General features: G+C 42.8%; 1 protein-coding gene across 6 annotated transcripts; it reads left to right on the top strand.

Annotated features, from left to right (window-relative positions):
* The first annotated feature begins 63,905 nt into the window (after positions 1-63,905).
* On the top strand, positions 63,906-111,962 carry macroh2a1 (macroH2A.1 histone). 6 transcript variants are annotated; one of them, XR_010965655.1, is made up of 9 exons: positions 63,906-63,975; positions 74,211-74,397; positions 78,517-78,623; positions 79,111-79,311; positions 82,272-82,382; positions 90,346-90,432; positions 99,394-99,483; positions 102,493-102,667; positions 111,303-111,482. XR_010965655.1 is itself a non-coding variant. In XM_067996218.1 (9 exons), exons 2-9 carry the CDS (start codon positions 74,226-74,228, stop codon positions 111,466-111,468), a joined length of 1,113 nt encoding a protein of 370 aa, XP_067852319.1. In that variant the 5' UTR covers positions 63,906-63,975; positions 74,211-74,225; the 3' UTR covers positions 111,469-111,962. The 6 variants fall into 6 exon arrangements, 2 of the variants coding, with proteins under 2 accessions (XP_067852319.1, XP_067852318.1); XM_067996218.1 differs by having other exon boundaries at positions 90,346-90,436; positions 111,303-111,962; XM_067996217.1 differs by lacking the exon at positions 90,346-90,432 and adding an exon at positions 89,214-89,313 and having other exon boundaries at positions 111,303-111,962.
* The last annotated feature ends 32,217 nt before the right edge of the window (positions 111,963-144,179 follow it).

Here is a 144,179-nt window from a genome sequence, read left to right as displayed (position 1 = left end):
TCCCCTAAATCACCCCAAAATGAGTAGTAGCTCAGAGGAAATTTCCCCTCTAATTGCTTTGGGTAGAGTGCACAACACAACAGATTGTTCATGGTTTGTGGAAGAAATAGGCTTGATGAGTCAAGTAGACTTTTCTTATGACATGTTTATTTATTCTCTTATATATATATACAACAAAAGTCCAACCATAATCTGGGACTGCTGCTAATATCAGAATGTTTTACAATTAAATGATAATATATGAGGATGTTGGATGCACTGTTGGTCTTACTATGCCAGTGATTGTTTTGATAGGAGATTCTGAGCACGGAGAACAACATTGGCAAAGTAAAATTCATACTACATGTCCTTCAAGTACATTATTACCATTAGAGATCTTTTCTTTTAAACTGTTGTCATAATAATTAATGTATCAAAATAATGGATCACAGGGATCCATAATAAATCTGTCATAAGAATCTGCACAAAACAGGACAATTTTTCCTGTTATTGCACTTGGAGGTATTGGATCGCCTGGCACAGAGTAACAAGGAAGGTCAGGCAGGGAGAATCGTATGTCGGTGGCAGAGCATTACTGGTGTATGATCATCCCTGCATTATTTTCCTCTATGTGCTGCACCCATTCAATCCAACATACCCAAGCACAATAATAGGACCATTTGCCCCAATGTTTCCACAGAAGCACAATGAAAGTACAATTAAACAATTGAAGTGCAATAACTTATGTAACTTTTGTGCTTTAAAAATTGAAATGGTGTTTCAATATTAAAATGCTGGGGTAGGGATTTGGGTTTCTTAATTTGAAGTCAGTTAGGCACCCTCTATGTCAAATTTAGCTAGCCTGTCAATAACATTTGCCTTTCACAACATCAGCCATGGCTCAGAGGTAGCACTCTCACTTGAGTCAGAAGGTTGCGGCTTCAAGTCCCATTCCAGAGACTTGAGCACAAAATCCAGGCTGACACTCCAGTGCAGTACTGAGGGAGTGCTGCACTGTCGGAGGTGCCATCTTTCGGACAAGACGTTAAACCGAGGCCCCATCTGCTCTCTCAGGTGGCCGTAAAAGATCCCATGGCACTATTTCGAAGAAGAGCAAGGGCGTTCTCCCCGATGTCCAGGCCAATATTTATCCCTCAAACAACACCACTAAAACATATTATCTGGCCATTATCACATTGCTATTTGTGGGTCCTTGCTGTGTGCTAATTGGCTGCCAGGTTTCCTACATTACAACAGTGACTACACTTCAAAAGTAATTACTTAGTTGTAAAATGCTTTGGGACATCCTGAGGTCGTGAAAGGCAGTATATGAATCAAATTCTTTCTTTCTTTCTTACTTGAGTCGCATGATGATCGACCAAATTGCATTCTTCTGTTTGCTTGCCATAGCTATTGAATATCTTAAGCCAGTGGCAAACTCTACACAGTAAAAATAGGACAGATTCAGCACCATGTTACCAGGTAAAGAACCAAGCAAACATACAGCATCACATTGCTTCACCATGTCATAAAATCAAATAGCCAATCAAGGCTCCAGCAATTTTAATTTAACAGCCCAATTTATATTTTAGTAGTCTGAAGCTGCTAGACTACTCTGAATTTAAACCTTTATCAGAGAATTCATAAGCAACATAGATTTTGATATTTTACCAGGTTGAATTAGGGTCTGTGCAGACAAGAAAGAAAGGGTCCTGTTGATTTAAATGTTATTGATTGTACAAAGCAGTATGAGCTAATGCTGTGTAACTGGTGTCATATTGAGGAGGGTGTAGTCAAACATTTTCAAAGAGTTGTCAAAGCAATTGAAATCTGAATTGACACCAGTGGAAACTGTAGTATTATTAAGTAAATATATTCATCCAGAAAACATTGATGCCCAAACAGACAAATGTCTGCAAACCTTTAAATTGCACAAGGACGTAAGCCCAGCATCTTGCATAAATTAGGCCCATGTTCTCTTGCACTGATGGTATTTTCACTTATCTGGGTAGAACAGACCCCAGAATTAATTGACACTCCTTCAGTACAGCCACTTCCTTGTGATTATTCATGAACAGACATTGGGTGATAAATTGACCTTCCCCTGGTGTGGAGTGATCAATCACCTGTGACACCCCCAAAAAAAGTCAAATAATAGATCTGCCAGTCTAAAGTATCGTACCTGATGAATAAATGGAGAAATGATTAACAAACCTGCCAAGGCCCAGGCAGTAGAAAATAATGCTCAAGTTACATGATAATGCAGAGTATCTAAGCGAGGCCTGTTCTGTCGTGCGTGAATGACTAACAAATTGATGTGGTGACATTAGCAGCTGCCTTGCTCCCTATACCCAGCCTTGCATATAGTATTACCACCATCAAGCTGGAATGCCTCTGTTATGCACTATCCTTCCAATAAAGATATTCAGTATTTAACTTGGCAGCCAGTGTCCTTCTATGTTATCTTCGGCAGACTGTTGAGGAAATCAGATTGCAGCTTTCACAAAGAGTATATTTTAATTTAAAGTTAATTTGCACTTGATAGTATGTTCTTTTCCATTTTCTTTTATTAGTAAGATACTCATTTCTCATTAAAGGGGAAGTGTATTCTATAAAACCAATTCATAATCCTAAGTGTCATATGGAAAGGTATCTGTTCGCTGTCCAATATCTCTTAGTTTCCCCTTGTTACCATGTTTTGTACTTTAGAACTGCTGATTACAAGCAGCTTGGGAGCAAGCCTTTTATATAAAACCCCTCCCCATCTGACATCATGAGGTTCCTTTATCTCTAATGAGGAGTGGTGGCCACAACCAACTGTTTCATTCATGATGTCACTGGAGTACAACTTCATGATGTCATAGGATGGACCTTGATAGCCCCATATGATTAGTCAATTACTGTCACCGTGGAGACCCTCAAGTCACCTCTCCCTCTCTGCTAGATTACTGTGGTTGAAGTTAAATACAGCCAGTGTCATCACATGTCCCAAAGTGGCTCCATTGCAAACAGTGGGGAGTGCAACTTGAAACTTAGAGCTGCTTTGAAATCGCCCATTTCCTGGAAACCACACTATTGGCTTGGGTGCTTATTGCACAGCCTGTGGAATGATTTCATGCATTGGAGCAGATCCTAGCTGATTTCAAGTCACAGTTCATGCAGTTTACAATTAAATTGCTCTTCCCATAAAAGTTACTGGAGCAGCCTAGCAGGGACGCAGAAACCTCTGGAAGTGATAACATTGATGTTTTTACAGAAAAGTTTATTATTTTCTTGTATAAACAGGAGGAGAACTTCCCTTGACTATTGGACTTACTTAAATAAATCAATTTAAATAGAGTGAATCTGAGCCCTTCAATTATTTTCTTGGAATCACTCTCCCTGGTATTATTCTGTCAGCTGACCTCATTATACTTCTAGAGATTTAATGTCCTTTGGTAACCGACCAGTTAACGTGTTCACGTAAAACTCTTTTCTTTACAATGAACAGGTTAATGACTGTGGTAAAACAGAACAAAAAGTTGTTTTACACAAATGCATTAGCCAGTGCAATACCAAAGTAATTGCAGGGTAATGCAGCAGATGTAATATATTTGGATTTTCAAAAGGCCTTCAATAAGGTACTGCATTGTAGACTCATGGCTAAGGTCAGAGCATGTGGAGTCAGGGGACAGGTAGCAGAATGGATAGCAAGTTGGCTACAAAACAGAAAACAGGGAGTAGGGATTAAGGGTAGACTGGCAAAAGGTGGGAAGTGATGTTCCACAGGGATTGGTGCTGGGACCATTGTTGTTCACAATTTACATTAACGATTTGGATTCAGGAATCGGAAGAGCAATTTCAAAATTTGCGGACAACACCAAATTGGGGGGTTTGTTAATACAGATGAAGAAATCAAAGTGCAAGAGGACATTAATAAAGTTGCAAAGGATCTTACTTGGCAAATGAATTTCAATATAGACAAGTGTGAGGTGGTGCGTTTTGGTAGGAAAAATAAGGAGGCCACATACTGCTAGGATAATAAGAGTCTAAACATAGCAGAGGAGCAAATGAATCTAGGGGTACAGATACACAAATCACTAAAAGTAGAGAAGCAGGTTAATAAGGCCATAAAAAAGGGAAATCAAGCACCAGGGTTCATTTCTAGAGGGATGGAATTGAAAAACAAAGAAATTATGTTAAACTTGTATTGAATTGTATTAGACTACACTTGGAATATTGTGCACAGTTCTGGACTCCATATTATAGAAAGGATATAGAGGCTTTGGAGAGGGTGCAAAAAAGATTCACAAGAACTGAGAGGGCATCCTTATCAGAAAAGGCTGAACAGGCTGAGGCTCTTTTCTCTAGAAAAGAGAAGGCTGAAGGATGACCTGATAGAAGTCTTTATAAGGTTTGATAGGGTAGACGTAGAAAAAATGTTTTCACTTGTGGCATAGTCCAAAACTAGAGATCATAAATATAAAATAGTCGCTAATAAATCCAATGGAGAATTCAGGAGAAACTACTTTACCCAAAGAGTGGTAAGAATGTGCAATGCGCAACCACAAGGAGTAGTTGAGGCAAATAGCATAGATGCATTTAAGGGGAAGTCAGATAAGCAGAGGAGGGAGAAAAGAATCGAAGGGTGTCCTGATAGAGTTCAATGAGGTAGGGAGGGAGGATGCTCGTGTGGAGCATAAATGCCGGCATGGACTAGATGTGCCGAATGGCCTCTTTCTGTGCTGTAGTTTCGATGTAACTCGCTGTAAATCCTCTGGTGTCACTTTTATGCTGTACTGTACCCTCATCTTCCTGTCACCTGACTCAGAGCCTCAGTTTTAAAAAATCTGTGGGAATAAATGATGAAAACAAAAGCTCTAAACCCTGATAGTGAAATTCAGTGGGAAAACTGAATAGAAAAATAATATGAAATTGTATATTATTAAAGAATAGTTATACTTGAATGTTCATTCAAAGCTGCCATGTGCTCTTTGTTTCAGCTGATGTATATACCCAAACTATATCTTGCTCTTCCATTTCATGATGTCATCCGAACCTTTTGAGCATGTTACTACCTTGCACAGCATGTCTCAACTATTGTTAATTCTCTATGTAATGCTGCAGTATAAGATGATGCCACATACCTTCAGCTCAAACATTATGATCTGCTATATTACCTGATCACTTATATATTAATGCTTCCACCACACAACTGTGTTTAGCACACCTGTCATGTAACAGTAAAAGTTGAAATTATACAATATATATCACAAGGATAAATTACTCAAGTGTTACTTTCACAGATTTTATAATATTATCAAAACAGCTTGGGAGTGAAATTTCTCCTGTCAATAATTTTAGCAAAAATGTTACTGTGAGTACAAAATCCTAGACTTTTTTTGCTAAAATTATTGACAGGAGAATTTCACTCTCAAGGTGTTCTGATAATATTACAAAAGCTATGAGGATTTGGAAAACTGTTTTCTTTTCATGAAGACCTTGTCCTTTAACGCTGGTTAATTTGCTTTCAGCCATTCCATTCCGACACTTCGCCATTTATTTATTTTTAATGCATTTTTAACCTTGCTGGTCCAGCTGATAGAAAACATAACAGATGGGTATATAACCATTTATCAACCGTAAGATCCTTTGCAGACCCAAACTTTAAACGTCAGCTTTGGTTATTTATAAAAAGAATGAAATTATTTATAACACTTTGGGAAGTCACATTCACAAGCTTCAGAAACAATACACAGCTTCAAAGCTTTGGAACATTTCATTCAATTACTACCCAGCTTCTGCTCATTAGAGCAACAGTCCACAAATCTTAAAGATCTGCTGATATTATACTAAAGAGATCAGTAACTTCTTATGTCATCAACTCACAGTGTAACTTGCATAACACAAAATTATTCCACTTCATCCACTAAGGGATTTTAAAAAATTTAAATCTAAGACTCTATACCATTGTATTGCTTGGAAATTAATCTTTATGCTGCTGACTAAGGCTGCAACAGACAGACAGGTGTGGCAGCTCTGGTCAATTGTTGAACCCTCTGTTAGTTACACTAATGAAAACTGAAGTCATATATTTTGTTGTGTGTACATAAAACACAGTGAGTGTTCTCTGTGCGCCCTCAGTCATGACACACCAGATTATTCCGCCTCAAATTATCCATCTGTCAGTAAATTTCTAACTTTTTTTTCTTCCTTGTGACTCCAATCACTGTGTAAAAGTAGCAGGGGGGCCCTTATTAAAGGAGACCTCAGCAGCAGCCTTACAGCTAAACTGCTCTTGTATTACTTTTTGATGAGATTTCAATTTAGGCCTTCAGACGGGGAGAAGGCGACTGAAAAACTGCAACAGATGGGGTCGATTGTGCTCTCTAGGCAAATTGAAGTAGACATCTGTAGCTGCAAAATACTGCTGGTCTAAAGCAATTAAGGACTGGTGAAAAGAAGCCTCACCAATCATCCAATAGAATCAGAAGTGCTCACATTACAATGGCTTCAGCCACAATTGAGTGGAAAAGATTAGTATGAGGAGAAACAGCAAAGCAGAGTCGGTAGGCCAGCCAGGCTGACTTGTATTTCTATCTGAACTTTGAACGATTTAAAGTGACGCTGTCTGCATAGAAAATTATGCAAAAATTTAAATCAACAATAATTCTCTTTGATCCTGATTTTGCTCCTTTTTTCTCTCGAAGGCAGTGATTGACACTGGGGTACAGTTCCACAGGTACCCACAGTCCTCCAACACATCACCAAGGTTGCCTTTTCTCATGTGTGAGCCTAGATAGCAAGAATCAGCAGGATGTTTAACCACAAGGGGGCATCAAAGCCAAGCTCAATTCTGTTCTCGCCCAATGTCATTTTCCAGCAAGGAAAGCGATCATAGCAGGAACAATGACTGTTCTTTCTCTTCCTATTCCAGGGGATTTTGAAGCCAATTATAATAGTTGCCCCCACAACCCACCTGAAACTAGCTAACTCAGCTTAGAATTCTGACTGAATTTTGAGGTCTTCTTGGTCTGGATGGCTCAGTAGCTACACCTTCGGAACAAGCAGGGAAATGAGCAAAGCAATTTGATAATTTTTTTGGGGAGGTAGAAGGGCATAAAGAACTGCAAGTATGATATCATGTGCAAAGAATATAATGATGCTATTCAACTCAATTTATATCATCATTTTATGTTATTCAGCAAACAAATGATGCTTTTTCATTGAAGTCAATGCCCCTTTAAAATGTGCTGGGCCGGGGCGGGGGGGAGGGGGGTGTGGAGGGGAGGGGGGTTGTGGTTTGTGCGACAAACATACAAGGATTTTAAAAATTTTTTATTTAATACCTGATATTATCGTTAAAGACCTATAATCTGCAAATTGTATGAGGAACTCGTTTGCCTGACAGCGAATTGTTCTAAAATAATGACTGAAGAAGCTGCAGCGCCTGTGGTCAAAATGATCGCAAAAGAAAAAGAAGGAAAAAAAGAGAACGCTCTGTTATCTGATAACAGCCTCACTGAGAGTGATAATTATAAATGATTGTTATGAGGCTGGAGTGTAGCCTTTCAATAAAAAATGGAACACCAACTGAGCTAATCCTGCGGCGTGCTCTTGTAATTCCATTCCCCTACTTTGTGAGGAAGCTAAGGTGGAACCTCAGAGGATTTTGTCAGTGTTAATGAGAGCTGCAAGCTCTGTTATTCATGCATATTTATGATCAGCACATCTTGACTGAGGAAAACAATAATGAAAGCAGCTGATGAGGGGTCATGCCACCTTTAAATTATACCTCGTTCTTTTGTTAGGCTGAGCATTAAGACCATTGCATAGAAGAATGGTTTTTTGTGTCAGTGTACATCAAAATTCTATCACAGATTTAGTTTATATATATATATAAAAAACTTTTCAAACCCACAAAAACTTGATCCATTTTACATTTGGTTAGAAAGCTGAAATCTAATGCAGCACAACAGTTCTGTTTTCAGGACTTCCAGATAATACAGGGATTTCTGGGTGCAGAGGAAAGCCCCTACTTAAAATTTACTGACCCCTCCCTCCCTGGACTGGTCAGTCAGTCCTCTGTCTGGATGCAAACACTCCAACACAGGAGCAATGTGCTGCATATGATCCAAGAGAGTATTGATTTCAATGAGTCATAACTAGTTATGAAACAGCCAGTATTTATTTATCATATAGCAGAAGAGCAGCACAATTTCATTTTTTAGATTGTGTTTTGGTTTTTGACAGAACACAGGAAAAGTACACAGCAAGACAATTTAAAACAACACAGTACCATTTGGTAAAAGACTGATCAGGAGCTGGGTGCCCTGTCTTTATAAAGCTCCTCTTATATTGTGTAGCAGCAATACCAAAGAAAACGTGTCAGATTTGCTAGGGCTAGTGGTTGGGAAGATCTAGTTAAAAACCATTGTCTGGAATTTCCATGAGGTTTCTCTAGTGGGAGATCAGCAGAACCTCCAGAGAAACGGCATAGAAGTCTAAAAATGGCTGTTCTCTGGGGCTTCCGCTGTTTCTTCATTGAAGATACAACAGGAGAACAGAATTTCAGGGCCAATATCTTCCCAACTGTTGGCCTTAGTTAATCTGGCAAGCTCATCTTTAGTGTTGCCATCAGCTACGTGAGAGCTGTATGTCAGGATCCAGCAGCATTGGCATAATATAAAAGCAGTTTAAATAAGTGGGCTCTTTCAGCGGTATTGGCCAATGCCCCATTAAGGGGAATAGCAAGGGAAATAGACAGACAATTTGAAAATAGGCCAATATGTTAAAAATAAAGGAAAAATGAAATCACGGCAGAAGTTACATAAAGTATGGCACAGTGCCCACTGTTTTCCACGTTTAAAATATTCTGGCGCATTTCAGTTACATGCTCTGGACTTCTATATTTTGAAGAAGGAATACTTTTCTTAGACTATGAGCAAAATATTTTTAAACCAGATCTGTTACGTTGCATCATTTTGTTTTACTGATTTTTATTGGTGTCTACGGTCATGATTTTAACTCGGAAAAACAGGTGGGTTGGGGGCGAGGGGGCAGTAAAAATTTAAAAAATTTAAAACCCGCCCATTTCCAGTTTTAACAGAGGCGGGACGAGGGGTGGGCGACTAACCCGCTCTTAGGAGGCGGGTCGGTCACTGAAAGCTTTCAAGGAGCTGCGGCCTTCCATTTTAACAGATTTTTTGTTTTATACCCCTGGGGGCCAGGATTCCCGGGTCTTCTACTTCATGCCATGTGAGAGGAGGCGAGAAGGCCCGAAACAGCAGTTAAGTGCCTTTATAGCACAGCTTGTGGGCCCGGAGGAGCAGGAGTGCTTCCCCCAAGCCCAACAAGCCTACCTGCAGCGACCCCCCACTCCCCCACGATCTACGACCCAGCCCCCCATGATCTACGACCCCCCCACGATCTCCAACCCCCCACACGATCTATGACCTGCCCCACGATCTATGACCCCCTCATGATCTCTGATCCCCCACGATCACTCCCGACCCCGACCCCACCGATGACTAACCCCCCTGATGACTGAGCTCCCCGATGACTCCCATTGACCCCCGATGACTGAGCCCCCCAATGACCCCCGACCCCCCCCCCCCCCCGCCATCTAAGACTTAGCTGCTCACATCCTCTTCCTTCCTCTTCTCCCGTCCAATTGAGGCCAGCCTGTCAATCTGGCTAGCCTGTCGGGCAGGAAACTATCATAAAAAAAATAAAAGACATCCTTACGCCAAAACCGTAAGGACGTCCGGGAAACCCGTTTTTCCTGTCAGGACTTCCACCCCCCCGCTCCCTTCCTGGCTCCCCGATCATACCCAACAAGCCTGTTTCTTTTGTACTCAAATGATAATTCTGTGCTTTGGAACCAAAATCTGTCCAAAATTCATTTCCCACATTGCAGTTCCCCCTCAGATCTGTTTCTGAGCTGCCCAAGACTGGAATGAATGACATCAGTGTTGATTTCTGTACAGTTTGATCCAATCACAGGTTGTCTTGAACTTCATAACCAGGGAAGAACAGTAATAATTGTTCTATGTATTTCTCTAGGTTTGTGATCTGCCTTAATTTAATGCTCATAAATTCTCATCACAATAATAAAAGAGTTCACAATTATCAAAGCTTCTGCTCTATGCTATGGAATAGAGTTAAAAAGAAAACTAGAAGATCATAACTTTTTTTAATCTTGTCTCTCCTACTGCATGCTATGCTCCATATGTACAGTACATTAAATGAGAGTTTTCTTCCTGAAAAAATGTTGAGAAAATCTTTTCCATTTACAAATGTGCTGGTGTTAATTGCGTTAAAATACATAATTGTGTCACTTTTGTGTAACGTTAATGTAATGAAATTGACACATCGCTCTTCTCCCTCCTCAAACAAAATAAAAGCTATATCAAACACTTTTTCAGAAAAATGGTGCCCCTTTAAGAATTAAAGGGGGATCTCTGTTGTTGAACGATAATTGTGATTGGCCTGAAACTGCACCATGAGGTATTGTCATATAAATGCTTAATTCAGTTGAAGTTCCTCTCTCCACTATTTCAATGGAGAGGTTAACCCAAATCTGATGCTAAAATAGCAGAGAGACGAATTTCACACAAATATATTAAGTGGTCAAACACCAGTATTTTTTTAAATATTCCGGATATGGACATCACTGGAAAAGGCTGCATTTATTGCCCATCCCCAGTTGCCCTTGAGAAGATGATGGTGGGGCTTCTTCTTGAACCGCTGCAGTCCCTGTGGTGAAGGTACTCCCACATAGTGTAATTTCTTGGCCATAGCTTCCAACTGATTTTATCAATGCATGATGATGCCATCTCCATTGCAAAGACATGATAGAACATAGCACAATGAAACAAAAACATGAAACATCATCGTGTCACTAAGGCTTAGTGTTATCATGACAAAAATTGAGCTGAACTCTTCACTTTTTCCTCCCCTAAATGGCAAGTTTCTGCTTTTAAACTTATCTTTGTGCAATCAGTGTTCAAAGTGCTCTTTCCAAACCAGTGTTTTGTTTTCATTTTACTTATAAAATCATTTTAAAGCTGAATTTTTCACCTTTTCATCTTTTACAAAACCCAATCCTCACAACCAGAGTCTGCAACAATAAGTTCCACGTAAAGCTTCTGTTTTTAATACATCTAATTTGGCCTACAAAGGAATTCTTTTGACTCTATTCCTCTTAAAATTTTTGATCACACTGTTTCCAAAAATTTATTCAAAGTTTTTCTTGCTAAAATTACTAAAATCTACTGTTTTTGCCCATCACCCACACAGAGATGTGGCGCCACCCCCTGGCAATTTATGTAATCACATATCCTTAAAGATACAGATTAAGTAGCCTGGAAATTTCTGTTGGTATTACATGGAATGCCTGCGCTTATCATGTGTTAGAAAGCAGTGATAGCAGATGTGTTAATAGTGTGCAGTGAACACATAGACTCTGGAATTCCTGCAGCACATTGATGACATCTTTTGAGTGGGGATCCAGGAATTTGAGGCAGGACCAGGATATGCTGGGTTTCCGTTCCGTGTAAACTGTATCCCAAATTGCCCCAGATGTGAGGGTGAGAGGAAGACACACCCACCCAATAAAAAAGTACAAGTGTGTAAATTATGTATTTATGGCGGGATGACGCCACTCATCCTGAATTACATCATTTTGGCCCTGAATTCCACACTTCTAGGAAGCACATGTAAAATGCAGGTGTACTTGCTAGAATAAGGTGATAGAGGAGTTACTGAATTCGTAAAGGGATGCTGTAGCAGCTTTTGTGGTAGAAAAGAGATTTGCTTTACCCACATCTTTCTGGAAGATTCTTACTGCCCTTTTCGTCTGATGTCTTCAGCTTCTTCCTGGAGAGGATTGTTGGTCAGCAAAATTTGGCATATTAACAAGAAATTCTGCTCTTCCACCTGTTTTGCCACATCCATCCTAACCCCCACTTATTTTACTGGCCTGGGGCTCTTTGTACATTCATAGTGGCCTTTGGTGGGGGTCCCACTGCAGCATAAGAAGAAACGGTGAGGGACCTTAAAGGGCAGAAGCACCCCACCGATCAGGGCAAAGGCTCCCATTGATGCTGCTCTGGATAGTATGGAGACCAATGGCTATTGCTTTCTCCATACTGTCTCCCAAAGTCTGAGGGCCAGCAGCCAATGCTTCCACTTGTGGTACTTTGACTGATCTGGAAGCTTCATTGTTGAGGGATTAATGCAGATGTTCCTGGAGATGCCATTCGCTCCAGAAAGCTTTGTGTGGAAGAAAATCCCTTTCAGATTGTGCGGCAGACAATGTCAATAGACTCTTCAGCCATGGCATGCACCTGCCTCACATCAGCTGAGAGGCTGCACAGTGCCTCGATGTGTATGATGCTCTGTGAACATCCTCTGTTTCATGACAAGACCTAGGAGATCATTGCCTTCTCACTCTGCAGGTAGCGAATGACATTTCTGAAGCCTCTGCTGAGCAATATCATCTCCACTTCCACATATTCATCCTCTGGCCTCCCGATGCGCTGTGACTCACCCAGTGACAGTTCCTCATTTACACATTGCCAATAACTCCATCTTGGCTGGCGAGTGCAAATCAGAGTAAAAGTGACATGGTGGACGAGTTTCTGAAACTGGTGGCAGATGTAGACGAGCCTGGTATCTCATCTTTGCTGCTTCTTGTGCTAGAGAGGCAGAGTGGTTTAGGGAGAGAAATCCAGAGCTTAGGGCCTAGGCAGTTGAAGGCATGGCCGCCAATGGTGGAGCGATTAAAATCGGGGATGCACAAGAAACAAGAATAGGAGAAGCGTAGAGATCTTGGATGGTTGTAGAGCTGGATGAGGCTACAGAGTTGGGGAGGGGCGAGGCCATGGAGGAATTTGAAAACATGAGTGAGAATTTTAAAATCGAGGCGTTCCCGGACTGGGAGACAATGTGGGTCAGCGAGCACAGGGGTGATGCGTGAACGTGACTTGATGCAAGTTAGTTCAGTGCTCCACTAACACTGCAATTGGCTGAGAAGGGCCAACAAGAACAGGAAAAGGCTGCCTTTGATGTCAAGTGTCATACAAAATGTAATGTCAGCTCCTGTTGATGTGGAACTGATTGGGTCTGTAGTTCCAGGCACAGCTATCTGGGAAATAATGAGAAGCACTACATTTGGAGACTGATACTAAGCAGTAGGATGCAATTGGGCTCTGCCATCTTCTTAAATGAAGACCTCCAGCCACGATAAAGAATATGTACGGCACTAAGAGTCTCTGTCAAAGACATCTCAGCTTTGATCTGTATGTGTCAGAGTCTTTCCAAGTTAGTACTGATGAAATCTGCAGCGTTATCCAGTTTGTTGTCCACAGATGCATCAAGGAGCTAACACGTACATCATTTAGTCGGGCCAACAATTTCATCACTTTTGCCTCAGATCGGCAACACAGGACAACCCAAGTCTACAGGTCTTTTGGCTTCTCAAGAGATTGGGGGGTTATCACTGATTGCCCCCATGTTACCATTGAGGCCATGTGCAAAGTGTTGTGTCCTATACGAACCAAAAGGGATTTATTGTATTAGTGTCCAGCTGGTATGCTACCACCAGCACAGAATTACATCTGTGTCCCATGTTGCATTTATTTTAAGACAATCACCAGTGCCTCACTTATCTGAAGGGATGATGTGGAGATGCCGGTGATGGACTGGGGTTGACAATTGTAAACAATTTTACAACACCAAGTTATAGTCCAGCAATTTTATTTTAAATTCACAAGCTTTCGGAGATTTTCTCCTTCCTCAGGCAAATGTTTCAAGATCTTGAAACATTTGCCTGAGGAAGGAGAAAATCTCCGAAAGCTTGTGAATTTAAAATAAAATTGCTGGACTATAACTTGGTGTTGTAAAATTGTTTACAATTATCTGAAGGGAGAGAAGGGTGTCTTGGAAGCTTCTGTTGCCATAAGCAAAATACTGCAGATGCTGGAAATCTAAAATAAAAACACAAAATGCTGTAAATATTTGGTAAGTGAGGCAGCGTCTGTAGAGAAGGAAACGTTAACTCTGTTTCTTTCTCCACAGATGCTGCCTGACTTGCTGAGTATTTCCAGCATTTTCTGTTTTTATCTCTGTAGCCAGTTCATGCCACCCTTGTACCAACTGCAGACAGAAGCAGCATGAAGGTACAGTGAGGCTCACACTACAACAGAATAGTTGTCAAACATACGAGTGAGATCTTGAAGCAGGACTTCAGATGTTGCAACCAATCAGGAACACCTTGCAGTACAGCTCTCTCAGAGTTTCACAAATAATTGTCATCTACTGCATGCTCCATAATTTCCCTCTGCAAAGAGGCCTCGCCATAGAGGTCGAAGAACTAGATACTGAAGCCATGGCAGAGCACGAAGGCAAAAGTGACAGGGAATTAGTTCCAAGTGTAGCAGGACAGTTGGTGCACCAGACACTAATTCAATATGTCTTCCAATGAGTACCAGAGCTGCCCAAACAGCCAACTCATACACTTGTCTGTGTAGTCTTTCATATACCATAAATTCTCATCTTTTCCTGTACTCCTGTTTTATTCAACTGATGATACATAAATACTCAGCACAATGTTGAAAGCAAGTGAAAGTATTTGTTCAATTCATTCTGTGGGGTGTGAAAATTGTTAGTGGGTTTTGCTTCCGCTTTGTATTTGTGGATTGTGTGTGATGTGTAACACTAATTGAGTACTTCTCGTATGTGATTACCTTTTGGAACAAGTAAGTGTGCTGACTGGCTGACTGCTGGGTTTCTTTGACAGCTTGCTGGGATTCTAGTAGCCCTAGTGATTTGCATTGTGATAGCTTTGAGGCTGAGTCAGACATGAGTGTCTGGCTTTGTCATACCTCAATCCTCTCTCACCTAATTATGTCTAGCAATTTTATTTTAAATTCACAAGCTTTCGGAGGCTTCCTCCTTCGTCAGGACATCGTTCACCTGACGAAGGAGGAAGCCTCCGAAAGCTTGTGAATTTAAAATAAAATTGCTGGACTATAACTTGGTGTTGTAAAATTGTTTACAATTGTCAACCCCAGTCCATCACCGGCATCTCCACATCATAATTATGTCTAGGATAGCCTCCTACAATGAGGTCAAAGGCTGGTTCTTTCTGCTTTTTGACACCTCTATTGCCATTTATCAATCATAATATCACAAAATTTTACAGCAGAGAAGGAAGCCTGTGTCCATCTGCCACAAGGCCCTCAATCTCACCCCCTTAAACACTTGCTTTTACATTCCCATGTACCTGCTCAGACACTTTCATTCGAAGGGAATTAGAAGTGTTAGTGAGGACGTGGCACAAGATGATTCACAGATTATGAGGCAGCCAGAGAAGTGGAGAGTGGGTGGAGATATACCATCTTCCCAATGGAGGCAGAGGAGAAGAAAGCTTTAGAATTGTGAAACCCAGAACTCATGGGTACTCTCCTGAAAAGGATGTTCGAGGAATGTTAAACCTACATGCAGGCTTCAAGGATGTGAAACAACTGACAGCAGGATCAGCGTTTGCCTTGCCTACCTGTGTAAAGGTTTGGTTTGGGGCACCTACATTTTATTAGACAATGATACTAAAAACTACTGACTTGCTCTGGTGTCAAATCTGCAGGCATACGATCATGAAAAGGCATGTTTGTAATAGGTAATATAAAAATAGTTGATAAAATCAGCTGAAAGGACATTGCATTGATGTCCTTTCAGTGGATCCGCTCAGGTCCCGTGCAATTGCATGAGTTTCACGTTCTTAACAACACTCCTGACTGACAGGTGTGACTCTCAAGTCCTCATTTGGGGCAACATCAAGGAATCTTTTTCTTCGTTGCAGGCATGAATGGAGCATGTGGCAGCTTCATTGGAATCTGCAGCAACCCCCATCTCAGAAGTGGCCTGGGACCAGATGGTGCCTCCTCCTTCACAGAAGCATAAGCTGCAGCTCTGGTGGCAGCAGGCGAGAGATTAGATTGCACCATGCACACTGGCTTCCAGACCCTGGGGCCAGGATACAAGCTTCTGTCTCTCAGAGCTTTTAGGATCTGATAGCTGCCATTAGGCCAGCCAGCCAGCCCACTGCTCACAAGGGATTCACAGTGGATTGGCAATGATTGGAATAGACCAGCCTGAAGCTGCTGTTTCTCAGGACTGCAGCATTACCAGGCCTCCTGCCCTCCCCCTCAGAGGACCAAACCACTGTAGGGTTGCCAACCCTCCCAGATTGCCCGGGAGTCTCCCAGAATGCTGCTGGCTATGCAGGGCAAAATTACTTCCACATTCCGGTTTGCATCGGGAAAGAGCAAAAATCGGTGTTTCAGGTTCTGAAGAGTGTTCCCAGTGTTTTTCTATTTGTGTTTCGTCAGTTTCAATGCCTAAAAATCATGCAGCCCTGTCACATATAGCCAGAACAGTAGGGCACGACTCTGCAAAAGGTTCTTTTCTTCCATAAGAACATGAATGAAAACGGGAAAGGTGCATATGAAGTCTCAACAAACCATTAATCACCCATAAGGTAATCCAACAAAACTCAGAGCATTTACCGAGATATATGTTTATGCAGACTCACATTTGCAGAACTGCGGTGAATGTCATGTGACTGAATCCTCAGGATTAGGTCATGTCGGAGGTGACACCAAGCTGCCCGGGCACAAGTTCCTCCCTTTAACATTTCAGGTGCTTTTTCTAGCTTGTTATGAATTGTTATAACTATATGTTTACCATGAACTATGTGAACTAGAGTTTAAATTAAAGTATCTATGAAGGTTCGGGTTTTATTTCATAGACGTTATGACAGTAAACGTCACAGAATTGACAGAGGGTTTGCTAGGGGTGGTTCTTAAAACTGAGAATAGTATGATATCACTGGAAGGATATAGCAATATCAGGACTGTGTCCAACCATTTGGGAAGCCTGGGGCTAAGTGATATGAATACAGAGTTATAACTTCCTCAATTACCTAGCAGTAATCACATTTGCCCAGTAATAAATCACACTATTATAGCAGCTCAGACCCTATTAAAGTGCAGAGATCACGTGCAACCAAGCTATGAATCACCCAAAACAGTCACTCCATGTGCATGTCATCCTATTTCAAGAGAAAGTGGCTAATTTTTCAAACTATGACACTTTGCAGTGAGTTCTTCATTTCCTTTTCTCCCCTTACCCATCTTTTGCTGGACACAGAATTTTTTGCTTCTGTGCTCACCAGCCTGCAATCTGTCATTTTAATAGATAGAAAATCATGGGTTGGTGAATGCAGAAACAGGAAGCCCTGGTTAGTAACTCAAGTTGGGCATGGTGCCACAGACACTGGCTTTCTTATCTGTCCTTCATGTATAAGTGTGGACAATGAGAGCTGATAGGGTATTCAACCATGAGAGCATCACAGCAGAATTTGATGCTGTCATTAACTGATATCCACACACATACATTTACCAGCAGGAAGAATCATGACCAATTTTCCCCTCCCTAGCCTGAAAGTATTGATGGTAATGGTGTCCGATTGCAGCCCTGACTGAGATGAGCCAGCTCAGCACAAACCCTTGATCAAATTTCAGAACTTCCTCATCTATCAGGGCAATTTTAACTCTCCCCGATTGGTGGAAAAGATGAGGGGGATCAATTAGAATGGAGCAGCTCCATTTCTGCTGATCTCCAATTTTAACACTGCTGGTGAGGAGCCTCATTAACAAATGCAAATCAGGATCCAATGACGTACAAGGGTCCCTGATGGTATTTTAACACTCCCCCAGACTTAATTTGTCGCTGGCAGCCTTCGAAGCCTCCGAGCCGTCCAATTTTTGTCCCCGCCCCCTGGCTTTCCGTTGGAAACGGTCAAACAGCTGACCATCGGCGTTCAAATGAGGCCCATTATTTAAATTGCGCCTGCTCCCGCCAGGGTTAAAGTTAGCACTTATATGTCTGACTGCACAGCAGACCATCAGAAATTCCACAATCAATCCATCTACTAAAATTTGTCGCCAACCACAGAAAACTCTTTTGATGGCACAAAAGAAATTGACAGAAGATCAACCTGACATTAACAGGGAAGATCATTGACTTTATATATTGATCAAATAAATCCATCCCAGTTTGCAAAGAAACTGACTACATTAACTAGGTTGGATCAATATGGCAATACAAACAGTGCCATCTGCTGGTGATTGATGGACATGACAGCCTTTTTAATTGCCATCCACTAAGACCCAGTGGTTATTTTCAATATGTATTTTATTATTGTGCTCCTACTTGGACCATATCCGCATATAATCTGTATTTTGAGAGTAATTACATGCTATTATTTTTTCCCTTTACTATTTACCGTAGCAAAAACCATGAAAAAACTGGCAGCTTGGCTTAGCAGGTAGCATTCACCTCTGGTCAGAAGATTATGGGTTCAAGCCCTACTTCCAGGCTTGAGCACTTAATCTCAGCTGACACTTCAGTGCTATAGTATAGGTGCGCTGCATTGTCCGGGGTGATACCTTTTGGATGAGACGTTAAATTACATGCCTGTTTATGTGGATGTAAAAGATCCTATTGAAGAAGAGCAGGGAATTCTCCTAGTGTAAAAGCAGAAAATGCTGGAAACGTTCAGCAAGTCAGGCAGCATCTGTGTTCTGGCCAACATTCTTCCCTCATCAGCATCACCAAACAAAAAACAGATTAATTGGCCATTCATTTCATTTACTATTTGTGGGACCTCACTGTATGCAAATTGGTTGCCATGTTTGCCTGTCTAACAACAGTGACTGCACTTCAAAAGTAATTAGTTAGTTCTGAACCACTTTAGGATGTTCTGAGGACCTAAAAGAGTACTATAAAGGGAAATGTTCTGACTTTGCACGGCCAGTGGGGAGCCTCACCCACCAGCAGCACTTATAAACAATTCGGACGTGCTCTGTATGATTTTTCAACCACTTAAATTAATAGAGTCATAGAGTCATAGAGTTATACAGCACGGATAGAGGCCCTTCGGCCCATCGTGTCCGCGCCGGCCATCAAGCCCTGTCTACTCTAATCCCATATTCCAGCATTTGGTCCGTAGCCTTGTATGCTATGGCATTTCAAGTGCTCATCCAAATGCTTCTTGAATGTTGTGAGGGTTCCTGCCTCCACAACCCTTTCAGGCAGTGAGTTCCAGACTCCAACCACCCTCTGGGTGAAAAAGTTCTTTCTCAAATCCCCTCTAAACCTCCCGCCTTTTACCTTGAATCTATGTCCCCTTGTTATAGAACCCTCAACTAAGGGAAAAAGCTCCTTAGTATCTATCCTATCTGTGCCCCTCATAATTTTGTACACCTCAGTCATGTCCCCCCTCAGCCTCCTCTGCTCCAAGGAAAACAAACCCAATCTTCCCAGTCTCTCTTCATAGCTGAAGCGCTCCAGCCCTGGTAACATCCTGGTGAATCTCCTCTGCACCCTCTCCAAAGCGATCACATCCTTCCTGTAGTGTGGCGACCAGAACTGCACACAGTACTCCAGCTGTGGCCTAACCAGTGTTTTATACAGCTCCATCATAACCTCCTTGCCCTTATATTCTATGCCTCGGCTAATAAAGGCAAGTATCCCATATGCCTTCTTTACCACCTTATCTACCTGTTCCGCCGCCTTCAGGGATCTGTGAACTTGCACACCAAGATCCCTCTGACCCTCTGTCTTGCCTAGGGTCCTCCCATTCATTGTGTATTCCCTTACCTTGTTAGTCCCTCCAAAGTGCATCACCTCGCACTTTTCCGGGTTAAATTCCATTTGCCACTGTTCCGCCCATCTGACCAACCCATCTATATCGTCCTGCAGACTGAGGCTATCCTCCTCGCTATTTACCACCCTACCAATTTTTGTATCATCAGCGAACTTACTGATCATACCTTTTACATTCATATCCAAGTCATTAATGTAGACCACAAACAGCAAGGGACTCAGCACCGATCCCTGTGGTACCCCACTGGCCACAGGCTTCCAGTCACAAAAACAACCTTCGACCATCACCCTCTGCCTTCTGCCACTAAGCCAAGGCACCCTGGATTCCATGGGCTCGTACCTTCTTGACCAGTCTCCTGTGGGGGACTTTATCGAAGGCCTTACTGAAATCCATGTATACCACATCCACTGCGTTACCCTCATCCACACGCCTAGTCACCCCCTCAAAAAATTCAATCAAATTAGTCAGACATGATCTTCCCTTGACAAAGCCATGTTGACATTACGCTGTATGTGCCCAACATGTAATATGCACTACTGGTTGGGCAAGGGTCCCCACTGCCAGTGCAAAGTCAGAAGATTACTTCTTATATAAGTGGCTGCTTCTTTCTTACTATTAGTGATAATAACTTTTGAACTTTATTGCAAGATTCCTGATGCATGGTAATAAAATTATTGTAAAAAATAGAAAACACACTTTTTTTGATAAACTAAAACATATGTGTTTAAAACATTCTCTGTAATAAATGTTAGTTTAGTAAAGATTAAAAATAAATATTTGAGACAGCTCTATTCACCCTGTTTAATGATACTCTTCCTGTGCAACCTTCTCCTCAGAATAATCTGGCTCTCAACAAACATAATAACATAAACATTGCAACAGGATTCCTACTTTGCCTGTAGGGTCTCTGATAAAATGATATGTGTTCAAAGTTGTGTTTTGGGGACACAAGAAAAGCATTTATTGAAATAGTTTTTTGTACTAGGGGATACATTTCAGGTTCCTTTAGGAAATGTGAAAACTAGATTATGCGTTCTTTATCCTTATTCCACCATCTAAAGGATGGTGTAAAGAGCCGAGTGTCCATGATGGAGAAAATAAAATTCTAATGAAGAAAGGCAACAGTACACATTTTTATTTTAAAACTATTCAGATATGTTGTGGGTGCTGTGCACAATACCATCCTTCTTAGTCACATGCACCCAGGTGTCAATCACCTAGCTTAATAAGTCCAACACAAAACAAAGAGTTAATCTCTCACAAAACATGGAATGGATATAAATAATAAACACTAATTAGTGGGCAGGTTGAGTGCAAAGGGATTGTGTTATCTTGCAGAAACATTTGTGAAATAGCTTGATAAAAATGAGGCATATCACACAAGTTGGCTAGTTAGCTTTCAAGATAACTTTCAAATATTCAAGATAGTCATTACTGTTTAAATAAAGTGCTAATCAACAAAAGTAGCTTGAAAGCTTGATACTGAGCCAAGGTTGTTGCTTTCAGCAATCTATGGTGTACTTTTCTACTATTTACCAGCTTCCTCTATGCAGCTCAGAGGTCACCAGTCCAACTTACCTTGAATCCTCCAGTCTGATGCAACCTTGAAAACAAAACTTGGCTGATGTGTGTTCCTCTCATAACTGACTCCATGGAAGTCCTTGTACTGACAAATCCTCCTAAAGTCAATTTTTGATAATTATATAGCTTTTCTAGAAATATAAACAGTACTACCATTTGTACAGAGAAGCCGAGCAGCCAGAAGAGCCTGCCGCCTTGGCAGCAGAAAAGGAAGAAGAAAAGAAAGAGGAGAAAGGAGAATTGGCTGAGGCAGACTGATGCTTCAAGAAGTTTTCAACAGGGTTTTCAGTTAAAAGCAGCCCTTAAGCCCCTACATGAACAGTCCTAAGGTCGTCTCTGTATTACACTTCTGTCTTCACTACTATCCCTACATGATTGCCCCCTCACCATCATTCCTACATATCTTCTGGTCAATAAATCAAAACCATTCCAAAGAAGGCTCAATTCATTTATTTGCCTTTTTGCTTCCCTGATGGTTGCACTTAGCGACAGTGTGTGTTGTCTACTTTGTAATCTCATGTTCCTTTTTAGTACCACCTCTCTTGAATGAGCAAGTGTAGTGAGCTGCTGCTGCTCGTCATGATTCACCTGTAGTGAATGTCTTGTTCCTGTTGGATCATCCAATGGCCCTGCCACTACTGTAGTACCTTGGCATCTGCACTGGATAGTGGTTCCTGCGTGTTACCTGCCTCTTCTGCAGTCCTCTGAGGGGAACAGATGTGGAGGCAGATGAGTGTTCAACCTGAGGCCAAGTCCTCATCCATCTCTCCTCCTGTTATGCCCCAGCTACTGGCTGTCCCTTGTGGCTGACCAAAGGCCTGTGTGGGAAACGGCCAATTGATGCCAGTAAAAAGTATGAGACTTCCATCAAGGTGCTGTCAAACCGATCCCCTAGACTCTATGGACCAGAAGTGAGAGCTTCCTGTAAGTTAGGGTCCAAGATCTTTATAGCAGAAAAGACAATTGTGGAGATCAAAAGTGCATCAGTGTTGGGGCCCTCTGTCCTCAAGACTCGTTGCAGGGAACGCTGGAACATAGGAACATCGCAACAGGAGTAGGCCATTTAGTCCCTTGAGCCTGTTCCGCCATTCAATGAGATCATGCCTGATCTGTGACCTAAATCCATATACCCGCCTTAGCCCCTTAATACCTTTGGTTAACAAAAATCTATCAATCTCAGATTTAAAATTAACAAATGGGCTACCATTAACTGCCGTTTGCGGAAGAGAGTTCCAAACTTCTACCACCCTTTGCGTGTAGAAGTGTTTCCTAACTTCACTCCTGATTCTAATTTTTAAGCTATGTCCCCTAGTCCTAGACTCCCCAATCAGCGGAAATAGTTTCTCTCTATCTACCCTATCAGTTTCCCTTAATATCTTGAAAACTTTGATCAAATCACCCCTTAATCTTCTAAATTCCAGGGAGTGCGACCCTAGTTTGTGTAATCTCGCCTCGTAATTTAACCCTTGGATTCCAGGAATCATTCTAGTAAATCTACACTGCACTCCCTCCAAGGCCGATATATCTTTCCTAAGGAGTGGTGCCCAGAACTGAACACAGTACTCCAGGTGTGGTCTAACCAGGGTTTTGTAAAGTTGTAGCATAACTTCTACCTCCTTATATTCTAGTCCTCTAGATATAAAGGCTAGCATTCCATTAGCCTTTTTGATTATTTTCTGTACCTGTCCATGGCATTTTAATGATCTACGTATGTGGACTCCTAAGTCTCTTTGGACCTCCACTGTTTTGAGCTTTTCACCATTTAGAAAGTACCCTGTTCTATCCTTTTTCAGTCCAAAGTGGATGACCTCACACTTGCCTTCGTTGAAATCCATTTGCCACAGTTTTGCCCATTCACTTAATCTATTAATATCTCTGTAATTTTATGCTTCTACCTACACTGCTTACAATGCCGCCCATCTTTGTGTCATCGGCAAACTTGGATATGTGGCTCTCTATCCCATCATCTAAGTCGTTAATAAATACAGTGAATAGTTGAGGCCCCAACACAGATCCCTGTGGGACACCACTAGTTGCATCCTGCCAATTTGAGTACCTGCCCATTATCCCTACCCTCTGTCTCCTGCTGCTCAGCCAATTTCCTAACCAGGTCAATAATTTGCCCTCAGTTCCATGAGCTTCAACTTTAGCTAACAGTCTCTTATGAAGGACTTTATTAAATGCCTTCTGGAAGTCCATATAAACAAAATCCATAGACATTCCCCTGTCCACTACTTGGAGTTGCCACTTAATCTATTGTGATCTACAGGTTCCCATGACTCCCTTGCATGCCTATACAGATGATAGAGCAGCACTGCTGCAAGTACCCTGTCATTCTATGCAAGGAGCATGAAGGTGCACCGGACTGATTCCAGGGATGGCGGGATTGTCGTATGAGGAGAGATTGATTAGGCTAGGCCTGTATTCTCCCTAGAGTTTAGAAGAATGAGAGGTGATCTCATTGAAACATACAAAATTCTTACAGGGCTCGACAGGGTAGATGCAGGGAGGATGTTTGCCGTGGCTGGGGAGTCTAGAACCGGGAGTCACAGTCTCAGAATAAGAGGTAGGCCATTTAGGACTGAGATGAGGAGAAATTTCTTCACTCAGAGGGTGGCGAATCTTTGGAATTCTCTACCCCAGAGGGCTGTGGAGGCTCAGTCATTGAGTACATTCAAAACAGAGATTGATAGATTTCTAGATATTAAAGACATCAAGAGATATGGGGATAGTGCAGGAAAATGGCGTTGAGGTAGAAGATCAGCCATGATCTTGTTGAATGGCGGAGCAGGCTCGAGGGGTCGGATGGCCTACTCCTGCTCCTATTTCTTATGTTCTTATGTTCAAAGGACTGCATGCTGATTAATCAGTGCAGCTTGGTATGTAGCCCATGTAAGGTAGGAATTCTTAAGTCCCAAAGCAGCTGTCCCTCTGACCCTAATCCTCCTTGCATCTGCTCAATGATGTTCAGTGCTTCACCTGGTGCTCTCTCCTATCTGTATCGATCAGATTCCCCCGAAGCAAGCGTATCTGTTGCTCATCCTTGCAGGTTCTGGAGTACTTGATGGTTGCTCATGTGATGGGGCTGCTTAATAACCCTCCCTGGTGTCAACATCTTGGCAGACTGTGACACAAAAATAATGGGAACATGTGTTAGTATAGGGCATGCTGTGTTAGCCAAAGGCTATGCACACAGTAGCAAGTCATAAAGTTAATGCTTTATGGTAGACCGCCATGCCGTATTATTTACTGATAACTAGAAAGTAAAAATTTGGATCCTGGGAAATCGGGGGAGATGTAAACTGGGCTGTCAATTCACATCACCCTTTTTACATTAGCACACAAAGTCAAAATTTACCCCAGGGAGTCAACACCAAGTACTGTATTCAGGTGAAACTGAATCAGAGGGTGAGAGATAATAGAACACGGGCACACAGACATAATTCGGCTCTTGTTTTGAAGTCATACACATTCTGCCCTTACTATTATATAACACTTTGATTTTATATTATTTATAGTTAAATAGCAAAACTGAAAGCAAATTGGGAAGCAGAGAAGTAAAATTGGTTGCAGTACAAGCTAAGGAGCTGGGAGATGCGTAATTGAGATGCTACAGTGCCACCACTGACAGGATGCGTAATTACAGCATGACAAGTTTGCATAGACAATTTCCATAATAAATATAGAGATAGGAATGTATAATGGGAGAAGTTGACAAAAAAAGTATGAGAAAGTCATGACAATAGAAAGTTACGTTTTGTAGACAGAAAGTACGTGCAGATCTAAGGTTTTTAATATAGTAAAGATTATTTCATCAGTCCAGGTCTTGTTCATAACCAGAAGAAGCAAGAGATCGACATTATCTTCTTTAGATTAGAGAAACTTTGAATTAACAGTGCTGACTGGAGTTGACTGATTAACATGTAACTGACTTAACTTGCCATTTTCTCTGTTGCACAAAATTCTCAATCACTCACGCTCAAGGATCAACTCCTCATGTAGGGGTTCTTGTTTGTGACTAACAAAAATTCACTGTAAAAGCGTTCCCTAGTTTTCAATTAATATCCTTTTAAAGTAGGAAACACATCTGAATTACCCCAAATACAGTTCCTACTTTTTTTTATTCATTCATGGGATGTGGGCGTTGCTGGCCAGGCCAGCATTTATTGCCCATCCCTAATTGCCCTTGAGAAGGTGGTGGTGAGCCGCCTTCTTGAACCACTGCAGTCCGTGTGGTGAAGTTTCTCCCACAGTGCTGTTAGGTAGGGAGTTCCAGGATTTTGAACTAGCGATGATAAAGAAAACAGCGATATATTTCCAAGTCAGGATGGTGTGTGACTTGAAGGGGACCATGCAGATGGTGGTGTTCCCATGCGCCTGCTGCCCTTGTCCTTCTAGGTAGAGGTCACGGGTTTGGGAGGTGCTGTCGAAGAAGCCTTGGGCAAGTTGCTGCGGTGCATCTTGTAGATGGTACACACTGCAGTCACGGTGCGCCAGTGGTGGAGGGAGTAAATGTTTAGGGTGGTGGATGAGGTGCCATTCAAGTGGGCTGCTTTGTCCTGGATGGTGTCAAGCTTCTTGAGTGTTGTTGGAGCTGCACTCATCCAGACAAGTGGAGAGTATGCCATCACACTCCTAATTGTGCCTTGTAGATGGTGGAAAGGCCTTGAGGAGACAGGAGATGAGTCACTTGCCACAGAATACCCAGCCTCTGACCTGCTCTTGGAGCCACAGTATTTATGTGGCTGGACCAGTTAAGTTTCTGGTCAATAGTGACCCCCAGGATGTTGATGGTAGGGGATTCGGTGATGGTAATGCCGTTGAATGTCAAGGGGAAGTGGTAAGACTCTCTCTTGTTGGAGATGGTCATTGCCTGGAACTTGTGTGGCACGAATGTTACTTGCCACTTATCAGCCTAAGCCTGAATGTTGTCCAGAATTTGCTGCTATCTTCCACCATATATAGCAAGATTGTGTTTGATCCTATTTCTGGGAAAATGGGATGGGGAAATAAGATAGAAAAAAATGCGCAGCCATTGGTGTTATCAGGGGGAATAGCCCCCCCTTTTTTTTTTAAGAATGTGTCAAATTCAGACTGGAGTGCGGGATCAGCAATAAAAGGAGGAGAGAGAGAGCGCGGAGCGTGGGATCAGCGATAAAAGGACGAGAGAGGAGAGCGGATTGTGAGATCAGTGATAAAAGGAGGAGAGAGAAAGGAGAGAGAGAGAGCGGAATGCGGGATCAGCGATAATAGGAGGAGAGAGAGAGCGCGGAGCGTGGGATCAGCGATAAAAGGACGAGAGAGGAGAGCGAATTGTGGGATCAGTGATAAAAGGAGGAGAGAGAAAGGAGAGAGAGAGCGGAATGCGGGATCAGCGATAAAAGGAGGAGTGAGAGAGGAGAGAGCAGAGCGCGGGATCAGCGATAAAAGGAGAGAGGAGAGAGAGCGCAGCACGGGATCAGCGATAAAAGGAGGAGCAAGAGAGGAGAGAGAGAGCGGAGTGCGGGATCAGCGATGAGGAGTGAGAGAGGAGCGAGAGAGCGGAGCGGGGGATCAGCGATAAACAGAGGAGCAAGAGGAGAGAGAGCGGAGAGTGGGATCAGTAGTAAAAGGAGGAGCATGAGAGGAGAGAGAGCGGAGCACAGGATCAACGATAAAAGGAGGAGCAAGAGAGGACAGAGACCGGAGCACGGGATCAATGATAAAAGGAGGAGCAAGAGAGGAGAGAGACCGGAGCACGGGATCAGCAATAAAAGGAGGAGTGAGAGAGGAAAGCGGAGCGCGGGAGCAGCGATAAAAGGAGTGAGAGAGGAGAGTGGAGCGCGGGAGCAGCGATAAAAGGAGGAGTGAGAGAGGAGAGCGGAGCAGCGATAAGAGGAGGAGCAAGAGAGGACAGAGACCGGAACACGGGATCAGCGATAAAAGGAGGAGCGAGAGAGGAGAGCGGAGCGCGGGAGCAGCGATAAAAGGAGGAGCGAGAGAGGAGAGCAGAGCGCGGGATCAGCGATAAAAGGAGGAGCGAGAGAGGAGAGTGGAGCGCGGGAGCAGCGATAAAAGGAGGAGTGAGAGAGGAGAGCGGAGCCCGGGATCAGCGATAAAAGGAGGAGCGAGAGAGGAGAGCGGAGCGCGGGATCAGCGATAAAAGGAGGAGCGAGAGAGGAGAGTGGAGCGCGGGATCAGCGATAAAAGGAGGAGCGAGAGAGGAGAGCGGAGCGCGGGAGCAGCGATAAAAGGAGGAGCGAGAGAGGAGAGTGGAGCGCGGGAGCAGCGATAAAAGGAGGAGTGAGAGAGGAGAGCGGAGCGCGGGAGCAGCGATAAGAGGAGGAGCGAGAGAGGAGAGCGGAGCGCGGGAGCAGCGATAAGAGGAGGAGTGAGAGAGGAGAGTGGAGCGCGGGAGCAGCGATAAGAGGAGGAGTGAGAGAGGAGAGTGGAGCAGCGATAAGAGGAGGAGTGAGAGAGGAGAGTGGAGCGCGGGAGCAGCAATAAAAGGAGTGAGAGAGGAGAGTGGAGCGCGGGAGCAGCAATAAAAGGAGTGAGAGAGGAGAGTGGAGCGCGGGAGCAGCGATAAGAGGAGGAGTGAGAGAGGAGAGTGGAGCGCGGGAGCAGCAATAAAAGGAGTGAGAGAGGAGAGTGGAGCGCGGGAGCAGCGATAAGAGGAGGAGTGAGAGAGGAGAGCGGAGCGCGGGAGCAGCGATAAGAGGAGGAGTGAGAGAGGAGAGTGGAGCGCGGGAGCAGCAATAAAAGGAGTGAGAGAGGAGAGTGGAGCGCGGGAGCAGCGATAAGAGGAGGAGTGAGAGAGGAGAGCGGAGCGCGGGAGCAGCGATAAGAGGAGGAGTGAGAGAGGAGAGTGGAGCGCGGGAGCAGCAATAAAAGGAGTGAGAGAGGAGAGTGGAGCGCGGGAGCAGCGATAAGAGGAGGAGAGAGAGAGGAGAGCGGAGCAGCGATAAGAGGAGGAGTGAGAGAGGAGAGTGGAGCGCGGGAGCAGCAATAAAAGGAGTGAGAGAGGAGAGTGGAGCGCGGGAGCAGCGATAAAAGGAGTGAGAGAGGAGAGTGGAGCGCGGGAGCAGCGATAAAAGGAGTGAGAGAGGAGAGCGGAGCGCGGGAGCAGCGATAAAAGGAGGAGCGAGAGAGGAGAGCGGAGCAGCAATAAAAGGAGGAGCGAGAGAGGAGAGCGGAGCGCGGGAGCAGCGATAAAAGGAGTGAGAGAGGAGAGTGGAGCGCGGGAGCAGCGATAACAGGAGGAGCGAGAGAGGAGAGCGGAGCAGCAATAAAAGGAGGAGCGAGAGAGGAGAGCGGAGCGCGGGAGCAGCGATAAAAGGAGTGAGAGAGGAGAGTGGAGCGCGGGAGCAGCGATAACAGGAGGAGTGAGAGAGGAGAGCGAAGTGAGAGAGGAGAGCGAAGTGAGAGAGGAGAGCGGAGCGCGAGTGGGGAGAGAGGTGAAAAAACATCTAAAGTGACGTCAGCACAAGGGAAGGAGCTGATTGGTGAGTGGCTGGTGAGTGTTTTCTTTTCTGGTGAGTTTTTTTTTAAGTCTTGAAGTTTATTTTTGCTAAGTTTAGTTAGTAATCTAATAAATCAAGGCATGGCAGGACACCTCAGTCCCGTCGAACGCACATCTTGTGCCATGTGGGAACTTCAGGACGCTTCCCATGTCCTGGACAAGCACAGGTGCAGGAAGTGTCGTCAGTTGGAGGAAGTCGAGCTCCGGGTTTCAGAGCTTGAGCAGCAGCTGGCGTCACTGCAGTGCATCCACGACGCTGAGAGTTCCGTGAATAGCACGTTTCAGGAGGTGGTCACCCTGCAGCTTAAGAGAGTGCAGCCAGAGAGGGACTAGGTGACCGCCAGACAGACAAGAAGGACCAGGAAGATAGTGCCGGAGTCCCCTGAGGGCATCTCACTCTCTAACCAGTATTAGGTTCTGAATACTGGTCGGAGAGAGGGTTCCGCTGGAGAGTGCAGCCAAAGCCAAGTCCACAGCACCATGGGTGGCTCAGCTGTACGGGGTAGGGGGGGGAGGAGAAAGGTCAGGAGAGCAATAGTGATAGGGGAATCTATAGTTAGGGGAACAGATAGACGTTTCTGCGGCCACAGACGAAATTCCAGGATGGTATGTTGCCTCCTTGCTGCCAGGATCAAGGATGTCACCGAGCGGCTGCAGAACATTCTAGAGGGGGAGGATGAACAGGCAGAGGTTGTGGTCCATTTCGGTACCAACGACATAGGTAAAAAGAGGGATGAGGTCCTGCAGGCAGATTTTAAGGAGTTAGGAAAGAGATTAATAAGCAGGACCTCAAAGGTAGTAATCTCCAGATTACTCCCAGTGCCATGCGCTAGTGAGTATAAAAATAGAAGGATAAAGCAGATGAATGCGTGGCTGGAGAGATGGTGCAGGAGGGAGGGCTTTAGATTCCTGGGGCATTGGGACCAGTTCCGGGGGAGGTGGGACCTGTACAAGCCAGACGGGTTGCAACTCAACAGGGCCGGGACCAATGTCCTCGCGGGGAGATTTGCTAGTGCTGTGGGGGAGGGTTTAATCTAGCTTGGCAGGGGGATGGGAACCTGAGTGTAGATTCAGAAGGGAGAGAAACAGAGCTAGAAAAGGGAGGCAGAAAATTAGTAAGTGAGCTTGGAAGGCAGAGGAAACAAAGGTTAGAAACTAGACAACAAAGGAGCTGGCAGTGCTTAATGGTATATAACTCAATGCAAGGAGTATAGTGAATAAGGCAGATGAGCTAATTTAGTTTCCAGTATCCTGCCCCACCCTGACCTTCTGTGGATCGAGAGGCTGCTGACGATCTCTTTGCGGATGATAGTGGCTGCTCTCTCTCTTAGTCAGCAAGAGAAACACTCGACATGTGGAAGTACGATATCTTAGCTATTACAGAGACATGGCTTAAACAGGGGCAGGAATGGCAGCTCAACATACCTTGTTACTGGGTTTTCAGACGAGATAGAGAGGAGGATAAAAAAGCGGGTGGCAATATTGGTTAAAGAAACAATTATGGCTGTGAAGAGGGATGATATGTTAGAAGGATCATCAAAGAAGGCCATTTGGGATGAGCTAAAGAACAAAAAAGGGGTAGTCACGCTGCTGGAGTGGACGACAGACCCCCAAACAGTCAGAGGGAGATAGAAGAGCAAATATGTAGGCACCTTTCTGAGAAGTGCAAAAACAATAGGGTAGCAATAGTAGGAGATTTCAACTACGCTAATATTAACTGGGATACAATCAGTGCAAAAGGTATAGAGGGCGCAGAATTCTTAAATTACAATCAGGAGAACTTTTTCAGCCAGTACGTTGCAAGCCCAACAAGAGAGAGGGCAGTCCTGGGTTTCGTTTTCAGGAATGAAGCTGGGTAGGTGGAAGGAGTATTAGCGGGAGAGCATTTTGCTGATAGCAATCATAATTCAGTTACATTTAGCATAGTTATGGAAAAGGACAAAGATAGAATAGGAGTAAAAGTTCTAAATTGGGGAAAGGCCAATTTTACTAAGCTGAGAAGTGATTTAGCAAAAGAGGACTGGAAACAGCTACTTGAAGGTAAATCAGTGTCAGAGCAGTGGATGGTACACACTGCAGCCACTGTGCGCCGGTGGTGAAGGGAGTAAATGTTTAGGGTATTGGATGGGGTGCCAATCAAGTGGGCTGCTTTGTCCTGGATGGTGTTGAGCTTCTTGAGTGTTGTTGGAGCTGCACTCATCCAGGCAAGTGGAGAGTATTCCACTACACTCCTGATTTGTGCCTTGTAGATGGTGGAAAGGCTTTGGGGAGTCAGGAGGTGAGTCACTCGCTGCAGAATACCCAGCCTCTGACCTGCTCTTGTGGCCACAGTATTTATATGGCTGGTCCAGTTAAGTTTCTGGTGAATGGTGACCCCCAGAATGTTGATGGTGGGGGATTCGGCGATGGTAATGCCGTTGAATGTGAAGGGGAGGTGGTTAGACTCTCTCTTGTTGGAGATGGTCATTGCCTGGCACTTGTCTGGCACGAAAGTTAATTGCCACTTATCAGCCCAAGCCTGGATGTTGTCCAGGTCTTGCTGCATGCAGGCATGGACTGCTTCATTATTTGAGGGGTTGCGAATGGAACTGAACACTGTGCAATCATCAGCAAACATCCCCATTTCTGACCTTATGATGGAGGGAAGGTCATTGATGAAGCAGCTGAAGATGGTTGGGCTTAGGACACTGCCCTGAGGAACTCCTGCATCAATGCCCTGGGGCTGTGATTATTGGCCTCTAACAACCACTACCATCTTCCTTTGTGCTAGGTATGACTCCAACCACTGGAGAGTTTTCCCCCTGATTCCCATTGACTTCAATTTTACTAGGGCTCCTTGGTGCCACACTCAGTCAAATGCTGCCTTGACGTCAAGGGCAGTCACTCTCACCTCACCTCTGGAATTCAGCTCTTTGTTCATGTTTGGACCAAGGCTGTAATGAGGTCTGGAGCTGAGTGGTCCTGGCGGAACCCAAACTGAGCATTGGTGAGCAGGTTATTGGTGAGTAAGTGCCGCTTGATAGCACTGTCGACGACACCTTCCATCACTTTGCTGATGATTGAGAGTAGACTGATGGGGCAGTAATTGGCTGGATTGGATTTGTCCTGCTTTTTGTGGACAGGACATACCTGGGCAATTTTCCACATTGTCGGGTAGATGCCAGTGTTGTAGCTGTATTAGAACAGCTTGGCTAGAGGCGCAGCTAGTTCTGGAGCACAAGTTTTCAGCACTACAGCTGGGAGCAGGAAACTACAGGCAAGTTAGCTTAATATCTGTCATAGGGAAAATGCTAGAATCTATTATTAAGGAGGTTATAGCAGGGCACTTGGAAAATTTCCATGCAATCAGGCAGAGTCAACACGGCTTTGTGAAAGAGAAATCGTGTTTAACTAATTTATTAGAGTTCTTTGAGGAAATAACAAGCAACGTGGATAAAGGGGATCCTGTGGATGTGGTGTACTTGGATTTCCAGAAGGCTTTTGACAAGGTGCCACATCAAAGGCTACTACAAAAAATAAGAGCTCATGGTGCAGGGGGTAATGTATTAGCATGGATAAAGGATTGGTTAGCTAACAGGAAACACAGAGTAGGCATAAATGGGTCATTTTCAGGTTGGCAAGATGTAACGAGTAAAGTGCAACAGGGAGCAGTGCTTGGGCCTCAACTATTTACAGTCTATATCAATTACTTGGATGAAAGGACCAAATGTATGGTTGCTAAATTTGCTGATGACACAAAGGTAGGTAGGAAAGTAAGTTGTGAAGAGAACATAAGGAGTCTGCAAAGGGATATAGATAGGTTAAGTGAGTGGGCAAAAATTTGGCAGATGGAGTATAATGTGGGAAAATGTGAACTTGTCCACTTTGGCAGGAGAAATAGAAAAGCAGAATATTATTTAAATGGAGAGAGATTGCAGAACTCTGAGGTACAGAGGGATCTGGGTGTCCTAGTACATGAATCACAAAAAGTTAGTATGCAGGTACAACAAGTGATTAGGAAGGCAAATGGAATGTTGTCATTTATTGCAAGGGGAATGGAATATAAAAGTAGAGATGTTTTGCTACAGTTGTACAGGGCATTGGTGAGACCACATCTAGAATACTGTATGCAATTTTGGTCTCCTTATTTAAGAAAGGACATAATTGCTTTGGAGGCAGTTCAGAAAAGGTTCACTCGACTGATTCCTGGGATGAGGGGTTATCTTATGAGGAAAGGTTGGACAAGTTGGGCCTGTATACACTGGAGTTTAGAAGAATGAGAGGTGATCTTATTGAAACATATAAGATCCTGAGGGGACTTGAAGGGGTACATGCTGAGAGGATGTTTCCCCTTGTGGGGGAGACTAGAACTAGGGGTCACAGTTTAAAATTAAGGGGTCTCCCATTTAAGACGAGATGAGGAGAAATGTTTTCTCTCAGAGGGTCGTGAGTCTGTGGAACTCCCTTCCCCAGAGAGCGGTGGAGGCAGGGTCATTGAATATTTTTAAGACTGAGTTAGATAGATTCCTGATTAACAAGGGAATCAAAGGTTATAGTAGGTCGATGGGAAAGTAGGGTTGAGGTCGCAATCAGATCAGCCATGATCTTATCAAATGGCAGAGCAGGCTTGAGGGGCCGAATAGCCTACACCTGCTCTTAATTTGTATATTCATATAAGGCAAAAAAGGGAAGCTTATGTCAGACACCAAGCGTGCTAATTTGAGCCATATAGCGCCCATTGTTTCATTGCTACACAGCCTCTCTGACATCCAAGATGGCGTCTTGGATGCGCACACACATTTCCAGCGTGACGGGCACCGGACGCCATCTTGGTATAGGAGTTAGTGCAGGCACAGATAATGAACGCTGGAATTATGTAAAATAGGGAGAAAATGACTTCAATCAGTGTGCAATGCTGATTTAAAGTGATAGACACCATTTTAGGATTTAACGCTCAACTCAACGCATATTCTTAACCCAGACCATCTGAACATGTCATAGGGTGCCTGGAGGACCCCCCACCAGCGCTATTTAAACCATGCAGGATTTACAGGTTAATGGCTGGATTCTTCTGGCTGCCAAGACATTTATAACTGTTTTTGGAGGTCTTCTAGACTTGAATACGAGGACGCCGGGACATAGCCTAACATTTAGTGCCAGGGTGTGCAGGAGTGAATTTAGGAAATGCTTCTACATGCAAAGGGTGGGAGATGTTTGGAACTCTCTTCTGCAGACAGTAGTTGATGCTAGCTCACTTGTGAATGTTAAATCTAAGATTGATGGATTTCTGTCAACCAAGGTTATTAAGGGATATGGGGCTAAGGAGGGTATATGGAGTTAGGTCACAGGTCCACCATGATCTCATTGAATTGTGGAACAGGCTCAAGAGGCTAAATGCCACTGCCACTTGCTGCCTCCTGATATTGGCAACTTCTCCTGCAAGAAAGCGGGACTTGTGTCTGGGTGACGTGCCTGTCATGATTGAATAGCTGCCAGTGTGAGTGGCCTGTGAGTTGTGGGTGGGCGGCTTGAAACAGTGGTAATGTGTAAGGGTGAGAGGGAGCATCTGCTTGGAAGAGTTGAGTACTGATGGAAAGAGTTTGTTGCTATGTGGGTGATAGGGGTACAGTTGTAGCAGACGCCACTTGACAGTTGACCTCACTCACCTTGACCACTCATGTCAGAGCATTGAACTTCTTCCTGCACTGCATCAATGTTCATGATGCTATGCGCCTGGCATTGACTTCGTCCCCTGCTGCCTTTTGGATATATGTCTGGGAGGGCCTCTTGCCACCCCACACCCCCCGCCATGGATATAGGATGTCCCTCCTTCTGTCCACCTCTTGCACCAAGGTCTCCAGTGCATCAGCAGAGAAGCTTGATGCATGCACTCTCACAAGCCTGGTACCAACCCAGATCGGCAGATTGGTGAGGTCTGGCATGCAGATTGGAGGATGTGGGATTTAGTAGTGTGCAAGCTTTATTCAATGTTTTAACATAACTCATCAGTGTGTAAATATAGGGATGGGACCTGCATCTGTGTTTTATGTGTGCGATGTCTGATCTCGGTTCAGACTCTGTGCAGACAGTCGACTGTTATTTTCAGCAAATAACAGGTACCAACTACCTTTAAGAGGTTTCTGAGAAACATAGTCCCTTTAAGAAATCGAGCTCCCCCAGGTGGTGGAAAGTGCGACTTGCATTGATTCCACGTGCAAGGCCGAAATGGATTGCAGGTGAGTCCTCGGGCCAGCTGAAACTTGTGTCCTGCCTGCGCAGGAGCCATTGGGCGGAGGGTAATAGCATATCACGCTACCTGCACCCAAAAACGGCCCTAATCCAATTTTTTTCCCCCAAAGAGCTCAATACTGCAGAAAGCCTTCAGGAGTATAGAAAGTGCAGGGGTGAAATTAAAAAGGAAATTAGGAAAGCAAAGAGAGGGCAGGAACAAAATACTGGCAAGTAAAATTAAGGAAAACCCAAAAATGTTTTATAATTATATAAAGAGCAAGAGGGTAACTAAGGGAAGAGTAGGGCCTATTGGAGATCAAAAAGGTAACCTGTGTGTGAAGGCGGAAGATGTGGGTATGGTTCTTAATGAATACTTTGCGCCACATCTTCCGCCTTCACACATAGGTTACCTTTTTGATCTGTCTTCACTAGAGGCGGATGATGCAGAGATTGTAGTTAAGGAGGAGGAGTGTGAAATATTGGATGAGATAAACATAGCGAGAGAGGATGTATTAAGGGGATTAGCATCTTTGACAGTAGATAAATCTCCAGGCCCGGATGAAATGTATCGCAGGCTGTTAAGAGAAGCAAGGGAGGAAATAGCAGAAGCTCTGACCATCATTTTCCAATGTTCCCTGGCTACAGGCGTGGTGCCAGAGTATTGGAAGACTGCTAACGTTGTACCGCTGTTTAAAAATGGAGAAAGAGAAAGACCGAGTAATTATAGGCCAGTCAGTCTAACCTCGGTGGTGTGCAAATTATTGGAATCGATTCTGAGGGACAGGATTAATCGTCATTTAGAAAGGCACAGGTTAATCAAGGACAATCAGCATGGATTTGTTAAGGGATGGTCGTGTCTGACTAACTTGATTGAATTTTTTGAGCAGGTAACAAGGGGGGTCAATGAGTGTAACGCATTTGATGCAGTGTGCATGGATTTTAGCAAGGCTTTTGACAAGGTCCCACATGGCAGACTGGTCAAAAAAGTAAAAGCCCAGGGGACCCAAGGGAAAATGGCAAGTTGGATCCAAAATTGGCTCAGTGGCAGGAAGCAAAGGGTAATGGTTGACGGGTGTTTTTGTGACTGGAAGGCTGTTTCCAGTGGGGTCCCATAAAGCTCAGTACTAGGTCCCTTGCTTTTTGTGGTATATATTAATGATTTGGACGTGAATGTGGGGGCTTGATCAAGAAGTTTGCAGATGATACAAAAATTGGCCATGTGGTTGATAGTGAGGAGGAAAGCTGTAGACTGCAGGAAAATATCAATGGACTGGTCAGATGAGTAGAAAAGTGGCAAATGGAATTCAATCCAGAGAAGTGTGCTGTAATGCATTTGGGGAGGGCAAAAACAAGGCAAGGGAATACACAATAAATGGGAGGATACTGAGAGGTGTAGAGGAAGAGAGGGACCTTGGAGTGCAAAGTAAATTAACTAATGTACTTACTGCGGGCTCTGTGGCATCGACTTGCTTGATTTTGAACTTTAAAAAAATTATGCGCTATCAACTCAGCCTCTGAGCAGCATAAGCTGATGCCCATGGAACAGTCTGTGAGAATAGAAGACATAACCACAAAATCTGTCAGGAAGAGAAGTAACACCCACAAGCAGGCAAGCAGACTTCATTCATTTAAAGTTAGTATTCTGGAAGTCATTGTAAATATTTTTTTTAATAAGCCAAAGAAATAATTCAATTAAATTAGAGACAGAAGGGAAAAGTTTTTAAAAAGTTGTTTTTAATTTTTATTTTTTTTAAATGACCAAAAACTATTAAAATAAGGATTAATATGTGACTCCACGTTTTTAAAATTAAATTTTTAGTTATTTGGCAGTCACGTAAGACTAACCATGTTTTTAAAACTTAGTTTAGATCTGGTATTTTTAAGCATACCTGTTTGGTGGGGTAATTAGTTACTTGCCAGCTGGTCGGATGAACAAGTTTGCGATTTTTCAGTGATTTCAATGATTGCAACGTGCAATGTCCCTTTAATTCACAGCTGTCAAATCAGTGGCAAACCAATAGGAGCAAGTTCACGATTTCCGCGTATTAGTGCACATGTGCAAATGTGGGAACTTGCTCCTTCAATTCGCCATTAAAAACGGAAAGCGCTGTTGGGCTCTCTGTTATTTCGGGAGCAAGTTCTGCCCCAGTATCCCCTTTTCTCTCTCATCCTCTGCACACTGGCCAAATGGATTGGGTCAAAGAGCTGTGAGAAAGGGGACTGTTTCTGCAGCTGCAGATGAATCCTCAATGTTACTAGTTTACCAATTCAAATTGACACATTTGCTGGCTGCATTTCAATAAGGTGCTTATCTTTAACCTGTGAAGATACAAAATATATTGTGTGATAGGAATAGTGATACAATTAAATTCAGTAATTTTTTTTGGTGGGAAAGACATTCCAGTGATGTGACCACAGGCAATATATATGTTTCACACTTTTCTAGTCTTATTAGCAATCCCAGGTCAGTTGGTCAATTTAAATACTGTTCTGTAAATTCAGTAGGGCAAGAACCGAAACACCTTAAGTGATATCTGAAGCCATATCTCAAAGAACTAAAGCAATGACAAAGTTCAGATCTATGTCAAAATAAAAGGTTATTTTTAAGTGTTTAACCTGGAGGAGAAACTTGATTTTATTTTCAATGTTCTCACAGCCTACTAGATACCTACCTCTCTAGGCTTTAGACTCTTGACATGGCCACTCAGCTGATATTAGCTGTGCTCTCCCATTTCTCCCCCTCACCCCCAAGACATCCAGCAGGCACCTGTGTACAATCTGAAAGTGAGGATAGGGGATGGTAGCCAAAATCCTTAACGTCCTGAATTGCAATGAGTTTGATACCAGTTGAGTGTACACTGAAATGTACAGTAGATAGTCTTGTACAGCTATTAGAAAGATTAAATCAACAAAACCAAAGGCATTATTTCCCATCCTTTCAATCCTAGATTAAAGGTTATTAAAACCCAGCAAATATTTTGTCTGTATGGTTGATGGCAGTCTGAGGTTGGAGTTGCTATATGTTCACTAAGTCTTGATTTTAATGTAAACTTTGAGTGTCTGTGTTAAGTGCAATTTGCATTGTAATACAAAAGTGCAGTTTACATTGATGGGCATGAATTTAATTCAAACCTGCTTACTGTGACAAATCAATCTCTCTTAACAATCACTCATAGAATAGCTCTAACTGTTTTTCTGTCCATCAAAATGGGATGATCTTAACCAAGCACTATAGTCATAGAATCATAGAAGTTACAACATGGAAACAGGCCCTTCGGCCCAACATGTCCATGTCGCCCAGTTTATACCACTAAGCTAGTCCCAATTGCCTGCACTTGGCCCATATCCCTCGATACCCATCTTCCCCATGTAACTGTCCAAATGCTTTTTAAAAGACAAAATTGTACCCGCCTCTACTACTGCCTCTGGCAGCTCGTTCCAGACACTCACCACCCTTTGAGTGAAAAAATTGCCCCTCTGGATCCTTTTGTATCTCTCCCCTCTCACCTTAAATCTGTGCCCCCTCGTTATAGACTCCCCTACCTTTGGGAAAAGATTTTGACTATCGACCTTATCTATGCCCCTCATTATTTTATAGACTTCTATAAGATCACCCCTTAACCTCCTACTCTCCAGGGAATAAAGTCCCAGTCTGTCTAACCTCTCCCTGTAAGTCAAACCATCAAGTCCCGGTAGCATCCTAGTAAATCTTTTCTGCACTCTTTCTAGTTTAATAATATCCTTTCTATAATAGGGTGACCAGAACTGTACACAGTACTCCAAGTGTGGCCTCACCAATGCCCTGTACAACTTCAACAAGACATCCCAACTCCTGCATTCAATGTTCTGACCAATGAAACCAAGCATGCTGAATGCCTTCTTCACCACTCTATCCACCTGTGACTCCACTTTCAAGGAGCTATGAATCTGTACTCCTAGATCTCTTTGTTCTATAACTCTCCCCAACGCCCTACCATTAACGGAGTAGGTCCTGGCCCGATTCGATCTACCAAAATGCATCACCTCACATTTATCTAAATTAAACTCCATCTGCCATTCATCGGCCCACTGGCCCAATTTATCAAGATCCCGTTGCAATCCTAGATAACCTTCTTCACTGTCCACAATGCCACCAATCTTGGTGTCATCTGCAAACTTACTAACCATGTCTCCTAAATTCTCATCCAAATCATTAATATAAATAACAAATAACAGCGGACCCAGCACCGATCCCTGAGGCACACCGCTGGACACAGGCATCCAGTTTGAAAAACAACCCTCGACAACCACCCTCTGTCTTCTGTCGTCAAGCCAATTTTGTATCCAATTGGCTACCTCACCTTGGATCCCATGAGATTTAACCTTATGTAACAACCTAAAAATTAATTAATTGAATTTAAATTCGCCAGCTGCCGTGGCAGGATTTGAACTCATGTCTCTGGATTTTAGTCCAGGCCTCTGGATTACTAGCCCAGTAACATAACCACTATGCTACCGTACCCGTAGTCATGAAAAAGTGCTTAACAAGCATTTGTTCGGGGAAGATGATCAGTTAACACTCCTTTGGTGTGATTCATGTAGACATACTGTGTGTTTGCAAGCAAACAAAAAAAAGTTTGACTTTTTTTTGTGAACATTCTGCCTCTTCAGGTATATTGGGTTTTCAATAATTTTCAAGTTTCATTCATTCTGCATTGTTTGAGGGAGGATTCTGCCATCTGAATAAACCTAAAAAAAGTTACAATACTAACTTTATTTACGCTAACTCTTCAGGAAAACTATTCAAAATGGACAGCTTCAATGATAATCAGACACAGGAAAAAGTGCCATGCCTTATCATCATTATAGATGATCCAGAAGAAGAGGAATCAAGTGTTTTCAGGTTTATCAAACTCAGTGAGCAACAGACATATAGAGCTCGTGAGACGGTGACCTTTGGTAGGAAGAACACTTGTGATGTTCTACTAAACCACACAAGAGCTTCCAGCTTGCAATTTCAAATTCACGCTTTCCTCAGGGCAGACAGTTCAGGACTCCATAGAATCATAGGAAGTTACGGCACAGAAGGAGGCCATTCGGTCCATCGTGTCCGCGCAGGCCGAAAAAGAGCTATGCAGCTTAATCTCGACACCATCCTGGACAAAGCAGCCCGCTTGATTGGTGCCCCATCCACCAACCTAAACATTCACTCCCTTCACCACCGGTGCACTATGGCTGCAGTGTGTACCATCCACAGGATGCACTGCAGCAACTCGCCAGGGCTTCTTTGACAACACCTCCCAAACCCGCAACCTCTACCACCTAGAAGGACAAGGGCAGCAGGCACACGGACCAACACCACCTGCACGTTCCCCTCCAAGTCACACACCATCCCGACTTGGAAATATATCGCCGTTCCTTCATTGTCGCTGGGTCAAAATCCTGTAACTCCCTACCTAACAGCATTGTGGGACAACCTTCACCACACGGTCTGCAGCGGTTCAAGAAGACGGCTCACCACCACCTTCTCAAGGCCAATTAGGGATGGGCAATAAATGCTGGTCTTGCCAGTGACACCCACATCCCATGAACGAATAAAAAAAATCCCGCTTTCCAGTGGTCCGTAGCCCTGTAGGTTACGGCACTTCAAGTGCACATCCAAGTACTTTTTAAATGAGTTGAGAGTTTGTGTCTCTACCAGCCTTTCAGGCAGTGAGTTCCAGACGCCCACCACCCTCTGGGTGAAAATATTTCTCCTCAGCTCCTCTCTAATCCTTCTACCATTTACTTTAAATCTATGCCCCCAGTCACTGACCCCTCTGCGAAGGGAAATAGGTTCTTCCTATCCACTCCATCCAGTCATGTTATAATTTTAAATACCTCGATTAAATCTCCCCTCAGTCTCCTTTGTTCCAAAGAAAACAACCCCGGCCTATCCATTCTTTTCTCATAGCTAATATTCTCCAGCCCTGGCAACATCCTCGTAAATCTCCTCTGTACTCTCTCTAGTGCAATGACATCTTTCCTGTAATGTGGTGACCAGAACTGTACGCAGTACTCAAGCTGTGGCCTAATCAATGTTTTATACAGTTCTAGCATAACCACCCTGCTCTTATATTCTATGCCTCGGCTGATAAAGGAAAGTGTCCCGTATGCCTTTTTAACCACCATATCTTCCTGTCCTGCTACCTTCAGGGATCTGTGGACATGCGCTCCAAGGTCTCTCTCTTCCTCTACACCTCTCAGTATCCTCCCATTTATTGTGTATTCCCTTGCCTTGTTTTTGCCCTCCCCAAATGCATTACAGCACACTTCTCTGGATTGAATTCCATTTGCCACTTTTCTGCCCATCTGACCAGTCCATTGATATTTTCCTGCAGTCTACAGCTTTCCTCCTCGCTATCAACCACACAGCCAATTTTTGTATTAACTGCAAACTTCTTGATCAAGCCCCCCATATTCAAGTCCAAATCATTATATACCACAAAAAGCAAGGGACCTAGTACTGAGCCTTGTGGGATCCCACTGAAAACAGCCTTCCAGTCACAAAAACACCCGTCAACCATTACCCTTTGCTTCTTGCCACTGAGCCAATTTTGGATCCAACTTGCCATTTTCCCTTGGATCCCCTGGGCTTTTACTTTTTTGACCAGTCTGCCATGTGGGACCTTGTCAAAAGCCTTGCTAAAATCCATGCACACTGCATCAAACGCGTTACACTCATTGACCCTCCTTATTACCTGCTCAAAAAATTCAATCAATTTAGTCAGACACGACATTCCTTTAACAAATCCACGCTGATTGTCCTTGATTAACCCGTGCCTTTCGAAATGACGATTTATGCTGTCCCTCAGAATCAATTCCCATAATTTGCCCACCACAGAGGTTAGACTTACTATCTCTTTCTCCCTTTTGAAACAGCGGTACAACGGTAGTAGTCCTCCAATCTTCCGGCACCACACCTATAGCCAGGGAAGATTGGAAAATAATGGTCAGAGCCTCCGCTATTCCCTCCCTTGCTTCACTTGACATCCTGGGATACATTTTTTTAATTCATTTATGGCAAGGCCAGCATTTATTGCCCAGCCCTAATTGCCCTTGAGAAGGTGGTGGTGAGCCGCCGCCTTGAACCACTGCAGTCCATGTGGTGAAGGTTCTCCCACAGTGCTGTTAGGTAGGGAGTTCCAGGATTTTGACCCAGCGACGATGAAGGAATGGCGATATATTTCCAAGTCGGGTTGGTGTGTGACTTAGAGGGGAACGTGCAGGTGGTGTTGGTCCCATGTGCCTGCTGCCCTTGTTCTTCTAGGTGGTAGAGGTCGCAGGTTTGGGAGGTGCTGTCAAAGAAGCCCTGGCGAGTTGCTGCAGTGCATCCTGTGGATGGTATACACTGCAGCCATAGTGCACCGGTGGTGAAGGGAGTGAATGTTTAGGGTGGTGGATGGGGTGCCAATAGAGTGGACGGCTTTGCCCTGGATGGTGTCAAACTTCTTGGGTGTTGTTGGAGCTGCACTCATCCAGACAAGTGGAGAGTATTCCATCACACTCCTGATTTGTGCCTTGTAGATGGTGGAAAGGCTTTGGAGAGTCAGGAGGTTAGTCACTCGCCGCAGAATACCCAACCTCTGACCTGCTCTTGTAGCCACAGTATTTATGTGGCTGGTCCAGTTAAGTTTCTGGTCAATGGTGACCCCCAGGATGTTGATGATGGGGGATTCGGCGATGGTAATGCCGTTGAATGTCAAGCGGAAGTGGTTAGACTCCCTCTTGTTGGAGATGGTCATTGCCTGGCACCTGTCCGGGCCTGGTGATTTATCTACTTTCAAAGATGCTAATCCCCTTAATACTTCCTATCTCACTGTTTATCCCATCCAATATTTCATACTCCTCCTCCTTAACTACAATCTCTGCATCGGCCCCTCTTTTGTGAAGACAGACGCAAAGTATTCATTCAGAACCATACCCATCTTCCGCCTCCACACATAGGTTACCTTTTTGGTCTCTAATAGACCCTACTCTTTCCTTAGTTATCCTCTTGCTCTTTATGTATTTATAAAACATTTTTGGGTTTTCCTTAATTTTACTTGTCTGTATTTTGTTCGTGCACTCTCTTTGCTTTCCTAATTTCCTTTTTAATTTCACCCCTGCACTTTCTACAGTCCTCTAAGCTTTCTGCATTATTGAACTCTTGGTGCCTGACATAAGCTTCCCTTTTTTGCCTCATCTTACCCTGTATACTCCTTGTCATCCAATGGGGGTCTAGATTTGGCAGTCACACCCTTTTTCCTTGTGGGAACATTTTTACTCTGAGCCCCTTGAATCTCCCCTTTGAATGCCTCCCACTGCTCTGACATCGATTTACCTTCAAGTAGTTTTTTCCAGTCCTCTTTTGCTAAATCACTTCTCAGCTTAGTAAAATTGTCCTTTCCGCAATTCCCCAGCCTTCTCTATCCTCCTATTTCTTTACTCGCTAGTGCGTGGCACCAGGATTAATCTGGAGATTATTACCTTTGAGTTCCTGCTTATTAATCTCTTTCCTAACTCCATAAAATCTGCTTGCAGGACCTCATCCCTCTTTCTTCCTATGTCGTTGGAACTGATATGGACCACGACCTCTGCCTGTTCACCCTCCCCCTCCAGAATGTTCTGCAGCTGCTCGGTGACTCCAGTTTGAGATTAAAAATCTGAGTGGTGGATTTTCACTCTAAGTCACTGGCCAGAAACTGGGCTACTTACAGAAGCAGCTGCTACCTTGGAAATGTATTCTCAAGTTTACTGAGTTTAAGTTTTACTTGGAACAAGAAGAAGGTGAAACAGTGGCTGAGTTTGTAGTTGTGTTTGAGAAGAGCTCCCTCTCACTTTGCCAGAAGACAGACAACAGATTCTTTCTCAGATTGAAACTCCTTATCCGAATGGGCAGCACAAACCACAGGAACCAATAGAAGTTGGTGAAGATCTTGACCAATACTTGCCTTCATAGCAGGATACACATTTTCTATGTTTTATTACAGAATTTTTCTTTTGCTTTCCTCCCAATTAGACATTTTAAATGGAAGTTCCAAAAGCCTGTAATAGAAAGGTTGTGTGAAAAAAAAATATGAATTTAATGCTGAAATTGTTGTATTACATTTAGGATAACGAACCTTATAAAGAAAATGAAAGAGGTAAACTTTGAAAAAAGACGAAAAGATATAATTAGGGACATAGTAAAGTTGTTTTAAACCGTGCAAATTTACTGTGAAATCTGGTGAACATTTGTTTGTCCTCTTTTTAAAGAAAATAAGTATAGAAGAGCAGTTTTATATAACCTACTTAATAACTAACAGTACTGGAATTTATTTACAGCTCATGTATTAGACACATTTAATCAGCCCAAACACTGGGTAAATAAAGCATCTTAACGTGTAATAGACCATAATCATTGTAAGTTTCTATCCATTATTGGTTTGTTTCAACTCATGCTTCCTTGTATGTACTTCTGTTTACAGTTTGAAATGATTTTGGTTAGTGTTTGTATTCTCCTTTAGTGGATTTTTGCCCCTCTGCTTGTCAGCTTGCTCTTTTAATGTTGTAATAGATTTGTCCTCCCTCTCTCTCCATTTCCAACAAAGTCAATAGAATGTTGAATTATAGAACCAAAACCGTAGAGTACAAGTCAAAGGACCTCACAACCAAACTGTATAGTTTTCTGATCAGACAACTTGTCTTGAGTATTGTGTTCAGTTCTAGTTACTGACACACAAGGGAGACAGTCAAGCAATGGGGGAGGTGTAGAGAAGAGCCACCAGGCTAATCCTCCATGTTCAAGGTCTAAGTTATGAGGAAGGACTAGACAAACCTGGGGTTTTCATTCTCAAAAGGAGGCATCTCATATATGATCTTGTAAATTAGGAACATTACTTTAAATTGTGAAAGTAGGTCAAGGGGCCTACTATAGAAACTGCCCAATTTGCATTTCCATTGATTTCAATGAATTTGAAAATTGGGTGTTTTCTATAACAGGTGGCTGATATGCAATGTCAGTTTTACACCCAGACGGCAAGTTAAAAATCTATTCCATTATTTTTAAGGACCCAGGTTATATAATCCCTTGATTTTTATTTTCCAATGAGAACAACTCCATTTCTGCCACTTTCTTCTCACAAGGTGGCCTAGAGACCTGGAATTAAATTATCCCTTAGCTTTGAACCCTCTCAGCACATCAATGTCATTTTGAAGATAGGATTTACCTCTCCAATTGCGCCAGTTTTCTGGTGTACCTTGAGCAGATGGAGGCAAAAAATTGGCCAGGACCAGTCTCATTGGGTCTGAACCCATTTTTGCCCCCATAATGACTTTTCAGTATCACTTCCACCAGACTGCAGAAGTGTCCCATCAAAAAGAAGCAGACAAAACCAAGTAAGATGGTAATGATGGAATAGTGTTGTGTCGTATCTCCTAAGCCTGTTACTATAGTAGGATGTTATTTAACTAATATTAACCTGGTATAGACCAACTATCTGTGAAAGTTTTTTTTAAAAACACAAAGGGATCCTGAGTACATAGAAGGCATTAATATAGAAGAATTTCCCTTTTACTTTTCTTTTATATATGTAATGCTCATTCAATTACAACATCGTTGTTGGTAACACTTGTTACACATTTTAACAAACAAAGAATCTCATAATAACACTGGTTTAATGGGAAGTGAAGTCTTTCTTCTTTGACTGGTGGTCTCTCCCCTCAGCCTAGGGCTTGATCTTTGGATGTTTCTTCCTTCAGTGGGTCCGGAGCTTGGCTGCTCTCCAGTCGGATGGTTAGCTATATTTATGTTCTATTTGTTTATTATAAAGATCTGATATCCTAGACAATCTGCTCATCTTTAGAGCAGGCATATAAGTTCCAATTATCACAGTTTCAAAAGTGGGATTCAGCTCAACTCAAACATTCGCAAGTGATCTATCCCTCTTCCTTGTCAGTCTTTCTCAAGGTTCCTTTAATTGAATTCAATATTAATTATATTTTTCTTTCAAGGTCATTTCTAAAAGGCTTTTGTTTCATTAGGGTTACCAGTTTCATGGATTCTTGCAGTTTACAACTAGCCTTCAGTAATAATTTGCATTTTGCATTTGCTGAATGTAATTACATTAGGCAGTACAAAACAGCTATATTAGGTGATTAAAAAAACATGATCTAAAATACAATTATACATCACAACTGCATCATACATCACATTTTCCATCATTATCGCTAGTAACGTCAGCATGTCAATGGCATCCAATGTTGCGAGGGGCTATTGTTAAAAAACCCACTCCATGGAGTGCAATTGACTGGATTGATTGATTGATTTACATGCCCCTACTGGCTTATCATGGGATCTAGCAGAGGCCAGATACTGTTCCCTGGTCAGAAGGAGGCTGCCCGTTTTAAGGTGTTGCAAGGGTGGTAGCATTCCAGGCTGGTTTTGTGGAGCCTGGAGGAACACTCCTGCTCCTCCTGTAGGCTCCTCTTTGGCTGGACTGCTAGCAGATACCAGGTGAGGTGTGCACAGTGCATGCTCTACCAGTACTGTCCTAAAATGGTAAACTCTATCATATGTATGTCATAAGACCCCGATTTGCATTTTAAATGGGCCTACCACCTGACTCAGGCAGGCACTCCGGCTGCCCAGTGGTAAGCCTGGTGGAAAATTGCGGCTACCACAGACACGGTGGGAACGGGGCAATAAGCTGCTCCCCACCATTTTCAGAGTTCTGCCACACATTTCTGCCAGATGGGAGGCCTCAAAATCTATCCCACTGTGCCAAATTTATAATCAAACTGGTAATAATGTGAATAGTGTCACAACTTACCCCTGCAACATCCTCTAGTTCCCTTTCCAGATCATATAAGTTAATGGTCTCCTTCTAGGTAAAAACTGAGGCAAAATACTGACTTAGCACTTTTACATCATTTAGCATCTGTTGTCACGCTCTCACCCAATCCCATTTTCAGTGGCCCCACTCTATCCTAGTGTTTCTTTTTCTCTTAATATAACTAAAAAAAATTGTTATCTTTCACTTCTTTTACCATATTCAATTCAAAAAGTTTCTTTGTCACTCTGATGCCTTTTTTTACACCTGGAATGCATTTTGATATTGAATCCATCTTATTTCTATGCTGTATTCCTTTGTGGCCTTAAATGCCTTTTTTTCTTCTTTACAAATTGCTTGGTAGACCTGTTCAACCAAGCAGGATTGTCTTTAAGCTTGGTTCATTTGCTTTGCGTGGGTCCACATGCAAATTGTATTCAGAATCACCTTGAAAGAACTCCATAGTTCCTCCACTCCTCTAGCCACATTCAAACCTGCCAGATTTCGCAAGCATAAAGTTGTCCAGCTTAAAATTTGGCAATTTTGTTTGGGTTTTTATAACCTCTCCAATCCTTGTAATGTCAAATGTGAGCACATTATGATCACTGGTACATAAAGCCTCACCCAACTTTTGAGTTGGAGATTTGATCATTCCTAGTACTTATAATCAAATCCAAGATGTTTTCTCCCCTTGTCGGCTCTTTTACAAACTGAGTCGAAAAATAGTCTTCCATTAACTCTAGAAATCCCTTCCCTGTCTTACCAGTAGAGACAGTTTTGTCCCAGTGAATTTCTGGTAAGTTAAAATCTACAGTGACTATTGTTAGTCCCTTAATGTTCGTCTTCCTTATCTCATCACACAGTTCCAGATCAAGGCTTTCATCCTGGCCTGGGGGTCTATAGCACACCCCCAGTAATAGATAATAACAGAAACTATTAATTCTATCTAGAGTGATTCCGTGTTTGTCCTTTCCTTTTTTTTATATCCTTTCTATTGGCCATCCAATTTCAGAATGTGTCATTAATTTAGATGAGGGGGTTGTCTAGGATTTTTCCATTTATTTAAACCTCCTGCTTTCTACTGGCAATCCAATTTCAATTCAGGGAACTAAACTGTCATTAAATCCATGCACCTTGATCTGCTTTAAAATCAGCATATGCAAAATCTTATCAAATTTTTCCTAAAAATCCAAGGTGGTTGTATCCATTATCCAGCCTTCCTCTATTAATTTAGTTACCCTTCAAAAGAATGCCAGTAGGTTTGAAAAGCCTGAACTATTGCTCATAAAACAGTGCTATATAGTCCTCATGTTCTTTACATGAGCATTAATAGTTTGCATGAACATAAAATGCATTATCCCTATTGATTTATGCCTCACTCCTTTTCTGAATACTTATACACACACGCAAAAGCCTCACTCCAGTCCTCAGATACATCCCTTGTGTCTATGGAGCTCTAGGAAATATTAACCAGAGCTTCTCCTGTTTCCTTGCTCAGTTATTTGATGATTGTAGAGTTTCACAACATCTGTAGGCTTTTAATTTCTATACAACAGATGCCAAATATACATATATTATAGATTCCATGGACAGTTTGACTGGATTTGGAATTTGCCCACAGGGAACAATAGAAGCTGAAACAGGAAGCAAGAAGACAGATGAAGGAAAAGCTACAAAAGTGGATGCAAGGCAAAAAAAGACAGCAGAAGATGTTATGGTGTTACATCTTGATTGTTCAGAATCTAAATTTACTTTAGGCAAGGGGAGGTTGTATAGAACTGTATTAAATGCACATCTTTAGGATCAGTGAGCAGTTTTGACACCACCGTTAGAAAAAATAGATACAATGGGCCAGATTTGCTGTCAAATAATGGTGAGGCTAATGGCGTTTGCCATTATTTATGCGCAAATGGTACAGCAACTTCAAGCGAGGAGCAGATGCATCATTAAACTCAAATATCCAAAAGTTGCTGTCCGAGTTGCGTTGCTCCGCCGTTAGCTTTGCGTAAATGGCATTTCACTGTCTGCTTCACCATAGAAATGCATTGAATGGCGTGAAGTTGCTCTGTGGTAGATACGATCTAAATTCGCTAAAGTTAGGGCTGGTCTGAAGTGACTCAAGGAGCCTGTCTTGGAACCATTTAATGTCTGCACATATTTAATTATGATGTGGAGATGCCGGTGATGGACTGGGGTTGACAATTGTAAACAATTTTACAACACCAAGTTATAGTCCAACAATTTTATTTGAAAATCACCAGCTTTCGGAGGCTTCCTCCTTCCTCAGGTGAATGTGGAAATGAAAAAATTTTTTCATTTCCACATTCACCTGAGGAAGGAAGAAGCCTCCGAAAGCTTGTGATTTTCAAATAAAATTGTTGGACTATAACTTGGTGTTGTAAAATTGTTTACATATTTAATTAAGCCTGGATTCAGACAAAGGGAGCTTTTTGGCCGTCAGAGATTCTTTTAACTATGTTAATGTTAAAGTGTTAACTTTAAAGTGTTAGTTACTGCCAATCAACCTCTCTGACACTGAAAATTAATTACGAGTGTGGAGTCTTATTCCTTCAGGTTTTAATTGTTGGAGATTTTAAAAATGTAAAATTTAAAATTGAATTTGTTTTTACTTTTCCTTTCTGTCTCTTTTCTCTCTCTCTTAGTCCAATTTGTTTTCCTTCTCTCCATTTCTCTTTCTGTACCTGATTTAACATTGAATTCACCCACTCTAATTTACACTTCCTCTCAGTCCTTGCACTGTTAATTTCACAATCCTTCAATCTGATTGGTTATGGAGTTACACAGTTGCTTGCCCTGTTCACTCAGCTCCCAGGTGCCCTGTTTCTCTCACTGCGACATTGTCAGCTCACACTTACAGCAACTTGCCAGGCAAAAAGTTTGAAAACCTAAATGTGCAAGGGCAAGTCTAACTAACGGCAGATGCTGTTAGATGCCCCACTACAGGAAAATCTGGGCCATTGTTGCAAGCATAACCTATGTAATACATATGTGCAATGCATTATCATTTGAAAGCTGTTAAAATCCTTTACTTGGATTGAAACAACGAAATATTAGCACTATAGCATAAAAAATGAACAGCCATCTTGCAGATGGTTAAGTGTTTAGGCGGGCAATTCTCTATTGTTCATGCTGCAGCCATTTAGACTGAAAAATAACTGCGTGGGTGGCCTTATAATGACATGATTTATGGCCCTCAGATGGCTCTAAGCCTAGGAGGCCAACAAAGGGACCATTAAAGTTGTGGAGCTTCACCTCAGTCTGGAAATTATTCTGAGTTTTTTTGTTAATTCTCTATTATGGCAGTCTTTTCTTGCCATCCAGAGTCCTGTTAGTATCTGAAGACAATTACTTTCAGGATCCCTCCCTCTTTTATGTGTTAGGAAGGAGAAAGCAGTGTCATTGCCTATTCGCTCTTCTTGATTATCATGGACGAGGGGCAGAGGGAGCAGGCGCGTCGCTTAAGGCACAGGGGCCGTAGACTGAAACAATCTCGTACTGACCCCCCCACCCCTGCACTGGGAATGTACAGAGAATGAATGTAATTTGAAGCACTGTCGGAAAAGCTGTGCGTGCACAGACTGCGCATCACCGTGGAAGCAATTGACCACCTCTGTGTGATACTCCATGAAGACCTGAAGCTACGGTCTACCTCCCATAGGGCCTTGTCAGTGGCAATGAAGCTGACAACTGACCTCAATTTCTACAGCTCCAGTTCCTTGCAGTCAGGCACTGGAGACTTCTAACATCAGCCGAGGAGCTGTGAGGACCTGAATTCGACATGTGACAGATACCTTCTTCCGCAGGGCATCTGACTTCATTAAATACGACATGTCCCCTACATAGCAAAAGGACAGGTCCATCAATTTCCACAGAATTGCTGGCTTCTCCAGGATGCAGCGAACTATCGATGGGACCCACATGCTGCTGAAGTCTCCATTTGAGGAATTTTCTGCACAGGTTAGGACTTACCTAGTCATGTGATAAATTAGTATCTTTACAAATATGTTACTAATTAGCGTGACAATGTGATGAATTAATGTGGATTCGGTAACAACGTTCCATCTTTAGAAGCTTTAGATAAAAGGAGCAGGCCCACCGGCCTCCGGATGAAAGTAGTCGGACCTCCGAACCATTCTGATGGTTGGACCTCACTACCATATTCGTGACGAGCTGCCCATGCATTCGGAGCAGCTCATTGACTTGGGGGATGGGGGCAGGAAATCATCTTGTCCATTGAGCCGAGCCAGTCATGTTAAGTTGGCGGGGAGGCGGGGGGGGGAATGTGGTCCCAGGGGAGGGTCGCAGAGGGTCAAGCATCAGGTGAATTGATTTTTGTGGGGCCGCTAGTGATCCTCCTGGTCCTACAAAAATCAATTTGCCTGATGCTAAAAAACCTATCTGCACCTTTTATGGTCCCTTTAAGGACTGCTGGTTAGGCCGCTCTAGATCCAGTATCACTGGGTGGAGCACGCACTGAGCGCCCTCCACCTATTGGTACTTGAAAATTGCGTTGGGGTCCTATTGATGACACAGGACCCTGATTTGCATTGTATAATAAGGCCCCTGCCTGTTTCCACTCAGCCGCTTATCTGAAGGCCCATCAGATTGGCGACAGGGAGAATGACAACGGGACCGAGGCGGTAAGTTCTACACTCCGATTTTTAGTGTACTACCACCCCATTCCCACCCAAAAACGGGTTTGAAAATAGGACCCATTGTTCCTAAGAAGCACTTTATGACACCTCGCTACTTAAGTATCATGCTGCTTAGGTATCATTCTATTCAATTTGCTTAGTTCAAAATTTTGGTTACATGCAATCAGGCTGCGTAATGTCTCTTTCATTTACAATCCAGGTAATTGATAACTTGTAAATGGCTGTTAATCTAGTGTAACTATGAGAGATGCAGTCTTATAGTTCCTCTTGTTTCAGCATAAAGTCAAAGGAGTTTGAATAATATTTCTGTGGGGAGCCTGTTTACTTGAGAGTTAGTTTTCAGCTTTCCAGTCAGCCAGCAGAGAAGTTGTGTGTTTAAGTTTGTGTCAACCAGGAGAGAAGCATGGTCAGTTCGTAGGTGTGGCATGTTTCACAGTGTAAGAAATGAGCGCCTGTTTTAAAGTCTATGCTTAGAGAGAAAGTGAGTGTTGCTTATTATTTTATGGTATGAGGAAAATAATGAAGTGTATGATTTATTGTTTTACACTGTATATTGTTCATTTACCTGACTTATTTAAATAAAACTTTCCGTTGGCTTAGTGTCTGGGGCTCAGTCTGATATTTTCTATCCTGAATATTTGAAGAAAGAAGAATATTGTGGCAGTGAATGATACTTTCCAGCATCTGGTACACATATTAAAGGTTCTCTATTGTGTTCTTGGATTTGATTATCAATTACCGACATCTTGGGTAGGTTAAGGCATGCTCCAGATCATATGGGACATGAGGTCCACTGATGGGGGGTGGCTAGTACCTAGTGTAGAAACCCAAAAACATGACACTGGCTTTTATTCATTTATCTTCCTGATTTTTGGGAACCTTTATGTTTTGTTTTCAAAAATCCTTGCCAGTATCAGAGAACAATATTCAGCTGCTGCTGCGGACTGTAACAAAAGTCTATAGAATTATAGAATGTTAAAATCCGAAAACAGACTATTCATCCCATCAAGTCTATGCTGGTGTTTTTCTCCGCATGAACCACTTAGTCTAATCCCACTTTCCTGCTTGCTCCACCATACCCTTCGATATTTCTCTTTTTGAAGCAACCATCCAATTCCATTTTAAAATCATTTATGGACTTCGCCTCAACAAGGGTTGGTAGCAAAGAATTCCACATTACAACCGCTCTTTGTGTAAAGAAATTAGTTCTATCTTCCCCTTGATTTCTTTTTACTGATTATCTTAAATTTGTTTCTCTCACCAACCAGTGCAAACAATCCATTACTATTTACCCATCATAATCCTTCATAATCTTAAAAGGCTTATATCTAGGCGTATACCACTTAACTGAAGAAATATGAAGTGTATTGATTTTTAAAAATGCCTTGAATGTTGTGTATATGGATATTCAAAAGGAGCTTGATAAGGTGCTGCCTTAGATGCTTGTTGATAAAATTAAGGCACGTGTATTAAAGAGGGTATGGTAGCAAGGACAAAAAAAATTGATTAAGGAACAGAAAACAGAAAGTAATGGTTAATTAATGTTATAACAATTTTAGACTGAAAGGAGATGAACAGTGGTGTACTGGGGTGGGTTGGGGGTGGGGGTCAATGTTGTGACCATTGCTTATCTATCTATCGATCTGTCTATCCATCTGAATTTTGGTATGGGGCACAATATTAAAATTTCAAATGGCACAAAATAGGTTAACTGTGAAGAGGACCATAAGCAACTTCAGGATAACATAAGCTAGTCATAGAGTCATAGAGTTATACAGCACGGATAGAGGCCCTTCGACCCATCGTGTCCGCACCGGCCATCAGCCCTGTCTACTCTAATCCCATATTCCAGCATTTGGTCCGTAGCCTTGTATGCTATGGCATTTCAAGTGCTCATCCAAATGCTTCTTGAATGTTGTGAGGGTTCCTGCCTCCACAACCCTTTCAGGCAGTGAGTTCCAGACTCCAACCACCCTCTGGGTGAAAAAGTTCTTTCTCAAATCCCCTCTAAACCTCCCGCCTTTTACCTTGAATCTATGTCCCCTTGTTATAGAACCCTCAACGAAGGGAAAAAGCTCCTTAGTATCCATCCTATCTGTGCCCCTCATAATTTTGTACACCTCAATCATGTCCCCCCTCAGCCTCCTCTGCTCCAAGGAAAACAAACCCAATCTTCCCAGTCTCTCTTCATAGCTGAAGCGCTCCAGCCCTGGTAACATCCTGGTGAATCTCCTCTGCACCCTCTCCAAAGCGATCACATCCTTCCTGTAGTGTGGCGACCAGAACTGCACACAGTACTCCAGCTGTGGCCTAACCAGTGTTTTATACAGCTCCATCATAACCTCCTTGCTCTTATATTCTATGCCTCGGCTAATAAAGGCATGTATCCCATATGCCTTCTTTACCACCTTATCTACCTGTTCCGCCGCCTTCAGGGATCTGTGAACTTGCACACCAAGATCCCTCTGACCCTCTGTCTTGCCTAGGGTCCTCCCATTCATTGTGTATTCCCTTGCCTTGTTAGTCCCTCCAAAGTGCATCACCTCGCACTTTGGAGGGACTAACAGATTGGGTAGATAAATATCAGATGAAATTTAATGTGGAGAACAGCGATGTGATACATTTTGGGAAGAAGAAGAAGAAGAAATATATACTAAATGGCAAAACTTTTAAAATAATCGAAAAGCAGAAAGACTTAGGGGTTCAGTTAAAAAAATGTTTAAAAATAGGAGAACAAGTTGATAAAGCTGTAAAAAAAAATGCATGAGGTCCTAGGATTTATAAATAGAGATATAGGGGCCCATTTTCGGATGGCCAAGCGGGTGCATTTGGGGCGGGGGGGGGCTCCGAAAAAGGCGGAATCCCGGAGTGGGTTCGGAGCCCAGCTCCAACCCGCTCACTTGCGGGTTCCCCAGTGACGCGTTCGGGTGCGCACGCAGCTCCCGCATGCGGGACTCCCACCGGCAATTAAAGCCGGCAGGATGATAATTTAGATACTTATTTAGCTAGCTGAGGTACTTGACAGACCTTATTGAGTGGAGATTTTGGCAGGGGTGCAATTTTGAAGGATCCTCAGTATGTTTCCCGTGCTGTGGGAAACACTCCTTGTTGGAGCAGAAGTGTTTCAGTCAGCAGCCAGTGGGAGATGCAAAGGATTTTTTGACAGTTGGGGGGAATACCTCATTTATTGCAGCAGGGCACTCTGTCACTTCAGACAAAGTTTTGGCTGTAACACCTTTGTCTTTCCACTCAAAATTATTAAGTTATACCCTAAACTCTGCTGTGCAAACACATTTACCTACTTTGCGGACCTGCTCAAACTCACACCGTCAGGATGGGGGGCGCCATAGCTGCATTCATCACTTCATCCGAGGATGAGCAACATCACCAGCCTCACCAGGCACGCCGTCCACCTCCTCCACGTGGAGCTCCACAACACAGTGCTGCGCCACAGGCACCTGCCGAAATAGTCATGCACCTACACATACACCCACTGTAGGGTGACCCAATGGGTGACATCAAGTATGGGTGTTCATGGTGAACCTCATGAAAGGGACTTATTACACAAGCCAGTCAAGAATGGCCAAGATGTGGCAGTAGTGGTGACAATAATAATATTTAATGTGCCAATAACAAAAATCAAATATAAATAAAAAACATGACGAACCGTCAAACACCCTTGTGCATCCCCTTTGTGCTCACAAAACCTTTGCCTTATGCTTCCGACTACTCCTACGTGGTGCTTCCCCTGTGGCTGCAGCAAAGGTAGTGGCAGGTTGCTCTTGGTCATGCCCTGACCGATTAGATGCTTTGGGCCTATGCCCTCTGGGTTTCGGTGCCCTTGAGGGCCCCTCCAAAGACTGTTCCACCTGCACCTGTGCAGGGACAGATTCGACCACCTGGAGAGGAGGCAGCATTGCGGGTACTGGTTGAGAGGAGGGCAACGGGTGAGACGTGGGAGCGCTTTGAGTGGCGTTCCCACTTCCACGTCCCCTTTCACCATCATCCCTCTCCTGGGCCAGGCCCACATCTCTCCAGCACCCTGCTGGACAACAGTTTGGAGGACATTTGTGAGGCCTTGTATCTGCCAGCCTGTTTAAGGCAGCAGAAAGTTGCTCACCCCGAGTCCAAAGGGCCATTGTCAGGGCGTCAATGGACTCATTTGTGAGCCGTGCTTGAAGCTCAATGGAGGCTAGCCTTCCCTCCACCACAGACATTCCCGACTTACCTGCGGCACTTTCTCAGAGATGCCCTCACATCCCTGTGACAGTATCTCAGCGATCCCCTCCTGTACATGTGCCACCATTCCACTCATGCAGGAGTTGGACTCCTCCATCCTCTGCGCGATTGTGGAGAGTGCACGTGGCACCTGTTCCAGCACCTCGCAAATGTGCTACTGACCGTCGATCATTCTCCTTTTAAAGGATGGCTCCCTGGGTTCAGCATCTGTGTCCAGCTGAGCAGAGCCTGGGGAAGAGTGCTCCCACCGACGCAGACTCTCCACAGCTGCCCCTGCCACCAGTGTCTGCTCGTGCTCACGCGTGTGGTGACTCATCATGTGCGACCCCAACTAAGTGAGGGTGAGGACCCACCGAGGTGTGTGTATTCCTCACTCAGATGTGACAGTTCCCCCTCAGAGGCCGGCAGGTCCTCTGAGGAATTGCCCTCCGCCGTCACGGTGGTCGCTGAAGACCCTGTAAGAGAACAGAAGGCAATATTAAGCATGATAACAGATGTTGATGTACTGAAGATGGCGAGGCATGTTAATATCATTTGCTCTTGTGAGTGCTGAATGTTAAAGTACTGTCAACAGCCGTTTGTCGGGTGTCAGTCTTGGCAGCCCCCATGGACAGACACTCGAGGGTGCGGCTCACTTCAAGAGCTTCCTGCTCCGCGTCCGTGAGGACGACCCGATGTTGTGGCACCCTCCGGTCTTCGCCCTCTCCCGTGCATTCTGGGCTCTCTTCTCCAATAAGGGGAGAAAGTAGAGAGGCATGAGTGAGGGATGGTGACGTGGCCAACTGCTGAATGCATTGGTTTGGGTGAGTTTGGCCGTGAAAGAGATGCATCAGAGGGTGAGTATGAGACAGAGCCATATCATTGTATGAGGATTGGGTTGAGTGGTCGTGGTGGGATGAGTACTGGAGAGGTGAGTAAGTGCAGGTAAGTTGAGGATGAGGTTTGAGTGGGTGTAAGGAGTGACGTGATAGAATAGTGTTGGCATGTTCAGAATGAGTTTTGGGGTGGGGGCGGTGATGTGGAAGACGGAGCATAGGAAAATGAGTAAGTGTACTCACTTTGGCTGACCTAGTTAGGTCATTGAAGTGCTTCCTGCACTGGATCCATGTGCGGGAGACGTTGTTGCTGCTGGTGACCTCCTCTGCCACCTTGAGCCAGGCCTTCTTGGTGGCAGAGACAGGCCACTTCCTCCCGTCCGCCAGGTAGAAAATATCCCTCCTCCTCCTCCTCACCCTATCCAATAAGACCTGGAGTGAGGCATCAGTAAATCTGGGAGCAGCCTTTCCCCTGGGCTGCTCCATTCTATAATTTTGGTTCTTTGCTGCAGGAGCAGCATTGGAGGACTGCCCCTTTAAGTAGAGCTCCTCCAGCTGACAGCCTGTCATGCGGGAGAGCAGTCCGCCCACTGCTCATGTTTCCGACGGGAAACCTGGAAGCCACGGTAAGTGGCTTCAATTTACCCGCGATCGCGTGGGGAACGGACGGATTTCACTGAGCGGGTTACCCACGCCCCCAGTCACCCCCCCCACCCCGCTGCCATCCCGCCTCCCTGGTAATATCGGGGCCATAGAGTACAAAGGAAAAAGGTAATGCTAAACCTACACAAATGGTTAGTTAGATTATTGTGGGTGTTGGGAGTCTATGCACAAATTAAATCGTTAAATTCCCCAAAACATTTAAATTAGAACTGCTCTCTACAATGCAACTGGAGTGCCTGAACAGCTTTGCAGCTACCCAGCATTCTCGGGTGCTGAAGGAGAAGCCCCAATTAAAAAGATTTTAAAATCCCCTCCCATTGCCGACTTGCCACCCCAGCTCCTCTGCAACCCCACACACGGTGACTCATTGCCTTCCTCCACATGCTGGAAAATCTTGTCAGCATTCTATGGGCATCCAGTTGCCCTTGACTAACTGTTGGCTCCCACTTCCCTGGTCATCCTGGAATATCATGAATGATGTGCCTGGACAATCAGGAAACTATTTGAATGAGCTGCTGCTATTGCATTATTAGGCGAGGTCAGCTCACTCCTGCACAAGTGCATGGAACACTTGAGCTGTGGCAGCACTGCATGGGGGCAGCCTTACCAGCCTTATTATGTGTTGTATGGCATAACACCCCTGTCCTTGTAAAATATTTACTTTCTTGAGCATTGCAAAATGATGTACCTATGTGCACAGGTATCACACTGCAGATGTCAGGCTGCAGACATTGCATTTTGTTACAAATGGAAAAGAATCTCAGATGCTCTATGCTTCTGAGTTGGAACCTGAAACCGAAAAACACATTTCAGTTTGCAGAGTTCCTGAGCAAACAGCAATTAAATTCTGAATGGCCTATGTTCTGTTTACTTAACAGTTAGACTTTGTAAATGTATACTTCCCCTCTGCCACCTGCCTGCTCAAGCTGGGAACTGGCAATTGTTTTTTGAAGTACTTATAATGTTGCCTCTTAATTACAGTGCAATAAGAAACAAATTGTCAGCTCCTAGCCCAGTGCTAAGAAACTGGCTTTGGGGTCAGTCTGAGGAGGGATAAGGGAAATGGTGGTGAATTCGAAGTTCACGAAGTGTGAGGGAAAAGGGGATGAAGTAGGAGAGTTTCACATTACTAGCCAATTTTCATCTCCACCGCCCGGGTGGTAAACTGAGATGAAAATCGGGTGAGCTTTACAACGGATGGGTGATCTGCTTGGCCAGATTACCACCCAGAAGGTGAAGGTGAAAATTACCCCCACATTTACGATGAGCAAAACCACAGGAGATATGCTTATATTTACATAGTTGTAGACTGCAGCTCAGGAGCACACAACATTTAACGATTGTTTTGCATCTGTAACAAAGTGTGACATCTATATTGAGGCACCATTTTTAACACATTAAGCATATCTTTTGTGGCATTGGTAATGGTAAATTGGATGATATGTATTTGATAACAACAGGAGTAATAAATGAGTGGTTATATAAATAGATCAGATTTTCCTCTCATATTACCCAATTTTTTTTATTCGTTTATGGGATGTGGGCGTCGCTGACGAGGCTGGCATTTATTGCTCATCCCTAATTTTGTGCAGCACTGGTTGGGCAGGGCAGGAATTAGAGCAGGGAACTAAAGAATTCCCCACCTATTTTGTCAACGCCTGATTTAATGTCATCTCTACCACCAGACAGCATATTAAGATAAAGTGTTAACCTCAAGGGGAGAAATTTGACTTGTGCTCAAAATGGTGGAGTAACTGCTCCATTCCGGCCTGAGGACTCAGCCAAATTTAGTTTTAAGCCTCATTTAAATGCTGCCGGTAAAGTGTGGTAACCAAATGGGTGCCAAAGCGCAGCTTGCTGGTTGGGGAAGGTGGAAATTGGCCAGCTGTCATGGGGAGCTAGCCAGAAGGTCAGGTCTGTGGGGGAGGTGATACTGTAGGGGGGGCTCAAGTGTGCTGATTGCACGCTGGAATTTTTTTGTGAGCCCACAAGGAGCACTCCTGGGCCCAAAAAAGTAAAAACTGAACATTTCTTGGGCCTTTGTTTTGAGCAGCTTCCAGCAATCTCTTTTTGGACCGTTGGTTAGGCCGTTCAAGACCTGGTACAACGAGGTGGAGCATGCATGGCACAAGCTCCTCCCATTTGTACCTGACTTTCACGTGCAGGGTCCTACATGTAGGACCTCAATTTGCATATTTAAGGAGCCTATCTCCTATTTCAGGCAGGCGCCCAGGATGACTAAAAATCGCCAAGCCAATAAGGTATCTGGTGCACCTCTGGTCCAGATCGGGTGTGACAGACTGCAATGCAAAATTTGGAGGCCTAATGCCCATTTTACTGGCCCAAAACAGCATGTTGAACTTCTCACTGCCCATTTTTCATCATCATTGCCTCGTTTATGCTAGATGTAAATCATGCTTGCATAAAATGGGCACAAAAAAGAGACCTACTAGCATGTGGTTTTAGCGGAATCCCTCCTATGGCTCCTTCCACCTATAAACATGCCCTACTGTGTGTGGATTGCCACACCCACCCATGGAAAATGCAGCCTGCAGGCTCTGTTCCCTGCCATACAACATGACCCACCACCTCCCACACCAAAAATAAAAAAGGAAACAAAGAGAAGCAGAAGAGGATAAAGAAGCTGAAAAGAGAAGGAGAGAGAGAAATGAGCAGAAGAGGAGAGATAGAGAGAACCAGCATCACAGAGTTTGTTTGTGCTGATTTATGTTGACCAATGCCATAGGAAATTCACTAACTTTCCAAATAAGCCATAGATGTGTAAATGGCATTTTGTTAATTTTAAGATATGACTGCAGTATTTTTAATGTATAATAGAAAAGAAATAAGAAAGTTAGCATGGATTTGTTAAAGGAAAGTCTTATTTGACTAGTTTGATTGAGTTCTTTGAAGTAACGGAGCGGGTTGATGAAGGTAGTGAGGTTGATGTGTATATGGACTTCCAAAATTTTATAAAGTACCACATGATAGACTTGTTAGCAAAACTAAAGCTCGTGGGATTAAAGGGACAGTGGCAGCATGAATACAAAATTGGCTAAGGGACAGAAAGTAGAGAGTAGTGGTGAAGTGTTGGTTTTCAGACTGGAGAGAAGTATACAGTGGTGTCCCCCAGGGGTCGGTATTAGGACCACTGCTCTTTTTGCTATTTATTAATGACCTGGACCTGGGTATAGAGGGTATAATTTCAAAGTTTGCAGATGACACAAAACTCGGAAATGTAGTAAACAATGTGGAGGGTAGTTACAGACTTCAGGAGGACATAAACAGACTGGTGAAATGGGCAGACACATGGCAGGTGAAATTTAACGCAGAGAAGTGTGAAGTGATACATTTTGGTAGGAAGAATGAGGAGAGGCAATATAAACTAAATTATACAAATTTTAAAAGGTGTGCAGGAGCAGAGAAACCTAGCGGTGTATGTACACAAATCTTTGAAGGTGGCAGGACAAATTGAGAAGGCTGTTCAAAAAGCATATGGGATCCTTGGCTTTATAAATAGAGGCCTAGAGTACAAAAGCAAGGAAGTTATGCTAAACCTTTATAAAACACAGGTGAGGCCTTAATTGGAGTATTGTGTTCAATTTTGGGCACCAAACTTTAGGAAGGATGTCAAGGCCTTAGAGAGGGTGCAGAAGAGATTTACGCGAATGGTACCAGGGATGAGCGACTTCAGTTATATGGAGAGACATATAACTAAAAAAATTAAAATAAGAATAAAACCGGACGGACCACCCGGCATCGGACCACTAAGCACCGGACACGGCAAAGGCAAACCAAACCCAGTCGACCCTGCAAAGTCCTCCTCACTAACATCTGGGAACTTGTGCCAAAATTGGGAGAGCTGTTCCACAGACTAGTCAAGCAACAACCTGACATAGCCATACTCACAGAATCATAGATTTCAGCCAACGTCCCAGACTCTTGCATCACCATCCCTGGCTATGTCCTGTCCCACTGGCAGGACAGACCCACCAGAGGTGGCGGTACAGTGATATACAGTCAGGGGGGAGTGGCCCTGGGATTCCTCAACATTGACTCCTGACCCCATGAAATTTCATGGCATCAGGTCAAATATGGGCAAGGAAACCTCCTGCTGATTACCACCCACCGCCCTCCTTCAGCTGATGAATCAGTACTCCTCCATGTTGAGCACCATTTGGAGGGAGCACTGAGGGTAGCAAGGGCTACCTGGGTGGGGGACTCCAATGTCCATCACCGAGAGTGGCTTGGTTGCACCACTACTGACCGAGCTGGCCGAGTCCTGAAGGACATGGCTGCCAGACAAGGCCTGCGGCCTGTGAGAGAACCAACACAAGGGAAAAACATACTTGACTTCGTCCTCACCAATCTACCTGTTGCAGATGCTTCTGTTCATGACAGTATTTGTAGGAGTGATCACCGCACAGTCCTTGTGGAGATAAAGTCCCGTCTTCACACTGAGGACACCGTCCAACGTGTTGTGTGGCACTACCACCGTGCTAACTGGGATAGATTCAGAACAGATCTAGCAGCTCAAAACTGGGCATCCCATGAGGTGCTGTGGGCCATCAGCAGCAGCAGAATTGTGTCCAACCACAATCTGTTACCTCATGACCTGGCATATCCCTCAGTCTACCATTACCAACAAGCCAGGGGATCAACCCTGGTTCAATGAAGAGTGTAGAAGAGCATGCCAGGAGCAGCACCAGGCGTACCTAAAAATGAGGTGCCAACCTGGTGAAGCTACAAGTCAGAACTACATGCATGCTAAACAGTGGAAGCAGCATGCTATAGACAGAGCTAAGAGATACCACAACCAACAAATCAGATCAAAGCTCTGCAGTCCTGCCACATCCAGTCGTGAATGGTGGTGAACAATTAAACAACTAACAGGAGGAGGAGGCTCCATGAACATCCCCATCCCCATCCTCAATGATGGCAGAGTCCAGCAAGTGAGTGCAAAAGACGAGGCTGAAGCGTTTGCAACCATCTTCAGCCAGAAGTGCCAAGTGGATGATCCATCTCAGCCTCCTCCCGATATCCCCACTATCACAGAAGCCAGTCTTCAGCAAATTCGATTCACTCCACGTGATATCAAGAAATGGCTGAGTGCACTGGATACAGTAAAGGCTATGGGCCCTGACAACATCACGGCTGTAGTGCTGAATACTTGTGCTCCAGAGCTAGCCGCGCCTCTAGCCAAGCTGTTCCAGTACAGCTACAACATTGGCATCTATCCGACAAAGTGGAAAATTGCCCAGGTATGTCCTGTCTACAAAAAGCTGGACAAATCCAATCTGGCCAATTACTGCCCCATAAGTCTACTCTCAATCATCAGCAAAGTGATGGAAGGTGTCGTTGACAGTGCTATCAAGCGACACTTACTCACCAATATCCTACTCACCGATGCTCGGTTTGGGTTCTGCCCAGACCACTTGGATCCAGACCTCGTTACAGCCTTGGTCCAAACATGGACAAAAGAGCTGAATTCCAGAGGTGAGGTGAGAGTGACTGCCCTTGACATCAAGGCAGCATTTGACTGTGAGTGTGGCATCAAGGAGCACTAGTGAAATTGAAGTCAATGGAGTCATACCTAGCACAAAGTAAGTTGGACAAGGGCAGCAGGCGCATGGGAACGCTGCCACGTGCATGTTCCCCTCCAAGTCACACACCATCCCCACTTGGAAATATATCGCCATTTCTTCATTGTCGCTGGGTTAAAATCCTGGAACTCCCTACCTAATAGCACTGTGGGAGAACCTTCACCACATGGAATGCAGTGGTTCAAGAAGGCGACTCACCACCACCTTCTCAAGGGCAATTAGGGATGGGCAATAAATGCTGGCCTTGCCAGCGACACCCACATCCCATGAATGAATTAAAAAAAAGACTGGAGAAGTTGGGGTTCTCCTTGGAGCAGAGAAGGTTAATTGGAGATTTGATAGGTGTTCAAAATCATGAACCGTTTTGATAGAGTAAATAAGGAGAAACTGTTTGCAGTGGCAGAAGGATCGATTACCAGAGGACACAGATTTAAGATGATTGGCAAAAGAACCAGAGGAAACATTTTTTTAAGCAGTGACTTGTTATGGCCTGAAAGGGTGATGGAAACAGATTCAATAGTAACTTTCAAAAGGGAATTGGATAAATACTTGATGGGAAAAAATTTACAGAGCTATGGGGAAAGAGCAGGGGAGTGGGGCTAATTGGATATCTCTTTCAAAGAGCTGGCACAGGCAGGATGGACCGAATGGCCTCCTTCTTTGCTTTACGGTACTACGGTGCTACCTTAAAATAATGGATGTTGCATTGCAGTAGTCTATTTACATATTTGCCAATTTTTGAATCTGGGTAAAAATGCTCTAAATCCCGTGTTATTTTAAGCACATGGACGCAATCGATAGTCAGGTTGGACTTGTCTACACTTGCTTTTCAAGAACAACAAAAGAAATACACAGTCTATGTTTGTTCTGCGGGCTTGCATGTTGCATCACATTGTGGTGAATAGGGAATCAATTAAAATGAAAAGAAAAATCCCAAGCATACAAAGCGACGGTATAAAATCGGACGTGTGTTCCATAATGATAATGAATACGATCTCTCTTTTTATTCGAGCGTGGGTGTTTATGGATGAGCCAACTCCATGTCTCCACATTCATTGGGAGGATGACCCGGAGGCGCTGAGTGACAGGTCTACTGTAGCGCTGCATTGTGGGACAGTCTGACACTGCCCACTCGGAGTGGAGCTGCTGTTTCTGGAAAGGAGACATATTGTTACTGTGTCATTGTAAGTGATTGACATTGTTTCTACACTTCATTTACTTGTAATCATGGCCAACATGTCATCCTTATGCTATGTGCCTGCGTGCTTTGAGTTTTAGATTGCAGTGATATTTTTTTTAAATACCCTAGACTTATGCAGATAGCTGTAATGGGAGGCCTTACGTTGTATGTTGCAGACTGGATTGTAATCTTTCAGCAGTTAGAGCCCTGCTATTGGTGATTGTGAAATATTTTTTTTAAATGCGACCTTGCTTCGTCTGCGGGTTGCGGATAGCTCGAGCGTCGAGCTTGTCGTATCCCCTTTCCACAAGGAAATGTAGGTTAGTTTACCGACTGCCTACGAAACGGATGTTTTTAATAACCCCTCCGTGCGAACCCGGAAATTGCAAGGCGATTCCCTATTGATGTTTTAATGTTACAACCCGCGGCGCGTGCATTGTGCAGCTTCTGATGCTCATGAATAAAATGCAAAGAGCGGAGTCCCTCGGAACAACACACTGCACCACAATAAACCCATTCCAAGTACTGGAGTGGATCCGGCTGTAAATATTATTCTATCTGAAGTCATGGGCTGATTGCCGCATTTACTGTAATGGACAGGAATGACCTTTTTTGGAAAGGGAGACGCGGAACCGTGTAAAATGCTGCAGATTATTGTTGATGATTCGAGGCGGTTCATATCTTCAAATGTCACCGTGTTTAACCTGCGTCGTTCATATTACTCGCTATTTTCTTCTAAATTAATTCAATCTTTCTTTTTATTAATTGATATTTTAGTGCCCTTGTGGATGTCATCATTTTGTTTTCTCAATTGCTGCTTTTAATACTACAATCTGTATCGACTTAAAGCACAACATTGTTCCCGGAGTGGCTTTGAAACCACTTTCCCAGAGGCTGTTGTGTGGTCGTTACTTAGCAACAGGCGTGGAGCTTGTTTCCATCTCTAAGAAAGGCTTTGAGTTAAAAAGCGGAAAATGATATAAATCGGATCTCACACAGACCCCTGCAATTGCGGCGGAATCACAATCTGTAACATCCAGAAAGCAGATAAAACCTAGAGCTGCCTCTCCTCATGTCAGACCTCTCGGTTTTTTTTTGTTGGGGTGGGGGAGAGGAGGAGAGTTTTGAATCTTGAACCTGTCAAAATCTGACTGGGCGTTGTCCCCTACAGCGATCAGATTCAATGAGTGTTGAATTCGTCGGCAGATTTAAGAATATTGTACCTAAAAATAATTTGTCATCAAATGAATTGACAGCAAAGTGTACTGTAGAGTTGTATTGTGGTTTATTTAATTCTTCGCCTGTTGTCACTTGCCCCATGAGATACCTTCACTATTATCGCTTCCTGTTTGTCGCCGTTGGTTTATGCCCTGGGCCATTTTTTATAAATTTCATGTTGTTTCAGATTAATTATACATCACATAAGAGACACTAGATGTTACACTCGCTTCCCTTCCTCTAAACCAATAAATATTGTTGCTACTTGTTTTCTTTTAAAGAAACCACATTTTATTGATTGTTTTGAGACCTGTAAGATTTATTTAAGATATAGCATAAGTATACAAAATGTTAGACTGGTAGGACAATGTGGCAGAACTGTTTGCCATTACTAAGAATTGATTGTCATCTGACCCCATAGTTTTATTTGCAATTTATCCTATTGTTATAGTTGATGGGGGTAGTTTTTTCCCATTTATTTCCTCTTGTAATTTTTTGCCCTCATGAGGAATGTATAGGGTAGGTTTTGGCTTTGTACAAGATTGAAGAATGTCATGAGGATTAGGAGAACCCACTTACATTGCTTTAACTGATTTTGGTAAGACTTTCAACCTTCATGCAGTCATCATGAACAAGCAGGAAGCTGTAGGAGTACATGACCGAATCTTGAATTTTAGCCAGGGTGTATCCTGCAGCTCAAGATCTGTGTACGGGTAAACAAAAGAAGAATAAAGCAAGGTTGTCCACTGCCATCTATTCTCTTTGATGTCTTCATCAATGATGTGCTGGATGGTATCATAAGAATGACCTCAGAGTGTCTATTCTGGACATTTTAGAAAGATGCTTTTTGCAGATGAAATTATGTTGGTAAACTCAATTAGTGAACAATGGGCTTATGATAGAGATATGGGCTGGGTGCTGCTTGATATCCCTCCCCACTGTCCACTATTTCCTAGTTCATGGGCAACGAGCCCAATTACAATACTGCCACTCTAGCTGACTCAGGAGAGACCAGCGAATCCGAGTGTCAAAGCCACTGCGCTGCTTCACCAGGAAGAGAAAGATAACTGGCTGGCTTGTTGGCTCATAGGTTTTATTCTTGTGAGGGGGGAAGTTATGTTATGATGCCAAGTAATCTATAATTATGGCAGTAATATTTCAGCAGATTATTATTTAAAACTAAAATTCAGACTCTCAAGATCACAGGGATCCTTTTACAAATGCGCAAGTTTTTTTTATTCTTGAGATGGGAGAGACATGGCTGAGATTCTCCTTTGGTGCTCATGGAAATGAAATTTTGGCTAGTTGTTATGAAAAATAAGTACTTGATCCTGGATGTTTTCTCTTAAATACTTGGGGGGCTTGTCAATGGATAGTGGCGTTATTCCTCCTTTTGATTTTGGCAAACAGTGCATTACTGAAAACGGGTGGAACATTGTGGATGCTGGAGTTAGGGCACAGTAAAATGGTAAACTGGGGCTCCCTTGGCTAACAGCTTTCTAGTATGCCCATTGCACTATTAATGGTTGTGCACAGTGCTCCAGGGAGGCAGTTGTGAATGTGATCAACTGCATTAAAACAATTAACTGTTCAAAATAAACTTCAAAGACATGTCTTTGGACAAAACTGGAGTACTGAAATGCAGGAGTTGTTTCTGCTTTAAAGAGTGGTCATTGAACTAAAGAAAACTGTAACCCCTTTCAAATTCACAAACCATTGAAAGAAAGAACTTGCATTTATATAGCACCTCATCACATCACTTAGGACATTCCACGGTACTTCATGTGAATAGGACACCCCGAGCGCTTCACGTACAATGAATTACTTTGAAGTACAGTTATTGCTGCTGTGTAGATTAAATCAACAACCATTTTGGGCACAACAAGGTCCCACAAACTGCAATAAGATGAATGGCCAGTTAATATATTGCTTTGTGGTGTTGCGTGTGGGAGAAGTATTGAGCAGGGTACTGGGAGAACACTGTTTGAATAGATTTTTAAGCTCCAGTCAGATGAGGTGTCAGTTTAACATTTCCAAAAGACAGCACCTCTGACAATGCAGAACTCCCTCGGTTCTGCACTGAAGTGTTATCTCAGACTGTGTCCTCAACTCCTGGAATGGGGTTGGAGTATGCATTGGTCACTGAGTTGAATTATTGTGTTTATAATCAAAAGTCAGCATTATCACGATGAAAGACCTTTTTATATTCATTTACCAGTTTGCAATTGTTGCACCTTGTTGTTCGAGTGCATCTGAGTTTCAGTTTCAAATTTGAAGGACGGATTGGTTTCACAACAAAAAAAAAGTGTCATTCAATCATAAGTGAGAGACAATTCCAATGTATAACTGAACAATTTCAAAGCTGACAACACTGCAAGTATTTTCTGTTTTTTTGGGCAATGGATAACTTGATTGAGGACATTTGAAATTAGGATTGTGTTATACTGTGAACTGAATTCAACTCATGCATTGGGGAATAGTCTGCAGGTGTGTTAGGAATGCAGGTAAAACTATATGATTTGCAGTAATTTGGTAATAAAATAAGTCACTAAAACCTGCAATTAAAATTTGCTTAAGATATGTCTGGACAAGAGTTCACATGGAACAGTAGGTTGTGTTAGCAACCTGTTGTGCTTCTCCACTGACAAATAACCTGAACTTTGTAAGTTAATATAACTTCTTAAAAATGAACGACCTTTGAGTTTTTAAAAACTAATTTGAAATGTTAAATCACTTTGGGTGAAATATTCCCATTGATCGTGAATGAGAGGACTGGGAGAACTTGAATCCTAATCTTGCCCTTACCCTACATTAAGGTGTACCATCTTCATGAGAAAATGTATGGAAAATCCTTCTTTTTGGTTTGCAAATAGATGATGTAAGTCACACTGAGATGTATCATCATGTCACTTGGTGATGCAATTTTTATGAAAATGTTGCACTGCTCTCTCCAAAACTAAACAAAATGCCAAACACTTTAATGGAGACAGCAACTCTTTTTAATGATGTATGTGAACACCTTATTTAGTCCAGCAAAAGGGAATGTTTTAACAGGGGAAGAGGGAAGAATAAATAAATAAAGTGCTTATATTTTAAGGAAATGCTGCAAATCTTTCATGGGATGTAGGGCAAAAATATGTTTGTAATATAAGTAATTGGAAATAAGTGTTTGGGAAGGGAAAAAGTCTTATAAAGTGCTAGGTAAATAATATTACAGATAATACCTTTGTGAGGCCTGTATCTTTTAGTGTCAGTGAGGTAGGACTACCTTACTTTTTTAATCTCAACTCAGTTATGTGATAATTTTGCTGTACTACAATGAGGGGTGAACCATTGTCATATTTGGACTACAGCAGGAATGTGTTATACATCAAAAATGTCACTTCAGATCCTAGAGTACACATGTGCAATGCTCTAGGAGATCTACTGGTACAAGTCAAAAAGGTTTAAAACTTTCTTTTTAATTACTTTTTTTGATCTAGTGTTCATCAAGGTAAAGGATATTGCAGCTGGGGGAATGGAACACTTTTTCACTTTGGCAGCTAGTGTCAGCATCAAGCATTCCCAGGACAGGTGTAGCACAGATTAGAGGCAGAACAAAGCTATGCCTCTACTGTCCCAACAATGTGCCATAACCCCAGACTGAAAGGAGCACCCCTAATGCACCAACGTCACATTTCTGTGTCCCAAATCACCTATCTTTGTGGTTTCTCTGAATGAGACCGAATTATTGCTAATCGGAACACACTAGGAATTGTGTGAGATTATCCAAACCACCACAGAACCCTTACAGTCACCAGAGGGATGAGACTTTAATCCCATAAGTCTAGATTGTATTGAAGTCCAAGCCCCGAGTGCAAAGATTTGTGTATGTGAACCCCCAGGTCTCTTTGTTCCTGCACCCCCTTTAAAATTATACCATTTAGTTTATATTGCTTCTCCTCATTCTTATAAATTGCATTGCTTCACACTTCTCCGCATTAAATTTCATCTCCCATGTATCTGTCCATTTCACCAGTCTGTCTATGTCCTCCTGAAGTCCGGTACTATCCTCCTCACTGTTTACTGCATTTCCAAGTTACATGTCATCTGCAAACTTTGAATTTATGCCTCATCTACCTAAGGCCAGATCATTAATATATATCAAAAAGAGCAGTGGCCCTAATACCGACCCCTGGGGGGACACCACTGTATACAGCCTCCAGTCTGACAAATTGTTCACCACTATTCTCTGGTTTCTGTCTCTTAGCCAATTTTGTATCCACACTGCCACTGTCCCTTTGATCCCATGGGCTTCAATTTTGCTAACAAGTCTATTATGTGGCACTTCATCAAACTTTTTGAAAGTCCATATACACAACATCAACTGCACTACCTTCATCAGCCCTCTCTGTTATTTCATCAAAGAACTCAATCAAGTTTGTCAGACACAATTTGACTTTAACAAATCCATGTTGGCTGTCATTTATTGACCCGCGTTCTTCCAAGTGACAATTAATTTTGACCTGGATTATGGACTCTAGAAGTCTCCACACCACCGATGTTAGGCTGACTGGCCTGAAGTTACCAAGTTTATCCCTCTCCCTTTTTCTTGGACAGAGATGTAACATTTGCAATCCTCCAGTCCTCTGGCACCACTCTCATATCCAAGGAGGAATAAAGATTGTGGCCAGAGCCTTTGCGATCTCCACCCTTATATCCCTCAGCAACCTAGTGTGCATGCCATCCAGACCGGGTGACTTTTCTACTTTATGAAAATTCTACATGGTATGAAAATTTTATATGACCATCAATGGGCTTTCCTGAAATTCTAGTGACAACTCTCGGGTCTTGTTGGGCCCCTTCCAGACTTTTTCTTTAAATTTATCAGAACTGTTGGGTATTAACTGCAGGAAGGAGCTGCCAGTAGAATAACAACAGATTTTACACTGAGTTTATATGAAGTCATTAGCTGCTTTTATAATGCTATTGTATATCCATTTGCCTACATATTCTCTCCATCACCATATCCTCTCCATTACCAAAACTGCCTACCTCCACCTCCGTAATATCACCCGCCTCCACTCCTACCTCCGCACATCTGCTGCTGGAACCCTCATCCATGCTTTTGTTATCTCCAAACTCGACTATTCCAATGCTCTCCTGGCTAGCCTTTCATCCTCCACCCTCCATAAACTTCAGTTCATCCAAAACTCTACTGCCAGTATCCTAACTCTCACCAAGTCCCATTCACCTATCACTCCTGTGCTCTTTGACTTACATTGGCCCCGGTCCAGCAACACCTCAAAATTAAAATCTTCATCCTTGAGTTCAAGTTCATCCATGGCTTCACTCCTCCCTTTCTCTCTAACTCTCCTCCGCCCTACAACCCTCTGTGAACTCTGCAATCCTCAAATTCTGGCCTCTTGTGCATCTCCGATTTCCTTCGCCCCACCATTGGCGGCCATGCCTTCAGCTGTCTAGGCCCTAAACTTTGGAATTCCTTTCCTAAACCTCTCCGTCTCTCTACCTTTTCTCTCCTCTTTTTAAGACGCTCCTTAAAACCTACCTCTTTGACTATCTCTTGATCACCTGTCCTAATATCTCCTTCTGTGGCTCTGTGACAAATTTTGTTTGATAACACTCCTGTAAAGTGCCTTGTGATGTTTTACTACGTTAAAGGCGTTATATAAATGCAAGTTGTTGTTGTTGTTATGGCATTAGTGCCGCTGATTTCCAATGTGTGGGACTTGTGCAGCCAGTGGCAACCCTATGTAAAACTACAGGATATCCTAAGGCAGGTGACCAGGAAGCTGTTTCTGGGTCTTCCCAGTAGTTGGCTTTAGTGAATCTGGCATGTTTACATTGTGATTGCCACCAGCTGCACAAGATTTGTGCATGGGGGTCAGCGGCATTAATGTGGCAGTACAACAAAATAAAAGCAGCTATGGTGCAGGCAGGTTTACTCTAGATTTGCTCTTTAACTAATATAGTTCATTGTAAGATGGATAGTATTTGTTCAGTTCTGTTGACAGGAATTGGTGGCTTGTCATGGAAATCATGGAATTGAGTGGCTTAACTAACTGACCGAGTTTGCTTGTGGTAGACTTTAGTTATTGTATTTCTGGCTTCACCAATTAACCAGATGTTGGAGAATCAGAGTTGAGTTCATTTTTTCTACTGATCAATATGTTCCCTGGATGCTATCAGCTCTCTATAAACAGGACGGCATAACTACGTGACCCATTTTTACTAAACAACCATAAATACAGTTAATAAATAAAATGATATTCTGCTGCTGAAATCCACATTCTGCCTTTGTCACCTCCAGATCACATTACTCCATTGATCTCCCTGCTGGCCTTCCATCCTTCACCCTTCATAAACTTCAGCTCATCTAAAACTTTGCTGCTGAATCCTATTCTGCACCAAGTTCAGTGTATCCATCAATTCCATCTTTGTTGGCTTCTGGTTACCCAATACCTCAAATTCAAAATTCTTATCCTTGTATTTAAATCCATTCATAGCCTCACCACTCTGTATCTTTGTAACTTATCTAGCCCAAAAACTGGGCCGAAACGTTGCCTCCAGCCCACCCTTGCCCCACCATTAGCAGCTATGCCTCTAGCTGCCTATGTTCAATTCTCTGAAATTCCTTCCTGTTTCTTTCTTTAACGCCCTCCTTAAAACCCACCTCTTTGGCCAAGCTTTTGGTGACCACTTCTGATCCTTTTTGGCTTGGTGTTCAATTTGCCCATGCCTCTGTGAAGTGCCTTGGGACATTTTTCTATGTTAAAGGTGCTATACAAATGCAACTAGTAGTCGTGGCCCTAGAGTATTACACTGGTGAACAACAAGTTTGTTTGAAGGCTTGGCAAAAGCATATTCACAGGTTAAGGGCATTCCCTTGCTCCACACACCTAATGAATTGAATATTGTTTTTTTTAATAGGATTTGTGGCAATTTTAGTTGGATCAAACCAATCTGACATTCACCCAGGTTGATGCAGGAACACCACTTGTTACTGTTTTTGTTTCTCTCCCAGTTTTCTCCCTTGCTGCATCTAACCTCAAGATGGTGATTTTTGGTGAAGTCAGGTTGGACCTGGACAGTGAATGTAAGCAGGCTCTTTAATTGTTGTAGGCATCCCAGCTGAGCCCAATCCTGTTCAGAGTATAGACTTCTAAAATAAATCCCAAATGTGAAAAAATAGACTTTTAACATAATTGGTTAAACAAAACAATGAATAAGTTTAGATCAGAAGGTTCTAGGTTTGATTCTTGGTCTGTCCTGAGTTAACTGATCTCAGCTGGGGTTGCAGTAGTGTATTATAATAGGCCTCACGGCAAGCAGGGATTCCCACTCCTGTTCACTATCCAGTGACCCCTTCTGGAAAGTGCATTCATGTGAGCAATAGATTGAGGGTAAGTTTAAGCTTGGCATGTAATGTGTTCCCTCCCTCCCTCCCATTCCCTACTTTAACTCAACGCCCTGTGTCTTGGGCGAAATACTAGAGGGCAACTGATGTCATGGAGCTGTACCCCAGCAAGAGTCAGTGCCTTCAGGAGACGAGAGGAAAAAGCTGGAGTGGAGCGGTGTTCATTTTTTCAGTGAAAATATTGTAGTTAATTTTAAGTTATTCTGCAATAATGAGTTTTCTGAGTCATGATAGAGCATCTTTAACCCACGCCCATGGTTTATATGGTTTTGATAAATTTCTGCTGGGTCATGTATATTTGTTTTTGTTTTTCATTTTTGAAAGTACCATAAATCACTGAGTTTTAGGAAAAATTGGCACACCCCCCGACAATTGTATGTTTTTCACTGCTTAAATCGCTAATACTTGTTTATAGCTCGCTCTCCTGCATTCACCGATCAGGTATAAAGGGTGCAGCTTATACATCAGATTTTACAGTAAGCTCCTGTGTTGAAAGTAACTGAATTTCATGTGGGAATCTGGATAAAAGTTCAGAATTTAATTAGGAAGATCACCACTATGTTGAGGCTCAGTAAAATATTAAGTTGCAGAGAAACAGCAGTCAATTTTGGAAGAAAAAACATGTAATATTTTTCCAACATATCCTCAATGATGTGACTGGCTGACTTTGAACTTACAAGCATTAGGAATTTCTAACTACTGTTGTTTAAGTGCAGAAATAAATGGAAGGTCTAGTTAGAATCATAGAATGGTTACTGCACAGAAGGAGGCCATTCGGCCTATCGAGCCCGTGCCAGCTCTTTGTAACAGCAATCCAGTTAGTTCCATTCCCCTGCTCTTTCCCCATAGCCTTGCAATTTTTTTCCCTTCAAATATTTATCCAATTCCTTTTTGAAAACCATGATTGAATCTGCTTCCACCACCATTTCAGGTAGCGCATTCCAGATCATAACTACTCGCTGCGTAAAAAAAAAGTTTTTCTTCATGTTGCCTTTGGTTCTTTTGCCAATCACACTGAATCTGTGTCCTCTGGTTCTCTACCCTTCCACCAATGGGAACAGTTTCTCTTTATTTACTTTATCTAAACCCTTTATGATTTTGAACACTTCTATCAAATCTCCTCTTAACCTTCTCTGCTCTAAGAAGAACAACCCCATCTTCTCCAGTCTATCCACATAACTAAAGTCCCTCATCCCTGGAACCATTCTAGTAAATCTTTTCTGCACCCTCTCTAAGGCCTTCACATCCTTCATAAAGTGCAGTGCCCAGAATTGGGCACAATTTTCCAGTTGTGACTGAACCAGTGTTTTATAAAGGTTCAACGTAACCTCCTTGCTTTTGTACTCTATGCCTCTATTTATAGAGCCCAGGCTTTTCAGTTACACAGGAAAGATTAGTTAGCTGCCAGGCTTAGTTTGCTTGAATTCCAGCACTTGAAACTAAAGTCTTGGATAGTTTAATTAACATTAAACAAAATGAAAACTTTATTTAACATCTGACAGTCAACAGTGAATAGATTTGAGTTATAGATTCGCCAAATTTTCATGTTTCACTCCAATGATTTGAATCAAAGTTTGACGACAGTTTTTTTTGATTGGGTGTAGGTCTTTGTGATCATCATGTCCAGCAGAGGTGGAAAGAAGAAAACGACCAAGATTTCACGGTCTGCAAAAGCCGGGGTTATTTTCCCTGTTGGAAGAATGTTGCGTTACATAAAGAAAGGGCATCCTAAATACAGAATTGGTGTTGGTGCTCCAGTGTACATGGCTGCAGTTTTGGAATATCTGACTGGTGAGTCAAAAAGTCTTCCAGAGTGATGAAAGAACAAGAGCAATTCCAGGGTTTTATCCAAACATTTCACAGAGAGCAAACACAGCGTAAAACAATTTTAGACATTTGGCCAAATTTCAGCATAGGCGATTACGATTTCTGTGCAGGATCTGTGTGTGTGCAGAACAACAACAACTTGCAATTATATACGCCTTTAATGTAGTAAAACCCCGGAATGCGAATGTACAAATCAAACTAATTATGTGTAATGCTACATTTTTTTAGCATCTTTTCCTTTTATGGTTTGATAATTAGATTTTGTTGTAGCATTCTCAAAATCTTAATGTTGAATCAACTAAATTATAGTTTTTCTTTGTTAAATAGTTACCCTTGCTCAGCATTAGAAAACTCACTTCAACTGCTTTGCTCTGCTCACTTCATTGATCTGCTGCCTACATACAAATAATCACTTTTTAAAATCTAGTTATAATGCTGCCACTGCTGCCACCGCCACACTGAACTGCGCTAAGCATGAACTCTGGCCATTAACTGGTAAAGGAGTCACAGAGCTACTGATGTCAGTGAATCTGTCTCAGCCAAGAAGGAGGAATATTTTTCCTGTTGCTAAAATGTGGTGGAACTGTACAGTCCAATCTGATTGCTGATATTTGGAGTTTAAAACCTAGTTTGTTCTGGACCTCCTTTTTAATTTAAAATTGAGCGCAGTTTGTCCTGGGGATGAAATTTCACCTGCTGATCGGGGACAGGTAGCAGAATGGATAGCAAGCTGGCTACAAAACAGAAAACACAGAGTAAGGGTTAAGGGTAGCTACTCAGACCGGCAAAAGGTGGGAAGTGGTGCTCCACAGGGATCAGTACTGGGACCACTGTTGTTCACAATTTACGTTAACGATTTGGACTCGGGAATCGGCAGTACAATTTCAAAATTTGAGGATGACACCAAATTGGGGGGTGTCGTTAATATAAAGGAAGATTGCAACAAAATACAAGAAGACATTAATAAACTTACAGAATGGGCATGTAATTGGCAAATTAATTTCAATATAGATAAGTGTGAGGTGGTGTATTTTGGTAGGAAGAATAAGGAGGCCACACACTGCTTGGATAATAAGAGTCTAAATGGGGTTAAGGAGCAAAGGGATCTGGGGGTACAGATACACAAATCACTAAAAATAGTGATGCAGGTTAATAAGGCCACTTAAAAAAAATCAAACCAAGCACTGGGGTTCATTTCTAGAGGGATAGAATTGAAAAGCAGAGAAGTTATGTTAAACTTGTATAGAACCTTGGTTAGACCATTACTGTGCACAATTCTGGTCTCCATATTATAGAAGGTGCAAAAAGATTCACAAGGATGATACCAGAACTGACAGGATATCCTTATCAGGAAAGGGAGAACAGGCTGGGGCTCTTTTTCTCTAGAAAAGAGAAGGCTGAGGGGTGACCTGATAGAGGTCTTTAAGGTAATGATAGGGTTTTTTAGGGTAGATGTAGAGAAAATGTTTTCACTTGTGGGGGAGTCCAAAACTAGAGGTTATAAATATAAGATAGTCACTAATAAATCCAATAGGGAATTCAGGAGAAACTTCTTTACCCAAAAAGTGGTAAGAATGTGGAACGTGCTACCACAAGGAGTGGTTGAGGCAAATAGCATAGATGCATTTAACGGGAAGTTAGATAAGCACATGAGGAAGAAGGGAATAGAAGGATATGCTGATAGGGTTAGATGAAGAGGGGTGGGTGGAGGGTTGTGTGGAGCATAAACGCCGGCATAGACCTGTTGAGCCGAATGGCTTGTTTCTGTGCTGTAGACTTGATGTAACTTGATGATTTTAGGGAAAAAAGAACATGAATACGACATGAGAACTCCCATCCCCTCTTGCTTGAAAAGAGACCATTTTCACTTCAAATAAATACCTGATCTGAATGTGGTCGATAGTTTGAAATTATATATGCTTGTTTCAGCTAGGTACTGCAGTCAGCTTCTAACTCCAGGTATAGTCTAACTCTGCACTTTACATAGTGCATGGACAGATATGTTCCTATGGGCAAATTAATTGTAAGTAAATCGGCTCTATTTTTGTGAAAAATGTTTTTGTGGGAAGGGAAAAGAGCTTGGAAAATCATTTTTTTTTGTTTCGACAATGTCACTTACAAATTATGCTGTGTTTCAATGCAAATTAACAATGCAATTGTATTACTTGTTAAATAAAAAAGGTTTTTGGGTAGATCTTGACTTTGTGCAAGAGGGGAAAATGGGTGATAGCGAATCGCTGGCCAAAATCTCACCCGATTTTTATTTCAATTAACTTTACCCATTTTACACTATTGCACAAAGTCACGATCTACCACTGAGTTTAAGAAAGAAAAAGTTTCCCAAACATTTTTTCGTGACGATTATTTCCCTTCAGTACTGAGCAAACAAAACAACTCTCCTTCCTCCTCATACCCAGCCTCCTTATCTATTCCTTTTTCTTTCTAAACTACCTGCTGGCCATTTCCAGCAATCCTTTTACTATATTTTCACTCTCCTTCACCTTGTCTCTCTCACATACAAGCATCATTCATTCTCGCACTTATTAAGGAGAGTTTTAACTAGCAGTTACTGAGTGGATAATGACAAGGTACTATCAGCATTTGGTTGGGAGTATCGGTGCATTGATATGGCAATTCATTTTACTGTATTGTAAATGATTAACAGATGTTTGGATTCTTTATTTTTACTTTATTTCCTTTAAGCAAAGCTACGGTTATTACTGGCATAAATATAGAGACACATTTTTTAGATTCTAACATAGTCAATGTGGTACAGCTGGGTGGGAATCCATCGTCCAGCTGAGTGGGACTACGCTCGCCTGGTTCCATTCTTATCTATCCAGTTGTAGCCAGAGAATCACCTGCAATGGCTTCTCTTCTCGCTCCCGCACTGTTGCCTCTGGAGCCCCCCAAGGATCTATCCTTGGCCCCCTCCTATTTCTCATCTACATGTTGCCCTTCGGCGACGTCATCCGAACCCACGTCAGATTTCACGTGTACGTTAACAACACCCAGCTCTACCGCACAACCACCTTCCTCGACCCCTCCACTGACATTGCTTGTCTGACTGAGCAAAAATTTCCTCCAACTAAATATTGGGAAGACCGAAGCCATTGTCTTTGGTCCTCGCTGCAAACTCCGTTCCCTAACCACCGACTCCATCCCTCTCCCTGGCCACTGTCTGAGGCTGAACCAGACCGTTTGCAACCTTGGTGTCCTACTTGACCCTGAGATGAGCTTCCAACCACATATCCGCTCCATTACCAAGACTGCCTACTTCTACCTCCGTAACATCACCCTGTCTCCGCCCCTGCCTCAGCTCATCCATGCCTTTGTTACTTCCAGACTGGACTTTTCCAATGCCCTCCTGGCTGGCCTCCCATCTTCCACCCTCCATAAACTTGAGCTCATCCAAAATGCACCAAGTCCCATACTCCCATCACTCCTGTGCTTGTTGACCTACATTGGCTCCGGGTCCGGGAATGCCTCAATTTTAAAATTCTCATCCTTGTTTTCCGATCCTTCCATGGCCTCACCTCTCCCTATCTCTGTAACCTCCTCTAGCCCTACAACCATCCGAGATCTCTGCGCCCCTCCAATTCTTGCCTCTTGCATATCCCTGATTTTAATCGCTCCACCATTGGTGGCCGTGCCTTCAGCTGCCTAGGTCCGAAGCTCTGGAATTCCCTCCCTAAACCTCTCTGCTTCTCTACCTTTCCTCCTTTAAGATGCCCCTTAAAACCTACCTCTTTGACCAAGTTTTTGGTCACCTGCCCTAATGTGGCTCGGTGTCAAATTTTGTTTGATAACTCTCCTGTGAGGCGCCTTGGGACATTTTACTACATTAAAGGCACGATATAAATGCAAGTTGTTGTTGTACACATTAACATAAGGATAATTAAGTATTATAATGAACAATTCAGGTAATTACTTTTCACTGAGTGAGCTGCACATACAATATAGGAGTCTGTCTTCTAGTTGCTGATGCTCATGTGTGCCAGCTTTCCTTTGTTTTTTATTCTACATTCAGAGCAAGCTGATTCCATTGACTATGATAACTGAAACAGACTGATTATCTTTCAGCTGAAATTTTGGAATTGGCTGGTAATGCTGCTAGAGACAACAAGAAGGGAAGAGTTACCCCCAGGCACATTCTACTGGCTATTGCAAATGATGAAGAACTGAACCAGGTATGTCGCACCCTGTAAACTTGGTTTTTTTTTTGTAGTTTCCTCATCAAGTGTGAGAAAAAATATTAAAATTAGTCTGTTTGTGATGTATTGAGTGAGGTAGTTCAGGGGACTGATCGAAGGAGCGAAGTGACCCTAACTCTTGTGACTAAACAAATTATGGAAATGTGATCTACTAAATAGATATGCTCAATGGTCTGTAGGAAGAGTAAACAGAAACCCAATTGGTTGAATTTGGATTTACCAAAAAAAACTGAAATTGACATGTTGATTGTTGGAAAAGAGCTCCTGCAACCTTAGTGTTTTTTTTTGTCGTGGTATGGTCTTCTACAGCAGTGGTTCCCAAACTGGAGGACGCGCCAAAGTTATTGGGGGCACAAGGAGGAAGGTTGGCCAAGAACGAGAGCCACCGATGCAGCAATCCGGTATCAAAATGATTTATTGTAATAGTGGAATCATACCTCTAACTCTTAACCTCTTCCTGTAGCTGCTGAAAGGTGTCACTATTGCTAGTGGCGGTGTCTTACCCAACATTCATCCAGAACTATTGTCTAAGAAGCGAGGATCCAAAGGAAAGCTCGAAGCCATCATCACCCCACCCCCAGCAAAAAAAGCAAAATCCTCACAATCTACCAAGAAAACTGGAGGAAAGAAAGGCAAAAAGGGGGCAGGAAAAGGAGGGGCTAAGGTAGAACTCAAAATACACACTTTTTCTATATTGATTTTATGAAATTTTGTGCAAAGTAAAATAACCTTTTTTCCCCTAATAATTTCATCTCTTTATCTTTTTATCTGAACAGTGATGTCTACTTTTTTTTTCCTAGTGATGTCTACTTGATATGTAGAGGTAAACTTTGTGCTGTGATATGTAAAATTACTTTTTCTTAAATTGGTTTGAGTTTTTAAAATTTCACGGTCTTGTTCAGGATCTTATTTAAAGCTCATCTAAAAAGGAAAAATTTATATTAATTTTTCCAAGGCATGTTAACCCCCCCCCCCCAGTGGAAACAGCAGTTGCCGATTACGTACCATTATGAACACCACAGGCTGTGACTGCTAAAGATACTTGGAAGCAAGAGCTTCTCATTCCTGTTGTGTTGTGGTGACCGTCTGGTATTTGTAATTCTTAATAGTAACACTCAGTGTTATACAGCCTTCGGAATGAAACAATTTTTTTTCTGAAGAACTTTGACATTTTTTGAAGGCAAGGGATGTTGATACCAGGCACCCAGGTTTGGTACTGAAAACTCAGGTCAGGTACATACAGGTTGGTTGCAGAGTGTCATTTACAAACACTCTTCAAACACTCCCTGGTCAAATATGTGGGTTTTAAGGAGAGTCTTGAAGGAGGAGAGGCAGAGGGAATTTCAGAGCATGGGGCCGAGGCAGCTGAACGCATAGCTGCCAATGGTAGGGTGAAGAGAGGGGGGAGTACACAAAAGGCCAGAGTCAGAGGAGAATTCAGGAGGGTTGTGAGGCTGGAGGAGGTTACAGAGATAGGGAGAGACAAGGCCCAAAAGGGATTTAAACATGAGGATGAGAATTGAAAATTGAGGCATTGGGGGACTAGGAGTCTTAGTAGGTAAACAAGAACAGGGGTGAGCATGATTTGGTGTGGCCAGGATACAAACAACAGAAATTTAGATGAGCTGAGGCTTATGGAGAGTGAAAGATGAGAGACCGGCCAGAAAAGCATTGGAAAAGTTGAGCCTGGATGTGCCAAAGGTATGGATGGGTTTCAGCAGCAGATGGGCGGAAATAGGGGTGGAAGTGGGCGATGTTAGAGATAGAAGTAGGGGTCCTTTGTGATAAAGGATTATGGGTTTGGAAGCTCATCTCAGGATCAAATATGACACCGTGGTTGCAAACAGTCTGGTTCAGTCTGAGACAATGGCTGAGGAGAGAGATGGAATCAGTGGCAAGGGTTGGAGTTTGTTGGGGCGGGGGGCGGGGGGGGGGTAGAAGATGATGGTTTCTGTCTTCCCAGTGCTTAACTGGAGGAAACTGTGGCTTATCCAGGACTGGATGTTGGACAATCAGTTTGTCGACAGAGGCAGTGTACGGATCGAGAGAGATGCTGGAGAGGTAGAGCTGGGTGTCTTCGATGTACGTGTGGAACCTGATGTCTTCAGATGATATTGCTAAGGGGCAGCATGCAGAGGAGAAAGAGGAGGGGGCCTATGATAGATCCTTGGGGATCTCCAGAGGTAATGTTGTGGGGCAGGAAGAGAAGCCCTTTCTGGAAATGCTCTGGCTATGGTTGAATAGGTAAGAGCAGAACCAAGCGAGGGCAGACCCACTGAACTGGACAGCGGAGAGTCTTTGGAGGAGGATGGTGGGTGGTTGACTGTGTCAAAGGCTGCAGACAGGACAAGCAGTCACAGAAGGTGTGAGTTGTGACTTTGTTTAGGGCCGTTTAGGTGCTGTGGCTGGGGTGGTAATCTAATTGGAGATCAAGATGGGCACGGATTTGTGAAATAACATGTTCAAGGACTTTGGAGATGAAAGGAAGGTTTGAAATAGGGCTGTAGTTTGCAAGAACAGAGGGCTTGAGAGTGAGTTTTTTGAGATGGGATATGATGTCCAAGTGATTTACCAGCATTATCTTATTGAGATGTGCTGTATCCTTGAAACACATCAACAGTATGTGTTATTCTTTATGTTATACAATTGAAGTTTTTAGGGACAATTTTACACCAGTGTGCCATTTTGTTTGCCAATTGCTAGTGACTTTATTAACTGGGTGAGACTACCATCAATTACAATCAAGCCACATCACTTGAATTGAAGTGTCCTTATATTGGGTGATATGAATTGTAGATTTTGGATTTTATTTTGTTGCGTATTTCTATATAGCAGACCCTTGGATATATTGGAGGGCAATTGCAGATCTCTTGCATAAATCGGAGTGCAATAGCAATTCGCCATGTATGTTGGAAGGGAACAGCATACCCCTGCATATATTATCGTGGAATTTCATATATCTTTCTCCCCTTGCCCACATATTAGAGTGAAATAAAAGACTTCTTTATATTAGGACATAGCAGATCCCTTCCCCACATTTATTTGAAGAAAATAGCTGACCCCATATATATTGGAGACATGTAGCAGACCCTGTGTGTATTGGGGTAAGTAGCAAACCCCAATGTATATTGGAGGTGATGAGCAGATTTCTCATGTATATTGGAGGTGAGTAGCAAATGCCTGGTATATTGGAGGTAAATAGCAGACCTCCACTGATATTGGAGGTGGGACAGCAGGCACCCTCCCCGTATATTGAAGGGGAATAGCAGATCCGCTCTGTGTATGTTGGAGATGGATAACAGACCTAATGAATGTGTATATCGGAGGAGAATAACAGGTCCCTATATAAATTGGAGGGGTAAAGCAGACCCCATATTTATTTACAAAAAGAAAGGTACCTGGAAATTTATCATACCACAAATTGTTAGTGTAGTGATATATTTATGTATCCATTCGTAGAAGAAGCAGCAAAAAGAACAGAAAAACTTGACTGTCACACAGCAAATGGAGAGTACACTGAATTTCAGTGGGCAGGCTGGGATTTTGAGAATGAAGTAATTCTCCGGGTATATATAAAACATGCAGTTCTGAATCAAAGTAAAAAAAAATGTTTTCTTACTACAGAAGAAGCAAACAGAAGTCAGCAAAGCAGCGTCTGCAGACAGCACTACCGAGGGAAATCCTGGGGACACGTTTACCATTCTCTCCACTAAAAGCCTCTTTCTTGGACAAAAGGTACTGATACTTAGTAGCATGAATTGGCAGCATTCTTAGTGAAATTAGTCCTTCCTGCCTTCTTATTCGTATATTTAATAGGAATAGGCATGGAAAAGGTGTATTACGAAGTAGGTTAAACGCCTAAATACTGCTTCCCCTACAACATGCTACAGTTGTGTTTGTCATGCCAGTATATTGTTAAATCTCCAGTACACACTAAAACTGGGGCCATTTACAAAGAAAGTTAAGGAAATTTCTCTATTTCCAATTTCTTTTCCCACTTATTTTGTTGGTATATTTGGAATGCCATATAAATGTACGTCACTAATATTAGTTGTCAAAGGCCACTACTCCCATGAACTGTGGAAAACAGTTATGTTGTTAAGCATCACTTATAGCCCAAGAATGATCACTGTAGAGACTTGTAACTGAAGGAAATTGGCTGTTGATCTGCAGCTGATTTGAAAATGCCTAAACAGCAGTTGTACTGGTTAGGTCATTTTCACTCCCCTTCCTCTGGTTGTACATGTAGTGTACAGTATTTCAAAAGACAAGTGTTTACGTGAGAAAATCATTTTGTAAGAAAAAAATCTTCCATGAGAAACACTTCCTCTACCCCAGAAACTTTGAAAATTGCATTCTTCAAGCTTTTAATTATCTTAAGTAAGGCTGCGTCTGTTACTTGACCCTGTGAGGCTGCGTCTGTTACTTGACCCTGTGAGGCTGCGTCTGTTACTTGACCCTGTGAGGCTGCGTCTGTTACTTGACCCTCTGAAATTGATACCGAACCTTATTTCAAAGTTTCTTAAACATAATTGGCAGATTATTGTGACAGAATCACAATAGCTATTATGCCATCAATAATAGTAATTAAGTGATCTCATGCCTTTAAACAGAAAAACCCAACTTAGGCCAGACTTATTAAGGCCATTTGCCATTTTTCTTCCTCTCCCTAAACAATTATTGATATTTTTTTTCCCTGTCTAAATTATATGGGGTGGGAGTGATACACAGATATCAATAGTAATTGCCACCTCAAAATAGGAGGAAAACCCTTGTTAATGTTTAGGTGGGTGGAGGTATTGACTGCATCATGTTCAGTAAGACTGAAATATTTAATTGTAAACAAATGGCAACAGTCAGAGTCTGGTCGATACTTTTCATTAGTACAGAGTTGAAAGATCTTCCAAAAGAAGCTTTGTTTTATTACACTTGGGGAAATTAATTGCTCTGGTTGCTATGGGTACCAACATTGTATGCCTGTTCTTTTTGAATGCAATTATATATCACTACACTTAGCAACCAGAGCAATTCTTCCCCAAAGTTACTAAGCGACAGCATTGTTTCTACTGATGATGGCTGAGGCTGTTCTGACATTTCAGAAATACTCCCTACTCCCCCTTTCCTGGCATGTTTACATGCTCTCATAGAACTATCCAGCACAGTAAAAGACCTTGTGGCTCATTGTGTCTGTGATGGCTCTTTGCTGGAGCAATCCAAAACTAGTCCCACTGCCCTGCTTTCTTTCCATAGCCCTGTATCTTCCTCTGTTTAAAATATTTATTCAGTTTTCCCTTTGGCAAAACAATCTGCGCTCCAATATCCTCCTAAATAAAAAGATTTCTCCTAGTGGTATCACTCTTGTCTGAGCGAGAAGGTCATGGGTTCAAGCCCCACTCCAGAGGCTTGAGAACACAAGCTAGATGGACACTTCAGTGCAGTGCTGAAGAAGTGCTGCACTGTCTTTTGAATGAATCGCTAAACTGAGGCCCTGTCTGTAAGTGGACGTAAAAGATGCCATAGCACTACGTAAAGAAGAGCAGGGGATTTTAGCTGAGACACCGGGAGAACTACCCTGCTCTGTTTCAAATAGTGCTATGGCTTTACATCTACTATTCCTCACATGTTCCTCAACCAACATTACCAAAACAGATAATCTGTTCATTTGTCTCATTGCTGTTTGAGGGACCTTGCCATCTGCAAATTGGCTACCTGTTTCCCTACGTTCAGAAGAATAATTGGCTGTGAAGCGCTTGGGATGTCCTGAGGTCGTTAAAGGTGCTATATAAATGCAAGTTCTTCCTTCTTTCTAACCCCTCTCCTCACTTTTTTAGTGACAATTTTAAATTGATGACTCCTCACTACTGACTCTCCAACCAGAGACCATAGTCTTCAATCTTTCAATTTTTAAAAACATCAATTAAATCTCCTCCTATCCTTTTCCACTTCAGTAGAAATAGTTCTAGTAATCTCGGATCTTTCTTCCGCACAATAGCTTCTCATCCCTGGTGTCATTCTGGTGAATCACTCATGCAGGGACCTAATAATAAAGCATTGAGCCATTGGAGATAGCACTGGGGGCCTGTTTTTTGACCTAGGAATTGTTACTCTCAAATGGAATTAGAGTTTTTACTACTGATCAGTTAAGCATATTGCAGTGAATTGAATTGGTTCTGTTAAATTTTTTAAATCATATTTCAATTTTGTTGGACTCTTCAAAAAGGCTTTAGTGAATTAGTAAAATGTATTTAGATACCAAGGGGATGAATTTTCACGGGAGTTCTCCTGTTCATTCACTGTAACTTCGGTGGAAGAGCCGCAGAAGCCCCGGAAAAACGGTGCATCTATTTTTCTGGAGTTTCCGTGGCGCTCCCACCAAAGTTATGGCAGATGAGTGGGGTGACCCCATGGAATTTCAGCCACTGAAATATTGAGGTCCAGTACTGGTCAAGGCTCAGCTGTCTTAAAAGCTGCCTGATCCCTCAATGATTCTCTGGTAAACATTTGTAAAAATATTTTTTCACTAATCACTTTTTGAAATGATTAGCGAAAAAGGTCTCTGTGGAGACCTTATTCCTCCACTTCAGCTGTTTCTGTCAGAACAGTTCTGACGAAAGGTCTTCGACCTGAAAGGTTAACTCTGTTTCTTTCTCCACAGATGCTGCCTCACTTGCTGAGCTTTTCCAGCATTTTCTGTTTCTACTTTATAATCACCTCTGTTCTAACAAAAACGGTCCCAATTTGTCAAGTCTTTTTTTGTATTTCTAGTCCCTCATACCAAACAGCACCTTAGTGCATCTGCGCTGTCTGCTCTTTATTGCCTCAATATCTCTCCTATAGTGTGGAGTCTAAAACCGCACACAGTACTCCAACTGTGGTCTTACTAAGGTTTTAAATAGATTCACCATTACATCTTGACTTTTACATTCTATATCTCTTGCCATAAAACCCAGAATTCCATTAGCATTTTTATGGCCTTATCCACTTGCTGGTTTTAAGGTCTTGAGAACCTGAACCCCAAGTTCCTCTGCTCTTCCACATCACCCAACCTATTCCCATTCAAAGTTCAACTTTACGCTTACTGACATTGAATTCCATCTGCCACATTTTGGCCATTCCACCATCTTATTAATATCCCCCTTGCAGCTTCCTTTGGTCCTCAGAATTATTTACCGTGCCTTTTTTTAGTATTAGAATCATAGAAAGGTTACAGCATGGAAGGAGGCCTTTCGGCCCGTCGAGTCCGTGCCAGCTCTACGCAAGAGCAATCCAGTGAGTCCCACTCCCCCCCTATCCCTGTAGCCCTGCAATTTTTTTCCTTTCAAGTACATATCCAATTCTCTTTTGAAAGCCATGATTGAATCTGCCTCCACCACCCCCTCGGGCAGTGCATTCCAGATCCTAACCACTCGCTGTGTAAAAAAGTTTTTCCTCATGTCATCTTTGGTTCTTTTGCCAATCACCTTAAATCTATGTCCTCTGGATCTTGATCCTTCTTCCAATGGGAACAGTTTCTCTCTATCTAGACCTTCCATGATTTTGAATACCTCGATCAAATCTCCTCGCAACCTTCTCTGTTCCAAGGAGCACAACCCCAGCTTCTCCATCATCTGCAAATTTGAACACCAATCCCTCTAATCCTATATCTAAATAATTGATGTAACACAGTGAACAGAAGTGGTCCCAGAACAGAATCTTGTACGATACTGTTACCTGACCACTCTAAGAAATGCTCTTAACCGCTAATCTCTGTATCTTCCCATCTAACCATTTTTTAATCCGATTTGCTACCCTTCTCTTAATTCCATACCCCTTAATCTTCTCCACTAGAATCCTACATGGTAATGGTATCCATTGTAAAAAAAAAAAAATTCACTCCTCCCATGTAGTTCAACTAAAAATGAAGGAAAGAAAATTGTTTGGGCAGATTTATTTTTTAACAACAAACAGCAAATGATTTCAATCTTTAGCACTGGACAGGAGAGTTAATTGCATTTCAATTACAATAATTACTGCAGATGTATAGTGAAGGGTTTACTGAAGTAAAAAAACAATTAAGAGGACTGAGACTTTGAAAAGGTATTGATTTGACAGCTGCTTATATAACACCTGTCACTGCACCTTTTGTAAATTACTGAGATATGCTGCTTGGTTAGCTACTGCACAGTGGGTGCATTAGTTCTCCCATTGGCACAAACCTAGGTTTTTCGAACATACAGCTGAAGGTAGTCCATTCATTTTAATAAGTTACCATCGGTGCTAGTATTGAAAAACCTAGACTTCCCATCTTCAATTCTATAAAATGCTTCGGGAGCAGTGTCCATTTCTTAAAAAAAAAAAAATTTTTTTTTTATTCTCTCTTTTTAAGTGTGTGAACCTTCTTTTCTCCCAGGCCATGTGGCTGAGAAATTGGGCAGGCAACCTACTCCTGGTCCCCAGAAGTGCCTCTCTGCACCAAAGCTAAGAGGCTCCAGCGAATGCTCTGCTGAGCATTTTCTCTTATTTCCCTCCTACTGTGGTCAGAGGATAAGTGGGGAGTATTAAAATACCCTCCATGAATATATGAGTAATAGCACTGCTCCCATGTTCTTCTTTGTACATCAAATTTTTCCTCTAGTTTTTCTGATTGGCACACCAATATGACTGCACCAAGACAACATAAACATAACAAGGAAATTGTTTCTATAGCATTCCATGTTTTAACTCGTGCATACACAATTTTATATTTATTACTTAATCCTGCCTCAAGTTGCTTCTCCTTTCCCAGTCCTTTGCTCCTTGTTGTTTTTCTTTTACATCTCTGTTTTTCTGTGTTCCTTTTCTGTCTCTTCTGCAGTTTCCTCCTTTGCTGCCTACACACCTTGCTTCCCACAATTATTTTTATATGCAATGTCCTCCTTTCTCTCTCCATGCCTCTTACATAACTCCTGTCTGACTGTTTTGGCTGGTTTTTGTCCTGCCTCCATAAACAACTCTTCTGTTCTCACTATAAGGGATAGGTTTTGTATGGCAGCGAAGGCTAAGATTGCCCCACTTCCTATTGGCTTTCACTGACTCTCCTAATGAGAACAGGAGCAGACACTCCTGGAGGTAGATGATATGGAAGAGGATCGTAGAGTTGAAAGATAACACAAGGGCAGATTGAGGTGGAAAATCAAGGAGGGGGGGCCATACTTAATGGTCAGCATAAGGATGCAAAATATGATAATTGTTCTGTAAAACTGCAATAATCGTCCAATGTTAGACAATGATGCACCCTTGGGTACCTTACCACAGCAGCGCAGCTGAGATCAGGATTTCAGGGAAGGGGGGCATCAAGCCACAAACCGCCCCTCCATAACAGCCATGAGTTGGGCATCCTTACATGCTGCACACTGTGCTGTTTTGAGTTGATGCATTCAGACTAAGTTCCTTTTCCCCAAGACTACTCCATCATAACCAAACTTGCCACTTTCAAAAATAACTCACAATTTAAGGGAATTTTAAAATTTTACTGTAGGATACCTATAAATTGAGTAGAATGCCTACCTATCGAGTAGAATAGGCCTATACTCTCTGGAGTTTAGAAGAATGAGAGGTGATCTCATTGAAACATACAAGATTCTGAGGGGGCTTGACAGGGTAGATGCTGAGAGGTTGTTTCCCATGGCTGGAGAGTCTAGAACTAGGGAGCATTGTCTCAGGATAAGAGGTCGGCCATTTAAGACTGAGATGATGAGGAATTTCTTAACTCAGAATTGTGAATCTTTGGAATTCTCTACCCCAGAGGGCAGTGGATGCTGAGTCGTTGAATATGTTCAAGACTGAGATCGATAGATTTTTGGACTCAAGGGGAAGCAAGGAAAATGGGATAGGGCAGGAAAGTGGAGTTGAGGCCGAAGATCAGCCACGATCTTATTGAATGGCAGAGCAGGCTCGAGGGGCCGTATGGCCTACTCCTGCTCCTATTTCTTATGTTCTAAAATTGCTATACAGCAAATAGTGAAGACTTGCAAAGGCTGAAGATGACTGGGAAGCGCAGAATGAAATCCTTGAAAAAGGCTATAGATTTCTATGTCGTACAGACCAGGTTCAAAACATGGTCTGTGCTGAATTAGCAAACCTCACTACCCAGAGCAATGGTGGTAGTGCTACAATTTGGTGGAGCATCCTAGGTTGGGGAAGGGAAACACATCCAGCGTCCCTGCTTCTGATCACTAAACAATGATACCTACTCAAAGTGCATTTGAGCGGATTGGGCTTGGCTGTGATGTCCTCCACAGTCAAATTGCCTGCTGGCACTGGTGTTGGAGCTTACCCATGAAAAATAGCCACTTGGTCAAGCTACAGGAGGGCAAACCACCACTTATGGAATTGTACCACAGGGCAGGAGTAAATGTCTTCAGGAATGGAGGGTAAGGGAGAAAATTGGAGAGAGATTAAATTAAAAAGACTGTTTTTGTTTCATAATGAATGTTCTGTGTTTCCACAGAGCTTACTGTCCTTTATCCTCTGCTTCTGTGATTTGTTTTCCCCCCTTTGTTTTCCCCTTCTACCCTGTTACTTTTGTATCAATGCTTTTCCTTGCAGCTACACCTCATTCACAGTGAACTCAGTAACATAGCAAGCTTCGAGGTGGAGGCCATTATCAATCCTACCAGTGCTGACATTGAGCTAAAAGATGACCTAGGTAAATGAAATGTGACTTTGCAGGTAACGTTGGCTGGGAGCATTATGGAATTTAAAATGCATATTAGATCTGGGTGCTGAATGTGACGGTAATTGTTATTTAGTCCTCACTGGGAGATTTTTAAATGTTAACAGTGAGTACTTTTCCATAATTCAACCCAGTTCACCGTTACCTGTCCTTGTGGGTGGGCTGCACCATGCTTTGAAAAATCCTTCCCATGTGCAAAGCAAAGTATTTCAAAACATTAACAAATGTCTTTTCAAAATGTGCAATTAGTGGAAACGTTCCTTAAGTACTGCTGCCCTACAACATTAAAGAGATACTGGCTTCACCAAAAAGTGTTTGGCTAACCTTTTTGCTTTCGAGACATAGAACAGGCTTATGCCTTTTTCACCATGATGCCATCATATGCTACTGCTTTAGCTATGAGTTCCAACATGAGTTTTGTTGTCGTTGTCATATCTGTGTTTGTAAAGAAATGAATACAAAGGTTTTGCAAAACACTTTTTCATGAAGACAAAAAACCCCTTTTAAAATAATCCTCAAAATGTAAGCATGACAGATTAACAAAGTAACACAAAAAGCACGCATCATTTGTAATGGTATTTTTGCAAACCAAATTTTGGTTTGGTCACTGCCCTATATATCCAGAACCCTATGTTTGCCTCCATTGTTTGACTAGGATAAAAGAAAAAAGTAACTTTGCTTGACCTGGGGTGTAAGGATCTTTGAAAAATGGTTTACAGGATTTAGAAATAAAACTTTGTGATAATGTGTTGATAATGGGTAGGAACAGGGGAAGCAGATCCAGACTTTGAGACCAATGTTGGGACTGACTCAATTTGAAGGTCATTTCAGCTGATCATCAGGTTAAGTTTTCAGTCAGAAATGTCTCTGATTTGCTTGCCCTATACAGATTGAAATAATTGCTGTTGTTTGCAGGGGACCGTTTTGAAAGACTGCTGATGTTCCAGTCTGTCAGTTTTCTTTCTAGCATGGTTGATGTTCTGTATGTTTGTTTGCCTGTTATAGTTACAAGTTGTGCAGGCTGACATTGCAACAATTGACAGTGATGCTGTCGTTCACCCTACGAACTCCGACCTCTACACTGGTGGGGAAGTAGGTAATGAAACCTTCTGTGCAATGAGTGCATGTCAATCAGCGGCAAACTCCGTTCTGCTTGGCTATTTAGATTGGTACTTCCTGCTTCCAGCAACTTGTTGGGTTTAGCTGATTGAAATGACTAGTGTGGTCCCACAAGTTTTTTAATTTTTAATAGTAAATTCCCTTCTCTTTTTGGTGCTGATCGGATTGTTATTGAGTGGTGGAAAATGTCTGCTCACCTCCAGAATCTGGGTTTCAATTCAGCTTAGGCTGATGGAATGAAAATCTCCCCTTTCTGCTGGCTCTAAAAGCCTAGCAGGAAATGATTTTGGCCAGTTTTGACTCATTTACCAATGGGTATGAGCCATTGTGCAAAACTACCTAGAATTCCAGATTACTTATTTGCTACTTTTAAGTATACCATTGTTTTGCTTCATTTTGATATTGGAATGCCGCATTTAAATTAGACTAATGAATCTTATTGGAAGCAGACATCGAGTTTCCTGTTCTACGATTGTATTGCTGGAAGGATGAAATGACATACCAACTGAATCAAAAACTAACATTCTTTTAAATTTTTAAATTATGTACTGGTAAAGATACTATTTGATAATTGTTTCCACTGAGGTACTAGGCCCCAGAAGAAGCCCAGATGGCATCTTTACTGTAATTGCACTGAGTGGATGTGATTTGTAGCAGGCAGCATAGCTAATGGTGCATAGTGACCATAGCAAAAAAAAAATGTTTTAAATCATGTTTGAAATGTAATCCTTCTGCTGGATGTACTTATTTATTTTTGTGCTCATCAAAGTGAGATGTCAGTGCTGGAAAAGGAACACTTACACATTTTGCACACATTCTCTGCATCAAACACTTCTAGGTCAGATATAGCGTGGGTTAAATATAGAGTATCTACCCTGCTCGAGTTATGCACTTTCACCCTAACCTCAGAAGAGCATCCTTTCTACACCAACGTATTGTTTCCACTTTCCACATCTAACCTTGCGGCCTCTCTGTATGAGAGTGCTAATTTACTGCCAGCTTGTGGAATAAAAGTTTTTTGTGCTGTGAGCACGCGCTCCTAGGAACTTAAAAAAAAATTGTGGGCGATGCTGGCAAGGCATACATTGCACATCCCTAGAAAATGTGGTGGGGGGCCTTCTTGAACCGCTACCGTCCTTGTGGTGATGGCATTCCCACAGTGGTGTTGGGGAGGACTTCCAGGACTTTGATCTAGAGACAATGAAGGAACAGCAATATATCAGGATGGTGTATGACTTATAGGTGATGGTGTTCTGTTGGCGTCACTGCTCTTGTCCTTCGAGGTTGCAGGGTTGGGAGGTGTGGTCAAAGTAAGCTTGGTGAGTTTCTGCAGTGCATCTTCTAGATTATACGTACTGCAGCCACATTCTGCTAGTGGTTGAGGGGGTAGATATTTAATCCCGAGCGGGGTGCCAATAAAATGGCCTGTTTTATCCTGGATGGTGTTGAACTTCTTGAGTCTTGTTGTGGCTGCACCTATCCAGGCAAGTGATAAGTACTCTGTCACATTCCTGATTTAAATTTTGTAGATGGTAGAGTGGGTTTGAAGGATCAGGAGGTGAGCCACTTGTCACAGAGTATCCAGCCTCTGCCCTGCTTTTATAGTCACAGTGTTGATATAACTGGTCAGTGGGGACCTCCAAGATGTTGACAATGGGGGTGCTATTGAAGGTCATGGGAAGGTGGTTGGGATTTTTTTTGGAGATGGTCTTTGTTTGGCACTTGTGTGGTGCAAATGTTACCTGCCACTTGTCATTCTGCTGTAGACTGGGATAGGTTGCTTCAGTACTGAAGGAGTTGTGAATGAAGCTGAATACTGAAATCATCAATGAACAGCTCCACTCCTGACCTTACGCTGGAGGGAACGTCATTGATGAAATAGCTGAAGATGGTAGGGCCAAGGATGCTGCCTTGAGGAACTTTTGCAGAGATGTCCTGTGACTGTGATGACTGGCCTCTGACAACAACCTCCATCTCCCTGTGTATCAGGTACGACTCTAACCACTGGAGGGTTTTCCCCTTTATCTCCATTAAACTGGATTTAGACTGGCCAAATTTATTTCGTATAGGACCTTTAATAGCTGGCAGAGATTCTGGGTTGGATTCTCTCTTGGCTTTCAGAAGTGTATGAACAACATTTCTTTTTCTGCAATTGTCTCTTTTCCACTTCTGAAGCTGGTGGCTTATGTTCACGATATAGTTCCATGGGAACTGGCAGCTCTCCAGGATATTGTCTAAGTGGCAATTTTCATGTTTAAGTCTCATATAACGAATGTTGGCAGACCACTTGACCGTGAAGAAATTACATCTGGGCCCAAAGCCGTTCTCGCCAGCTGTTCACACCTGTACACTTTTCAACATGGACTCTTTGAATAATGATCAGGAGACAGAATCCTGTCTCAGTTTCCCCCACCCTCAGAAGCAGAATGGTTTTGGAATTGTACAGAATCCCTGTTCTGAAAGAATCTGTCGAATTTTTCTGTCAAACGTTGTTCCACCTATCCATCAGGGATTATGTAGAGACATTCCAGTGACACATTTGGTGCATTCCTTTTGTGTGCCATCTTAATGAGCTTATTCATTTCCCGGAAGGGGAAAGAGGGATTACTGCGTTGCCGATCAAGAAGGAAACCATGGAAGAATAAAATAAAGTGATGGTCTGTGCAAACGTCAAGTGACCAGAAATTTTTATTGAATTGGAATTTTTCCTGAAACAGACAACTCATCCCTTTTGCTCCTTTAAAAAAATATATATAAAATTTAACTCTGAGATTTTTTTTCCTCCGATGTATTCTTTCCCTCCTCCCTTCTACGCATGTGCCTGGCATTTCCCCACAGCTACACAAAAATGATCAGAAATTTAGCACGTGAAGAATTATGTTTATGATCTCGAATGCTACCACTCCTTGGCAGAGCAAGTTGGGACCTCAGTATATTGTGCCACTTCTTACATTTTAAAGTACTTGCAATATAGAACTTGCACTGGAAGGATCTCCTAAACTCATTGGAAATCACAATGTAATTTCTTTTTTTTAATCCACAATCACAATTAGAATTTTTGATCACGCTGCCTTCAGAGAACTCCGCAAGCACAGATAGTCGGGGGAGGGGGTGCTGAAACTCCTATACCAGCATTGCAGAACCACAAATATTTTTAAAATAAGGTCCTGTACATATAAGCAGAAGGTCATTTGGTAAGACATCTCATTAAAAGGAAATTCCTATTTAATTTGACAAATGTACTCATTAAATGTGGTCACACTGCAAAACTGTGTTTGTAATTCTGGTATTTGCTTTCTCCATTACTCACAGAAAAGCAAATACCACTGAACTTCTGAGCACCTCAGACATATTCCTAATAACTGCATAGGGCCCATGGTGATACATCTTTTAATACCATTCGTTTCTTTCCCAGTGAAAAATATTTTCAATGATTTTTTCTATTAAAGCTTGTAGCTTTTTAAAAGTTTCAATTATTCCAAATGTAAATATTTTTGGCTTAATGGAAGATAACGCTTTGTTACATTATGAAGTGCTCAGAGGGTTACTGTCAGCACTTAGTAAAAATGAGCTAGTGGCTGTGCTTTGCTATTTGAGATGCTGCATATTATAATTAAAGTAAATCCCAATGAATGTTAGAAAGTTTGAATTATATTAGCAAATGAGTTCCTTATTAAAACTCAATGAAAAGATTCTGAATCTGCTACTGGTGTTGCACCATCCTCATCATAGCGATCTCCTGTGTATGCTGCTCACTGGATGATGCCACTAACTGAACGGATGGAACACAATTAAGAATCAGCTTGTGAGATCATCACTGGGACTGTCCATTTACAGTCCATTACAAATGCAATAAAATTAAAAATGTATTCCATATTTGCAAATTTGTGAGGGGGGTTTGTTACTAGTCTAAATTTTAAAAGTTTCCAACCAATAGGTTAGAGAGCAACAGCTTTGAATTTGTTTTGGCTGCTGCTTGTGGAATAAACTCCATCGAATATTGAGATTTGTTGTGATGAGTGTGGAACTTGAATGGTGGTTATATTTTACACCAGGGTTGTCATGATTTGCTTGCAACGTTACAATGGATTTTGAAGAATTCTGATGTTTTCTCATTCTTCCATATTCAGTCTGCTGTTTTATTGTAATAGCCCATTGCAGTAGGTCATATTCCACTGAGGTGAAATTAATTTGATATTGAACCTCAATCCCATAATTCTCATAGCACCATGTCCCAGAGATAGGATGCAAATCTGCCTGTCCTACTGCTAAACACAAGGCAGATTTGAATCGCCATGGCTTGTACTGCTTTGCAGCATATGGTTTGGGTTTCAGCTGCTATGTGATCAGAGTAAGCTACAACCCATCTTAATGTAGCAATGCCAAATATTAACTGAAGTACCCAACAGGCAACTGCTGGGTTGATGATGTGTGTTTCAATCATCATCCAGTTCACACTCCGACCTGTAGTCTCCCACCGATGCAGGTCTTGTTGGTCAGAGGCTGCTTTAAGCCACTTTCGAGCTACCATTGTATCTAGATAGCATGCATCACTTAAGTAAGAGTTACCATAAAAGCCAGAGTTGGTTGTTCAATACATTAAAGATAGGTCTAAGTTATAATCTACCAATAAGGTTAATAAGTACATACATTTAGTAAGCCAAATGCATATATCACTCAGTACAACTATCCCCACAGCTCAATTTTCAAATTTTTTTCTGCTTTTTTGGGTGTTAGTTTTAATAGTCTTAGCATTTAGGGAGGGTCATATTGTAAACTCCATTTGCTGCAAATGTTCCCAGATTGCAACAAAGTAAATTTGGCCTTTATTGCAAGGGGATTGGAGTACAAGAGTAAGGAAGTCTTATTACAATTGTACAGGGCTTTGGTGAGACCTCACCTGGAGCACTGTGTACAGTTTTGGTCTCCTTATCTAAGGAAGGATATACTTGCCTTAGAGGCGGTGCAACAGAGGTTCACAAGATTAATTCCTTGGATGAGAGGGTTGTCCTATGAGGAGAGATTGAGTAGAATGGGCCTATATGCTCTGGAGTTTAGAAGAATGAGAGGTGATCTCATTGAAACATATCAGATTCTGAGGGGGCTTGACAGGGTAGATGCTCAGAGGTTGTTTCCCCTGATTGGGGAGTCTAGAATTAGAGGGCATAGTCGCAGGATAAGGGGTTGGCCATTTAAGACTGAGATGAGGAGGAATTTCTTCACTCAGAGGGTTGTGAATCTTTGGAATTCTCTACCCCAGAGGGCTGTGGTTGCTGAGTCATTGAGTATATTCAAGGCTGAGATCGATAGATTTTTGGACTCTAGGGGAATCAAGGGATAGGGGGATCGGACAAGAAAGTGGAGTTCAGGTTGAAGATCAGCCATGATCTGATTGAATGGCGGAGCAGGCTCGAGGGGCCGTATGGCCTACTCCTGCTCCTATCTCTTATGTTCTTATGTTAATAAAAGGGAGCATAATAACACAAAATGTTTGTGGTTGCATTTGTGATGGATTCTCCACCAGTAAAATCCAGGGCTATATTCAGTAAATTCCAGGTCTCCAGGATTATCCTGGAAAGCAAAGATAACCTCCAGCTCCTTTTCTCCACTACCAACTGTCTCCTTAAGCCCCTCTCTCCTACCCCGTCCACCCTCACCTCCAACAACAAGTGCAAGGAACTCATAGACTTCTTTGTCACTATGATTGGGACCATTTGTTCAGCTGGGTCTGCAGCATTTCCTCCCATCCCCTTGCCCACCAAGCCAAACCTTCCCCAAACCTTCTCCTGCTGCCCTAGACTTGAACCCACATCTTTTTGTTAATTCTCTCCTATCTCCCCCGAGCATATCTTTTGTCTGAGACCCACTTCCTGCTCTCTCAACCCCATTCCCACTAAACTTCCCTTCCTGTCCCCCATGCTCCCTGACAATGTAATATTCCCTCTCCTGAGGTACTGATCCCCTCCCTTTCAAAATCATAGTAATCAGTCCCTCCTCAAAAAACCCACCCTCGCCCCCAATATCCTTGCAAACAACCGCCCCACCTCCAATCTCCCTCTCAAGTCCATGAACATGTTGTCGCCTCCTAAATCTATGCCCATCTCTCCCACAACACCATGTTTGAATCTCTCCAATCATGTTTCTACCCCTGCCATAGCACTGAAATGGCCCTATCAAAGTCACAAATGACATCGTCTGTGACTGCGACCACGATCCCTCTTCATTCTTCTCCAACTCCCTGCAGCTGTTGACATGGTCAACTACACCATCCTCCTCCAATGCTTCTCCTCCACTGTCCAGTTCAGTGGGACTGCCCTCGCTTGGTTCCACAATCACCTATCTGACTGTAGCCAGAGCATCTCCAGCAATGAGCCCTCTTCCCGCCCCAGCACCGTTGCCTCTGGATCCCCCCCAAGGATCTATCCTTGACCTTCTCTTCATCTATATGCTGCCTCTTACCAACATCCTCTGAAGACATGGGGCCAGCTTCCACATGTACGCGGACAACATCCTGCTCTACTTCTCCACCACTTCTCAAAGCCTCCACTGCTTCTGTGTTGTCAGACCGTTTGTCCAATATCCAGTCCTGGATGAGCCACAGTTTTTTCTGGTAAAACATTGGGAAGACCGAAGCCATCGTCTTTGACCACTCACCATAATCTCCATACCCTTGCCACCAATTCCAATTCCATTCCCCTTCCAGGCCACTGTCTCAGGTTGAACCAGACTGTTCATAACTTTGGCATCCCATTTCACCCAGAGCTAAACTTCCGACCCCATATCCTCTCCACTACATAGACCATCTAATTCCACCCTTCTGCACCTCTGCCTCAGCCCATCTGCTGCCAAAACCCTCATACATTCCTTTGTCATATCCAAACTCATATTCCAATGCTCTCCTGACTGGCCTCCCATTTCTACCCTTCATGAACTTCAGCTCATCTAAAACTCTGCTGGATCCATATCTTATCCCTCACCAAGCCCACTCACCCATCACTCTTGTGCTCACTGACCTACATTGGTTTCTGGTCCCCCCAATGCCTCAAATTTAAAATTCTTATTCTCATTTTCAGATCCTTTCATGGACACACCCCTTCCCTATCTTTGTAACTTTCTCCAGCCCTACAACCCTCTGAGAACTCTGCACTCCAACTCTGGTCCCTTGTGTACTCCCTTTGCCTCACCTTTGGCAACCATGCCTTCAGCGACTAGGCCCTAAACTCTGGAATCTCCTCCCTAAAACTCTCTGATTCTCCACCTTCCACTCCTCCTTTAAGACCCTCCTTAAAACCCATCTCTTTGACCTAGCTTTAAGCCACCCTTCCTAATAGCTCCTGTGGCTTGGTGTCAATTTTTGTCTGATTACACTTCTGTGAAGTGCCTTGGGATATTTTTCTATATTAAAGGTGCTTTGTTCATACAAGTTGCTGTTGTACACTATCAAAAAAAAAATAACAAACTCCAACTGAAGCTCTCCTAATGCACCTTCTTATTCAAAACTTTTATTTAAATTCTGTGTTTAGTTGTACAGTTTGCAGTTACTTCAACATAAATTGAGTGTGGTGTAGCAAATGATACAGTACTTGGTGCTCTTCTGAGGTTGGAATTCAGGCACATTGTTGGGATATTGTAGAGAAAGCTTTACTCTATATCAAACCCATGCTGTACTTGGCTTGGGAGTGCTTGATACCAGCACTAGGTGACATAGTGGATAGCTGTTCCCCAATACTGACATCCCTGGCTTTAATAAGTACAAAAGTTCCCAATTTTATTTTGCAAAAGACAGTAAGGTTGGTTATCTGATGTAAAAGAAGACATGGGAGATAATTTTCAACTAATGCTGGAGCGTAAAATGGCTGTTATAGAAACCGCCCAATTTTCTTTTCCTTTCAATGGAAAGGAAAATTGTCTGGTTTCTATAACGGGCACCTGACCCACTGTGCCAGTTTTACGCTCCAGTGGAAAGTTAATATGACCCACCATGGACTTTTGAAGATTGAGCCTTTTGAGGGAGCAGCACAGTCAGTAACATCTGAATTGGCTTAGTGTAGAGTATCCTCTGCAGATTTCTCTACTGGGAGCAGCTTTCTATATAAAATGGTTGCTCATAAAAAGTTGATTAAATCCTGCAGATTGCAGTGAACTTATCTACTGCAACATTTCCTTGAGAATTTAAGAATATTTTTGTGAAGTTACTGAAATTTGAAGTTATTTTCAGTTCAATTTTAATTCAGACAAAATTAACTGACTAGGAATTAATTACCCACGTAGATCAGTTTGATACTGATGAGTTATAAATTGACATGAGCTAGAATTCTAGTTAAAGGGATACCATGATACTATGATGGGCTAATCTTGAATATTAATCTGTAAAATATACTGTTAATATCGTTTAAGAACTCTGTTATGTACAAGTTTAAAAAAAAATTGAATCTGAACTGCAAGAAATGCTGGTAGATGAGGATTGCAAATGGACGATCACGTGCTGAGCAGATGGTCAGTCACCACGGAATGAGTTGCTTTTTTTGCTTCCTCAATTTTTAAAAAATGACATACTGGGGTATTTTTTCTACAGATGAGTAATCAAGGATATCAATTGACCTGGAGTCGACCTTTAAAATCTATGATGTGACGTATTAATTTAAATATTTATTTTATATTATCCACTGGCTCCTCAGTGTAAGATACTTGATGCACCACAACTTCTGATGGAGTATATTTACGGCTTACTGTCTGATCAATTTGCATAAAATAAATCGACCTGTGACAAACCCTTACCGGCTTTCTAAAAGGTTCTCATTAGCTGAGAAACTCTAGAGCATATTGCTTTTCTTTCTCAAATCATTGCAACCCTTACGGTGCTCGACTATACAATGTTTGCTCTTGTGTTTCTGCTCCAATACCACTGAAGTAAATTCTAATGTCAACTTTTAGGAAATGCTTTGGAAAAGAAGGGCGGCAAGGAGTTTACAGAGGCTGTTAACGATCTACGCAAGAAGAATGGTCCCTTGGACACAGCAGGAGGTACAATCACTTGAATGCTCTTTGTAGGAGAGGCACAAAGAAAAGTACATTTCTTTATGCATATTTTTAAAAATTTACAAATAGAGTAAAAATACACTATGTATAATGAATGCACCATTGCTACCTGGTATACCCAAGGCATAAAAAGCTCGACTCAACAGTGATGGGTGGCCTATTTTGTGAAGATGATGATAACGGAAATCTCAAGGGTTATAATCTCTGGATTATTACCTGAACCATGTGCAAATTGGCGTAGGGATAAGCAGATTAGGGAGATGAACACGTGGTTGAAGAAGTGGTGTGGGAAAGAGGGGTTTCATTTAATGGGACACTGGCACCAGTACTGGGACAAGAAAGAACTGTACAGTTGGGACGGGCTCCACCTGAACCGGGCTGGGACCAGAGTCCTAGCAGAAAGGATAAATAGGGTGGTCACAAGGACTTTAAACTAGTAAATGGGCGGGGTGGGGTGGGGGGAGGGCATGGAGAAAGAGGGCTCAGGTGGAAAAAGTGGTATAAATAATAATTTTAAAACAAATGAAAAGGAAGATGGCAGAGTGATAGTCAGAAATTATGCTTTGGGCACTACAGGTAAAGGGAAAACTAAATGGTATAAAGTAATTAAATCAGGAGAGAGGAATAAGAAATGTGTAAGAAAAACAACATTAGAACAGAAGGACAGGTTAGGGTGTGTGGCCCAAATAAGTGTTTATACAAACACAGGGAGTATAAGGAACAAATTGAATGAATTTGCAGGCGCAAATTCAACTGAGAGGGTACGACATGGTAACCATTACTGAGACATGGCTGCAAGACAGTCAGGACTGGGAACTGAATATACCAGGTTATAAGGTCCATAGGAAGGTTGGGAAACTGGTAGAGAGGGGAAGGAGTAGCCTTAATGATTAAGGATGAAATTACTTCAATGATAAGAGTGGATATAACAAGAGGTAAGCAGACAGTGGAGACTTTGAGTAGAATTAAGAAAGAGAAAAGGATTTAAGTCTGTAGTGGGAGTTTTGTATAGGCCCCCTTGCGAAGTGGCAGAATGTATAAATGCAGAGATTAGACAAGCATGTAGCAAAGGCAGAGTGGTTTTAATGGGGGAGTTTAACTTTCATATAGGTTGGGATAAGCAGATGAGCTCATGTCAGAAAGGTAGCAAATTTCTTGTGTGTTCAGGACAGCTTTCTGCAACAGTATGTCATAGAACCAACAAGGGGGCAGGCTATATTAGATTTAGTAATGAGTAAGGAGCCAGATTTAGTTAACAGCCTAATGATGTGTGAACATTTATCCAATAGCGATCATAATATGACCGAGTTCAATGTTGTGTTTGAAAGGGAAAAACCCGTATCAGCTACTAAGATTCTAAATTTAGGTAAGGCCGACTTCAACTGGATGAGACAGAGACTGTCCACAGTAAACTGGGCAAATCTGTTAATGGGTAAAACAACAGATGATCAGTGGGAGGTGTTCAAAAAATAATTTAACATGATACAGAACCAGTTGATACCCCTAAGGGCCAAGAGCTCTACTTGCCAAAAAAAACAGCCATGGATGACAAAAGAGGTAAGGGACAACATAAAATGAAAAGGAAAAGCATACAAATATGCAAAAAATAGCACAGATCCTGGCGACTGGGTAGAGATACAAAGAACAGAAAACGGTGACAAAACAGATAGTAAGAGCTATAAAAAGGAAGTATGAAAAGAAACTAGCAAGGGATATCAAAATCAACACATTTTTTACAATTATATTAAGAAAAAGGTGATCAAGAGTAATGTGAGCCCCTTAAAAACTGATGGTGATATTGTAAACGAAAATAAGGAAATGGTGGACATGTTAAATAATTACTTTGCATCAGTATTTACAGTAGAGGAAGAGGATAGCATGCTGGACACCCCAAGGAAACTAATTTTGAATCAGGAACGGGGACTCACCATAATTAACGTAAACAAATGAATAGTAATGAAGCAAATAATGGCACTTAGGAGTGACAAATCCCCAGGACCAGATGGTTTCCATCCCATGGTTTTAAAGGAATTAGATGAGAACATTGCAGATGCCCCAACTATAATCTTCCAAAGTTCTCTCGATTCAGGAACCGTTCCTTTAGATTGGAAAATTGCACATCTCACTCCACTATTTAAGAAAGGTGAGAGGGAAACCAGGGAATTATAGACCAGTTAGTGTAACATCTGTTGTTGGGAAATTACTGAAGTCTATAATTAAGGATAGAGTGACTGAGCACCTTGAAAATTTTCAGTTGATCAGAGGGAGCCAGCGTGGATTTGTAAAGGGTAGGTCATGCCTGAGGAACCTGATTGAATTTTTTGAAGAGGTGACTAAAGTAGTGGACAGGCGAATGTCTATGGATGTTGTTTATATGGACTTCTAGAAGACATTCGATAAAGTTCCTCACAAGAGACTGTTAGCTAAAGTCGAAGCTAATGGAATTGAGAGCAAATTATTGACCTGGTTAGGAAATTGGCTGAGTGGCAGGAGACGGAGAGTAGGCATAATGGGCATGTACACAAATTCTCCTTGGAACAGACACGATTGAGAGGAGATTTGATAGAGGTGTTCAAAATCATGAAGGGTCTAGACAGAGTGGATAGAGAGCAACTGTTCCCATTGACGGAAGGGTCAAGAACCAGAGGGCATAGATTTACGGTGATTGGCAAAACAACCAAAGGTGATATGAGGAAAAACATTTTTTACACAGCGAGTGGTTAGGATCTGGAATGCACAGCCGGAAGGAGTGGTGGAGGCAGATTCAATCATGGCCTTCAAAAGGGAACTAGATAAGTACTTGAAACAAAAAATGTGCAGGGCTACGGCGATGGGGCGGGGCAGTGGGACGAGCTCGATTGCTCTTGCATAGAGCCAGCACGGACTCGATGGGCCGAATGGCCTCCTTCTGTGCTGTAACCTTTTATGGTTCTATGATTTGATTAAGAGTATAGCATCTCTCTCTAAAAATATTCCATAATTCTTTTTTGCTAGCTGTGGTCAGTTCGGGCCATGGACTGCCAGCCAAATTTGTTATTCATTGCAATAGCCCAGGCTGGGGGTCAGACAAGTGTGAGGAGCTCCTGGAGAAAACCGTGAAGAACTGCCTGGCACTGGCAGATGAGAAGAAGCTGAAATCTATTGCCTTTCCATCAATCGGCAGTGGCAAGTATGGAACTTTACTGCACCCTGTATTATTTAAAAAGAGGAATTATTTTAAGTTGTACCAAGTTCGCAATAAGTGCTAAAGCTGTATCTATATATAAGATATTGCTGCATCTATATAGTGCTCCAGAACTAGTCGCGCCTCTAGCCAAACTGTTCCAGTACAGCTACAACTGGCATCTACCCGACAATGTGGAAAATTGCCCAGGTATGTCCTGTCCACAAAAAGCAGGACAAATCCAATCCGGCCAATTACCGCCCTATCAGTCTACTTTCAATCGTCGGCAAAGTGATGGAAGGTGTCGTCGACAATGCTATCAAGCAGCACTTACACACCAATAACCTGCTCACCGATGCTCAGTTTGGGTTCCGCCAGGACCACTCGGCTCCAGACCTCATTACAGCCTCGGTCCAAACACTGACAAAAGAGCTGAATTCCAGAGGTGAGGTGAGAGTGACTGCCCTTGACATCAAGGCAGCATTTGACTGAGTGTGGCACCAAGGAGCCCTAGTAAAATTGAAGTCAATGGGGATCGGGGAAAACTCTCCAGTGGTTGGAGTCATATCTAGCAAAAAGGAAGATGGTAGTGGTTGTTGGAGGCCGATCATCTCAGCCCCAGGACATTGCTGCAGGAGTTCCTCAAGGCAGTGTCCTAGGCCCAACCATCTTCAGCTGCTTCATCAATGACCTTCCCTCCATCGTGAGGTCAGAAATGGGGATATTCGCTGTTGATTGCACAATGTTCAGTTCCATTCGCAACCCCTCAGATAATGAAGCAGTCCGTGCCTGCATGCAGCAAGACCTGGACAACATCCAGGCTTGGGCTGATAAGTGGCAAGTAACTATCGCGCCAGACAAGTGCCAGGCAATGACCATCTCCAACAAGAGAGAGTCTAACCACCTCCTCTTGACATTCAACGGCATTACCATCACCAAATCTCCTACCATCAACATCTTGGGGGTCACCATTGACTAGAAACTTAACTGGACCAGCCACATATAGCCACAGTATTTAAGAGCAGGTCAGAGGCTGGGTATTCTGCGGCAATTGACTCACCTCCTGACTCCCCAAAGCCTTTCCACCATCTACAAGGCACAAGTCAGGAGTGTGATGGAATACTCTCCACTTGTCTGGATGAGTGAAGCTGCAACAACACTCAAGAAGCTCGACACCATCCAGGACAAAGCAGCCCGCTTCATTAGCACCCCATCCACCACCCTAAACATTTACTCCCTTCATCAACGGTGCACCATGGCTGCAGTGTGTACCATCCACAGGATGCACTGCAGCAACTTGCCAAGGCTTCTTCGACAGCACCTCCCAAACCCGCGACCTCTACCACCTAGAAGGACAAGAGCAGCAGGTACATGGGAACAACGCCACCTGCACGTTCCCTTCCAAGTCACACACCATCCTGCCTTGGAAGTATATCGCTGTTCCTTCATCGTCGCTGGGTCAAAATCCTGGAATTCCCGACCTAACAGCTCTGTGGGAGAACCTTCACCATACGGACTGCAGCGATTCAAGAAGGCGGCTCACCACCATCTTCTCAGGGGCAATTAAGGATGGGCAATAAAATGCTGGCCGTGCCAGCGACGCCCACATCCCATGAACGAATAAAAATAAGCGATGCCAAAATCTATATATCTATTTGTTATTGATATAATGAGAATGGTATGTGTGGATGCATTTCCTGTCCATCATGTCACAATTATAGGCAAATTTGTTCAAAACAAATTTCTTTCAACTTATTGACCCATGCGAATTTCTTCTAGCAATCTTCTTTGAATAAAAGAGAAAGAAAGTCAGTCATTTAAAATATTCTGGGAAACTCCCTCCCAACAGAAATACCTTATTAACCAGGAGTCAGAAGATCTGTAGCCTACGACTTAAAAAATAATCTTAACAATCGCACTGAAAAAAACAAAAAAGACAGCCAACATTACATCCCGGCTAATCACTTTGCAGCCTAAAGAACAAATAAACTCTGACTGACCTCATTCTGCTTAGTTCCTTCATCAATTGGACAGTGATTGAATTGAGGCTCTGTTTACTTAGCAACATTAGACCTTCTGGCCTTAAGGAACGCAACTTTACACTCAGATTTAGCATAACAGCAGATTAATACATTGTACATGACATGATATCATGTTTCTGTCTTTATAAAACAGCATATCCTCCGACATACTCTTGAATTATTCTTTATTCTGACCCCTGTACCTGCTTTGAGCAGGCCATTACACGGTGATTTCATTGCATTCAAATTAAATAGCACAGGTTTGCAGGTTCTATGCTGCAGTGCAATCCTCCACCTAATCTTTTTTCTACTAACCATTTACAGTCCAAGAATGAACTCTTTTTCCACCTCCAGCTCTTTATTGTCATATAGGTCTTATATATGCATCACCTGTAGCAGTGTAGGCAGGAAGTTACCTGCTCCAAGGCCTTAAATAATACCGCTGTTCAGCTGGCTGTCAGGAGATGCACAATGGTGACCATGAATAACATGCCTTCTGGTTTTTCCTCCCTATGATGAATAAATTGAGTCTAAGGAACTCAGCAGAGCAGGGAAGTTGGAACTGTATCCTTCCACTCCATGGTCCCATGCTTTTGTGCATCAAAGACATCAGTGTACCATAGCACTAAAACTTGTTTAAAAAATTGTATTCACAAGAATTTTTTTATGTACAGTACCATCCTTGTGTATTTGTATTATTCTGTAATTTCATAATATCAAGGAGGTGAAATTTGATTTTGGCAATAGCACAAAACGGGCGACAGCGAATCAGCAGTTCACTTTACACCCAATCCGATGGAAAAGAAAATTAGGCGGGGTGTAAACAGGCTGCCAATTCACTATCGCCAAAGTCAACTTTCACTCCCCAAGTTTGTTAAGTCACTGAATGCTGCACTGTAAGTGGAAAACTCTACTGTGAAACTGTGCCTTCATATCTTCTTACACTGGTTGGCCTGACACAAACTATGCCATGCCCTTTTGAAGCCCATATGGTAGAAAGCTAGACAGAAAAAAGGATGGAATATTTGATTTTTCCACAGTGTTTTACATACAGCGGATAGTTTCCTAGAGTTGGTTGATATTGATTGACACTTTTTAAAGAAGAGTAGATAAATATCCAGTAGGAATCATCAAAATTATGCATAGAAAGAGGGCCAATTAGCACACTGTGTCTGTGCTGGTATTAGCTCTTTAACAGGAGCTATCGATTCTAATCCCATTTCCCTGCCCTTTCCCCATATAATTTGCTATCCGTGCTTGGGACGTTTTACTACATTAAAGGCACTATATAAATGCATGTTGTTGTTTTCAAATATTTATCCAATCCTTTTTAAAATTATGTTAAAGTCTTTGCATTACACGCCACTTGCAGTAAAACATCCCTTGTTTTAATAACCCTCAGTGTAAAAATAATTCTTCTAGCTGCCCCCTTTGTTCTTTAATGATCATATTAAGTCCGTCTCCCCCCACCCCCCCCCCCCACCCATTATCAAGAAATGAGTAGATTTTTTTTCACGAGTTACCCTCTCAAAGCTTTTTGTAGTCTTCAAACCTCTATTAGATTCCCCCTTAACTTTCTCTGCTCTAATGGAAAAGGCCCAATTTCTCAAGTGTTCCTTTTTCATGGTTCTTAAATCCTTCCTATAATCGGTTGGCCAGAATTCTACACAATACTCTGACTGTAGTCAAACAAATGTATTGTACGTCACTTCCTTGTTTTCTATTCATTGCCTCTATGTATAAAACCCAGAACCCCACTTGCCTTTTTAAGGCCTTTGCTACTTCCATCTCCACCTTTTAAAATATCTACATATCTGTGCCCCTAAATCTCTCACTCTGTTAAGAATCTTTTTTGGTTACTACGGTCTCTTTGTGTAGCGGGGACGACTGTTAAGCAGGGGCCCTTGAGTATATCACTTAATTCCAGTGTGATTGGTGGGGTCCATTTAATTTAAATTTAATTTAAATCAATTAAAGGGTAAGTCATGGCAGGACAGCTCGGCCCCGTGGCATGCTCCTCCTGCTCTATGTGGGAAATCAGGGACACTTTCTGTGTCCCTGACGACCATGTGTGTGGGAAGTGTATCCAGCTGCAGCTACTGACAGACCGCATTGCGGCACTAGAGCTGCGGATGGATACATATTGGTGCATTTGCGATGCTGAGAACCACGTGGATAGCACGTTTAGCGAGTTGGTCACACCGCAGGTAAAGGGTGTACAGGCAGGAAGTGAATGGGTGACCACCAGGCAGAGTAAGAGGTGCATGCAGGTAGTGCAGGGATCCCCTGTGGCCATCACCCTCTCAAACAGATATACCACTTTAGATACTGTTGGGGGGGATGACTTATCAGGGGAAGGCAGCAGCAGCCAACTTCCTGGCACCATGTGTGGCTCTGCTGCACAGGCTGGGAGGAAAAAGAGTGGAAGAGCTATAGTGATAGGGGACTCAATTGTAAGGGGAATAGATATGCGTTTCTGTGGCCGCAACCGAGACTCCAGGATGGTGTGTTGCCTCCCTGGTGCAAGGGTCAAGGACGTCTAGGAGCGGCTACAGAACATTTTGGAGGGGGAGAGCGAACAGCCAGCTGTCGTGGTGCACATAGGCACCAATGATATAGGTAAAAAAGGGGATGAGGTCCTAAAAGCAGAGTATAGAGAGTTAGGAGGTAAATTTAAAAAATAGGACCTCAAAGGTAGTAATCTCAGGATTGCTACCAGTGCCACGTGCTAGTCAGAGTAGAAATAGGAGGATATTTCAAATGAATACGTGGCTGGAGGAGGGATTCAAATTCCTGGGACATTGGAACCGGTTCTGGGGGAGGTGGGACCAGTACAAACTGGACGGTCTGCACCTGGGCAGGGCTGGGACCGCTGTCCTAGGGGGAGTGTTTGCAAGTGCTGTTGGGGAGGGTTTAAACTAAAGTGGCAGGGGGTTGGGAACCTGAGCAGGGAGACAGAGGAAAGCGTGTCAGGAAGGGACAGAAGGTATGGAGGAAAAGGTAAAGTGTTAAAAAAGGAAAAAGCAGGAACTAAGTGTCACAAAACATATTTGAAAGTTCTTTATCTGAATGCACGTAGCATTCGTAACAAAATGGACGAGTTAACGGCACAAATAACTACGTATGGGTATGATCTTGTGGCCATTACAGAAACATGGCTGCAGGGTGACAACGACTGGGAATTAAATATGCCAGGGTATTTAACAATCAGGAAGGACAGGCAGGAAGGAAGGGGAGGTGGGGTGGCTATGTTAATAAAGGAAGGAATCACTGTAATACAGAGAAATGATATTGGGACAAAGGATCAGGATAATGAAACAGTTTGGGTAGAGATAAGGAATAATAAGGGGAAAAAACACTAGTGGGCGTAGTATATAGGCCTCCTAATAGTTGCAACTCTGCTGGAAGAAGTATTAATCAGGAAATAGTCGGGGCATGTAATAAGGGAACAGCTATAATTATGGGGGATTTTAACTATCATATTAACTGGACAAATCAAATTGGGCAGGGCAGCCTTGAGGAAGAGTTTATTGAGTGTATTAGGGATGGATTTCTTGAGCAGTATGTAACTGATCCTACAAGGGGGCAAGCAACCTTGGACCTGGTCCTGTGCAATGAGCCAGGATTAATTAATAATGTCCTAGTTAAGGATCCCGTTGGAATGAGTGACCATAACATGGTTACATGCCTTTTCCAATTAGAGGGTGAGAAGGTTGGTTCTCAAACAAGCGTACTGAGCTTGAATAAAGGAGACTCTGATGGTATGAGAGCGGAATTGATTAAAGTGGACTGGGAAAATAGATTAAAGGGTAAGACGGTACATGAACAGTGGTGTTCATTTAAGGAGTTATTTTACAACTTGCAAAAAAAAAATATTACACTGAGGAAAAAAGGGTGTAAGAAATGACAGCCATCCGTGGCTAAGTAAAGAAATTAAAGATAGTATCCGACTAAAAACATGGACATATAAGGTAGCCAAACTTAGTGGGAAGATTCAAGATTGGGAAGTCTTCAAAAGACAGCAAAAAGTAACTAAAGGATTGATTAAGAAAGGGAAGATAGATTATGAAAATAAATTAGCAAAAAATATAAAAACAGATAGCAAGAGTTTCTACAGTTATATAAAAAGAAAAAGGATGGCTAAGGCAAACGTAGGTCCCTTAGAGGATGAGACCGGGAAATTAATGGTGGGAAACATGGAGATGGCAAAAATGCTGAACAAATATTTTGTTTCAGTCTTTACGGTAGAGGACACTAAGAATATCCCAACACTGGACAAACAGGGGGCTCTAGTGGGGGAGGAGCTAAATACGATTAAAATCACTAAGGAATTGGTACTCAGTAAAATAATGGGACTCAAGGCGGATAAATCCCCTGGACCTGATGGCTTACATCCTAGGGCCTTGAGGGAAGTGGCAGTAGGGATTGTGGATGCTTTGGTAATAATTTTCCAAAATTCTCTGGACTCAGCAAAGGTCCCGGCAGATTGGAAAACTGCCAATGTAACACCCTTATTTAAAAAGGGTAGTAGGCAGAAGGCTGAAAATTATAGACCAGTTAGCCTAACATCTGTGGTGGGTAAAATTTTGGAGTCTATTATTAAGGAGACAGTAATGGAACATTTGGATAAACATAATTTAATAGGACAAAGTCAGCATGGCTTTATGAAGGGTAAGTCATGTCTGACAAATTTGCTTGAGTTCTTTGAGGACATAACGTACAGGGTGGATAAAGGGGAACCAGTGGACGTAGTGTATTTAGACTTCCAGAAGGCATTCGTCAAGGTGCCACATAAAAGATTATTGCTCAAGATAAAGAATCACTGGATTGGGGGTAATATTCTGGCATGGGTGGAGGATTGGTTATCTAACAGGAAGCAGAGAGTTGGGATAAATGGTTCATTCTCGGACTGGCAACCAGTAGCCAGTGGTGTTCCGCAGGGGTCGGTGCTGGGTCCCCAACTCTTTACAATCTATATTAACGATTTGGAGGAGGGGACCGAGTGTAACATATCAAAGTTTGCAGATGATACAAAGATGGGAGGAAAAGTAGAGAGTGAGGAGGACATAAAAAACCTACAAGGGGATATAGACAGGCTGGGTGAGTGGGTGGAGATTTGGCAGATGCAATACAATATTGGAAAATGTGAGGTTATGCACTTTGGCAGGAAAAATCATAGATCAAGTTATTATCTTAATGGCAAGAAACTGGAAAGTACTGCAGTACAAAGGGATCTGGGGGTCCTAGTGCAAGAAAATCAAAAAGTTAGTATGCAGGTGCAGCAGATGATCAAGAAGGCCAACGGAATGTTGGCTTTTATTGCTAGGGGGATAGAATATAAAAACAGGGAGGTATTGCTGCAGTTGTATAAGGTATTGGTGAGACCGCACCTGGAATACTGCATACAGTTTTGGTGTCCATACTTAAGAAAAGACATACTTGCTCTCGAGGCAGTACAAAGAAGGTTCACTCGGTTAATCCCGGGGATGAGGGGGCGGACATATGAGGAGAGGTTGAGTAGATTGGGACTCTGCTCATTGGAGTTCAGAAGAATGAGAGGCGATCTTATTGAAACATATAAGATTGTGAAGGGGCTTGATCGGGTGGATGCGGTAAGGATGTTCCCAAGGATGGGTGAAACTAGAACTAGGGGGCATAATCTTAGAATAAGGGGCTGCTCTTTCAAAACTGAGATGAGGAGAAACTTCTTCACTCAGAGGGTAGTAGGTCTGTAGAATTTGCTGCCCCAGGAAGCTGTGGAAGCTACATCATTAAATAAATTTAAAACAGAAATAGACAGTTTCCTAGAAGTAAAGGGAATTAGGGGTTATGGGGAGCGAGCAGGAAATTGGACATGAAGCTGAGTTCGGATTGGTCAAGGCCCTGTGGGTGGCGGAGCGGGCCCAGGGGCTGAGTGGCCAGGTCCTGCTCCTACTTCTTGTGTTCTTTAGATTTGAGGTTAGAATCAGATCAGCCATGATCTTATTGAATGGCGGAGCAGGCTCGAGGGGCCGATTGGCCTACTCCTGCTCCTATTTCTTATGTTCTTACCTTTTAGGATAATCTACTTTTCATTGTTGTTTTTCCCAAAATATACTGTTTCACATTTCTCTGCATTGAATTGCATCTGCCATCTATCTGCCCATTCCACTAACCTGTCCATGACTTCCTGTAATCTTCTCTATTCTTCCTTGCAGTTTGCATATTCTCCTCAAATTTGGTATATTCAGCAAACTTGAATGTAATTGCTCTTGTGCCAATGCCCAGGTCATGTACATAAATAAAAATAGGATTGAAGATTTTATTCAAATACTCTGCAGAACACAATGGTTTATGCACTTCTGGATGTGCCATTTGTGAGATGAGTAGTGTGGACTGAGAGGTTGGATTAACACCCTGGAATTCACCTGATTGCTCAGAGAAATCTGAGTTTAATGCTGGAGGTTTATCCATAGTTGGTTGCCTCCTGTGTGGGTTATGTGGAGACTATGATGAAGCAAATTGTCTGTAAATTGTGCAAGGAATGGTCTTGATGGCTTGAATGCCAATCCAGATTCTATGCTTTCTTGTGTACCCATTCCCAATAGTACAGTACTAACCAATTGTTAATTCCTCAACAGAAATGGGTTTCCCAAGCAGAGTGCTGCACAGCTGATCCTGAAGGCCATTTCCAGCTACTTTGTTTCTACAATGTCATCCTCAATCAAAACTGTCTACTTTGTTCTTTTTGATAGTGAAAGTATAGGGATTTATGTCCAGGAAATGGCAAAACTGGACGCTAATTAAAGATGTTGACCCCACATGAAGAGTTCCTTGACATTGTGACGCACACCATTTTTTTGTAAAGTCATTAAAGCAGCATAGGGCAAGCAATTCAAAGGAATCTTTTATTTAGCAATTGTTTCTTAATTTTACAATGGCACTGACATTTGGCTTGAAAACAGATTATGCACTGTTATCAGAAAGTCACTAGAATTCGTTGTAATTTAGTATATATTTTGTAGTTTTTAATTTGCATCAGAAAAAGACAAAAAAAAGGTTTGCTTATAGTCTGATGGACATTTTTAAATCTTAACTGGGAGAGATGAGAGGTACATTTTGTAACTCTGTTGTGGTACATTGTGCACCAAAGTAACTCTTTGAAAACACATGGTGCTATAAAACTGTATTTTGTTTACATCACATCTAATCAGCAAAAATGGTTGTCGAGAGTTATGATAAAATGGAGTTTGTCAGTTGATTATTAAATTGTTGGACTGTGGTGGCACATCTGTCTTTTATATATGGGTGGTGATGTCTTTTTGTTTTGTTTAAAATCAGTTACTAGTTACCCTACAACACAAGGAGAAAGTATATGGTTTGAAACAGGAGCAATCATACCTAGCCATTTTCATCCCTATTGTGAATGATATTGGAAGCTCACGCGTCTCAACTTGCAAACTTGAATTCAGGCTCTTAAAAATTGGGCACTTTGGCCCTGAATTTCCTTCATGTCAGTTACACTGTAGTTATGCCATACTTGTGCCAGAAAGTTATGCCATTCACCAGCAGAGAGAGCTACACACAGGTTTCCCGGGGTAAGTTAATTTAAATATTCTTCGTGTAACTTGAGTGAAGAAACTGAGTTCCTGACACCCAACAACCCCCCAGAACACTGTCCGACAGCAAGGTTAAGCCGTTTCCACCAAATCACATGACTGAATCTTTCACCATTTCACACCCACAGCATCAGTCCAGATTAGCACCATCATGCCCTTCTAGGTACCAGCAGTTCCCACTGGGCACCACGCCAGGGCAGCAAGTAGAAGCAACACAACCGGATTCTCTGATGAAGACCTCCAAGAGCTTTAAGACGGGAACCTCACGCTCATGGGTCTGTCTTTCACCAAGCTGAACACCAACATCAGCTGCTCTGCCTACTGGGAGCTAGCACTGGCAGTGACTCCCTCACACCCAGGACTGATCAAGTGCAGAAAGAAGTGAAAACACTTAGAGGGAAGGCAGGGGTAGCATATCACTACATTCTGCCTTTCCCCCTTCCACACCCTGGACACCACCATACTCTACAACCCTTAGAGCAAAACTCACAATACTAACCCGCCACAATACACTCTGGGTAAAGGCACCTACATCTGCCTTGCCCGACCTCAAGACATTTTCCTCCACTCTAACATCCTCACACCTCTATATCTCTCACTTCACTTCTCCCATCACAGCTGCTACACACTCCTTAACTGACATCCTGATCTTCACTCACACCACCTTTTACCCCATCAGCTTGCAATAAAATAAATGTTTGCTCTGAAATACACTGGGCACTTTGTGATTTTTATTTGAACATTACAGTAAATCAGGAACTAGACCATTCAGTAGGTTTGGACTTCTTCCCATAGGTAAGAATTCCTGATAAGATCTTGTTAGGCCAGAGTTGTGCTTTGGTGTCATCCGGTAGAGTGCGTAGATGAAGGTAAGACTGAGGTGCTGCCACTGTAGTCACTCAGTCATCCTACAGAATCTGCCCTCTAATGTCCCTTGAAGCGGCGAGTGAGGACACAGCCTAGTTTGCATCATAGATGATCTGGACATCCTGAGAATGGAACCCTTTCGTATGCACATACGTCAGTGGCAGCTTGGTTGGCATCTTCATTGCTCATGTGTGTGCTTATCGTGCCACCCTGCATCCTGGGGAAAGCAGCTATCCTGCAGAAGTTCCTGGCTGTGTGCTGTGCTGCTTGAGGGTGACATCCAAGTGGATGATTGCAACTGCTGTATAAAAGAGGGAGTCTTTCACCCGCCGATACACGCCCTGACATTTCCCTAGCTAATGTTACACAGATGCCCTGTGGCAACCTGGAGGGATCCAGTGCTGTTGTCACTTAATTGAGGAGGCTGTTGCATGCACAGCACCTTGGAGAGGTCCGCTTAGGACAGGTGTGATCTGCATACAAGTGGAGGGCAATACTCGGGCTTCGGTCCTCTGCCATACTGCCTGATTCTCCTGGCCTGGATATGCTGCTGCTGCAATTCCACCTCTATTATGGTGGCATAGAGCATATGCCCATGGGGAAAGCCATCCCATATCAATTTGAGTGTACATTTAGGGCTGGGGAAGTCAGGGATCCCAATTTTTTTTTCTGGAAAGAGACAAACTACAATAAAATGAAATGCAGGTGTCAGTGATTAAAAAATGTGAAAGAACAGATTTTAAGAGTTCCTGGAAACTTATTATAAGTGAGTGAAGTTGGTTCTCTTCAACTCCTCATTAACACTTGTCTGAAATGGCAGGGGGTGGAGAGACTTTTTTTGGTCCCTTGTTAATGGAAATGGCTGCCCAGTGTCTGGCTGGATATTGACCATTTGCATTCTGGTTGCTGGTGCCACCAAAATTGTTTCCCTAGCCCATACCGGTGGAGACTTTCCGACTTCCTTCTGTCGGAACAGAAGTGTATTGGAAGGATGGATTGAGGAAGCTCACTGTCAATCACAACTGTAGGATGAATCTGTTCCTAAGGAGCTACAGTTGCATTTTTAGGATCAGTTTAAGTGTTTCTGATTGTTAGCTGCTAAAGCTCGGCCCTTGTGCCTTGCACCAACCACTTGAAATGTAGAGTTTGGGTACAGTACAGCTACTACCACACAGATCTGGATTTGCCAGTCACAATACAAGCTGCTAACTCTAATTTGCTGATATGCCCTGTATTTGGTTTAAATTTTAATTATTTTTTGTACATTGCCTGATAAAGCATGGTCTTCTGTTTGTTAATGTAGACTTCAATAAAGCTGTAGGGTGCTAATTAAAAAACCCCTACTGTTACCGATTCAAATGTCAATCCCAAATATCGCAGGTTGGTTAGTTTGGGAACAGAATTGAAATTCTTAGAATTGAAAGCAGTTAGGGAATTCCCTTGTGACTGAGCACACTCTTCAGGCGTAACTTCGATGCAAGTAATTCGTTGACTGGATCACGAGGGCAGAAGCGGCTGATGCATGCAGGTGCGAAGTTCTGGGTATGCAAAGTACTTTTTCCCGGCAGTGCCTGGGAGAGCAAACCTAATTTCTGAGAGACTCCTGGACAATCTGGGGGGGTGAGTTGGGGTAGTGTATGGCTGACCGCTACAGGAACACTCTGCACACCAACATTTCAAAAAAGTCTACCACTTTATTGGCTTACACGTTAATTATCACCATGGTGTGAGCCCCTAGTGCTTGTCTTAAGTGCTCTCTGATCAGCTAGTACTCCTATAAAGTGGTCCCCCAATTGCTTCAGCTTGGGAGATGGGAGGTTTCTATTGCTCAGCAACCTCTAGGAGTTTGGGCTTCAGAGGGCTCAATTGCAGACAGCAGCAATTTGCTGCTGAGGCAGTCTGGCCCAGCTGGATTTTTAGCACCAGGTCAGAGAATGGTTGAGGGGATAGTGAGGGTGTTGACATCCTGGTTGACTGCAGAGTGTTGATGCAATGCACAAGAACACCACAGAAGTTGGCAGTGGACTCCTTAATAATCCCCATCATGTTGCAGAAGCTCCCTGGCAGGCAGGCAGGCCAATCCATTCAGCAATTGCTGCTGCACAGAAATCATTTTCTTTTAAAGGCTGAGCTTCTAAATTCTGCATCTCTCTTGAGCAGAGCTAGGACATGAGCTCACATTCCAGTGAGCCATTTCCTGGGTTACTCTTCTGCACCTGCTGCAGATCCCTCTAACTCACTATCAAAACTATGCTGGACTGTCAATTTCTGTGCTGGTGCTAGGAAAGGCAAGAACAAGTGATGATGCATCTTCAGGAGGGTTTCACCCTTCAGTCATTGCAGCTGCAGGGCCCACATCATCTGAAAGACCAAGGAAAAGGGATAGGGGATGCTGCCATGATTTGCCTTAGATTAAGCTCATTAGTTACTCCCTTTATAAGGAGTTTACTCCTTTAAATTACTCTTAATTTAGAGAACGTTAACTACACTAGGGACCTTGATTCACTAAAAAAACACTACTTGCTATAACTAAATTAAGATTAGTTTTTTTTTAAATTAGTTTTGCTATAAGTTGCTTAGCCCGCAGTCCTAAGAAAGAAGAAAACAGAAGAGATACCACCAACCACCTGACTGCCTTACCTACAACATAACACTGTAGTTCTGTTTTGTTGCTGTGACCTGCTCTCGGTACGCACCACTCTGCTGACTAATCAAATGCACCTCACCCCTTACTGCACAGAATCCCCTCACTCACCAAATTCCCAATTATAGACTCTGTCAAAACCAGACTCCATCAACAGCTGCTACTCCATGCATTAGCAAAACCCTTCTGAATTTTTGCTAGCTAGAATGCCAATCACCTGAGTCAGCCCAGCTAACAGTAGATTACCAGTTCTAACCAGTCACCTAATTAACCAGGTGACCAACTGCCACTTCAGGCTGCTTGTTTACCACTAACTGAAAACTGCAAGTTAGATTAAATTTAAGTTAAATGCTTGATGCCAAACTTAGTCAAATATTAGATAAAGATCAACCCTTAAAAATCCCCTCACTCACCAAATTCCCAATTATAGACTCTGTTGAAAACAGACTTCGTCGATAGCTGCTACTCTGTACTCCCTCACTGCGCTATGTGGGAAGTCATGGACACTACAGGTGTCCCTGGCGGCCATGTGCGCAGGAAGTGTGTCCAGCTGCAGCTACTGGCTAACCGCGTTTCGGAGCTGGAGTTGCAGGTGGATTCACTGTGGAGCATCCGCAATGCTGAGATTATCGTGGATAGCACGTTCAGTGAGGTGGTCACACCGCAGGTAAAGATTACGCAGGCTGAAAGGAAATGGGTGACCGCCAAGCAGAGTAAAAGGACTAGGCAGGGAGAGCAGGAGTCCCCCGGGGCCATCTCCCTCTCAGATATTCCGCTTTGGATACTGTTGGGGGAGATGGCTTATCAGGGGAATGCAGCAAGAGCCAAGACCGTGGCACCACAAGTGACTCAGCTGCACAGGAGGGGAGGAAAAAGAATGGGAGAGCAATAGGGATAGGGGATTCCGTTGTAAGGGGAACAGATAGGCGTTTCTGCGGCCGCAGACGTGACTCCAGGATGGTATGTTGCCTCCCTGATGCTAGGGTCAAGGATGTCACGGAGCGGCTGCAGGACATTCTGAAGGGGGAGGCTGAACAGCCAGAGGTCGTGGTCCATATCGGTACCAACAACATCGGTAAAAAAAGGGATGAGGTCCTGCCACGTGCTAGCGAGAGCAGAAATAGGAGAATAGACCAGATGAATGCGTGGCTTGAGAAATGGTGTAGGAGGGAGGGGTTTAAATTACTGAGGCATTGGGATAGATTCTGGGAAAGGCAGGACCTGTACAAGCTGGACGGGTTGCACCCAAGCAGAACCGGGACCAATATCCTCGCAGGGGCATTTGCTAGTTCTGTTGGGGAGGGTTTAAACTAGTATGGCAGGGGGATGGGAACCAAAGGGCAGGTGCAGATAGGACAAATTCAGACCAGGAAACGGGAAGTAGAAAAGCAGTTAGTGAAGTTGTTAGCGATTCAGAAAGGCAAAAGAAGCAAAGGTTAAATAGTGTTCAGCACAGGAATTTGACGGGGTTAAAGGTTATATACTTCAATGCAAGGAGTATTACAAACAAAGCAGATGAGCTAAGGGCACAGATAGACACATGGCAGCATGATATCATTGCTATAATGGAAACCTGGCTTAAAGAGGGGGATAATTGGCAGCTCAATATCTCTGATACAGAGTTTTCAGGATGAATAGAGTGGGTGATAAAAAAGGAGGCGGGGGTAGCATTATTGGTTAAAGAATCAATTACAGTTGTGAGAAGGGATGATATGCTAAATGGATCATCAATCGAGGCCATATCGGTTGAGCTAAGAAATAAAAATGGGGCAATCACACTACTAGGAGTGCACTACAGACCCCTGAATAGCAAAAGGGAGATAGATGAACAAATATGTAGGCAAATTTCTGAGAGCAAAAATAAGAGGGCAATTATAGTAGGGGACTTCAACTACCCTAACATCAACTGGGATTCAAACAGTGTGAGGAGCACAGAGGGCGCAAAATTCTTGATTGGTGTCCAGGAGAACTTTTTTAGCCAGTACGTGACAAGCCCAACAAGAGGAGATGCAATTCTAGATTTAGTCCTGGGAAATAAAGATGGGCAAGTGGGTGAAGTGACAGTGGGTGAAGTGACGTTGGTTCCATGGGATAGCACATAATGGCAGGGTAAACAGTAGCAGATGAGTGGCAGCACAATGCAGCTTTAGGTTGTTATGCTGAATGTGTGAGTGAGTGAAAAGTATAAAGAGAAAAGAAAGTGAAAATGCCCAAGAACCTTGCTGTGCATGGCCTCCAATCTCACCATCTCCAAAGCTGGGTGCCCTCTCTCTGCCAATGATACTGATGGCTGCCTCTTCCATTGGTCAGAGCTTGCAGTGTAGTGGATCCTTCTGTTAGAACCATAGAACCATAGAAAAGATACAGCACAGAAGGGGACCATTTGGCCCATCGTGTCCGCGCCAGCTCGAAGAACAACCAAGTTCACATTCTAATCCCACCTTCTAGCACCCGGTCCATAACACTTTAGGTGCAGGTCCAGGTATTTTTTTAAAGTGTTGAGGGTCCCTGCCTCTACCACCAATTCGGGCAGTGAATTCCATACACCCACCACCCTCTGGGTAAAAAGGTTTTTCCTCATGTCCCCTCTAATCCTTCTGCCAATCAGCTTAAATCTATGTCCTCTAGTTCTTGAACTCTCCGCTAGGGGAACAGGTACTTCCTGTCTATTCTATCTGGGCCCCTCATAATTTTGTACACCTCAATCAAGTCTCCCCTCAGCCTCCTCTGCTCCAAGGAAAACAACCCCAGCCTATCCAATCTCTCCTTGTTGCTGCAGTTTTCAAGCCCTGGCAACATTCTTGTAAATCTTCTCTGCACTCTCTCCAGAGCAATTACGTCCTTCCTATAATGTGGTGACCAGAACAGAGCACAATACTCCAGCTGTGGCCTTACCAGCGTTTTATACAGTTCCATCATTACATCCCTGCTTTTGTGTTCTATACCTCGGCTAATAACAGAGGGCATTCCGTATGCCTTCTTCACAACCTTATCTACCTGTACTGCCACCTTCAGGGACCTGTGCACATGCACTCCAAGGTCTCTCACCTCCTCTACCCCTCTCAATATATTCCCGTTTACTGCGTATTGCCTTTTACTGTTTGCCCTCCCTATGTGCATTACCTCACATTTCTCCTGGTTGAACTCCATTTGACACCTTTCTGCCCACCGCACCAACCCATTGATATCTTCTTGGAGTCTACAGCTATCCTCTTCACTATCAACTACACGGCCAATTCTTGTGTCATCTGCAACTTTTCCAATCATGCCCCCTACATTCAAGTCCAATTCATTAATATATACCACAAACAGCAAGGGACCCAACACTGAGCCCTGTGGCACACCACTGGAAACGGATTTCCATTCGCAAAGTCATCCATCGACTTTTACCCTTTGTTTCCTGTTACTGAGCCAATTTTAGATCCAGTTCGCCACATTTCCCTGTATCCCATGGGCTTTTACCTTTCTGACTAATCTAGCATGTGGGACCTTGTCAAATGCCTTAGTAAAATCCATGTAGACAACATCCACTGGACTACCCTCATCAATCCTCCTTGTCACTTCCTCAAAGAATTCAATCAGATTTGTAAGGCATGACCTTCCCTGAACAAATCCATACTGACTATCCCTGATTAAACCATCCCTTTCCAAGTGACAGTTTATCCTATCTCTCAGTATTGATTGTAATAATTTGCCCACCACTGAGGTAAGACTGACCGGCCTATAATTGTTCGGCCTTTCCCTCGTACCCTTTTTAAACAATGGTACTATGTTTGCAGTCTTCCAGTCTTCCGGTACCTCCCCTGTATCTAGTGAGGATTGGAAAATGATCCTCAGAGCATCCGCTATTTCCTCCCTGGCTTTCTTCAATAGCCTAGGAAACAATCCATCCAGCCCTGGTGACTTATCAACTTTCAAGGATTCCAGTCCCTCTAGTACTTCCTCTCGTTATATTTACCTTATCCAATATTTCACACCTCTCCTCTTTAACTACTACGTCCGGATCATCCCTTTCCTTTATGAATAGAGAGACAAAATATTCATTTAAAACCCTACCCCCATCCTCTGCTTCTACACACAAGTTACCCTTATCATCCCTGATAGGTCCCACCTTTTCCTTAGCTATCCTTTTGTTCTTAATGTACTGATAAAACATCTTTGGGTTTTCTTTAATCCTACTTGCTAATATTTTTTCATGCCCTCTCTTTGCTTTCCTTAGTTCCTTTTTTACATCATCCCTGTACTTTCTATACTCCTCTAGGCTTTCTGCAGTATTTAGTTTTCTGCGACAGTCATAAGCTTTCTTTTTCTGCTTTATCTTGCCCCGTATACTTCTAGACAACCAGGGGGCTCTAAATTTGGCAGTGCCACCCTTTTTCTTTGAGGGGACGTGTCTGCATTGTACCCGTAGAATTTCACTTTTTAGTACCTCCGACTGGCTTGCCACTGACTTCTCCTCAAGTAGTTATGTCCAGTCCACTTCTGCCAATCACCTCTTGGATCTGTAAAATTTGCCTTCCCCCAATTTAAAACGTTTACTCTTGATTTAACTCTGTCCTTTTCCATAATAATGCTAAAACTAACTGAATTGTGGTCACTATCCCCAATATGGTCACCCACTGTCACTTCACCCACTTGCCCATCTTTATTTCCCAGGACTAAATCTAGAATTGCATCCCCTCTTGTTGGGCTTGTCACGTACTGGCTAAAAAAGTTCTCCTGGACACCGATCAAGAATTTTGTGCCTCTGTGCCCCTCACACTGTTTGAATCCCAGTTGATGTTAGGGTAGTTGAAGTCCCCTACTATTATTGCCCTCTTATTTTTGCACTCTGAAATTTGCCTACATATTTGTTCTTCTATCTCCCTTTCACTATTCGGGGGTCTATAGTACACTCCTAGTAGTGTGACTGCCCCTTTTTTATTTCTTAGCTCAACCGATATGGCCTCGATTGATGATCCATTTAGCAAATCATCCCTTCTCACAACTGTAATTGATTCTTTAACCAATAATGCTACCCCCCCTCCTTTTTTATCACCCACTCTATCCTGCCTGAAAACTCTATATCCAGGGATATTGAGCTGCCAATTATCCCCTTCTTTAAGCCAGGTTTCCATTATAGCAATGATATCATGCTGCCATGTGTCTATCTGTGCCCTTAGCTCATCTGCTTTGTTTGAACTCTCCCTTTGGTTATGCGCAACTTCTGCAAGTGTGGGTTAGTATGTGCCCTGTTGAAGGGCTTTGAAGATGTGTGAGATAATTAGCATAGTGTGCATGCTGAAAGGAAGAAACAGCAAGTGTGGCCAAGAGGTGGAAGTAGTTGTGAGGGTCTTGAAAGCATGAGTACAAGCAGAAGGAAGTGTAGTGAAGTGTCCAATTGTGATTGGAAGAGAGGCATAGGAAGCAGGAGAGGGAACAATTGATAGTGCTGGGGTTAAAATAGGGTGGGGCAGGGTGCAAATGGGGTAGGAGAGATGTGGAAGGGACTCTTGGTAGTTCTGGTGAGGCTATTAAATTTCTTTCTGCACTGCAGCTAGGTCCTTGGAACAATTCTGCTAGTATTGACCTGTTCATTGCTGCTAGCTAATATGACAGGGCACCTGTCTCCAATCAGAGGGGAAGAGGAATTCCTTCCTGTTGCTTACTTGCTCTATGAATGCCTCCATGCCTGGGCCTGCCCAAGGAGGCTATCCACAGGTCCAGGTTAGACGTGGCCCGTGGGGGCGGTCGCTCCGACTGTCTGCCTCTCTTCCGCAGCATTCTCCGCACCCGGGTAGCCCTGGAGAGGGAGCACGCTGTGTCTGCTGGTACGCTTGAGGCTTTCCGTGACCGGTGGGCACCGCAGGGGCTGGAGTGCATCCTGGATCAATATAATAAAATTATTATCTGACACTTATTTTTGTTTTATTTGCTGCACATAAAAACACACCCTAACCCCCCTTCTTATAAAAGGGGGGCCTAAAACACACAAAAAAAACTAGACAAAGCTCACAAAAAAAAATTTAATAAATGAATGCCTCCATGGCTGCAAGTGTGAATTAGAATGCCCTGGATGATGTCATGCTGTCTGCCCCTTTAAGGGGTTGCATGCTGCCTCGAAGTAGCAGCATGGATTCCCCCCCACTCTCAATTGGTAAACTGCCTAGCAAGATAGGCACAAGTCTCAATCCAGTTTTCCCTCCCTTTCTGTGAGGAAGCACCTGATATCTACACGTAGACACTTCTCAGCATAGGCCACTGGATAGCAATCAAGAACAGGACCCTGTCCCTCTAGCCTGGGACTAATAAGACCAATTTTAGTGCCATTGTATTCCAGTTATCAGCTAATTCAGCACAAATCGGGAGTGAACCTGAAATCTTCCTCGTTGTATGGTGTGGTAGATTTATCTCAAACCACCAAGAAAGCTGAAAAATCGTGAGGAGAAGGATTTTAATTTTAAGTTAATGAAAGATAGAACTGTAGTTACAAAATGCTGACAAGCCTGCACACAAGAGCTGCTTTACAAATTTCTGTTGCATTACCTCTAGGCCATTCTCATAAGACAATATGACTTCCACACTAAGTATATTACACTTAGGACCACATTTGCTTGATACAGTTTTATGACCTCTACAGCACTTCACACATTTTTTAAAGAAAGCTTCATAGTTTAATTATTCTGACACCTTTAAGCCCCATATACAATGCAGATAGAGAGATGAAATTAAAACTTGTACTTTTAAGAAGTTTTTGAGATACAACTCATACTGTTTTTTATGCGTGCCATTCAACTACCCTTAATCCTGGCAAAAGTCATGTGCTGCTCTATGACGAGGGCTGTACACTTTAAATGGCTACATTTGTTATATGGAGTCAGAAATGAATTTCATACATACAGCAATGCTATTCAGATCCTCAAAGGAATTGGAGATGTTAGGCTTATCAGAGCCTACTAGACTAGATGGGATTGGAGAATTCAGCCTCCAGAGACAGTCAAACTAACTTTGGGAGAGATGTTTGGCCATGACACAAGCTGGCAATAGATTTGAAGATCAATTTGCAGGCAAATTACAGAAAGATGCAAGAATTATAGAGTAGTGATAATGGGGTACTTCAGTTATCCCAATATAGTCTGGAACAGTAACAGTGTAAAGGGCAAAGAGGGGGAGGAATTCCTGAAACATGTTCAAGAGAACTTTCTGGAACAGTGTGTTTTCAGCCCAACCAGGAAAGAAACAGTGCTGGATCTAGTTCTGGGGAATGAAGTTGGACAGGTGGAGCATGTTTCAGTGGGGGAGCATTTGGGATACAGTGATCATAATATCATTAGCTATAGAACAGTTATGGAAAAGGACAAGGAACCGTCAAATGTGAAAATGCTTAGCTGGAGGAGGGCAAATTTCAGTGGATTGCTCTTACATAGAGCTGGAACAGGCTCGATGGGCCGAATGGCCTCCTGTGCCATAACCATTCTATGGGTTAAAAAGGGATCTTGCCCAGGTAGATTGGAATCAAAAATTGGTAGGCAGAACAGTAATTGAACAATGGGAGACCTTCAAGGAAGAGTTGATTCGGATACAGAGTAGACACATCATGATGAGAGGGAAAGGAAGGGCATCCAAAGCTAGAGCTCCCTGGATGACTAAAGATATAGAGATTAAAATGGAACAGAAAAAGGAGGCTTATGATGAACGTAAGGTTCATAATACAATACAGAACCAGGCTGGATACAGAAAGTACAGAGGAGATCTAAAAAAGGGAATAAGGGGGGCAAAGAGAGAGCATGAGAATAGATTAGCAGCTAACATAAAAGGGAATCTAAAAGTCTTTTATAAACATATAAATAGTAAAAGGGTAGGCAAAGGAAGCGTGGGACCGATTAGGGACAAAAAAAGAGATCTTCTTATGGAGGCAGAGGGCATGGCTGAGTTACTAAATGAATACTTCGCATCCGTCTTCACTAGAGAAGAGGATGCTGCCATTGTAGCAGTAAAGGAGGAGATAGTAGCGATACTGGATAGGATAATAGAAAAAGAGGAGGTACTTAAAAGATTGGCAGTACTCAAAGTAGAAAAGTCACTTGGCCCAGATGGGATGCATCCAAGGTTACTGAGGGAAGTAAGGGTGGAAATTATGGAGGATCTAGCCACAATTTTCCAATCGTCCTTAGATATGGGGACAGTGCCGGACGACTAGAGGATTGTAAATGTTACACCCCTGTTCAAAAAAAGGGAGAGTGATAAACCCGCCAATACAGGCCAGTCAGCCTAATGTCGGAAGTGGGGAAACTTTTAGAGACAAAATTAATTGGCACTTGGAAAAGTATGGGCTAATAAATGAAAGTCAGCATGGATTCGTTAAAGGAAAATTGTGTTTGACTAATTTGATTGAGTTCTTTGATGAAGTAATGGAAAGAGTTGATGAGGGTAGTGCGGTTGATGTATATATGGACAGTTGGGGCCCGATATTAGGAGGGAGGCGGGTTGCCAGCAGTGGGTTGACTGGGCGCGTGGGTAGCCCGCCCAGTAAAATCGGTGGGTTCCCCGCCCGATCGTACGTAAATTGAAGCCACTTACATTGGCTTCCGGGTTTCGCGCTGGAAAGCTGAGCAGCGGGCGGACTGCACACCTGCATCATAGGCTGTCAGCCGGAGGAGCCCTATTTAAAGAAGCAGTCCTCCACTGACTGATGCTGCGGAAAGGAGCCAAAATTACAGCATGGAGCAGCCCAAGGGGAGGCTGCTCCCAGGTTTAATGATGCCTCACTTCAAGTCCTACTGGATGGGGTGAGGAGGAGGGGGAGGACAGAGATCTTCTCCCCGGCAGACGGGAGGAAATGGCCTGCCTCTGCCACCATGAAGGCCTGGCTCGAGGTGGCAGGGGAGGTCACTAGCACCACCCACATATCATGCACCTGCATACAGTGCAGGAGGCAGTAGATCAGCCGAAGTGAGTACACTTACTCATTCCCCCACACTCCGTCGGCCACATCACCACCTCCACCCCACATCTCCTTCTGCACTGCCAACACTACTCTATCACATCACTCCTCACACCAACTCAAATCTTACCTGCACTTGCTCACCTTGCCAGTACTCATCCCACCACAACCACTCAACCCAATCCTCATACAATCCTCATCACCCTCTGATGCATCTCTTTCACGGTCAGCCTTACCCAACCTGCCACTACCTGTGCTGCAGCCACAGGGCATGCATCACATATGTGTAGTAGGAAGCGTAAGGCAAACGTGTTGTGAGCATGAAGGGGATGCACAAGGGTGTTTGAGGGTTGTCGTGGTTTTTTCTTATATTTGATTTCTGATCAACTCACATTATATATTATATTGTCACCACTACTGCCACGTCTTGGCCATTCTTGACTGGCTTGTGCAATAATGCCCTTTCATGAGGTTCTCCATGAACATCCTTGATGCCGCCCATTGGGTCACCCTACAGTGGGTGTATGTGTAGTTACACGACTACTTTGTGCAGGTGCCTGTTGCGCAGCACTGTGTTGTGTAGCTCCACGTGGCGGAGGTGGACGGCATGCCTGGCGAGGCTGGTGATGTTGCTCATCCTCCAATGGAGTGATGAATGCAGCAATAGAACCCACCCCTATCCTGACGGTGTGAGTGTGAGGGGGTCCACAATGTAGGTAAATGTGTTTGGACAGCAGAGTTTAGGGTATGATTTAATAATTTGGAGTGTGGAGACAATGGTGTGGCAGGCAAAACTTTGTCTGAGGTGACAGAGTGCCCTGCTGCAATGAATGAGGGTTTACCCCGCACCTGTTAAATGGACCTTTGCAGCTGCTGCTGGCTGCAACACGTCTGTTTAAACAGGGAGTGTTTCCCCCAGCATGGGAAACATGCTCTGGGTAGTCCAAAATCCGAATCCTCCTAAAATCTCCAACTAATGAGGTCTGTAAACGACCTCAAGTACCCAGATAATGATCTTAAGTGGGATCCCGCCGGCTTTGATTGCCAGTGGGAGTCCCGCATGCGGGGGCTGTGCGCGCACCTATTCGCGTCATTGGGGAACCCGGAAGTGGGCGGGTTGGAGCCGGGCTCCGGACCCGCTCCGGGAATCCCCAATTTTAGGAGCCCCCCCCGCCACGAACGCACCCGCTCGGCCATCCGAAAATTGACCCCTTGATGTCCATATGTCCAAGTAGCATTTGTTATAATACCACAAAATAGTCTTGTTAGCAAAATTAAAGCCCATGGGATTAAAGGGATAGTGGCAGCATGGATAGAAAATTGGTTAAGGGACAGAAAGCAGAGTGTAATGGTGAATGCTTGTTTTTCAGACTGGAGGGAAGTATACAATAGTGTTCTCTAGGGGTCAGTATTAGAACCACTGCTTTTTTGATATATATTAATATCTTAATATATTAATATAATTTCAAAGTTTGCGGTTGACACAAAACTCAGAAATGTAGTAAACAACATGGAGGATAGCAATAGACTTCAGGAGGACATAGACAGACTGGTGAAATGGGCAGACACACGGCAGATTAAATTTAACGGATGGAAGTGTGAAGTGATACATTTTGGTACGAAGAATGAGGAGAGGCAATATAAACTAAATGGTACAATTTTAAAGGGGGTGCAGGAACAGAGAGACCTGACAGATAACGTAATTAAGTATTTAACATGACATATTAAATGAGGTAAGCAGTTTGTTACAATCCCAACCTATGAGAAGGAACCACACCACCAGGAAACCAGGGGTATTCTGCTTTTGTTAGTTTGGGGCTCCAAGAAAACTAGGGAGCATAGCACATCCTTAACTTTAGAAACTTGAACAAACTTCTAAAGAGAGAGAAGCTCAAGACAGTCTCCCTTAGCCCACCACTAGAAAGTGATATACATTGTGCTAACAGGAAAATCCAAACCACTAAGATTAGATCAATTATATTTTCGTGGCTCAGATATCCCTATTGTACTGTTAAATCTTGGTGTGAGTATATAGGATTGTGTTTCTGATATTCTATTTGCAAAGTTTCATCTTGGACATTGCACCTGAATTTTGACAATAACACAATTGAATTCAGCTGTGTACCATAAGAATATTAATAACACATACATTTCACAATAGAAGTATTTATTAGGATAAATGAGAAAGCCAGGCCAGGAAAGCCTCAGGCTTTTCTAGACTTAGAGATGTGAGTGATCAATTTAATTTTTTTAAGTAAAAATGAGACTGGCAGATGAAGGGAAAATAGTATAAAAGGAAAAGAAATGCTGCTTTTGATTGCCCCCTGCTGCCCATAATGCAGTAACTGCTTGGCTTTGTGCCAGATCCTAGGATTTGGTAGATATCCCGCCAGTGTTTGTGCTGGTTAAACTAATTTTTGATGGATAACTTTACCAAGGAAGAAGATGCTGCCAAAGTCACAGTAAAAGAGGGGGTAGTTGAGATACAGGATGGGCTAAAATTGATAAAGAGGAGGTACTAAAAAGGCTGGATATACATAAAGTAGATAAGTCACTCAGTCCAGATGGGACACATCCTAGGTTGCTGAGAGAAGTAAGGATGGAATTTGCAGAAGTGCTGGCCATAATCTTCCAAGCCTCCTTAGATATGGGGGTGGTGCCAGAGGAGTGGAGAATTGCAAATGTTACACCCTTGTTCAAAAAAGAGTGTAAGGATAAACCCAGCAACTACAAGCCTGTCAGTTTAACCTGGGTGGTGGGGAAGCTTTTAGAAACGATAATCCGGGACAAAATTAATAGTCACCTGGACAAGTGTGGATTAGTAAAGGCAAGCCAGCACGGATTTGTTAAAGGCAAATCATGTTTAACTAACTTAATTGAGTTTTTTGATGAGGTAACAGAGAGGGCTGATGAGGGCAATGCAGTCGATATGTATATGGACTTTCAAAAGGCGTTAGATAAAGTGTCACATAATAGGCTTGTCAGCAAAATTGAAGCCCATGGAATAAAAGGGGCAGTGGCAGTATGGATACTAAATTGGCTAAGTGACAAGAAACCGACAGTAGTGGTGAACTAGTGAGTAGTGGTTTTTCAGACTGGAGGAAGGTATTCAGTGTTGTTCCCCAGGGGTTGGTACTAGGACCACTGTTTTTTTTGATATATACTAATGACTTGGACTTGGGTGTACAGGACACAATTTCAAAATTTGCAGATGATACAAAACTTGGAAGTGTAGTAAACAATGAGGAGGATAGTAATAGACTTCAAGAGGACTGGTGGAATGGGCAGACACATGGCAGATAAAATTTAATGCAGAGAAGTGCGAAGTGATACATTTTGGCAGGAAGAATGAGGAGAGGCAATATAAACTAAATAGCAGAATTCTAAAGTGGGTGCAGGAACAGAGAGACCTGGGGGTATATGTGCACAAATCTTTGAGAGTGGCAGGGTAGGTTGAGAAAGCGGTTACGAAAGCATACGGGATCCTGGGCTTTATAAATAGAGGCATAGAGTACAAAAGCAAGAAAGTTACGTTGAACCTTTATAAAACTCTGGTTTGGCCACAGTTGGAGTATTGTGTCCAATTCTGGGCACTGCATTTTAGGAAGAATGTGAAGGCTTTAGAGAGGTGCAGAAAAGGTTTACTAAAATGGTTCCAGGGATGAGAGATTTCAGTTACGTGGATAGATTGGAGAAGCTGGGATTGTTCTCCTTAGAGCAGAGAAGGTTAAGATGAGATTTGATAGAAGTGTTCAAAATCATGGTTTAGATAAAGTAAATAAAGAGAATCTGTTCCCATTGGTGGAAGGGTCGAGAACTAGAGGACAAAGATTTAAGGTGATTGGCAAAAGAACCAAAGGCGACATGAGGAAAATCTTTTTTTTACGCTGCGAGTAGTTATGATATGGAATGCGCTACCTGAAAGGGTGGTGGAAGCAGATTCAATTGTGGCTTTCAAAAAGGAATTGGATAAATACTTGAAGGGAAAAAAATTGCCTGGCTATGGGGAAAGAACAGGGGAATGCTACTAACTGGATTGCTCTTATAAAGAGCCGGCATGGGCTCAATGGGCCGAAAGGCCTCCTCCTGTGCTGTAACCATTCTATGATTCTATGATTCTAAGTGGCTAGCTGACCACAATGAGTTGCAATTGGACTCTGTTAAATAACTGTACCTATAGTACGAAAGGGGTGGGAGGAAAGAGCTACCATCTAGCCCAGTAAGTAGATGAATATTCTGCAGACAAATCTTCAGAATTATTTGTTCCTTAAAATGCTTTTAAAGTTGGTCTTTATTTAAAATGCCCTTTTTGGAAAAGCTCCATTCTTCTTGCTGCTGGTAATTCAGATTCTTCCCGCTGATGCAAAATCTTGTAGTACATCAACATTTCACCAGATGTCACTAAAATTCCATCCCTGTCAAAGCAGCACTTTCTTGTGAGTTAACTACTGGCATTTATAAAGAAACTAATTATCATCAATAACAGACATACCCTGGAGATGAACATGTTATACGTGATGGAATACCCTCAGACAAACAGCATAAACACAATTTTTCTGGAGTTTCTGCTGCTCTTGCGATGAAGTTACAGCAGACAAGTGGGAGTACCTCTGCGGAAATTCACCTTCCATGTGTTTTTGGCTGCCATGGTAGATCTGCGTTCCTCCATCCATCAATCCTCCATCCTGACTTTATACCCACTTTATCCATCCTCTGATACTCTGTATACTAAAGCTGGAGTAAGACGTGAAAAAGTGAAGAGACATAGAACAAGAAGAGATTTATGTAAACGGAGGAAGTGAGAAAAAGAGTCACAGATAAACATAGAGATACAGAGCCAACAAAAAGAAAATGTAGGTCAAATTGGGAGAGAAATGAACAGTGAGACAGGAGGAATGATTGACAGATAAAGTGAGAGACAAGCAAAGAGACAGTTACACAAAGAGACCATGTTTAAAAATTGTTTTGTCTATGAGCAACATCATGGCAGATCAACTATTCTTTGTTTTAAAAAATTAAATTGCGTACCATAAGAATTTTTAGGATATGAAAAGACCATTATGCAATATTCCAAAATTGAAGAGCAGAACAAAGTGGTTTAAATTTGGATCAAAATATTATTCATAATTCTGAGACAGAAGCATCTTGGAATTTTTACTGGACTATTCTTTAGAAAATACAGTAAAAATGATCACCACTTCTGATCTTGTGAAGCTGTGCATTTCCTGTAGGTGAGCAACATGGTCCCAAGCATTGGCCAGTCCTCTTCTGAATGAGCTGATCGAAGGTTCTTAGCAGTCACTTTCCTTCTCACTTTCCCATCTTGCTGTGGACAAGCACCTAACTTTTTCTCAACATCCCCCCACAGTAATGCAACTGCGATCGAGTATTAAGTGGAATGGGAGGGAGGGGGACTGAACACATCACCCCATCCCATGGCATCTGAAAATTTTGCATATTTCACTGTCAACTTTGGGTTTCCAGTCACATTAATAGGACAAATAGCAAACCTACTAATTGTGCAGTATTTGAAATCTAGAGCACTTTCAAATTGATAATTATTTTTCAGTTCAGCTAATTTTATGGCAAAAATTTGAGTGCTTAATTTTGTATTTTTTTTTCATTTGCTGATTTTTGTTCTCATCACGTTTTCCATTTTTTGCTCCTAATATATATGGTCAGGTGAGACACATGTTAGATATTAGTCAAAGCCCCCTCTTCGTTGCCACAACAATTCCCCTCAGCTCCAAATGCAGGAGAGCACCCTCTACAGCACTTGTGTGTCATTTAAATTTTATGTAACATTGCAAATTAAGTCTTGTTCTGAATTATTGATGACTTTGTGCTGTGGACCTACACTCACTAGGAACCAGATCAAGACTGCACTAAACTCATTTTTCTGGGGGGAGCAGTGGAATCAGGATAAAAAAGAAATCTTTGGGGATTTGGAAGGCATTGCAAGTTAGTGCTTTTATATGGTAAATTTATGATTGGTGAAATAATTTACCATCCACCTAAAGTCCAATCTTCCTTACTTACACTGTACTATCCATTTAGAGATCATTGGGCTGATTTTCGTTTCACTACTGCCCTGTTTACGAGATGAAAATCAGTAAAGAAAAACCTGACTTACTGCTGGAGGTGCACCCGTTTCGATTTTCGGGCAGATCTTGATTTCAGCAGTCAGCGGTCCCGCTGGATAAAAGTGGAGGCCTAATTCAAATAGCTGAACAGGGTCAACCTTATCAGGACTCCCAATGCTATTTTTGTGTCAATCGTGCTGCCACCACAAACCATGGGCACTACAGGTCAAGAGGTGGCCATTACAACGCTATTCAAAGGGATCCCCAGCTCTAGTCAGGGAAAGCTGGAATCAGGTCTGGCACTAATTTGTTCTTTAGATCTTTGAGAGTTTTCAACCTTTTTTAAATTCATTCATGAGATGTGGGCATCGCTGGCAAAGCCAGCATTTATTGCCCATCCCTAATTACCATTGAGAAGGTGGTGGTGAGCCACTTTCTTGAACCGCTACAGTCCCTGTGGTGAAGGTACTCCCACAGTGCTGTTAGGTAGGGAAACCAGGATTTTGACCCAGCGATGATGAAGGAACGGCGATATATTTCCAATTCAGGATGGTGTGTGACTTGGAGGGGAATGTGCAGGTGGTCGTGTTCCCATGCGCCTGCTGCCCTTGTCCTTCTAAGTGGTAGAAGTTGAGGGCTTGGGAGGTGCTGTCGAAGAAGCCTTGGAGAGTTGCTGCAGTGCATCTTGTAGATGGTACACACTGCAGCCCTGGTACGCTGGTGGTGGAGGGAGTGAATGTTTAAGGTGGTGGATAGGGTGCCAATCAAGCGGGCTGCTTTGTCCTGGATGGTGTCGAGCTTCCTGTGTGTTGTTGGAGCTGTACTCATCCAGGCAAGTGGAGAGTATTCCATCACACTCCTGACTTGTGCCTTGTAGATGGTGGACCTTTGGGGAGTCAGAAAGTGAGTCACTCGCCACAGAATACCCAGCCTCTGACCTGCTCTAGTAGCCACAGTATTTATGCAGCTGGTCTAGTTAAGTTTCTGGCCAATGGTGACGCCCAGCATATTGATGGTGGGGGATTCGGTGATGGTAATGCCATTGTATATCAAGGGGAGGTAGTTAGACTCTCTCTTGTTGGAGATGATCATTGCCTGGCACTTGTGTGGTGCGAATGTTACTTGCCACTTATCAGCCCAAGCCTGGATGTTGTCCAGGCCTTGCTGCATGCAGGCACGGACTGCTTCATTATCTGAGGGATTAAAGGTTTCCATAAATTCATCTCCATGCTGCTATGTGTGCTCATAAAATTTCTCTTCCACTAAAATCTGCTGTTTTGTTTTTTTTTACCCACCCCCCCCACCCCTGCCCGATGCTTTGAGCCGTCCCCTTTAAAGTGCTGCTGCGGGCCCACGATTTTCGACCCTCCCAAATGGTGAGCTGCCTAAAAGCAGCACGATTAGCGCTGGCAGCTCGCCTGTTCAACTTAAATGAGGCCCGACCACCAAAATCAATTGGGCCTCCCACTGTCAATGGATGGCCAGAATGGTTGCCCTGCCCACTGCCTGCCTGATCTTCGCTCCACACTAAAATTACCCTCAATAATTTTGAAACAAAAGAACTGCCCTTTAGGAATTTAGCATTTGATATGAAGACACTGTAGCTTCTACTAAATACTGCGTTCATCCGGTTCAAGATTCCTGTAGAATTACCTTGAATTTATAGGACAAATTCTACAGGAAGAAAATTGTAAATCTTCTTGGGATCTTATAAGATCCATTAGAATTCTTATACGATAGTTTTAAAATCTAACAGGACTTTTGGTTGGGTCTTGTTATTTAGTGATAAAGTAATCCTCATCTACCAAAATCTTTATCTTTCCCTGCAAACCATCTTTGTTATTAAAGTAATGATAAGATTTCATTTTTACTTCTCAAACATTTATAAATAACTGTGGTACAATGAGAGTGCATTAGATATACTCAGGATTTTCTAATATTGGTATAATAATCATTCCTACAATTTATTGACCCCACTATTTGACAGAAATTTGTGGGAAAAATTTTCATCCATCATTGATCGTTGAAAAGAAATGAAAGTATTTTCATATTTTCTGTCTTTAAATTTAGACCATTTTCTTTGTTTATATATCAAATAATAAATACGATGTGCCAGTGTTACAAATTCTATTACAAGCTTCTCATAAATAATGCTTTCATGGTCCTGCGAAAACTCCATTGTTGCTGAACAAGGAGCACATACCATGGTAAGTTGAATCCCTGATAGCAAAAATAACATTGTTGGTCCATACGTGATTTTAGTGATATTGTTTTACTATATTTGGACAGGTCGAGTGTATCAGTATTTTTATAGTGGGTTTGAGCAGAGAGGTGGGAGTTAACATGTGGCTAGTTGTTACCTTTTAAAAAGAGCTAGATGGATATCTGGTTAGAAATTAGATTAACTTATAAAGAAAAAGAATCAAATATTTTTGGAGCATGGAAATGTCATGCAAAGGAAGGCAACCAACTAAGGATAAATAATATGAGATATATATCAGGTTAGATACCTGCAGTTTTGTCGTGACCTACCTTAGGTTAGCAGGGAGAAACCTTGCCAAACTTTTCTTCAGGAGATTAAATGGGTCACATAGAGTCAATGACAGAATTTATGTTTTAAAGCTTATGTCTGACTAGTCAAAGAATGCATCACCTAACTTGTGAAAATGGATGATAAATGGTCTCCTAAGTCTTCAATAAAACAGGCAGGAAGGAAGCCCACATTCCGAGCCAGAAGTGCACCGCCCGCCATATTGAATAAGGTGGTTGCGCTGGCGTCAGGAGTTCACGTCAGAAACATTCAAAGGTGGAAATAATTTACTTAGAGTCCTGCGCTTCTTGCAGGACCCGTTTTCTACTTTCGAACGCCCCTGCATTTCACTTGCCACGTGCTGAACTCGCACGGCACAGCGTAGCGCTAACCTGAATGAGGAGCCAGAAGGAGCAAGAGTGCTCACATTAGAAGAACATGGGCCGCACCCTCCTCCGAATCAAGGCCCAATCATCCTCTCCACTACTACAGATCCCCCTGGCCCAAGGCCCGATTGCTCCCCCCCAGCGGTCTCTCCCCGGCCAGCAATCCTCGCCCCCTTCAATAATCGATCCCCACCTCAGTAGCCCCCCTTCCTCACTTACCTGAGGGCCACTTCTATCATTTCAGCGGCCTAATCTTCAACAACCCTTCGCTGGGCGAGCTTCCTCTCACATTCTACAGCTTGCCTCACCATTCAGGCACCCCCCCGCGAATTTTGACCAGTGTTGGCAGCACGAGCACTTATTCTTGAATATCTGAGGTTGTCTCAATAAAAAGGCCCCATGTCCCACCGTCAGGGCTGACCTCAGCCAGTATGTTTCCCGATACAATTCAGAGTTGATGTCTGAGCAAGCGTTTTCTATGCTGTTCCATGTATAAACTTGAAATCCTATATCAGATATGTAGCCAGTTGGGAGTGCAATTATTTTCTTATGTGTAGTATGCCTCTAATTACAGTAAGTATAATTTGATGACATTTTGACGTTATATGCAGCTGATTATTTATTCTATTAATTCTAATCCTCATGTGACTGACTGAAGCAATGATAAAGGTTGGCACAAGTCCACTGATCAGCTTCAATTTTGCATTGAAAAGGAATTTAGCAAATTTGAGTTCAATTTAGCAGTCATCAGTTTGACTTTTTGAACTTACAAAAAATTCACCCACAGCCAAAGCTTGTTCTGTCATTCAAGTTTGCCCACCTACATTGAAGTCTGCTTTGTTGTCTGGAAGAAATTGCACTGTGTGAAACAACTATTATGGTTTTTGGGCAGTGATCAACACTAATATTAATGTGCCTGAATAATCACAGCTACTTATTATAGAATTAAGGTGAGTTCAGGTAAATGTTTGCTAAATGGTTTTGGTGCCGTAAGATTGCCTTGGAAACCAGAAAAACAGAGCCTGTGTCAGATTTCAGCTCTTGTCCATGACAATTGCTGGCGCAGAGCATGTATCAAGTATCACAGCTGTGGGTACTCCTAACAATTAGTGATTTACATCTCCTGCTGCAGGCAGGTATGAATACATATATTACAGTGGATGTTGAAGTTCAGTCAGGGGTCATCTGTTGTTTATGATTTGCTATATCTCTTATGATTTTTCCATGTTTACTGGAATAAAATAGAATTATTCATCATCCTGCTTCAGGATCTTCCAAATCTAGCATTTATGGGTTTCAAAACGAGTTTGTGAAGGAGAAAAGAAAAATTGAAATTGCATATGTGCCTCACAAACTCTGTCCCTGCTCTGTGCTGTCCACATCCTCCCAATGAAAACAACAACTATGTAGGTATTGCTAGTTTTCCTACCACCTAGAACTAATAAAAAGTCTTACTTTGAACATTCTTTTCAGCTTTCCGTAATAACAAAGCAATATTGCTTTTAGATGCAGTAGTATTATATCTTATTATCCTAATTTTCATTCTTTTGTTGCCAATTTCTTCTTTATTGATCTTGTCCTCACAGTTGGGAACCATGCTTGAAGGAAGTATGGGTCAAAGATAGGGCTACAACACAGCAATGTTAATTCTCAGACCCATTCTCCTAGTACATTTACCCTATAATACTTCTCAATAGAGTTCAGCAGAAAGAAAGGATTTAAATTTAAATAGAGACTTATCATATCCTTGGCACAATCCAAAGCATTTTACAACAAATGCATTATTTTTGAAGTGCAATAACTGTTGTTATGCCAACAATCACAGCAGTCAAGGACCCACAAACAGAAAATAAATTAATGACCAGATAATCTGTTTTTGGTGTTGTTGGTTGAAGATGGAATGTTGGTCAGTTAATTAGGAGAACTCCCTGTTCTTTGTATTGTGCCATGAGATCATTTATGTCCACCTGAGTAGGCAGACAGAGCCTCAGTTCAAAATCTCATCCGAAAGATCACACCTCCAACAGTGCATGTCTCCCTTAGTATTCCATTGAGATGTTAGTCTAGATTACGCAATCAAGTCTGAGGAAATGCCAGAATTCCATTTATGTCATTCGGGTCATCTTAGACTTCCAACAAGTTTAGGATGGCACGAATGATACTAGGGGCTCCAAAAATAAACCTAATCTTCCTGGAACTTCACTCTTGTGGGAAAATGGTCTTTGACATAATTGATTGAAAAAGAGTACTAGATGGTTCGTGTGCTATTCTTTCACTCATGGGACCTGAGTTTGAAACCGGATCTGATTGATGGGGTGAATGTCTCCTCTCAATTGGCTGCAAAGGTTATAAGTGAAATAAATTTAGGTAGATTCAAGATTGTCATCTATGGATATCTAGAGTAAATAGATCCATACTTTCAAATTCCCTCAACTACCCAGCCAGCAGAGCAGATGAGTTTGGAAGTTGTCAAACCATGTCAAATATATCAAGACACCTTCAGCCCTATAGCTTTCCTTATGGATTGTATTAAGACAGCTGCAGCCTTGCAATTCCGTTTCAATAGGAAGAATAGCATGAGGAGATTCTCAATTTTGCACGGCAAGACTACTGACCATTATCCATGACATCTATAAGTTAAAATTCTTACCTTCTTATGTATGCTTTCAAATTTTTGTGATAAAGGGCTTGTTGGGTTTAATAGCATTTTCTTATTCCTAAATATTATGTTCATTATATACCCACCCAATAAGAGAACATTGGTGAATCATATTTTTCAACATCACCTAGAATGGTAGATTAATCCTTTCAGTGTTCCACAAAGAATTCCCTTTACTACTATGGTGTCAGAAATTTCCTTGACAGAAAAAGCAATACATCCGATAATCAGAAAGGGCAAGTCATGAGATAGGTTAACACTACAGCAATCTCTTGGAGAGATTTACTATGCAGAAAGTACTCATGGTCTTTGAGGCAAATCATTTAACAAATAATTGGATGGTATAATAGGGTGACAATTGGTTCCTTTGTGGTTGAAGCCTTCCTCATCTGTATCTATCTTGTGAGTGCATGATATCTTAGTGAATTTGATCGCATGCAAGAGATCCAAGTTGCCGTTTCAACAAATGTGTTCGCAACTGCATACTTAGATATTTACATATTTAAAGAAAAAAAGATCTTCATATAATTAGAGAAACAACAGAGGTCATTTTTACCTCACCGCCTGCGTGGTAATCTGGCAGAGCAGATCACCCATCTGTTGTAGCACCTGTCTGATTTTCATCCCATTGATTTCAATTGGATGGGCTCTAGAATCAGGTGGATTCTAGAATGGGATGGTAATTTGGTCCGTTGGATTACTGCCCTGGCGGTGAAGGTGAAAATTACCCCCTAAATCTTTGAGTATTCTGCATTACAATACTACAAATGGGGGCACAACACATGGGTGTAACATCACTACAAAGACAACAGGATTTTCTTCTTCTTAACCACACTTTCTTCTGATTTAGCAAGTTCGGGTAAAGTTGAGGAACTTCTGAGAGATTAACACTTCTGTGAAAAGCAATCTTAGAATTAAATATCGCAGCTAGAATTAGATGAATGAAAAATCAGAATTTATTACTTAGCTGTGTGTATAAACATATATAATATATATATGTATGTATATATATTTATTCATCATTGCTTTCTGCCTAAGTACCCCAGTGTGGGAGTCTTTTCATAGAAAATGCAAAATGAAGTGAGAAAACTGTTATTCATCATAGTAACTCCTTTCACACAGACATGACCCATCCAACATCACCTCCTTTGTTGCTGTTAATACCTTGTTATTTAGCTCAGCAGTTCTTAGAATTGACAACACCCTCAGGGGTGAGGTTTATTATAGGTAAGGCGTCTACTCACAGGTGAGCACAAGCAATGTCTGTGCAAAAGGTGCAGAGGAACAGAAGTTGCTAAGTGTCTGTGGATGTCGCCCCTTTTACAGTGTAATACTAAATTGAGTAAAAAATTGTTATTAACACTTTTAGTAATAACCCCCAGTAATAATACTTTCTCTCCCCTAAAATCGTTGACCAAAAAAGCACCGTCGTGGAAAATGGACAGAATCACAGAATTTGATCGCCAAAACACCACTAAAAATCTTGGTAAATTCTATAATCCCATGTAATAAAAACAGAATTGAATTTATTCTGTCACCAAAAACTAGTGGCCCTAACTAGAAAAGGACAGAATTACAGAATGCAGTACCCAAAACATTGGTTAAAATCTAGAGTCCCATGTAATTAAAAGAGAATTTGACTTATTCAGTCACTGTAAAACATTTGCCCTTATAGTGATTCATGCTGGAGTGCCAGCGGCCCTGCACTACCTCACCCAAGTGACCATTCTTCACATGTGAGATCTGACATTGAGTGGCATCAGGCTATTTTACCTGGTGGGGCATCTCAGCTGAGTCCAGTCCTTTTGTCACACACTTTGCAATAGGGTCATTGAGTACTAGTTAAGAGCAAAACCTTGCCTGTTTTTCCCTTCTCCTAGCAATAGGTGCTGGGGCCAATTGTAGAGCACCCAGTACTAACCCAGTACTCACCTAGTACTAACCCAGTAGCTAACTCAACACATGATAGATCAAACCTGGTCTGTAATGTTCAGTACCACACCAGATGGTGCACTTGAAGAACCCTTGATCTCACAGTTATTACTTTAGTTTTTCTTGAGTGATACGTGATAGGCAATACTGTATGACACACACAGAGCATCCTTGCATAAATCGAATACAATGGTTTACTTATTATAGCAAACCATAACATAAAACCCAAATCGTATTTTTAGCCTATCATGTTTATCACATATTTTTTAATCAATAGATTTCAATAAAACATTAATAAACCTGTTTGCTAGTTCTTTGTTGCCATCAACAGCAGCTTTCCTTTTCAGACTATGTGGCCTTGGAAATAACAGAAAATGCTACACTGTTTCACAATAAGAACAAAAGAAATAGGAGCAGGAGTAGGCCATATGGCCCCTCGAGCCTGCTTCGCTATTCAGTAAGATCATGGCTGATCTTCTACCTCAACTCCATTTTCCCGCCCGATCCCCATATCCCTTGATTTCCTTAGTGTCCAAAAATCTATCGATCTCAGTCTTGAATATACTCAGCGACTGAGCATCCACAGACCTCTGGGGTAGAGAATTCCAAAGAGTCACAACCCTGAGTGAAGCACATTATTATCCTATCTAGTTGCAACACATGCGAATGTAGCTCTTAAATGTAGCGATTCAAATGAAGCTACAAGTAAATCATGTCTCAGAAGAGATGATAACATCTCACAACGTAGTAATTTTTCTGTGGAAAATCCAGTGGTACAAGGTCTCCTCCAACTGTAGCTCTCAACCATATAATCTCAATAAAATAGATTCACCTTGCCAGCTGTTTCATGGAAATGAAACTAAATTTAAAACATGTGGGGGGGTTAAATTGGATAAGGCCTGATACCGGGCACGGGGATCACGGTGCGTAATTAACCCGTGCAAGGTATTACCGATGCAGGCAGCATGCGAGATTTGTTGGACAGAACGTTGCTGTGGCCATGGCCACAGGCAGCATTGGAGGTTCTGACGAAGGGGGTCTCTGCATACCTAATCCTCCTTCTCTTTCCCACATCTCCCTTGTCCCACAATCTTTTCTGACGCATGTGCTGCAGATGGTGTCAGCACGCCTTACTTGCTCCTATTCCCGCTCCACAACTCAACCCGTCTCCCTTTGTCTTTGCAGGTGCCCAAGAACTGGGGCCGGCACCATCCAAGGTGGAGGAGGAGGAGGAGGAAGACACCGATGACGAAGCTGCACCGTCACTCGATCTGACACTCGCAACCTCCAGCTCAGATACTGACACTGCGCGTACTTTACAGGCTAGGTTAGAGGAAGAATCTGCAGTGTGAGACACTGGGCACAAGTGTGCAGGAGTCGGGACAGGGGGAACTAATACCACAGGTACCAGCTTGCCTGAGGACGAGGTTGCACATTGGTTCTGCTGCTGAGGAGACCGATGATGACTTCGATGGGCCAGGCTACAGAAGACAGCAGATGGGCGTACACAACCAAATGCTTGGTGCACTGGAACACCTGCCAGAAAGTCTGCGCAAAATGTCAAGGAGTATGGAAAACGTCCACCTCAAACTTGGCACAGGGCTTTGCGCAGAGCTTGGAGCCCATCTTACCCACATGGAACAGTGGTGACCTTCATCAGCACACCTGTGGAACCGACCATGATGCAATGCCTGATGACCAATGTCATGGCTTCAATTGCAGCACAAACCGATGTCATCAAAGGTCTGCATGCTTCAGTTGAAGCTCAGACATCTGCTATGGCAGCTCAGATTGACACTATTGTTCATTGTATCTATGTGATTTATATCAATTAGTGTTAATTGTATTCAGGTGGTGGGTATCAATTGTGGACCCTCTTGTATCCATTTATAGGAGGGGGTGTAATGTGGAGCCCTGTGAATAAAGGCTTGGAAGCAACTGAAGACTAGGCTCTTGTAGTCTATCCTTAGCCACCTGGCTATCCAATTTATAGCAGCAATGGCAGCTCAGACTGCTGCTTTGGAAGCGCAGACTGCTGCTATCGTGGCTTTGGGTACCACCGTGGAACGGGGCTTCCAGGGCATCACAGCACTCCAGCAATCCGTTCTCCAGCTGATCACCAGGAGTGCTGGGGCGCCGCCCCCTGCGGGTGGCAGGGGCACCATGGCAGTCGAACCTGCTGTCCTGTCTCTGGACGACAGCATTCCTGCTCCAACCCCTGCTACTCCACCAGTGCCATTGCTGTTGCCTGTCAGCCAGCCAGGCCAGACTGCTGCAGCCCAGGCTGATATGGTGCAGTTTGAAGCCGGGCCTTCCTGGCCCAGAGCTACTCGAGGTCGTCTTCCAAGGCCATCTACACATTCCTCAATTGAAGGCCAGCAGCCTTCAACCACCCATGCTCCAGCCATTGGGGACGCTCCTCATAGGAGCACTAGGAAATGTAAAGACACACGAACGACAGGCACTGAGGGAATGCACAAGAGTGAATGATGTATTGTCTGACACTTGAGTTAATGTGTTACGTTATAAATTTGGATTTGAAGTCGCAGTTGGTGGTGGTTTTTATTTATGTGATGAACTGCGGGAGAAAGCAATGTGTGATCATATGGAAGCCGAATTGATAGTCATGCAGGAGAGGACAGGTGGGGATTGTAGGACTGTTGTTGACCTGGGACGTGTCATTGAGGTTAGTGATATCGTTCAAGGATGAGGTGAGCACATAGAGCCCTGGCAGACAGGACCTGTGCATCTTGTTACCTCCTTGCACCGTCCTCCACTTCCTTCTTTGTCTCCTCCCCCTCCTCCTCAGGTTCTTACTCCTCTCCCTCCACTTCCTCTGCCTCTGGCTCAGGGTCTTGCCGGATAGGTGGTGGCAAATGTTATGCCCTCATAAGGGCGAGGTTGTGCAGCATGTAGCATATAACGACGAATCTTGACACCCGCTCAGCGGAGTACTGCATGACTCCACCAGAACAGGCCAGGCAGCGCAAGTGTTGCTTTAGGAGGCCTACGGTGTGCTCGACAACGTTCTGTGTGGCCACATGGCTCTCATTGTATGCCTGCTTTTTACCTGTGTGTGCGTGCCTGACCGGAGTCATGAGCCACCTCATGACGGGATAGCCCTTGTCGCCCAATAGCCAGCCTTTGACTTGCCAAGCCAGTGCAAAGCTAGTTAGGATGTTGGACTGTCACATAATGAAGGCATTGTGATTGCTGCCAGGGTAGCAGGCATTGGCCTACATGATGCGCTGCATGTGGTCACACCCCAGCTGCACATTGAGGGAGTGGAACCCCTTTCTGTTCATAAAGATGGCCGAGTTGAGATGTGAAGCACTCATGGCTATATGCGTGCAGTCAATGGCACCCTGCACCATGGGGAAGCCTGCAATGTGAACGAACCCTTGTGCTTGCTCGTTCTGCTTCTCTGTGTCAACGGGGAATATGTGTGAACCTGCTGTGCAGCTCGTATAGTGCCTCCGTGACCTCCCTTATGCAGCAGTGCACTGCAAACTGCGAGATGTTGCACATATCGCCAGCAGAGGCCTGAAAGGATCCAGAGCCGTAAAAGTTCAGCCATGGTTACCTTGACAGCCACAGACAATGCTGTCCTTGCCTTGCTCTGAGGCTCCAGTTGTGGCTGCAGCAGTTGACATATCTCTGTTACAACCTCTTTGGTGAACCGCAGCCGTCAGATGCACTGATCTTCGCTCATGTTGAGGCAAGAGAATTTGTCCTTGAAGACCCTCATTGGACATGGCCTCCTGCTCAGTGCCCTGCGTCTCCTCCTCCTCCTCCTCCATCTCCTTGCAGCTTGACCTGCTTTGCATGGCCTCTCTGCATGCTCACAGTCATGTTCTATGCCCAGCGGGAGCCCTAGCAGGCCACCCATGGTTGCCAGGAATCTTGTTCAGCACACTGTTGTAAATGACACCAACAGTAATGCAGGACCTTCCAAACCACTCTTTACAATTGCCAGAAGCAATAATCCAGCCACTAACCTGCAACTCCTGCATGATCCCTTTAAATAGTGCTGGTGGGGGGTCCTCCAGGCCATCTAAGACATGTTCAGCTGTTCGTGGTTATGAAAGTTCGTTGGCTGGAGTATTGAGTGCCAAAATGTTGCACACTGATTTAACGCATATTCTCCTTACTTTACATGATGCAGGCGTTCATTATCCGCGTGTGCACAAACGCCTTTACCAAAATGGCGTCCGGCGCACGTCACGCTAGAAGCGTGCACATGCATTTCAGACATCATTTTGGGACCTTAGAAGGCTGCGTAGAACCTGAAAAATGGGCGTTACATAGACGAATTTATAGCCCGTGTTGTTTTGTTGTTCCATTTAACAGACAGATTCATCTTCCTGAAGCCTTATTTCTCCCTGTTTTAAACTTGGCTTCGTTAAACAACTCACATTGTATTTACATAAAAGCTTTCCTCTGGCACAGAGTTCTGGTTAATATGTTTGACATAAAATATAAAATGAATGCACAATAATTACCATGGGGTAATTTTCCGACTTCGCATTCTCAGTGGGCAGTTCTCACCTGCCGAAAACACGTATTGGAAATTCAAGTGCACAGTGCATGATTTTCTGACCATTTTCCTTTTGCTTTTTAAAAATGTACATAAGTTGTAATATATTGTGAACTGATAACTAATAAGCCTAATTCTTTCAGCGTCACTTGTGTATCTTTCATCCATAATACATTAGATCTAAAAAATAGGCATGAATATATGACATGATGAAGTGATGATTTTCATTTATAGAATCATAGAATCATGCAGCACAGAAGGAGGTCGTTTGGCCCATCGTGCCCATGCTGACTCTTTGAAAGAGATATCCAATTAGTCTCACTCCCCTACTCTATCCCCATAGCCCTGCAAATTTTTCCCCTTCAAGTATTTATCCAATTCCCTTTTGAAAGTTTCTATTGAGTCTGTTTCCACCACCCTTTCAGGCAGATCGTAACAACTAGCTGCGTAAAAAAAACAAATCTCCTCATCTTCCCTCTGGTTTTTTTGCCAATTACCATAAATCTGTGTTCTCTGGTTACCGACCCTCCTGCCAGTGGAAACAGTTTCTCCCTGTTTACTCTATTAAAACCCCTCATAATTTTGAACACCTCTGTTAAATCTCGTCTTAACATTCTTTGCTCTAAAAAGAACAATCCTGGCTTTTCTAATCTCTCCACATGACTGAAGTTTATTTAGAATATTTTTAAGCACATGCATTATCCTGAATGTGTATAATTACAAAGGGCTCATTCACAATTTGAATTAAAAATCTAAGTAGAAGTTTGCCTTGGTATTAAAGATGATGCCATTTTAGTCCGTTGATTTTGCTTCTTGATGGATAAAAATCAGACTGAATGTAAATAATAAATACATAAAATGCTGAAGGCACAAGGACAAATTATAAGATAACTTCATATCTTCATAAAGTGCAAATCCCCAATAAATATTCAAAATGATTAAATTTTTCAAATAGAATACATCTCCAGAATGAAGTTACTTCAGTAAACCCAACAATCAGAAAGTATTAGATGCAAATAATGCACAGAGACCCAATGGATGTGAATGATGGAGGGTTCCACACAGACATGCTGAATGGATTTTCTCATAAAGGTGGCATTCTGTGGTCAAGACAAAGGTGGCAATGAGACCTTTCACTAATTCTCTTAGAGGAACAACTTTCTGAGGCAAAGTGATTTCTTTCATGAAAATGAAATAGAAGGATTGTTAGGACAATGCACAGTGACCACAGCTTCCCAATATATAACAGGAGAGACAAAAGCAAGTGACTCATACTGGGCTACAACTTTGAGTAGCATGATAGGAACAGGGAGTTCCAATTAAATTTAAGAAATATCA

This window comes from Heptranchias perlo, chromosome 14, assembly GCF_035084215.1.
Source record: "Heptranchias perlo isolate sHepPer1 chromosome 14, sHepPer1.hap1, whole genome shotgun sequence".
Lineage (NCBI taxonomy): Eukaryota > Metazoa > Chordata > Chondrichthyes > Hexanchiformes > Hexanchidae > Heptranchias > Heptranchias perlo.
This window is presented reverse-complemented; position numbering and strand designations above follow the sequence as displayed.

Coding starts and splice junctions, on each gene's coding strand:
- macroh2a1 (XM_067996217.1), top strand. CDS start 74,226: ATGTCCAGCAGAGGTGGAAAGAAGAAAACGACCAAGATTTCACGGTCT. Junction 74,398..78,516: donor AGTTTTGGAATATCTGACTG/GTGAGTCAAAAA, acceptor ATTATCTTTCAG/CTGAAATTTTGGAATTGGCT. Junction 102,668..111,302: donor CCATCAATCGGCAGTGGCAA/GTATGGAACTTT, acceptor ATTCCTCAACAG/AAATGGGTTTCCCAAGCAGA.